The sequence below is a fragment of the Myripristis murdjan genome, chromosome 1 (assembly GCF_902150065.1).
Source record: "Myripristis murdjan chromosome 1, fMyrMur1.1, whole genome shotgun sequence".
Taxonomy (NCBI): Eukaryota; Metazoa; Chordata; class Actinopteri; order Holocentriformes; family Holocentridae; genus Myripristis; species Myripristis murdjan.
In genome coordinates, this window is record NC_043980.1 from 12,802,939 (window position 1) to 12,926,550 (window position 123,612).

At 40.1% G+C, this 123,612-nt stretch overlaps 2 protein-coding genes, 4 long non-coding RNA genes and 2 pseudogenes across 11 annotated transcripts; 4 read left to right on the plus strand and 4 right to left on the minus strand.

Annotated features, from left to right (window-relative positions):
* Positions 1–4,891: 4,891 nt before the first annotated feature.
* On the minus strand, positions 4,892–8,160 carry LOC115357593 (uncharacterized). Its single transcript, XR_003928120.1, has 3 exons — positions 6,081–8,160; positions 5,816–5,904; positions 4,892–5,294 (listed from the first exon to the last, which is right to left on the minus strand). It is a non-coding gene; the product is annotated as an uncharacterized LOC115357593 (long non-coding RNA).
* Positions 8,161–9,289: 1,129 nt separating this feature from the next.
* Positions 9,290–33,852, minus strand: LOC115357542 (uncharacterized). Its single transcript, XM_030049046.1, has 4 exons — positions 33,848–33,852; positions 23,427–23,432; positions 10,135–13,421; positions 9,290–9,640 (listed from the first exon to the last, which is right to left on the minus strand). Exon 3 carries the CDS (start codon positions 13,321–13,323, stop codon positions 12,061–12,063), a length of 1,263 nt encoding a protein of 420 aa, XP_029904906.1. The 5' UTR covers positions 13,324–13,421; positions 23,427–23,432; positions 33,848–33,852; the 3' UTR covers positions 9,290–9,640; positions 10,135–12,060.
* A 4,515-nt stretch (positions 33,853–38,367) lies between these two features.
* Positions 38,368–120,044, plus strand: LOC115357567 (CD209 antigen-like protein E). 6 transcript variants are annotated; one of them, XM_030049121.1, is made up of 7 exons: positions 38,368–38,431; positions 38,716–38,783; positions 38,916–38,984; positions 39,087–39,209; positions 39,352–39,503; positions 40,810–40,910; positions 41,401–41,551. In XM_030049121.1, the coding sequence occupies exons 2-7, from the start codon at positions 38,753–38,755 to the stop codon at positions 41,534–41,536; spliced, it is 612 nt and encodes a 203-aa protein (XP_029904981.1). In that variant the 5' UTR covers positions 38,368–38,431; positions 38,716–38,752; the 3' UTR covers positions 41,537–41,551. The 6 variants fall into 6 exon arrangements, with proteins under 6 accessions (XP_029904981.1, XP_029904973.1, XP_029904954.1 ...); XM_030049113.1 differs by lacking the exons at positions 38,716–38,783; positions 38,916–38,984; positions 39,087–39,209; ... (1 more) ...; positions 40,810–40,910; positions 41,401–41,551 and adding exons at positions 48,839–48,909; positions 49,042–49,110; positions 49,213–49,335; ... (1 more) ...; positions 118,911–119,011; positions 119,509–120,044 and having other exon boundaries at positions 38,370–38,431; XM_030049094.1 differs by lacking the exons at positions 38,716–38,783; positions 38,916–38,984; positions 39,087–39,209; ... (1 more) ...; positions 40,810–40,910; positions 41,401–41,551 and adding exons at positions 48,839–48,909; positions 49,042–49,110; positions 49,213–49,335; ... (1 more) ...; positions 50,930–51,030; positions 87,197–87,499 and having other exon boundaries at positions 38,370–38,431.
* LOC115354709 (putative nuclease HARBI1) lies at positions 44,973–46,398 on the minus strand (annotated as a pseudogene).
* Positions 84,803–85,191, plus strand: LOC115357614 (uncharacterized). Its single transcript, XR_003928125.1, has 3 exons — positions 84,803–84,828; positions 84,931–85,014; positions 85,117–85,191. It is a non-coding gene; the product is annotated as an uncharacterized LOC115357614 (long non-coding RNA).
* Positions 89,259–90,893, plus strand: LOC115357600 (uncharacterized). The gene is made up of 3 exons (XR_003928121.1): positions 89,259–89,404; positions 89,973–90,035; positions 90,462–90,893. It is a non-coding gene; the product is annotated as an uncharacterized LOC115357600 (long non-coding RNA).
* Positions 105,289–105,921, plus strand: LOC115357607 (uncharacterized). Its single transcript, XR_003928123.1, has 3 exons — positions 105,289–105,361; positions 105,645–105,712; positions 105,845–105,921. It is a non-coding gene; the product is annotated as an uncharacterized LOC115357607 (long non-coding RNA).
* On the minus strand, positions 112,124–113,362 carry LOC115354791 (putative nuclease HARBI1; annotated as a pseudogene).
* Positions 120,045–123,612: the final 3,568 nt, after the last annotated feature.

Consider the following 123,612-nt stretch of genomic DNA (forward strand, 5'->3'; position numbering starts at 1 on the left):
ATTCATGTATTTATTTATTTAACTACCGTAAATCAGTCACAGTCACACAAATAGGCTCCATATTTTTTCTTACCTTGATGCAGAATTAGTGTTGAAAGTTGAAAGTTCATAAGCAGCCAAATGTTGCCAAAAGCAGCCCAATTTTGAAGTAGACGGCCAACGTGATTGTTCCCTGCCCAACAGAATTAAAAATAGCCCAATCTGACAATCCTGGCAGGAGCAGAATTGAACTCCGCTCTCTGGCATGACAGGCAAAGAGGTTACCGCTGCGCTACTGGAGCTCATGGGGGCGGAGCCCGAAATTACTGTCTATGAAGCAGACAGGAGCAATGACACTGGTACTGGTGACAAGATCGCCGAAAACCACGGGTCAAACTACCGCATCTTTCTCCGCGATAGTAAGTCCGAGCAGGAAATGGATTGCACCACGAGAATCGTAAGGCTTTGAGCTTTTAAACCATGGTTTAATTATTTTCCAACTCCCGAAAATGCCCGATTTACGGCGATTAGAATACGTGTGTGTTTCTGCTTTCCTCCCGCGATTCTGCTTTGCCGATATAATGGGACTGAATGGGGGAGAGAGCTGGGACTCCCGCCTCGTTAAGAGTCGAAATGAAAAAAGTTGAAGCTACTTTGCTTTTGTCTTTACATTTTTCAAAGCACAACTATTTTTCCTACAATTTGATCCCAAATTTATGCATGTTGAGTGAAAATTGTGGCCAGTACAGCAAGTTTGAGACAAAATTTTCAGGCGATTTTTCAGGGCTGCTTCACTCTAAGTGTGACGTCACTCACTCTAGCTCTCTCCATTAGTGTGTATTGCGTCAACTTCGAACCGGAATTGCGTAAAAACGGAATGTCGGATCGGTTTGAAAATTCGCAGGTAGCTCCCTCTCCCAAAGACGCACATTTTTCTAATTTGGTGTGTGGACCTAGGTCCAAAGCTCTGCTCTGTGGAGCCTCGGGAAGTTTTGCCCATTCATTCGAATGGGCCAAATTTGCCACAAAAATGGGAATTTTGGGAATTCCAGATGTTGGATTCCTTATAAAAGTAATAGCACACTTCTCCCAATGGGGCCGCACATTTTCCCAATTCATTGTGTGGGCCTAAAATGAAAGCTGTAGGAGGAGTAGCGCGCCGAAGAAATTTGCAGAAAAATAAATATAATAATAATAATAAAAATAATAAAACACAACAATAAGATGTGTTGCCTTTCCAAGGCAAGCACATAATAAAAAGAACTAGAGGATAGAAAGTTTCTGAAGAAACTTTAATGTGCTTGCCTTGCGCATGTCGGGTTACACGCAACATCACCAGAGCCTGTCTACTGTATTAGAGTTTCTCTGATATCACGCGCCTCAGCTTCAAAACAAACTGCTGCGTGCTGCTCTCTCTCTCTCTCTCTCTCTCTCTCTCTCTCTCTCTCTCTGTCTCTCCTCGCCGCTCTACACACATCCGTGATACTCAAAGACACGCGGTGGTTATGTCATGCACAAGCACATGCACGGTCGGGCACGCGAACGTGGATACGACGTAAATCATGCAGTCCTCCTCCCTCCGCAAAATCGTTTAATGCGAACGGCGGCATTGCGCAATCAATAATCAACCGATAATAACAATCAACCAGATCTGACAGGTGCGCCGCGCACACAGACTGACATATAGTGTAGCACACTTGCAAAGGACGACGCTTACAAGGGCGTTGTGGTCGAGACGAGTTTACTCTCCATCTGTCAATCATACATAACAAGACACACACATTGCAGCCTGGTTCATAACCGCACGTGCAGCTCTTCTGATGATTACAGCCGAATGTAAAGAGCACGAACACAACAGGGGATCGACATAAAAACAAAGGCGACCGTCATGTGCACTGTGCTACGACATCAAGTAAAGGGGGCAGACTATATTAGTTACATTTTGCACTCCATAATAATAAACATCACCCACCGTCTGTTGACGTTAGCTCCGGGTCGCGGGAGCAAGCTAAGGGTAATTAGCGCGTAGCGAGCGAGCTAGCCATAACAGTTAGCTTACTCACGTCATCAAATAAATAATATATTTCCTTCGTGAGTCTCTTTGATATGTCTCGCTACCCCACTCACATACACTATTTCACACACACACATTTCCATTAAACTAAACAGTCTGCTTACCTGTCAATCATACATCACAGAAGACGCACACATTGCAGCCTGGTTCATATCGGACGCAGCTCTTCTGACGATTACAGCCGAATGTAGCCGAGCACGGCGTCTGGACGGACTGTAATTCTTGTCTTAGCGTGCCCTCTTGTGATAAGAAGTGGTATCACCACAATAGACAGTTCTCCCTTTCCCACAATGCACACTGAAGGTATGTCCCACAATAACAGGTATTTCTTATTATGAATCAAAAATAAAAATAAAAAATAAATGGGGGCTCCGGCTCCGGCTTTCTCGTGGTGTAATCCATCTCTTGGTTACCTTGTTAGGCTTCCTTATACATGAAAAGATTGGTTTTAATAGTTTTATAGTGCCCCTTTGTGGGCCTTTGTTTTGACACCATAACCCTTGCTTTCAATATTAAAAAATTCCCCAAAAAAATCCCAAGAGAATTATATAGATAAATAAAAGGTTGTTATGCTACCTGACTATTACTGAGGGATATTAGAACACATCTCAAAAATGTTCATAATTTTTTTATTATTATTTTAATATTATTAACTATAATAACATCTATTTTGTATATATTTACAGGGCTGCCAGTAGAGGGAGCTCACGCTCTTTGGATGTAAATGTAGATACAGTCACAAACAGAGTTAAGACTGGAGATCAGTAGAGTGGGTGAAGACTGGAGATAAGTATCACATTCCAGCAGATTTATTTATTTATTTATTTATTTAGTTATTTAACTACCGTAAATCAGTCACAGTCACACAAATAGGCTCCATATTTTTTCTTACCTTGATGCAGAATTAGTGTTGAAAGTTGAAAGTTCATAAGCAGCCAAATGTTGCCAAAAGCAGCCCAATTTTGAAGTAGACGCCCAACGTGATTGTTCCCTGCCCAACGGAATTAAAAATAGCCCAACTGCCAATCCTGGCAGGAGGAGAATTGAACTCCGTTCTCCAGCACGAGAGACAAAGAGGTTACCGCTGCGCTACCGGAGCTCATGGGGGCGGAGCCCGAAATTACATTGTATGAAGCAGACAGGAGCAATGACACTGGTGCTGGTGACAAGATCGCCGAAAACCACGGGTCAAACTACCGCATTTTTCTCCGCGATAGTAAGTCCGAGCAGAAAATGGATTGCACCACGAGAATCCTAAGGCTTTGAGCTTTTAAACTGTGGTGAAATTTTTTGCCAACTCCCGAAAATGCCCGATTTATGGCGAGTTGGAAACGTGTGTGTTTCTGCTTTCCTCCCGCGACTCTGCTTTGCCGATATAATGGGACTGAATGGGGGAGAGAGCTGGGACTCCCGCCTCGTTAAGAGTCGAAATGAAAAAAGTTGAAGCTATTTTGCTTTTGTCTTTACATTTTTCAAAGCACAACTATTTTTCCTACAATTTGATCCCAAATTTATGCATCTGCAGTGAAAATTGTGGCCAGCAGAGCAAGTTTAAGACAAAATTTTCAGGCGATTTTTCAGGGCTGCCTCCCTCTAACTCTCAGGAATTTCAGCTATGCCGCTCTAGCTCAGCCTACGTACCTCTCCCATTCGTTTCTATAGAGTCTTAAATTTCGACTTCAAACTGGAATTTAGGAAAAACGGAATGTCGGATCGGTTTGAAAATTCGCAAGCAGCTTCTTCTCCACTAGACGCAAATTTTTCTAATTTGGTGTGTGGACCTAGGTCCAAAGCTCTGGGCGCTGGAGCCTTCGGAAGTTTTTGCCCATTCATTCGAATGGGCCAAATTTGCCATAAAAATTGGAATTTTGGGAATTCCAGATGTTGGATTCCTTAGAAAAGTAATAGCACACTTCTCCCAATGGGGACACACATTTTCCCAATTCATTGTGTGGGCCTAAAATGCAAGCTGTAGGAGGAGAAGCGCGCCAAAAAATTTGCAGAATAATAATAATAACTAGAGGATAGAAAGTTTCTGAAGAAACTTTAATGTGCTTGCCTTGCGCATGTTGGCTTTCACGTGAAATCGCCTGGCCAATGCTGTTTGTGGTTTGTGTATTGCTCCTGCTCTGGCCCACGCCGGGAATCGAACCCCGTTCTCTCACATAAACGGCAGCCTCACCTACTGCTAGACTATGGAGGCTGCCGTGTGCCTCCATAATTTACTACAGATAGTAGTAAATTCACAAGTAAACCTATGTGAAATTAAAATACTAAGTCAAAGAGGTTTGTCTTCATTATAAACTATAAACAACTCATTGTCCTACCTGAAACAAAAATACAAACTGTGAAGGGGCTTGTCTTCATCATACACCAACTCATGGACTTACCTGTAGGAGACACCATGCGACATCACCATCTCTTCTTTGATGTATAGTATGCTGATAGTGCCATTTACAATTTTCATTGTCAAATGTTGTAACATTAATGGATTTAGTCATGTTTTTCTGCATTTTCAGATTCACAATACCCTTTTAATGTTGTGTTGTGTTACTAGGAGTGAGTGAGTGACATTGACTTTGAGCAGGGTGTGGGTCATTGTAGCTGCAGTGACATGGCAAGACTAAAAATGGTCAATGCATTTAAAGGGGAAATAAATGCTAAACTTGGTATCAGTACATGCATGCTATTAACTTAGTAGTAGTTTTGATGCTTAAATTATGATACAACACAAAATATGTTTTTAATGGATCTAACAGGATTAATACAATTTGACCAAAACTGTTTACCTCTACAAAAGGGAATCAGGAAAAAGTAAATATAGGAAATAATGACTGCTGAAACACCAAATGTTTTGTGAGGAACAACATTTATTTACAGTAGAAGAGCAACACACTGAAATCTAACTAAGCTCCTCCCTAGTCTTCAGGCGCTACTTGTGGCGGGTACTTATGCACTGTAGCCCGATAGCCTGGTAAAGCAACCATAAAATGGTGACCCACCTGTAGCTTCGGATGTGCTCCCGAGACAAATGCTCTAACCACGTTCATGCCACACTAACACCCCCCCCAAACGAGTTCCAAAGGGAACCCGCTCTTAAACCTAACTGGGGATGGAACAATGTCCACTCACTATGATTGTGCACAGGACCAATTGAAATCTGTGCCACAAAACTAACATGTCCTCAGTGGAGCTCTTGTTCCTTTCTTTGGTTGTTTTCTTCTTGAGTCTTCTGCGGTATCTACAGTTGGAAAGAGACAAGACAATGCAATACATGTTTTGTGTTTGTATAGTGGTTTTGACATTAGCTTTGGAAGCATACATAATGTATATAAACAAAACATAAGGTCATGAGACAGTATCTAGACACTGTAAAAGACAGGTCTTCAAAGTAGTGTATTAAATTCATGTTAAGGAATATCAACACAAAAATTTTTATGTTGAGATTTATGCATATTCTAATATTAGATTATGTGTAGTTGAATGCAAACCACTTTACATGCAGGTATTATTGTTTTTCTTTGTAACATGTTTTTGTCTCCTCACTGGAGCAAGGTCAGAATTTCTCTAGTACTTGGTCAGTTTTTCATGTGACAAAAAATGACAATAATTACTTGTTAGTTATGTGACCATACTCGTGCTATGTTGAGTACAATCCAATCAAAATAAACTCTGTATAAATAAGTGAAACTTTTCTGTTGCCCCTTATAGATATATCTATGTCTACATCTTTTTCAAATGTGTTATCGGTTCTCATTTTACCTGAACTTTTTCATTTGTTGCTGCTTTGTTTCCTCAGCAGGGGTGCCATTGATCTGCCTGGCCATCTTCAGTCTCCTCGGCTGCCGTGCCTTTAAAATGACACATGTAATATTAAGCCATTGTAACACTGGGCTATGGAATTAAGTACACAACTTTCATATGCAAAACCATCAGAGTTGCAATATTCTTTGGTTAACTGTAAATGAGACAAAACCAAAAATTAAGTAGATTGTGATGCAGGATAAATAGGATGGATTTTTTGTACCTGTGTCCTCATGTCCTATGCAAATGCTCAATGTTTTGGTGGCTGGGGTCGTCCTGACAGTTGCCCATTGGTCTTCTTGGTCTGGAGCGTGTCACGTCCTTCATTTTTGTGCCCACTGGAGAAGTTGCCATCCTTCCTCTGACCAACTGACTGGGGCTGTGAGGACTAGACTTAGCAGTGACATGTATACACAATAATTTGTACAACTTGACATTACATTTCAAACCTGCAAGGCGTCTTCGTACATGGACAAGCTGAGCTCTATGGATGAAGTGCGGGTGTGGCTGATCCAGGCTGTCACAGAGGGGCTTGGCAGACCTGCAATACAGTTAGAAAAAGACTGCTCTCTTCCAAAAAGAGGCTGGGAAAAGTTAGTTAAAGTGACAACCAAGCATTATGAGATTGCTTTTGTTTTGTATTAATAAAAGGACATTAGTGTGATTGCAGTGTTGGTATGATTTAACCTAGCGGCGGACTACTGGCTTGAAACAGCCAGCTGAGAAGGTCACACAGCGAATATTATCATATATATAGTTTTTTTTAACACTACGAGCAATGAGTGGTCTGTCTACAGTTTTTGTTTGGTTTTGTAGAGCAGAATACATGTCAATAGTCAATTTAGGTGTGATTCAAAGTAACAGGTGACTGATGTCTAGAAACATTGTAGTAGCAGTTTGGAGAGCATTTCACAATGGAGATAATACTCCTCATCCCAGAGGGTCTCCCGGTACTGGGCCACACACTCTGGGTCTGAGAAATATACCTTCATACACCAAGTGCACTGTAATGTCTTGCCCATAAAAACAGGTTAAACAGTGTAAAGAGAAACAGTTTTGCAGCTGGGGGTGCGAGAGGGGGATAATTGCAGAAATGGGAGGTAATTAATTCTCCTTATCCCTGGGGTGTTTCCCGGTACTGGGCTACACACCCTGGGCTTGAAGAAACCATACCTCCATAAAATTATTGTGCAGAAGTGTATTGTCCATATAGTTATTTGTACTATAAAAGTTATGGAGCCCATAGCGAAGTGATAAAAATGTTGTGTGATTTCAAGTAAGGGTTGACTGCTAAGTTGAAATAGCTTGCTTATTAGGTTGTGTGAAACCATGTGACCAAGTAGCAGAACCTGACTCCCGGTACTGGGCCTCAGGAACTGTCAGACTTGATTCAGGCTTATGGTATCTGTAAAAGTTACAGAGCCCATACTGAAGTGATCAAAATGTTGTTTGATTTTAAGTAACGGTTGAGTGCTAATTTGAAACAGCTTGCTTGGCAGGTCAGAAATTTTTTTAAAGTTTTTTTTAACACTTAGAGCAATGATTTATCTGCCTACATCTGCCTACAGTGGTTTGTTTTGATTTCCAGAGCAGCATACATATTGACAACTAATGTTGGTGTGTTTTAAAGTTATGACAGACTGCTGGTTTGAAACAGCTTGCTCAACAAGTTTGAAACTGAACACTAGAACTAAAGTACCAAAAAGCAATATAAACATTATAAACCAGGAATGTAGAAAAAATACTCTATGAACCATTTAAACAACAGAAGAATATAACCTAAAACCTGAGGGACAACACGCTCTGACGGAGGGTCAGGGTTAGCGTGAAACCATGAGACCAAGTAGCAGAACCTGACTCCCGGGACTGGGCCTCAGGAACTGTCAGTCTTGATCCAGGCGTATGGTATCTATAAAAGTTACAGAACTGAACACTAGAACTAAAGTACCAAAAAGCAATATAAAGATTATAAACAAGGAATGTCGAAAAATACTCTATAAACCATTTAAACAACAGAAGAAAATAACCTAAAACCTGAGGGACAACACGCTCTGACAGAGGGTCAGGGTTAGTGTGAAACCATGAGACCAAGTAGCAGAACCTGACTCCCGGGACTGGGCCTCAGGAACTGTCAGACTTGATCCAGGCGTATGGTATCTATAAAAGTTACAGAACTGACCACTAGAAGTAAAGTACCAAAAAGCAATATAAAGATTATAAACAAGGAATGTCGAAAAAATACTCTATGAACCATTTAAACAACAGAGGAAAATAACCTAAAACCTGAGGGACAACACGCTCTGACGGAGGGTCAGGGTTAGTGTGAAACCATGAGACCAAGTAGCAGAACCTGACTCCCGGGACTGGGCCTCAGGAACTGTCAGACTTGATCCAGGCGTATGGTATCTATAAAAGTTACAGAACTGAACACTAGAAGTAAAGTACCAAAAAGCAATATAAACATTATAAACAAGGAATGTAGAAAAAATACTCTATGAACCATTTACAAGAAGAAAATAAACTAAAACCTGAGGGACAACACGCTCTGATGGAGGATCAGCGGTAGTGTGAAACCATGAGACCAAGTAGCAGAACCTGACTCCCGGGACTGGGCCTCAGGAACTGTCAGACTTGATCCAGGCGTATGGTATCTATAAAAGTTACAGAACTGAACACTAGAAGTAAAGTACCAACAAGCAATATAAACATTATAAACAAGGAATGTAGAAAAAATACTCTATGAACCATTTACACAACAGAAGAAAATAACCTAAAACCTGAGGGACAACACGCTCTGATGGAGGGTCAGGGTTAGTGTGAAACCATGAGACCAAGTAGCAGAACCTGATTCCTGGTACTGGGCTTCAGGAACTGTCAGACTTGATTCAGGCTTATGGTATCTGTAAAAGTTACAGAGCCCATACTGAAGTGATCAAAATGTTGTTTGATTTTAAGTAACGGTTGAGTGCTAATTTGAAACAGCTTGCTTGGCAGGTCAGAAATTGAATATGAGTTAGTTTTTTTTAACACTTAGAGCAATGACTTATCTGCCTACATCTGCCTACAGTGGTTTGTTTTGATTTCCAGAGCAGCATACATATTGACAACTAATGTTGGTGTGTTTTAAAGTTATGACAGACTGCTGGTTTGAAACAGCTTGCTCAACAAGTTTGAAACTGAACACTAGAGCTTAAGTACCAAAAAGCAATATAAACATTGTAAACAAGGAATGTAGAAAAAACTACTCTATGAACAATTTAAACAACAGAAGAAAATAACCTAAAACCTGAGGGACAACACGCTCTGACGGAGGGTCAGGGTTAGCGTGAAACCATGAGACCAAGTAGCAGAACCTGATTCCCGGTACTGGGCCTCAGGAGCTGTCAGACTTGATCCAGGCGTATGGTATCTATAAAAGTTATAGAACTGAACACTAGAAGTAAAGTACCAAAAAGCAATATAAACATTATAAACAAGGAATGTAGAAAAAATACTCTATGAACCATTTACACAACAGAAGAAAATAAACTAAAACCTGAGGGACAACACGCTCTGATGGAGGATCAGCGGTAGTGTGAAACCATGAGACCAAGTAGCAGAACCTGACTCCCGGGACTGGGCCTCAGGAACTGTCAGACTTGATCCAGGCGTATGGTATCTATAAAAGTTACAGAACTGAACACTAGAACTAAAGTACCAAAAAGCAATATAAAGATTATAAACAAGGAATGTCGAAAAATACTCTATAAACCATTTAAACAACAGAAGAAAATAACCTAAAACCTGAGGGACAACATGCTCTGACAGAGGGTCAGGGTTAGTGTGAAACCATGAGACCAAGTAGCAGAACCTGACTCCCGGGACTGGGCCTCAGGAACTGTCAGACTTGATCCAGGCGTATGGTATCTATAAAAGTTACAGAACTGAACACTAGAAGTAAAGTACCAAAAAGCAATATAAAGATTATAAACAAGGAATGTCGAAAAAATACTCTATGAACCATTTAAACAACAGAGGAAAATAACCTAAAACCTGAGGGACAACACGCTCTGACGGAGGGTCAGGGTTAGTGTGAAACCATGAGACCAAGTAGCAGAACCTGACTCCCGGGACTGGGCCTCAGGAACTGTCAGACTTGATCCAGGCGTATGGTATCTATAAAAGTTACAGAACTGAACACTAGAAGTAAAGTACCAAAAAGCAATATAAACATTATAAACAAGGAATGTAGAAAAAATACTCTATGAACCATTTACAAGAAGAAAATAAACTAAAACCTGAGGGACAACACGCTCTGATGGAGGATCAGCGGTAGTGTGAAACCATGAGACCAAGTAGCAGAACCTGACTCCCGGGACTGGGCCTCAGGAACTGTCAGACTTGATCCAGGCGTATGGTATCTATAAAAGTTACAGAACTGAACACTAGAACTAAAGTACCAAAAAGCAATATAAACATTGTAAACAAGGAATGTAGAAAAAATACTTTATGAACAATTTAAACAACAGAAGAAAATAACCTAAAACCTGAGGGACGACACGCTCTGACAGAGGGTCAGGGTTAGTGTGAAACCATGAGACCAAGTAGCAGAACCTGACTCCCGGGACTGGGCCTCAGGAACTGTCAGACTTGATCCAGGTGTATGGTGTTTATAAAAGTTACAGAGTTGAACACTAGAACAAAAGTACCAAAAAGCAATATAAACATTATAAACAAGGAATGTAGAAAAAATACTCTATGAACCATTTAAACAACAGAAGAAAATAACCTAAAATCTGAGGGACAACATGTCTGAGGGAGTGTCAAGGTTAGTGTTAAACCATGAGACCAAGTAGCAGAACCTGATTCCCGGTACTGGGCCTCAGGAACTGTCAGACTTGATCCAGGTGTATGGTATCTATAAAAGTTACAGAACTGAGCACTAGAAGTAAAGTACCAAAAAGCAAAATAAACATTATAAACAAGGAATGTAGAAAAAATACTCTATGAACCATTTACACAACAGAAGAAAATAACCTAAAACCTGAGGGACAACACGCTCTGATGGAGGATCAGCGGTAGTGTGAAACCATGAGACCAAGTAGCAGAACCTGACTCCCGGGACTGGGCCTCAGGAACTGTCAGACTTGATCCAGGCGTATGGTATCTATAAAAGTTACAGAACTGAACACTAGAACTAAAGTACCAAAAAGCAATATAAAGATTATAAACAAGGAATGTCGAAAAATACTCTATAAACCATTTAAACAGAAGAAAATAACCTAAAACCTGAGGGACAACACGCTCTGACAGAGGGTCAGGGTTAGTGTGAAACCATGAGACCAAGTAGCAGAACCTGACTCCCGGTACTGGGCCTCAGGAACTGTTAGACTTGATCTTGCCTCATGGTATCACCTCTTCCCTCCAGTTTAACTATAATTCTATACACGTTACACTGTAATGTATTGTCCATACGAACAGGATAAATAGTGAAAATAAAACAATGTAGTGGCTGGGGGGTAGGGAAGGGGGATTATTACCCAAATAGGAAGTAATTAACTTTCCTCATCCCAGGGCTGTCTCCCGGTACTGGGCCACACTCCCTGGGCCTGATGAATCCAAACCTTGTTTTTTCAGCAAAAGAGCAACACAAAGATTTACAGACACAAATCACATTTGCATAGTTACAAAAACATGCTCAATAAGTCCAAATACACAGCCAAAATGTCATTGAAGTCCTGTCCCCCTAACTGCCTAACCAAAATCTAACTAAGCTCCTCCCTAGTCTTCAGGCGTTACTTGCGGCAGGTATTTATGCACTGTAGCCCGAGAGCTCGGTTAAGCAACCATAAACTGGCGACCCACCTGCAGCTCTGGATGTGCTCCTGAGACAACTGCTCTAACCACGTTCACGCCACACTAACATCCCCCCTAAACGAGTTCCAAAGGGAACGCGCTCTTACACCTAACTGGGGACTGAACAACGGTGACTCGCTATGACCATGCACAGGACCAACTGAACTCTGTGCCACACAATTAACAAGGCCTCAGTGGAGCTCCTGCTCCTTTGTTACGTTGTCCCAGGGGTGTCTCTTGGTACTGGGCCACACACCCTGGGTCTGAAGAAACCATACCTCCATAAAAATATTGCATAGAACAGCCCGCGCAGCAAGTCAGAAACTGAACATTAGGAGTTATCGCGCAAAGTGGAAATTGTAATGTGCCTAAACTATACAATACACAGGGTTATGGTAGCTATAATACGTTTGCAGTACACCTGATGTGAAGCAGACATTTGGCTGAGAAACATAAATGTGATCCAGAAGTGTATTTTTTTCTGTAGTGGCATCAGTGATAAGCTGTGTATAACCCCTTGACACAAACATCTCTAAAATAGGTTTATTTACATTATCTAATAAATTTTCGTTAAAGTCTCCACAAACAATGATTGGGTGTGGACAGTTAACCTGCAAATAATCTAGGAGGTTTTGCAGGTTTGGCATGAAATGTTTGAGACTATAATTTGGAGGTCTATATATAGCTGTTATCACTAAATTCACTGGTGCTTTAATTTTGATAGCTAAAAACTCAAGGTCGGTGACATGCGGTATATACTCATACACCTCTGCGCTAACATGGAATTTGCAATAAATTGCAACTCCCCCACCTTGTTTTCTAGCCAAGTCAGGAAAATGCATGTAACAGTGCTGTCTGTTGCATAAATACAGTCTGTATCCGTCTAACGCTAAACTGTCGAATGGAATTGAGTCTGACAGATGTGTTTCAGTTAGACATAAAACATCTGCAAGTCTCAATTCGTGATGCCGTTTGATGTCATTGATGTGACAGATTAAACCTTCTGTGTTGTGGTGCACTATTTTAAACATTTGTACAAGGTCTGCTTCACGTACATGTTTTAAAAGTGGCATAATACCTGTTAGGGATGTTGTTTTCATGGACTGCATTGCGACAGCAATGTCACCATCAGCATAAATTTTGCTTTCATCAAAATCTGTTATGTACAATCCATCTAGAGAGGTTGTCCTACTTAAAGAGACGTATGCCATCCCTGCTTCAAATACATGTTTAAGTGATACAACCGCAGATTGTACCGTCATGCCTTGTACTTTATGGCTTGTACATGCGAAAGCCAATTTAACAGGGAACTGATGGCGAACTACACCTTTTTTGCTCAAACTTTCCTGCAATCTGTCCATGTAAAACAAGCTATCTGGTGTACCCTGCAGGATCTGGCGCTGTTTCTGACCTGCCTTTGGATTATCCAGTCTAAGTCCTAGCTTTTGTACTCTGGTGTGCCCATCTTTGGTTTCAGTGACTATTTTTTCTATTTTTCCAAATGTGCCATTAACAATACCATCTTCTACATCAAGGTTTCTAGTAATCATGATGCGTGCTCCCTCAGCTGCTTCTAGAGTTGTAAGTAATTCTCCCTGTTTACTGTTGGTGGGAGCTGCGAGCCTTTTCATATGCCCTGTTCGTGCGTCTTTAAGATAGTCTTCCGCATCAATGGTTATAATCTCTTTATGAAGGGCACAAACTGTTTTGCTGTTGTGGCGGTCAACTTCTTTATTGGTTGGGAATATGTAAATAACATCAGCTGGGCAGGCTTCGGATGTGGTGATGGCGCGGGCAAGTAGAGTTTTGTCACTGTCACTAAAAGGTTCAGTTTTTTGCTTCACTCTAATCCTATTCAAAAGCTCTGCAAAGGCAAGATCCTCTTTTTGGCGCATGATTTCTGTCAATGTTATCATAGTAAAATTTTCCCTCCAAAAGTCTGGCTCAGTTTCCTCATACACGCAGAGCGGTTTGGCTTTGCCGACGGGACGCAACTGGTAGAAATCACCTACACTGAGGACTGATATCCCCCCAAAAGGTTTTTTATTTCCTTTGATTTGTTGAAATCTCCAGTTGACATATGCAAACAGAGGCTTTGAAACCATGGAAATTTCATCAATAATAAGTATTTCTACATTTGAGAGGGTTCCTCTCATTTCATCTAAATTGTTTCCAAGGCCTTGGTAAGGCGGTTTTAAACTACGTGGCAGTTTTAACAGAGAGTGTAAGGTCTGTCCTGAAATATTGAATGCTGCAGTACCAGTAAATGCAGTCAATAACACAGTTGGCATTGAAATGTCAGCTTCCTCGCGTAGATTAGGAAGCTGACGAAATAGTTTTGTTGCCTCTTCAAAAATGCATTTTATTACGTGTGATTTGCCACAGCCGGCACCACCAGAAACAAAGTAAAAGAATGGCTGCGGGTTCTGGCCCCAAACACGCTTAAGGCACCACTGACGCACAGTGTAGAATATCGACGCCTGAGTGGCATTTAGACTTTGATACAGCTGTATGACGTATTCACGGCTAACCTTTGGTGGTTGTATTGAGGGTACAACTCCAGTTTTCTGTTTAGGATCAAGTTGGTACTCTGGAACTTCATCCTGCTCATTTTCTGTGTTATTTAACTCTTGTTCAGCAATACACTCTAAGCGATCTGCCTCTGCTGCAGGTGCAATTGCTGCCCATGCATCCTCAAATGGATGGCTAAGAAGTTCTTCATAGGCTACATCTATTTCTTCACTGTGTTGTTCATAGTTCTTTTTGTTATTTGAGACTATCACGCATACTGCTAGGAGGCAATCAGTTCCAGGAAGTTTAACATAAGCACCTTTGTAGAACTGCTCATATGTTGGGTGCTGGGCTGTTTTTAGCTGGGTGTCAGAACGGTAGGGGAGATACAGTTTAAGCAATCTACTGTAATATTTTTCAGGATTTTTTTGTTCAGTGAAGCGAGCGTATCTGATTATGGCTGGCTTTCCTACTGTCCTTTCCTGAATGTGTCCCATGTTACGTAAAAGACTTTTCACCCTTTTCCCCTTTGTTTGTTCGCCATAAACTATCCTGTATTTTGAAGCAAATTCCGCGAGACACATGTTCTCAAATTCGGGCTCCAGAGGTCTAGCTTTGTATTTATCTGTAATTCCTTTCATCCAAATATCTTCACTGTTGTCCTGTTGCATTAGTAGTTTCTCAATAGGAATACTAATTTTCAACGCGTCGTCATCCGTTTGTATGAACACAATGCTGCGTGAGCACATTTTGAGTTTTAGGCTGCAAGTTCGCGCAACGGCCTCTTGTGCACTGACTTGTCTATGCCTAGAATAAGCTTGCATTACTTGTTTCATGTGATCCTGTTCATTTACATTAGTGTCACGCGCAGCCTGAAATACTGATTTCAGGTAGTCAGCCATCTCATGCTCTGGCTTGGACACATAAGATAGCATGTACATCAGACAGCTATAGTGGTCCAGAATGTATTGAATGTCCATATTTGCATTCCAAGCTCTTAGCAGGTTAGCATTGTATCCATTGACCCAACAGTCTTTTGGTCGACGCTTCATCAGAATTACATTGGAGCTGAACACTGCAGCAGCACACTTTTCATATTCATCTAAGGTTAGGTTACATTTTTCCAAGAGTTCTGACAAATTATCAACTGAGACTTTTGGGTCATTGAGCACATCCCATATGGGTTTAAGCTTCCTTTTAGCCTCTGCAGTTGCCTTGTTGTCCCCTTTGGTTCTGCGAGTTTTCTTGGTTTTTTTAAATGTGACATCATCATCATCATCATCATCAAGTGGTCTGGGACGGGTTATTAGAGTTGTCTCCATGGGCATTTTAGGAAAACCGAATCTACAGTGAACATTCCCCTTCTTACATGATTTGGAATGGTTTCTGCTGTGAATTTGAACCTCTGAGACAATTTTATAGAGTTCCGGGTCAGTTTTGGGGTCAGGCATCTGACATGTTATGTACCGGTCAATAAATTCATAAACTTTGTCGTCGGGGTCGCTCTCAAATTCAGGGGCGTCTTTGATCCAAGCAATTAAATGTATGTGTGGGGATCCTCTCATTTGATATTCCATGCGATAGAAGAAGTCCTCTACTTGACCAATGGGCTGAGCAGGTGACAAGAGAAGATCTTTCATTAATGCGTCAACACGCTTTTCAAACATGCGCATTACAGTGACAGGGTTACTACGCAGAATTTCACATTTTGTATTCCAGTCAAGTTGTGAAAAGTCTACTTGTTCACCTTGTTGACTCTTTATAACTGTTATCACTTCAGGCCATCTCATTTCAGCTGCACTGAATGTACAAAAGAATGTAGGTTTGCCTAGCTGTCTAATCATTGCAACCAAGTCTCTAAGAGTTTTTTGCCAATAAGCTGGTGTCCCTCTCAAAGGCTGCATAAAGCGGGTTGCATCCTGGTGTCGTAAAAGTCTTTCAAGTTCCTGTTTATCCTGAACCATTTTGTTGCTAATCCTACGGCCATCTCTCGTGATGGGCTTACTCTTTCGCAGTTGGATGGACATGCTGTTTCTAGCCATGTGTGTTTCAGTGACAAACTGGGCAAAGAATAAGTAACTTTGGTCTTGTGCAAAACGGGTATCGACCGAGAACAACCTTACATTAAAGTACATACTTGGCGATACACTGATTGTTCTTACTTCATCCAAAGTATTCTGTCCATCAGGGAATTGTACGGGAAACGCCATAGCCTCAAGTTTTGGAATCGCAAAGAAACCAACAGGCTTATTTCCTTGGGCAGGTGCAATGCTAAATATTCCCTCACCATATGCAAGGATTTCATGACCTATGTCAGGTGGTTGCATGCAGGAATCTAACATTAGGCCTGGCCTAAGTTCATCTTTCTCTTCATCGTTATTAAGTTTGTCATTTGTAGCTAGTTGCTGTGTATCACTTATTTGCACTTCCTGTGTATTGACAGCCTGATTTGCAGCATCCCTTAGTCCCTCAGAGCTATGGGGCTGCACATTGCAATTATCATTAACTGATTCCTCTGTGGCAACTTCAGGCTCATGTTCATCACACTCATCATCAAAATAATTTTCCAATATGGCTACTTCATTAATGGATATATCTTTGTACTCGGAATGCATTTCCTTTAGTACTGATAACGCTGCCAATACACGGCTCATATTGACAGTATGGAACAGCTGATGTCCTTTGTAATTAAGACGACGTTTTAACTTGACCTGCAAAATCTGAGATTCACTTCTGCATCTTGGGAGGCAGTTCACAGTTTCTTCCATCTCTGATGGAACACACACAACGGCTCCGTGAACTGCTCTTTGTTGACCTCTAGGCAAGCTAACAATTTTGGCAAACGGAATGATTTTGGCTATAAGCTGCCTTTCAAGTACATTCAAATCAAGCAACTCTGCAGGAATACATGCCAGCTCCAGTTTATTTTTTACAGCAATGGATGGCATGTTCCCTCGTTGTAAATGGTTATCGCATGTGTGGCAAATCCATTCCTTCTTTCTCTCTTGGGGAACTATACATTGCTTTGGATCTGAGCATTCATTGTCACAAGAGTGAACATATTTTCCTGTCAAGCAAGCGGTTACAATGTTAATGTTTTTTACATATTTTGTCCTATTACAGACCTTAACTTGATCAGGAAAAAGAGCTCTGTGGCACACTGTACACACATGAGTGGGGCCGTGTTGGATTCTTAAATGGAATGTAGATATTGCTGTTTGCATCAGGCTGTTCAGAACGGGCTCAGCTGGCTGCAATATTTGTTTGTAGAATCGATTATATTTAGCTTTTATTTTCAATGCACATTGCATTTTATGGTAAATATTAAATGTGTGATCTTTAGATCTGTTTTTTTGATATAATGCACAGCGTTGAATATGTTGCAGTCTAAACTTTGGATCATTTTTATATCTGCTTTGAACAGTCTGGGTTTTTTTGGATCTGTAATCTGGGTTACATGTGTATCTTGATGTCATGTACGCTTTCTTTTTATGCCTGAATTCAACATCACAGTTGTATTTTCTAGCCATGTACTGTTTTTTCTTGCTTTGAAAAACAAGGTCTGTTTTATATCTACTAACTATGTAATCTTTCTGTTTGCTCTGGAAATCAGGTTCTTTTGCATATCTTCTGACTATGTATGCTTTCTGTTTGCTCTGGAAATCAGGGTCTTTTGCATATCTTCTGACTATGTATGCTTTCTGTTTGCTCTGGAAATCAGGGTCTTTTGCATATCTTCTGACTATGTATGCTTTCTGTTTGCTCTGGAAATCAGGGTCTTTTGCATATCTTTTGACTATGTGTGCTTTCTGTTTGCTCCGAAAATCAGGGTCTTTTGCATATCTTCTGGCTATGTATGCTTTCTGTTTGCTCCGGAAATCAGGGTCTTTTGCATATCTTCGGATTATGTATGCTTTCTGTTTGCTTTTGAGCTCAGGGTCCTTTTCGTATCTTCTGATCATATATGATTTATGTTTACTTTGGAAATCTAAATCATTTTTATATTTTCTGAACATGTAAGTTTTTTGATTCCTTGTAAATTCAGTATCTGTGTGGTATTTGCTCACCACTGATGCTTTCTTTCTGTTTTGATAATCTAGATTCTGCATATACCGTGTTTTCTCATATTGCCTTTTTTTCTCAGCTCTCTCTTTGTGAGACATACACGCATGTGTTTGATTTTTAGTGCGAGTCATTTTTCTTTGGCGAAGTTTGTTTAGTTTGCTCACATTTGTTACTTCTTTTGCTGCCGGTGCAACATGTTTATTATATTTTATCACATTTTTATTTTGTTTTTCAGGAACAGTTATTTGTGGTTCATGGGTTACTACATATTTTTCTGTATTTTCAGAAAGTGTGATGAGTTCTTTTTGGGCTCCTGTACTCTTTTGCTCTTTTGGTATGGTGGAGGTATTCTCAACGGAAGGTCCAGTATGTTGATCATCAATATCAAAGCGTACTGGCATGAAATCATACTGGTCATTATCTCCCCAGCGTCTGTAAAGCATGTGCAGTCTGTCAATCATGTCATTTAGGTGAGTAAATGTAAGCATAACAGCTTTCCCATTACCTGTACGGTCAGGCAAACCTTCTGCTGTTCTGGAATGGGAATCAAAAAACCCATAACGTCCAGATCTGTCCCTAAACACTGCAATGCACAGTGGACTGATTATCAGCAAGGCATGGGTCACATCTGCTGAAAGACACTGAAGTCTTTCAGAAAGACTTAGCCACCCACCTGCAAAGTCACCCCCATCACTGGCTCTAAGGGATCCCATCTTCACATTAAACTTATGTACTTTGTATTGGTGTCTGTCTGTTGTGACATTTTGTGGCACTTCCTCCATGGTAAAGTGGTCATCGCAATACTTCCCCTTTTTTTTAAGTTCGTTTTTAGTGTTCATGTACAAGGTGTCGCCAACCTGTAGCACATTGTCGAGGTTGCTCTTACAGAATTGTGTTCCCTCACTGTGGTATGCCAGAAACGCAAGAGCATTACATGTGCACTGGTGATTGCGTGAGTCCGAATCATACCTGTTGTCCCCCTGATGATGGGATGCCTGGACAGATATTACCCTGGGTACATCAGCAGTGACTTGCGCATTTTCTCTGGCAGAATGTTCAGTTTCAGGTTTGGTCTTGCTAAACTCCTGATGTTCCATACCATGCACCTAATCAATGTGAAGAGAGAAAAAGTACAGAATTATTGACGCAAATGTGATAAAAGTGGGGAGGTTGGGTTCATGCGCAGAATCCTACATCCATGACAACAGTAATAGGGTGTTAAAACAATCTATGTTTACATCTGTGAGGGAGTATAGATTTTACATACGTAATTTTTTATTATTATTATGGGGTGGCTTATATGGGTGGGAGACAGGTCAGGCAATGTGATATTGATAACCTTAAAGCAATACAACTGTGTTTCAGGCAAAAGTCTTTTAACAACTTACCCATACAGAGACAAGATGGCTGGCTCCATCATAGCGAAAAATAAACGTTAAAGCAGGGGTGTCCAATCATGTGCCATGGAGGGCTGAGAGGCTGCAGGTTTTCGTTTTTATCAAGACCTTCACAAGGTGATTTCATGGATTAGCTCCTCCTTTCAGATACAAGGTGAGGGGATCAGTGAAGTCACCTGTTGGAGGTCTGAATGAAAACCTGCAGCCTTTGGGCCCTCCATGGCACATGATTGGACAAGTTGGCCTTAAAGCAACACCAAAACTGTGTTATTAGCAATATGTAGTATATGTATTTGAAATCTGTCTTAAAATTGAAGTAGGGGAGAAAAAAAACCTGTTGTTTTAGGAAAAGTAAGATAGTGATACACTGTTTAAAAACACACTTTCAGAAGTGCTGCAAGGTTTATTTTTGCACTTTGACAGAGCCAAGGGAATGACTTCAAGTCTTTATTCAAGGATTCTTTGTCATACCAACAACACATGCATGCACATGAGGAGGTACGAAATTCAGCAAGCTAACACAAAATTCAATGCATAGCAATTAAACCACTGGACTTGTTGGTGAAAATTGTAGGTTCTCACATCAGTATGAGTAAGCAAAAGAGTATTCTGCCCAAAACATAGAAATATTCCTTTAATCAATATAGACTGCATTAATAACTGTTCAACAAAAACAATTACTTAATATTTAATTAATAGTTAATATAAAATGTCCACACTGAGAAGCCTCTTTCTTATCACATTTTTAACTTTATACTTGACAAATAAACAATGCTTGATCATGTTTTGGTATTGTTCTCCTTTTTCAATTAATATACCTGTTGACTGGTCACAGGTTGGGTCATCTGAGGATTTGTCAGGTCCATTTTCTTCGACTGGTCTCTTGCAGCCTGGGATCAGATTAGCAAAACAACAACACATGTACACATGTTTTGTCAACCTTTATTTTGTAAACAAAGTTTGACTATGTTTACTGTTACAAGTTAAAGTAGGTGATCAATTTTGCTTGTGCAGTTGAGAGCCCAATTTTATGAGCCAAATTGTAGAAATACCAATTTAAGACATAAGGAGCCCAAGCAACCCTGTAACATGTTCAAAGGTCCTGTCAAATCTTATGCACAGCCTTTTATGTCTGTAAATTTTAGCAAGTGTCATCCTATAAGAAATGGCTACAGGTAATTTAGATAAAACAGGAGAGGAAATTTCGAAGTGTAATTTGTTTTATTATGTCATTAGAAAATATTAATTATGTGAATGCAGGAGAACTGCCCACACTTATTGTAACTCTACCTCTTCACTGGTCTGGGTGTCAGCAAGGTCCAACTTGGTCCAGCGGGCGCGTGCAGCCTGGGATCTCTTGCTTCTTCTTGGCATCTTGTTACTTCAAATGGTTCACTCACCTGAAAAACACTGGGGAAAACTGGAGACAGTAGTTAAACAAGACAACTTAACTGTGTAAGTATTTGAGACCGTAATATGTGTGGCACTTAAAAAGGTGGTTTACTCTAATCTAACGCTCTAGAAAGTGCCTTAATACAATGTAAATTAATACTAATATACACAAACTACTTTACTATACTATACTGCTCAAAATATTAATGTGTTGAAATGTGATGTAAAACAAATAACAGTAATTGGTCTCTTTTGTTGGTAAACACAGGAAACCTGCAAGACAGAAAGAAATTAAAAATGGCAATAATTAGTTTCCAAACTGCAGGACATACAGTGCTGTTAAATGCAACATTAAACACCGCATGTCAAAGCATCATTATTTGAAACTGGGATATTCTTACCAGGCTGTACTATGCAAAGATGTGTGGTCCTGAAAAGAAATAAAAAAGAAATGTGAAAAATTAACAAAACTATGATACAGTAAGCTTTCAAGAGAGATGCAGTCAGCCCCAAAATAAGTTCTCTCCTATTCCTATTTCCTAAAAAGATGCATTGCTCCATAGCTTTTGTAATAACACATTTTTAAAATTGATGGTGGCTTTACAGATAACATTAATCACTGCAATTTCAAGGCTGGATCTTTAATATGGTTGCTTTGGTGTGATGTGAGACCAAACCAAGCAAAACTGATAACATAACCTACCTGAAAAGGACCGTTGTGGTATAGGCTAGATGGAGCTGTAATATAACATAAAAGAGGGGAAAAAACAAGTCAAATAAGGATGTCTTTCTATTATCTGTCTTATAAATATAACATTAGTTAAGTCTTTTCATACTTAAGGAAATAAGGAGCTAAAGATGCTTCAACTCTTAAGATCACTACAAGTGAATGCGCAAACTTGTATTGATATTAGTGACAGGGAGGGCATTCTGCTTGTGCAGAGGCAATCTTGAATGAAAACTGAAAAATTGCATCATAGCCATATAAAACTGAAAGCCTACATTGCATAAATGCAATATTATATAAAAGCAATAATATGTACTTTAATATGTACTTTATGATGCAAAGAAAAGGAGTCATGACCTTACAGCAACAAGTTTAACATTCAATAGTGATACTGAGGTGTAAAAAGCTATTTTCAAGCATTGTAAGAGCAAATCTCTACATGTAGCTATGTGAGTATAAACTGTACATTTATAAAACGTACATAATGAAACCTAAAAAAAACTACTAAAACTGTAGCCCAATAAATCCATGGTGTAACATTAACCAAACACTTGTGATTCACTGCAATTTCTGCAATGTGATGCAAAGGTTGCAAGGTTAAATTGTAATTGATATTCAGCATTTCAGCTGCCTTACCTGAAAAGCACTGAAAGTGAGCAATGTAGCTGGAACACGTGTCTACAGCAGAGGAGAAACTACTTAACATACATGACCACAGCAACATTTACTACATTTCCTCAACTAAAAAGAAGTTAATTAATTTAAAAATAAACATAAGTGTACATCAACTATACTAGCCTGTACTGCTATATATACACACACAGTGTATTTTCTTTTTTTTTTTTTTTATTTAACACTACCAGTGCAAATGGAGGTGATACCTAAAACAATAGCAGTAACAATAACATGACGCAGACATTTGAAGGACACCTGACCCACCAGTGAGCTGTTGAGCAAAGGTTTGTCAATCTATGAATTAAAAAATATAATATATAATAATAATATATCTCTAATCCATCTCTGTTAAAATGGTCAACTTAGTCTGCCATAAAGGCAAATGGGTAAACAGCGCTTCATCTATTTAAAAATACTCAGAGCCATCATGCACAGACAATATATTAGAGCAGTGAAAGTTATTGCCTCTAGAATGAACCTATGGTGTGACAAGGCAAAGTAAAGACACATGTGAATTTGTGTCGGCGAATGCACCAGTCTCCCGAGTTGAGCCACAGCAGTAGTACTAACGGTCCCTTACGGCTTTGAATATAAAGCCACCATAACACTGTATGACTGCTGGGACGTTAACGTAAAGGCCGACCCGACGAAACGTCTACGTTTCGCCAGGGCTCGTCGAAAGTCGGCAAAAAGTGCAGACATACTGCCGCCGATTGTTATCTGTTAAGATGGGTATTTTAAATAGCTGACAACGTTAGCAAACAAGCACCGGCTATGTGTATATCAGTTAGAGGCGAGCGGCTAGCTTAACGTTAGCAAACAAGCACCGGCTATGTGTATATCAGTTAGAGGCGAGCGGCTAGCTTAACGTTAGCAAACAAGCGCCGGCTATGTGTATATCAGTTAGAGGCGACCGGCTAGCTTAACGTTAGCAAACAAGCACCGGCTATGTGTATCAGTTATAGACGATCGGCTAGCTTAACGTTAGCAAACAAGCGCCGGCTATGTGTATATCAGTTATAGGCGAGCGGCTAGCTTAACGTTAGCAAACAAGCGCCGGCTATGTGTATATCAGTTATAGGCGAGCGGCTAGCTTAACGTTAGCAAACAAGCGCCGGCCATGTGTATATCAGTTATAGGCGATTTTCTCTCAAGCAGCACTGTCACGCGTGGGGTCCGTTTCACAAAGCAGGGTTAGTGAAAACTCTGAGGGAGTCTGTTAACCCTGAAATGAGGGATTTCAGGGTTAACAGACTTACAGTTTTCACTAAGCCTGCTTTGTGAAACGGACCCATGCTATGTCCTTACCCAACTCACTGCGTTATGTGCTACACAACAAAGTTGAGTGATATGTCGGGGGTCGTTTATCGGAAACATGCGTCTAGAAAAGTAATCTTACTGTCTCATAGCATTTGTAAACCAAGAAAATTAATCGTAAATTAAAACCATTCTTACCTCTCAGCAGCAGCAGAGTCGAAGGGGGTCACGTTCGGAGTGCGGCGTGTTTTTGTAGTCCCCGGATGCGTCACTCAATACTGCAGCAGTGATTGGTCCATACTCCGCTAGCAAAAGCGCTACCCAATCACAGCTTTTGTAGAGGAACTTTCAAATAATGCAGCATCGTATTCCTTTTAAACCGGACGTGTCGTCACCGACATTACTGCGCATGTCATATTGTAAATACCGTAACTGGCTGAGCAATGAGAGACATGAGTTTTATAGTGAGCCACCTGCTGGGCGTTTGAGGGACACGTATGTGTCTAGTGCAGTACAGAAAAAGAAGTTGACCATTAATACTATACTATTACTACTAATACTATTACTACTACTAATAAAAATATATAACAAGAACAACAACAATAACTAGAAATGGTGTGTCTGTGCGTGTGAGCGTGTGTGTGTGTGTGTGTGTGTGTGTGTGTGTGTGTGTGTGACGTGCATACCGGGGGCAATCGCGCTGGAGCGCGTTTGGGCTTGATAATGTGAGTGCAGGCCAGCAGCCACGAAAATGTAGTTTTCAAATTGATTCGTAAATAACTTAAAATATACAATTAACCTTGCTCTTGTGTTGATTTCATGGTAACACCCCCGGTGTTAGGCTCAGTTTTGACCCATGTTTTAAATCAGCCATAAAATACCAACAAAAAACAATTATTTTTCATCCAATGTGTTTCTTATCTCTTGGTTACCTTGTTAGGCTTCCTTATCCATGAAAAGATTGGTTTTTAATATTTTTGTAGTGCCCCTTTGTGGGCCTTTGTTTTGACACCATACCTCTTGCTTTCAATATTAAAAAATTCCAAAAAAAAAATCCCAAGAGAATTATATAGATAAATAAAAGGTTGTTATGCTACCTGACAATTACTGAGGGATATTAGAACACATCTCAAAAATGTTCATACATTTTTTTATTATTATTTTAATATTATTAACTATAATAACATCTATTTTGTATATATTTACAGGGCTGCCAGCAGAGGGAGCTCACGCTCTTTGGATGTAAATGTAGATACAGTCACTGCCAACTCCACTTTTGGGTATTGATGGGGACAAACAGAGTTAAGAATGGAGATCAGTAGAGTGGGTGAAGACTGGAGATAAGAATCACATTCCAGCATATTTATTTATTTATTCATTTATTTATTTATTCATTTATTCATTCATTTAACTACCATAAATCAGTCACAGCCACACAAATAGGCTCCATATTATTTCTTACCTTGATGCAGAATTAGTGTTGAAAGTTGAAAGTTCATAAGCAGCCAAATGTTGCCAAAAGCAGCCCAATTTTGAAGTAGACGCCCAACGTGATTGTTCCCTGCCCAACGGAATTAAAAATATCCCAATCTGACAATCCTGGCAGGAGGAGAATTGAACTCCGTTCTCCAGCATAAGAGGCTGGAGAGGTTACCGCTGCGCTACTGGAGCTCAGGGGGGCGGGGCCCGAAATTAGTTTCTATGAGGCAGACAGCAGCAATGACACTGGAACTGGTGACAAGATCGCCGAAAACCACGGGTCAAACTACCGCATCTTTCTCCGCGATAGTAAGTCCGAGCAGAAAATGGATTGCACCACGAGAATCGTAAGGCTTTGAGCTTTTGAACCATGGTTTAATTATTTTCCAACTCCCGAAAATGCCCGAGAAACGGCGAGTAGAATACGTGTGTGCTTCTGCTTTTCTGCCGCGACTTTGCTTTGCCGATATAATGGGACTGAATGGGGGAGAGAGCTGGGACTCCCGCCTCGTTAAGAGTCGAAATGAAAAAAGTTGAAGCTATTTTGCTTTTGTCTTTACATTTTTCAAAGCACAACTATTTTTCCTACAATTTGATCCCAAATTTATGCATGTTGAGTGAAAATTGTGGCCAGGAGAGCAAGTTTAAGACAAAGGTTTCAGGCGATTTTTCAGGGCTGCCTCCCTCTAGGTCTCAGGAATTCCAGCTATGCCGCTCTAGCTCAGCCTACGTACCTCTCCCATTCGTTTGTATTGAGTCTGGAATTTCGACTTCAAACTGGAATTTAGGAAAAACGGAATGTCGGATCGGTTTGAAAATTCGCAAGCAGCTTCTTCTCCACTAGACACATATTTTTCTAATTTGGTGTGTGGACCTAGGTCCAAAGCTCTGGGCGCTAAAGCCTTCGAAAGTTTTTGCCCATTCATTCGAATGGGCCAAATTTGCCACAAAAATTGGAATTTTGGGAATTCCAGATGTTGGATTCCTTATAAAAGTAATAGCACACTTCTCCCAATGGGGCCGCACATTTTCCCAATTCATTGTGTGGGCCTAAAATGAAAGCTGTAGGAGGAGAAGCGCGCCAAAAAATTTGCAGAATAATAAAATATAATAATAATAATAATAAGAAGAAGAATAAATATGCACAACAATAAGATGTGTTGCCTCTCCAAGGCAAGCACATAATAATAAAAAGAACTAGAGGATAGAAAGTTTCTGAAGAAACTTTAATGTGCTTGCCTTGCGCATGTCGGGTTACGCAACATCACCAGAGCCTGTCTACTGTATTAGAGTTTCTCTGATATCACGTGCCTCAGCTTCAAAACCAAACTGCTGCGTGCTGCTCTCTCTCTCTCTCTCTCTCTCTGTCTCTCTCTCTCTCTCTCTCTCTCTCTCTGTCTCTCCTCGCCGCTCTACACACATCCGTGATACTCAAAGACACACGGTGGTTATGTCATGCACAAGCACATGCACGGTCGCGCACGCGAACGTGGATACGACGTAAATCATGCAGTCCTCCTCCCTCCGCAAAATCGTTTAATGCGAACGGCGGCATTGCGCAATCAATAATCAACCGATAATAACAATCAACCAGATCTGACAGGTGCGCCGCGCACACAGACTGACATATAGTGTAGCACACTTGCAAAGGACGACGCTTACAAGGGCGTTGTGGTCGAGACGAGTTTACTCTCCATCTGTCAATCATACATAACAAGACACACACATTGCAGCCTGGTTCATAACCGCACGTGCAGCTCTTCTGATGATTACAGCCGAATGTAAAGAGCACGAACACAACAGGGGATCAACATAAAAACAAAGGCGACCGTCATGTGCACTGTGCTACGACATCAAGTAAAGGGGGCAGACTATATTAGTTACATTTTGCACTCCATAATAATAAACATCACCCACCGTCTGTTGACGTTAGCTCCGGGTCGCGGGAGCAAGCTAAGGGTAATTAGCGCTTAGCGAGCGAGCTAGCCATAACAGTTAGCTTACTCACGTCATCAAATAAATAATATATTTCCTTCGTGAGTCTCTTTGCTATGTCTCGCTACCCCACTCACATACACTATTTCACACACACACATTTCCATTAAACTAAACAGTCTGCTTACCTGTCAATCATACATCACAGAAGACGCACACATTGCAGCCTGGTTCATATCGGACGCAGCTCTTCTGACGATTACAGCCGAATGTAGCCGAGCACGGCGTCTGGACGGACTGTATTTCTTGTCTTAGCGTGCCCTCTTGTGATAAGAACTGGTATCACCACAATAGACAGTTCTCCCTTTACCACAACTGAAGGTAAGTCCCACAATAACAGGTATTTCTTATTATGAATCAAAAATAAAAAAATAAATGGGGGCTCCGGCTGTCAGTTGGACACAGACGGAGGAAGTTACCTCTGAAACTGTCAAGGTAAATAAACACCCCTTAAATGAAACAAAACGTCTGTTAGTTAAAAGGAAGACATGATGAATGTATGTGTGTATTTCAATGTGACGTGCATAACGGGGGCAGTCGCGCTGGAGCGCGTTTGGGCTTGATAATGTGAGTGCAGGCCAGCAGGGGACTGGGGAGGGGGGAGAGAGGGCGGGACACAGCCACGAAAATGTAGTTTTCAAATTGATTCGTAAATAACTTCAAATATACAATTAACCTTGCTCTTGTGTTGATTTCATGGTAACACCCCCGGTGTTAGGCTCAGTTTTGACCCGTGTTTTAAATCAGCCATAAAATACCAACAAAAAACAATTATTTTTCATCCAATGTGTTTCTTATCTCTTGGTTACCTTGTTAGGCTTCCTTATCCATGAAAAGATTGGTTTTTAATATTTTTGTAGTGCCCCTTTGTGGGCCTTTGTTTTGACACCATACCTCTTGCTTTCAATATTAAAAAATTCCAAAAAAAAATCCCAAGAGAATTATATAGATAAATAAAAGGTTGTTATGCTACCTGACAATTACTGAGGGATATTAGAACACATCTCAAAAATGTTCATACATTTTTTTATTATTATTTTAATATTATTAACTATAATAACATCTATTTTGTATATATTTACAGGGCTGCCAGTAGAGGGAGCTCACGCTCTTTGGATGTAAATGTAAATACAGTCACTGCCAAATCCACTTTTGGGTATTGATGGGGGCAAACAGAGTTAAGACTGGAGATCAGTAGAGTGGGTGAAGACTGGAGATAAGTATCACATTCCAGCATATTTATTTATTTATTCATGTATTTATTTATTCATTTATTTATTCATTTAACTGCCGTAAATCAGTCACAGTCACACAAATAGGCTCCATATTTTTTCTTACCTTGATGCAGAATTAGTGTTGAAAGTTGAAAGTTCATAAGCAGCCAAATGTTGCCAAAAGCAGCCCAATTTTGAAGTAGACACCCAACGTGATTGTTCCCTGCCCAACGGAATTAAAAATAGCCCAATCTGACAATCCTGGCAGGAGGAGAATTGAACTCCGTTCTCCAGCACGAGAGACAAAGAGGTTACCGCTGCGCTACCGGAGCTCAGGGGGGCGGAGCCCGAAATTACATTGTATGAAGCAGACAGGAGCAATGACACTGGTGCTGGTGACAAGATCGCCGAAAACCACGGGTCGAACTACCGCATTTTTCTCCGCGATAGTAAGTCCGAGCAGAAAATGGATTGCACCACGAGAATCCTAAGGCTTTGAGCTTTTAAACCATGGTCAAATTATTTTCCAACTCCCGAAAATGCCCGATTTACGGCGATTTGGAAACGTGTGTGTTTCTGCTTTCCTCCCGCGACTCTGCTTTGCCGATATAATGGGACTGAATGGGGGAGAGAGCTGGGACTCCCGCCTCGTTAAGAGTCGAAATGAAAAAAGTTGAAACTACTTTGCTTTTGTCTTTACATTTTTCAAAGCACAACTATTTTTCCTACAATTTGATCCCAAATTTATGCATGTGGAGTGAAAATTGTGGCCAGTACAGCAAGTTTGAGACAAAATTTTCAGGCGATTTTTCAGGGCTGCCTCCCTCTAGCTCTCAGGAATGCATGGAATGACACTGTAGTGCAACTCCATTAGTGTGTATTGCGTGTGTAATTCCGACTTTAAACTGGAATTGCGGAAAAACGGAATGTGGGATCGGTCTGAAAATCGAAACTCTGCTTCTTCTCCACATGATGCACGTTTTTCTAATTTGGTGTGTGGACCTAGGTCCAAAGCTCTGGGCGCTGGAGCCTCCGAAAGTTTTTGCCCATTCATTCGAATGGGCCAAATTTGCCACAAAAATTGGAATTTTGGGAATTCCAGATGTTGGATTCCTTATAAAAGTAATAGCCCACTTCTCCCAACGGGGCCGCACATTTTCCCAATTCATTGTGTGGGCCTAAAATGAAAGCTGTAGGAGGAGTAGCGCGCCGAAGAAATTTGCAGAAAAATAAAATATAATAATAATAATAATAATAAAAATAATAAAACACAACAATAAGATGTGTTGCCTTTCCAAGGCAAGCACATAATAAATATGAGCAACAATAAGATGTGTTGCCTCTCCAAGGCAAGCACATAACTAGAAGATAGAAAGTTTCTGAAGAAACTTTAATGTGCTTGCCTTGCGCATGTTGGGTTACACGCAACATCACAGAGCCTGTCTACTGTATTAGTTTTTCTGATATCACGCGCCTCAGCTTCAAAACAAACTGCTGCGTGCTGCGCTCTCTCTCTCTCTCTCTCTCTCTCTCTCTCTCTCTCTCTCTCTCCTCGCCGCTCTACACACATCCGTGATACTCAAAGACACGCGGTGGTTATGTCATGCACAAGCACATGCACGGTCGGGCATGCGAACGTGGATACGACGTAAATCATGCAGTCCTCCTCCCTCCGCAAAATCGTTTAATGCGAACGGCGGCATTGCGCAATCAATAATCAACCGATAATAATAATCAACCAGATCTGACAGGTGCGCCGCGCACACAGACTGTCATATAGTGTAGCACACTTGCAAAGGACGACGCTTACAAGGGCGTTGTGGTCGAGACGAGTTTACTCTCCATCTGTCAATCATACATAACAAGACACACACATTGCAGCCTGGTTCATAACCGCACGTGCAGCTCTTCTGATGATTACAGCCGAATGTAAAGAGCACGAACACAACAGGGAATCAACATAAAAACAAAGGCGACCGTCATGTGCACTGTGCTACGACATCAAGTAAAGGGGGCAGACTATATTAGTTACATTTTGCACTCCATAATAATAAACATCACCCACCGTCCGTTGACGTTAGCTCCGGATCGCGGGAGCAAGCTAAGGGTAATTAGCGCTTAGCGAGCGAGCTAGCCATAACAGTTAGCTTACTCACGTCATCAAATAAATAATATATGTCCTTCGTGAGTCTCTTTGATATGTCTCGCTACCCCACTCACATACACTATTTCACACACGCACATTTCCATTAATCAAAACAGTCTGCTTTCCTGTCAATCATACATCACAGAAGACGCACACATTGCAGCCTGGTTCATATCGGCATGCTCACTCTTCTGACGATTACAGCCGAATGTAGCCGAGCACGGCGTCTGAACGGACTGTAATTCTTGTCTTAGCGTGCCCTCTTGTGATAAGAACTGGTATCACCACAATAGACAGTTCTCCCTTTACCACAACAGAAGGTAAGTCCCACAATAACAGCTATTTCTTATTATGAATCAAAAATAAAAATAAAAATAAAAAATAAATGGGGGCTCCGGCTGTCAGTTGGACACAGACGGAGGAAGTTACCTCTGAAACTGTCAAGGTAAATAAACACCCCTTAAATGAAACAAAACGTCTGTTAGTTAAAAGGAAGACATGATGAATGTATGTGTGTATTTCAATGTGACGTGCATACCGGGGGCAGTCGCGCTGGAGCGTGTTTGGGCTTGATAATGTGAGTGCAGGCCAGCAGGGGACTGGGAAGGGGGGAGAGAGGGCGGGACACAGCCACGAAAATGGAGTTTTCAAATTGATTCGTAAATAACTTCAAATATACAATTAACCTTGCTCTTGTGTTGATTTCATGGTAACACCCCCGGTGTTAGGCTCAGTTTTGACCCGTGTTTTAAATCAGCCATAAAATACCAACAAAAAACAATTATTTTTCATCCAATGTGTTTCTTATGTCTTGGTTACCTTGTTACTTCCAAAAAAAATCCCAAGAGAATTATATAGATAAATAAAAGGTTGTTATGCTACCTGACTATTACTGAGGGATATTAGAACACATCTAAAAAATGTTCATAATTTTTTTTTATTATTATTTTAATATCATTAACTATATCATCTATTTTGTATATATTTACAGGGCTGCCAGTAGAGGGAGCTCACGCTCTTTGGATGTAAATGTAGATACAGTCACAAACAGAGTTAAGACTGGAGATCAGTAGAGTGGGTGAAGACTGGAGATAAGTATCACATTCCAGCATATTTATTTATTTATTCATGTATTTATTTATTTAACTACCGTAAATCAGTCACAGTCACACAAATAGGCTCCATATTTTTTCTTACCTTGATGCAGAATTAGTGTTGAAAGTTGAAAGTTCATAAGCAGCCAAATGTTGCCAAAAGCAGCCCAATTTTGAAGTAGACGCCCAACGTGATTGTTCCCTGCCCAACAGAATTAAAAATAGCCCAATCTGACAATCCTGGCAGGAGGAGAATTGAACTCCGTTCTCCAGCATGAGAGGCTGGAGAGGTTACCGCTGCGCTACTGGAGCTCATGGGGGCGGAGCCCGAAATTACTGTCTATGAAGCAGACAGGAGCAATGACACTGGTACTGGTGACAAGATCGCCGAAAACCACGGGTCAAACTACCGCATCTTTCTCCGCGATAGTAAGTCCGAGCAGAAAATGGATTGCACCACGAGAATCCTAAGGCTTTGAGCTTTTAAACCATGGTTAAATTATTTTCCAACTCCCGAAAATGCCCGATTTATGGCGAGTTGGAAACGTGTGTGTCTCTGCTTTCCTCCCGCGACTTTGCTTTGCCGATATAATGGGACTGAATGGGGGAGAGAGCTGGGACTCCCGCCTCGTTAAGAGTCGAAATGAAAAAAGTTGAAGCTATTTTGCTTTTGTCTTTTCATTTTTCAAAGCACAACTATTTTTCCTACAATTTGATCCCAAATTTATGCATGTTGAGTGAAAATTGTGGCCAGCACAGCAAGTTTAAGACAAAGGTTTCAGGCGATTTTTCAGGGCTGCCTCGCTCTAGGTGCTCAGGCACGTCGCTCTACTTTCCTACGTACCACTTTGAGCCTCGGCCATTAGTTGTATTTCGTGAGCTGTTTTTCGTGAATTGCGAAAAAACGGAATGTCAGATTGGTTTGAAAATTCGCAAGCAGCTTCTTCTCCACATGATGCACATTTTTCTAATTTGGTGCGTGGACGTAGGTCAAAAGCTCTGCGCTCTGGAGCCTTTCAAAGATTTTGCCCATTCATTTGAATGGGCCAAAAATTTGCTACAAAAATCGTCATTTTGAGAAATCCATAAGTCGGATTCCTTATAAAAGCAATAGCACACTTCTCCCAATCGGGCCGCACATTTTCCCAATTCATTGTATGGGCCTAAAACCAAAGCTGTAGGAGGAGTAGCGCGCCAAAGTTTGTCCAGAATAAAAATAATAATAATAATAATAACTAGACTTTGTAAAGTTTCTGAAGAAACTTTGATGTGCTTGCCACCCTTGCGACCGCCTGGCCATGCGCTAAACCACCAGCCCTATGCTGTTTGAAGGTTGTTTGGTGTTTTTTGAGGGCTAGAAGGCAGCTACTGTGGTCCGGTTGTTGTCCAGGCAGTTGTGATCATCTTTTGAGTGATCACTAGCATGTCTCTGGGCAGCTACTATGGTATAGTGGGTGGCTGCTAAGGTGCTGATAGGTGGTTGCTATGGTGTTCCTGATGGCTGCTATGCTGTTGCTAGGCAGTTGCCATGGTGTTCTTGACGACTGCTAGGCGGTTGCTATGGTGTTCTTGATGGTTGCTAAGGCCTTGCTAGGCGGTTGCTATGGTGTTCCCGGTGGTTGCTAGGGCGTTGCTAGGTGGTTGCTATGGTATTCTGGCCGGTTGCTAGGGTGTTGCTAGGCAGTTGCTATGGTGTTCCTGATGGTTGCTAGGGTGTTGCTAACCCGTTGCTATGGTGTTCTGGGCGGTTGCTAGGGCGTTGCTAGGCGGTTGCTATGGTATTCTGGGTGGTTGCTAGGGTGTTTCTATGGTGTTCCTGATGGTTGCTAGGGTGTTGCTAGGCAGTTGCTATGGTGTTTGGGGTGGTTGCTAAGGCGTTGCTAGGTGGTTGCTATGGTAGTGAGGGTGGTTGCTATGGGGTTGCTAGGGTGTTTGGGGTCCTTGCTATTGACTTCCATTAGTGTTTGGGGTCAGTGCTGGGATGCATTGGCTGCAGTGCTAGTGGCCCTTGAGACAGAACAGGAGAGATACAAAGCCGCGTGTGTATCTCTGTGTCAGTGAGAGGGGACTTAATTTCTAGCTACCTCTCCGAAAGTTCCGCCATTAGTGTGTATTGCGTCCGAAATTTCGGCTTCAAACCGGAATTGCGGAAAAAACGGAAAGTCGGAGCGGCTTGAAAATCGACACACCCCTTCTTCTCCACAAGACACACGTTTTTCGTATTTGGTGCGTGGATGCAGGTCAAAAGCTCTGCGTGCTGGAGCATTCCGAAGTTTTTGCCCATTCATTCGGATGGGCCAAATTTTCCAGAAAAATCGGAATTTTGAGAATTCCGTAAGTCGGATTCCTTATAAAAGTAATAGCACACTATTCCCGATCGGGCCGCACATTTTGATATTTCATTGTGTGGGCCTAATACGAAAGCTGTAGGAGGAGTAGCGCGCCGAAAAACGTGCAGAATAATAAACTATAATAAAAATAATATATATGCAAGATAATAAGATGTGTTGCCTTTTCAAGGCAAGCACATAATAATAATAAGAATAAATATGCACAACAATAAGATGTGTTGCCTCTCCAAGGCAAGCACATAATAAATATGAGCAACAATAAGATGTGTTGCCTCTCCAAGGCAAGCACATAAATATGCACAACAATAAGATGTGTTGCCTCTCCAAGGCAAGCACATAACTAGAGGATAGAAAGTTTCTGAAGAAACTTTAATGTGCTTGCCTTGCGCATGTTGGGTTACACGCAACATCACCAGAGCCCGTCTACTGTATTAGAGTTTCTCTGATATCACGCGCCTCAGCTTCAAAACAAACTGCTGCGTGCTGCTCTCTCTCTCTCTCTCTCTCTCTCTCTCTCTGTCTCTCCTCGCCGCTCTACACACATCCGTGATACTCAAAGACATGCGGAGGTTATGTCATGCACAAGCACATGCACGGTCGGGCACGCAAACGTGGATACGACGTAAATCATGCAGTCCTCCTCCCTCCGCAAAATCGTTTAATGCAAACGGCGGCATTGCGCAATCAATAATCAACCGATAATAATAATCAACCAGATCCGGCAGACCTAACCAGGTGGCCACACACAGCGTGAGGTGCTGGCCACAGACTGTCATATAGTGTAGCACACTTGCAAAGGACGACGCTTACAAGGGCGTTGTGGTCGAGACGAGTTTACTCTCCATCTGTCAATCATACATAACAAGACACACACATTGCAGCCTGGTTCATAACGGCATGTACAGCTCTTCTGATGATTACAGCCGAATGTAAAGAGCACGAACACAACAGGGGATCAACATAAAAACAAAGGCGACCGTCATGTGCACTGTGCTACGACATCAAGTAAAGGGGGCAGACTATATTAGTTACATTTTGCACTCCATGATAATAAACATCACCCACCGTCTGTTGACGTTAGCTCCGGGTCGCAGAAGCAAGCTAAGGGTAATTAGCGCTTAGCGAGCGAGCTAGCCATAACAGTTAGCTTACTCACGTCATCAAATAAATAATATATTTCCTTTGTGAGTCCCTTTGATATGTCTCGCTACCCCACTCACATACACTATTTCACACACACACATTTCCATTAATCTAAACAGTCTGCTTACCTGTCAATCATACATCACAGAAGACGCACACATTTCAGCCTGGTTGATAACTGCATGCGGAACTCTTCTGACGATTACAGCCGAATGTAGCCGAGCACGGCGTCTGGACGGACTGTAATTCTTGTCTTAGCGTGCCCTCTTGTGATAAGAACTGGTATCACCACAACATACAGTTCTCCCTTTACCACAACTGAAGGTAAGTCCCACAATAACAGGTATTTCTTATTATGAATCAAAAATAAAAATAAAAAATAAATGGGGGCTCCGGCTGTCAGTTGGACACAGACGGAGGAAGTTACCTCTGAAACTGTCAAGGTAAATAAACACCCCTTAAATGAAACAAAACGTCTGTTAGTTAAAAGGAAGACATGATGAATGTATGTGTGTATTTCAATGTGACGTGCATACCGAGGGCAGTCGCGCTGGAGCGCGTTTGGGCTTGATAATGTGAGTGCAGGCCAGCAGCCACGAAAATGTAGTTTTCAAATTGATTCGTAAATAACTTCAAATATACAATTAACTTTGCTCTTGTGTTGATTTCATGGTAACACCCCCGGTGTTACGCTCAGTTTTGACCCGTGTTTTAAATCAGCCATAAAATACCAACAAAAAACAATTATTTTTCATCCAATGTGTTTCTTATCTCTTGGTTACCTTGTTAGGCTTCCTTATCCATGAAAAGATTGGTTTTTAATATTTTTGTAGTGCCCCTTTGTGGGCCTTTGTTTTGACACCATACCTCTTGCTTTCAATATTAAAAAATTCCAAAAAAAAATCCCAAGAGAATTATATAGATAAATAAAAGGTTGTTATGCTACCTGACAATTACTGAGGGATATTAGAACACATCTCAAAAATGTTCATACATTTTTTTATTATTATTTTAATATTATTAACTATAATAACATCTATTTTGTATATATTTACAGGGCTGCCAGTAGAGGGAGCTCACGCTCTTTGGATGTAAATGTAAATACAGTCACTGCCAAATCCACTTTTGGGTATTGATGGGGGCAAACAGAGTTAAGACTGGAGATCAGTAGAGTGGGTGAAGACTGGAGATAAGTATCACATTCCAGCATATTTATTTATTTATTCATGTATTTATTTATTCATTTATTTATTCATTTAACTACCGTAAATCAGTCACAGTCACACAAATAGGCTCCATATTTTTTCTTACCTTGATGCAGAATTAGTGTTGAAAGTTGAAAGTTCATAAGCAGCCAAATGTTGCCAAAAGCAGCCCAATTTTGAAGTAGACGCCCAACGTGATTGTTCCCTGCCCAACGGAATTAAAAATAGCCCAATCTGCCAATCCTGGCAGGAGGAGAATTGAACTCCGCTCTCCAGCACGAGAGGCTGGAGAGGTTACCGCTGCGCTACTGGAGCTCATGGGGGCGGAGCCCGAAATTACATTCTATGAAGCAGACAGGAGCAATGACACTGGTGCTGGTGACAAGATCGCCGAAAACCACGGGTCAAACTACCGCATTTTTCTCCGCGATAGTAAGTCCGAGCAGAAAATGGATTGCACCACGAGAATCGTACGGCTTTGAGCTTTTAAACCATGGTGAAATTATTTTCCAACTCCCGAAAATGCCCGATTTATGGCGAGTTGGAAACGTGTGTGTCTCTGCTTTCCTCCCGCGACTCTGCTTTGCCGATATAATGGGACTGAATGGGGGAGAGAGCTGGGACTCCCGCCTCGTTAAGAGTCGAAATGAAAAAAGTTGAAGGTACTTTGCTTTTGTCTTTACATTTTTCAAAGCACAACTATTTTTCCTACAATTTGATCCCAAATTTATGCATGTGGAGTTAAAATTATGGCCAGCACAGCAAGTTTAAGAAAAAAGTTTTAGGCGATTTTTCAGGGCTGCCTCCCTCTAACTCTCAGGAATTCGAGCTATGCCGCTCTAGCTCAGCCTACGTACCTCTCCCATTCATTTGTATAGAGTCTTAAATTTCGACTTCAAACTGGAATTTAGGAAAAACGGAATGTCGGATCGGTTTGAAAATTCGCAAGCAGCTTCTTCTCCACTAGACGCAAATTTTTCTAATTTGGTGTGTGGACCTAGGTCCAAAGCTCTGGGCGCTGGAGCCTTCGGAAGTTTTTGCCCATTCATTCGAATGGGCCAAATTTGCCATAAAAAATGGAATTTTGGGAATTCCAGATGTTGGATTCCTTAGAAAAGTAATAGCACACTTCTCCCAATGGGGCTGCACATTTTCCCAATTCATTGTGTGGGCCTAAAATGAAAGCTGTAGGAGGAGTTGCGCGCCGAAATTTGTCCAGAAAAATAATAATAATAAAAATAAAAAATATGCACAACAATAAGATGTGTTGCCTTTCCAAGGCAAGCACATAATAAAAATAATAAGTATGCAGGATTTTAAGATGTGTTGCCTTTTCAAGGCAAGCACATAATAAGAATAAATATGCACAATAATACGATGTGTTGCCTTTTCAAGGCAAGCACATAATAAACAGAAGTAAATATGCAAGATAATACGATGTGTTGCCTTTTCAAGGCAAGCACATAATAATAAGTATGCAGGATTTTAAGATGTGTTGCCTTTTCAAGGCAAGCACATAATGAGTGCAATTGAGAATAACTAGATAAAAACAGAATGTAAACAACGGACTGAGCAGCGTAAACAACTGAATGACCAGTGTAAATAATAATGAGTGCAATAAGAACAGAATGTAAACAACAGAAAAAAAACAACTGACTAAACAGTGTTAACAGTGGAAGATTGCACAGAAATGTGTTGTCCATACGTAGCTGCTGGGCGGGCGGGGGGGGGGGGGGGGTTATTGCACAAATAGGAGGTAATTAATTCTCCTCATCCCAGGGGTGTTTCCCGGACTGGGCTACACACCCTGGGCCTGAAGAAACCATACCTCCATAAAGATATATTGCACAGAAATGTATTGTCCATACGTAGCTGCTGGGCGGGCGGGGCGGGGGAGGGGGGACTGGGCTACACACCCTGGGCCTGAAGAAACCATACCTCCGTATATATAACCCAGTTGCGCAAGCCACAAAATTTATTATATAAATGAGAAAACACAGCTAAGAAATTACCATTTCTTCTGTACTTGGACGCCGTACTTCATCTGTGCCACATAAAAACAGAGCCAACAGAGCAGTGACCAACTAGGTGAGTTTCTGAATGGTTTATTTAATAAAAGCCTCACCTTGCTTTATGCCAGGTTATTATCTGAATAATTACACAGTACATACTGTAAAATGAAAAATAACAAATGAAATTCCTGCCTGATATGTAACTTTTTATTTTTTATTTATTCATTCATCCATTCATTTAGCTTAGCGGCTTCTTGGTTGCTTTTACAACAATTCAAATTCAATTGTTTTTCCTCAGGTTTTAATAAGCTTTTAATATGCAGGATTTTTTTTTTTTTTTTAACTTCTGTGATCCGACAGGCAAACGGGTGAGAAGCTGCATAATTGAGCAACAAAAATGGAGTTTAAAAGAAGAGAGCAGCATGCAGGTATTGATCCATGCATCAACACAAACACACACAAATGTACACACAAAGAATTTTCATGTAAGAGATTACACAACAATTTTCATGCAAGAGATTACACAACCAACTGCAAGGATACTTTGGTTTGTTTTCTAGCTGACCACAGACGTGCTGCTGCAGTGTGTCTGGGGCTGCTGTGTCTTCTCCTCCTGGTGACTCCTGGTGGTGAGCTGGACGTTTCTTGTTCAGTCAACTGTTGAACTAAGTTTGTGGTGCCATGATTACTAGCATTGATTTAAAATACACTACACCTTTGTTATTTTACAGACAACAAAGAGATTCAGACCGGGTCCAGCAACCCAACTGAAGAGGGGAACCCGTTACAGACCTGTCTCTACAACGTGACTCAGCTGCAAATGAAGATTGACAGGCTGGAAGAGGAGAAAAAAGGCATGATCAATAGAAAAAAGAAGTTAAAAAATGTTTTTCAAATTCTCTGCAATGCCCTGGGTCATATAAATTATTGATTTTAAGTGTATATTAAACCTCATGAGCATTTTATGAGCAAAAAAAAAATGTCTTTGTTCTCTAGATATGGCGTCACACATATGCCCAGACGGATGGACCTACTTCAGCAGCAGCTGTTACTTCATGTCTTCAGAAAGTAAAAGCTGGGATGAGAGCAGGAAGGACTGTCAGGGGAGAGGAGCTGACCTGGTGATCATCAACAGCAGAGAAGAAAACGTGAGGGGCTTGGAAAGTTTATATTTTATTTACACATTAATACCTAAGGCTAAATATGTTTCTGCAGCTAGGAAATGTCATTTCCTCAAAAAAACTCATCGTGCCCACAGAATCTCACAGAAATTTCATTTGACAGTCCAGAAAAAATATAGAAAATAAGCTGCAGTACAAATACGAGGAAAAAAGTGACGTTTGAGCTGCCTGATATCCTGTCATGATATATTAAATGTAATGTAAGGGTTTTACAAATAGGAACAAGAGTTCTTACTGATGGTATAAGCCTCTCTCCAGACTGCTCTACTGAATAATGTAGTATAAAACCACCCAAATTCAAGGTTGGCCAAAAGCAGGCAGTGGATAGTCCGCTAGACCATGACGGGCACTGGCCTGCCCCCCAGCTATAACACACACTGCCCTGCCTGACAGTATGAAGAAAGATTCAGCTCAGGACAAGTTACAGCAAGGCAGGAATTAAAAGAAGTCTTATTCTTTTTAGTAAAACCTTGGTTTTACTAAAGTACCAGTGAACAATCACCTACACAGCTCCAGGTTGTGTAGGTGATTGTGTGTATACAGCGGTGGTTGAATAAGGATGGAAAGAATGACATTGTCAGGCTGGATAACATTAGTCATTGGTGCTGTAATAGTTCCTAGACACTTAACAATGAGCCAGTGTAAATACTTTCTTAACCCAGAGCTAAGAGCTTTCCTTATCTAGACCACATGCCTGCCATCCAGCTACGTGTCAGAAAAATCTCTTGCCTTCATTGTTGCTGAATGAAGTTCCAACAGTGGATAATTCCTCCCTGAACATAGAAATACTTAGATAGAAAAGATGGAAAACAATAGCTAGCACTCCTGTAAGCTTTGTATCACCAAACCATCAAAAACTGAAAATCAAAACTGTCCCTGTGTTAGGAATCATAACCAACCTCCTGACTGAGGTAAAACCATGGCGCTGGATCTTTAATGGGCGGTTCACGCTAAAATCTTAACAACGTGGGAGACCACAGATGTAACAACAGATTTAACACATTTTTTACACTTGGTTTTGGAAGATAATCGGCTCAGTCCAGCCTCAAATCAGCAAATTATGTTCAGACCATTAGGTCTGTAAATGGCAGTACTTGTTTTTGGCAGAAATTGTTTTATTCATGACAAAGCTTGTACCTCCATGGCAGTGCATTGAAGCCTCATGTAAACAGTCCAACAGGAATAAGATGACGATTACTCCATGTAGGTAAACATAGTCATTGTCTGTGTTTGTTGCTTAAAATCTTTTCTCTCTATCATTTTTCAAACTCAGTCGTTTCTGATGAACTTTCGAGTCAGACTCTGGATTGGTCTGTCTGATCTGGAAACAGAACGGGAGTGGAAGTGGGTGGATGGATCAAGTCTGTGCTACTCGTAAGAAACTGACTTTTAATGTGACCATCTTTCTGTGACTCAAAATTACAGTAACTCAATACTTCTGAATGACATGCTGGCATCTCTGTTTTGCTGTGCTGGTGGAGCTAACTCATGTAAAAAGGACTAAGAAGTAAGACTATCTTTGCTTTAGACAAATTTTAAATATTTTCTGTATCATGAACCACACGCCAATTCCAGTAAACCTGCCCATTCAATGACATGCCCCCTAGGCCATTCACATACAAAATGTTTTGGTTGATTTTCTATTATTTATAATATATTTTATTTATAATATTTAACTCTGATGTTTCTAACTCTGTAAGAAATCATCCTGCTCCTTCCTCATGTTTTTAGCTCCTTCTGTTACTAAATGAAATGGAAAAAATGTTTTGTTTTTTCATTTTGTCAGCTAATTCGACATGCCATAATATACAATGAATACTAAATGCTATGAAGTTGTTTTGTCATATGATTTAATTATGAATAGGTACTGGGCAAAAGGTCAGCCTAATGATTATGGAGGAGGAGAAGACTGTGGAGAATTGAGACCAGCATATGATGGATGGAATGATGCGCCTTGTTCTGATGGTCGGCCTTGGATTTGTGAAAAGAAGACTGTTTAGGAGTTTGAGATATGAACCACATTTTTGCTTGTCCTCTTACATTAAAAAAGAAGAAAGCAAAGAACACATATTTTGCCTAATTCAAATGACATGAATGATTTTACTGTGACAGATTGTCTTGAGAAAATAAAATAGTCTGGCTTGGGTGGATATTTCTGTTTAGAATACATTGCTGTCTCTCTTAAGTAAATAAAGTTTATGAGATGTTTTTGTCAGGAGTATAACTGTGAAGACAATCAGCATTAATTTGTAAGAGCTTGAGATGGTAGAGGAAGCAGCCTGTTATATTTGCCTGTTTTCCTGTAAAATAAATAAATGCATCAATAAATAAACATTTTCAAAAAATAACCTCAGCTAGCAAGAGTTGTTGTACTGCTTGATTTTGTGAAAAGCTGATTCTTGACTGAATTATGTGAAGTTGTGAAGTTTAGGGTCCCTGGTTGTTCGTTGTCTTATGATGCACAGTGAAGAGTGTTTTACTGAGTCTGAGGCTGTCCCTGGTCCTGCTGACTAGGAGGATTTAACCACTGAAATCTTTTCTCTTAAACAGCTTCAAAGTTTGGAAAATAAAACATTTATTTTAACATTGTTCAGCAATGTTGCATACATATTCAGATTCAGGCTTAGTGTGTTACATATATCCTGATAAAAGTGCATACAACTGAATGAAATTACATTTCTCTCAGGATCAAGGTGCAAAACATTCATTAAAATCATATAACTACATTTAGAAAAAAAAGAACAAAACCTTTCAGTGTATGTGATGGTTGAACTGCTTCATCGAAGCTACGTCATGTTTTTACTGAGCAAACATCTGAGAATTGTCAGAGTCACAACACCTGAACAAGTTAGAAGAAACTGGTTGAAGTGTGATCCACTTATCAAATATAGAATATAAACTATAGAATGAGAGACTGAGGAAACAAGGCTGAGCATAATAAAATAAAATAGTTTAATGAAGGAATAAAAACAGAAAAAAACAGGAACTCAAGTCTTTTCACTGAAACATCCCCAGGTAACTTATTGTACCAGCAACCAGGGCCAGGTTACTGTGCATATTTAGAAAAATAGAAATGTGAGATGGCAGAGAATTTGGCTGCCAGGCTGGGGAACAACAATACAGGTGCATGTTTCATTTTGGAGTCCCGGGAGTGTCTGTCAGCTCTGATACTGCTGACACAACAGGCCTTTGAATGAGACCACCAAACAAAAGTGCTCTGTAATAAAGCTGGAACCATCTACAACAACAAATAAACTATTAACAAAATGTACACTATTTACACTATTTCCACATCCCCAGGCAGCCAGTACCGCCAGACGCAGAGGACTGCTGCCTCAAGCCAAGGCACCAGACACAACCAGGGCTTGCCGACCTCGCAAGACGCTAAGGAACGGAGGGATGGAGAGGACGGTCAGATCAGCCTGCCAGACGCAAGGCAGACTGCCAAGAAAAAAAGAAAGAAAGAAATCAATCAATCAATCAACCAACTAACAATAAATAAAGAAAGAAATCAATCAATTGCCAATAATTAAAGGAATCAATCAAGCAGGAGATCAAAAAAGAAAGAAAGAAAGAAAATCAACACGGTGTGCTGAGACGATATGGACTTAAGTCCTCTTGGGCCGGAACAGGCCGCAGAGCCAAGAGAAGAACTTCTTCTTTGAACTCTTCTGTGGTGACTATCAAAACAGAAAATTAGTCACCTGCAGCATGGGTTTTAGGGAGTTTTAACGTGTGTCTATTTCCAGTAATAAAAAGAAGGTTCAAACAAACTTGCCTTTGATCCGTTCCCTTTATTGAAGTGGTTGAATATTGTAGATGACAGATAACAGCTTGATCATATTGATGAGGATGAATTGTTGGTGGAATCAGTTACAAAATAAAGAGAAAAAACTCAAATTCTCCAAAATTACTATCACGGTAAAAAACTGTGTGCCTTTCACCCATGTGCTCCATTTTCCACTAATTCACCAACACCTGTGGCCCTTACTTGAACCCACCTCACCTGTGACCCACGGCCTCTCACTTCCTGTGCAGGCAAGAAAGCTGTTGCCATCAAGGGGCCAACACAATCAATAGAACCAAATAACATAAACAAACAAGACTTAATGGCTACAGCTAACACAAACCATGTGATCATGAACTGTAAATTATGAGCTTGAGAAAAAATCCTGCCTCAACCCAACTTCATGTAAATAAATACACAGACACATTTTGAAATATGTAGTTATACAGTTTCTGTGAGCAGCTCCATATCCTCTCAGTTTGCATGCTAATTTGCAGGGCAGCTCACCTCCTCAGCTGCATAGATAATAGAATAGCGCTGATGATTTTTTTTTTTTTTTTTTTTTTTTTAGTGCTCGTGCCGCCCCCCACGTGACATGAAAAAAATGCCCGCTTCGCCCATGTCAAAAACCGCTACTGCCTCACTGCTCAGCCAGAGAAAAAATAAGGTGCGCACATCCAAAAACCACTTTGGCCAGGTGCTGGAATCAACAAGATAAAGAAGAAGATAAAGATCCTGCACACTGTAGTTCCCATTCAGAAAAATTTATTAAGACAAGTGCAAAAACGTGACATTTCGAGCCAAAATGCTCTTCCTCAGACTCTAACTCTAATTTAGAGTCTGAGATTAGAGATTCTCTGGTTGCAGCTGCCAAACGCCGCAAGGCATGCTGGGAAAAAATCGCCGACTGTGTCAATGCATAAGTTAGTGCAATTATAATATTACTTCCCCACCATGACAGCACGAGTAGATCTGACTACAGAAGCATTTGTGTGTTCCATAAATGTATGTGTTTATGAAATTTTTCATTATGGCATTTGTAATGCCATTTGGCTCGTTTCCAAATGGCTGTACTCAGGTGGAGGCCATGGATGATGAGGAGACGCTGTCTGCAGGCTTGGAAAGACTACTACTCGTTGCTGGTACACTGTAGTCCATAATTAACAGTAATATGCCATTCACCCTGTTTTAACATAGATCCAGTGTGGACACTTGGCAGTTGCTGATGTATCTTTCATTTCTCACTAATGGTGGTGGTCTGCACATGGGACTAATGGGTGTCCTCAAGTGCTCGCTATCTTAAAATGAATTAGCTGCTATGTTTATTTCACAGGAAGAGGGAAATCCTCCAGACCCTGAGCCGGTGGTTTCCACCTCCAGACAGTCCACCAGGAGACAATCACAAATTGTAATTAACTTAAATTTAATGAGGATAGTGAGTGTGACATTGGCATTATTCTAAAGCCAGCCATGCAAAGGAGCACTGCTTATATGGTGAAGAAACTGCATTATGTATTCAATTTGTTTCAGGTCGGAGCAGACAGTGTGAGATCTCTGTACAAAAGGAAATTGGAAGTGTTGCAGCAAAGTCATTGGACATTGAATTAAAAAAACTGAAAATCAAAAAGCTCAGACTTGAGGTGGAAAAATTAGAACACAAGAAGAAGGTAATTCAGTGATTTATTTTCCTTCCTGATTGTGGCGATGTTGTGCAGAACCACACATGCAGAAATGATCCTGCATGCCCAGTCTGGGGCCACCCTCAGGCCATGGAGGCATGTAAACCGTGCCTTGATGACCCCAAAGGTCATCTCTATCCTGACCCTGGTTTTGGCATGGGCCACATTGAACCTCATTTGTGGATCAGGATAGGGGGTCATAAGATAAGGCAGGCATGCATAGCCCCTGTCTCCAAGGAGCACTCCACTGAACTGCCCTAAAGATAAAAAGAAAATGCTTTGATAAGTGTGGGAAAAAAAATGCTTAAGGACATAATCAAAATCTATAGCCAACAATGTACATTTTTCATACCCTGCACAGCAAAGACTCCCTGAATATGCGGGAGTCGTGGACAGACCCCGTCCACTTTGCCACCAAACTGGTGACCATCATTTCATGGTCGCATGTCATCTGCAGAAGCATTGGGCATAAACTGTAGTTAGTGATGCTGCAATGTGTATTTAAAAGGACTCAAACATAGCAAGCCTACTACTGAAAAAGGTATTGTGTGGGCGTGTTTATACATTTGGACAGTTTAATTTAAAATGACTGACATAAAATACTATTGTAAGATGAATTCTACCTGAATGTTGAGACTGTGAAAGGACTTCCTCTTCACAAAGTCGGCCTCATTCTCACCCAGATGGGCGGAGATGGGGATGGGGGTGCAGTCAATGGCACCCAGCACCCTGGGGAACCCTGTGAAAGGAATGTGCTGCATTTAATATACAACGGCAAACATCATAGGGCTTAGTCTACATTATGCAAATTACACATCAACCTAGCTTACCTGCGATGTCATAAAAGCCCTCTTTGATGCACTGCGTGGGCAGGTGGCCGGGAAACACCACGAATGCATCGACAAGCTCAGTCAGGGCCCCCGCGACTTTGTGAATAGCTCTACAGACAGTGTTTTTCCCGAGGTTTTCGGCATCGCCAACAGAATACATAAAAGTACCTATGAATGAATGAATGATTTAGTTCAACAAATAATAGATTAATGGCATTTTATCTGTGACTTGCTTGTGACCCATCCAATCAGGGATTTACAGACATCATACTCATTGCAAACATCAATAAGAAATAAATTACCTGTGGCAAAAACCTCAGTGCAATGCACACTGTCTGCGGGACTGTCAGCGCTCAGTTGCGGTGCGTTGCATTGCTAACGTACGGCTCCAGCAGCTGACAGATGTATCTTAGTCCCTCTCCCGAAAACCTGTACCTCTCGTACAAACACTGTTCAGGGAACTGGAAAGAATTACAACGACCCCGAAATATTTTCTCGCACCTGAGCGCTCTTCGCACGAGTTGTGCACCAAGATCCACCGGGTTCTCATCAAATGGACAGGCCATTTTCCAAGAGAATTGATTGGTCAGTAGGTGGGGCTTTTATACCTGCTGAGCTCTTATCCTGAACTTAACCTGCTCCGAAGCAGGTTAGGTGCTCAGCGTATGTTACCACGGCAACGTAGCCCAACAGGAAGTAATCCACCTTTATGGTACAGAAAAGTCAGGGTTAAGCCTGAAGTTAGCTCGCTAAGCCGAAATCCAGCTTTATGGTACAGGCCTCTGGTCGTTTTTTATTCTTACCCCTCGCTCCCCCCGAGAGCGAGACCCTCCCAGACGGTAATGGCTGCTACCGGCGCCTGGTATAATATAGAAATATTTTATGTAATATAAAAATACTTTTTATATGGACAAAATCTTGTTTGAATTAAAAAGCTGGCACCAGGTGGGCCGGCCGTGCCGCGGCACCAGTCAGGTCTGCCAGATCTGACAGGTGAGCGCACACACATACTGCCATGTATACCTTTCATTATAAATCAACTTTTGTTCATACGCGGCTGCAGCAGCACAACGGACAATGACACAGATAACATGGGTGATTATTGACTGCGCAATGCGCTCGTTTTTGCGGGCCGCCCCCCATGTGACATGAAAAAATGTCACCCCAAAAAACTAAACTGTACAAGTGTTTAGAGTGAGGGGATCCCAGTTAAAATATGATCATTTTGCAGTTCACAGCCTGAATTTTTTGGGAACCCCTGCTATACAGCCTGGATAAAATTACATTTTATTCAATAAAGCCATGCAGCTTTAACATATGAGAATATCAAGGTAGCTAAGGTTACAAGAAATAAATAAATGTCAAGTCATTGCATTGTTAAATTCTAATCTACTTAATCTTATTTCATTCTAGTCATGTGATGGTTGCACTATGGACACGTTTGTCTCAGAGACCCTGACTGCATGGCAACTGGAGAACTTGATCGAGACATTTAGAGGTAAATTATTATTGTTATCATTATTATTACTATTATTATGACAGGTTATATTGCAAGTAACTATTGTCTGATTTACAGGTGGGGACCAACATGGTGGAGTCCCTATGGCAGAGACTCAACCGTTCCCACACGTTTTGTGTCTTGGTGATGAAACGACAACGAGCCAGGCCTTCACCATTGTCTCACAGAGCGCCATTGAAGCGGACACTTTGCTGGGTGCAGCAGACCTTTGTTTTTAGGCTTTATTTGTTTTTTCTTTGTTTTTGAACAAAGAAATTGTTGACTGAATTACACAAAGCAGTGACATGTTTAAATAACTTCTTTTCATTGTGATCCAGTATGCTTGTTTTGTTTGTGTCATGCTCTGTTACGGTTTGTCTCCATCATGTTGGGATGGTGAAATAGAGGATATTTGGCAAGAAGCAATGACATGCCATGACATGGTTGATGTGTTAAAAAATAATTGCATGGTTGATGTGTTAAAAAAATTGCAATAAATGCATTATTTTGTAACTGTTAAAAATTTAGTAAATGCATTTTATATATACATTTATGGTGTGATCGATTGCATTATTATTATTATTATTTAAACCACCAATATAATTAATTTCAATTACTAGCTTGGGTCAAATGAATAACCCAGTGTATAGATTATATATAACCCAGTGATATAGTTCTTTTAATTCCTAGCTTGGGTCAAATGAACAACCTGGTGTAGGGTTTGTATTTAACCCAGTGATATAGTTAATTATAATCACTAGATTGGGTGAAATGAACAACCCCGCACATGGGTTAAAAGAACCCAACGTGTGTTCTGTCCTATAGTGGCTCAGGCGCTGGGTTATGGTTGGGTTATTTAATAACCCAGCACTCAAAGTTAATGATGTTTTCCTAAATAACCACCTGTAACAATCAAGCCTAATTCTTGTAAGTACTACATTTAATGTAAAAAGTAAAATCATAGGAAGTATTTCAAAATCACAATAGATAACTGAATTTCTTGTAAGACCAGCAAATTCCACAGAACTGCCTCTGTTTTTTTTTTTTTTTTTTTAATCAGCACTCCACCCAATTCAGTGGAAGCCATGCAGTTGCGCAAGCCACAAAATTTATTATATAAATGAGAAAACACAGCTAAGAAATTACCATTTCTTCTGCACTTGGACGCCGTACTTCATCTGTGCCGCATAAAAACAGACCCAACAGAGCAGTGACCAACTAGGTGAGTTTCTGAATGGTTTATTTAATAAAAGCCCCACCTTGCTTTATGCCAGGGTATTATCTGAATAATTACACAGTACATACTGTAAAATGAAAAATAACAGAAATAAAATTCCTGCCTGATATGTAACTTTTTATTTTTTATTTATTCATTCATTCATTCATTTAGCTTAGTGGCTTCTTGGTTGCTTTTACAACAATTCAAATTCAATTGTTTTTCCTCAGGTTTTAATAAGCTTTTAATATGCAGGATTTTTTTTTTTTTTTTAACTTCTGTGATCCGACAGGCAAACGGGTGAGAAGCTGCATAATTCAGCAACAACAAAAATGGAGTTTAAAAGAAGAGAGCAGCATGCAGGTATTGATCCATGCATCAACACAAACACACACAAATGTACACACAAAGAATTTTCATGCAAGAGATTACACAACAATTTTCATGCAAGAGATTACACAACCAACTGTAAGGATACTTTGGTTTGTTTTATAGGCGAACATGGACGAGCTGCTGCAGTGTGTCTGGGGCTGCTGTGTCTTCTCCTCCTGGTGACTCCTGGTGGTGAGCTGGACGTTTCTTGTTCAGTCAACTGTTGAACTAAGTTTGTGGTGCCATGATTACTAGCATTGTTTTAAAATACACTACACCTTTGTTATTTTACAGATAACACAGAGATTCAGACCGGGTCCAGCAACCCAACTGAAGAGGGGAACCCGTTACAGACCTGTCTCAACAACGTGACTCAGCTGCAAATGAAGATTGACAGGCTGGAAGAGGAGAAAAAAGGCATGATCAATAGAAAAAAGAAGTTAAAAAATGTTTTTTAAATTCTCTGCAATGCCCTGGGTCATATAAATTATTGATTTTAAGTGTATATTAAACCTCATGAGCATTTTATGAGCAAACAAAAAAATGTCTTTGTTCTCTAGAGATGGTGTCACACATATGCCCAGATGGATGGACCTACTTCAACAGCAGCTGTTACTTCAAGTCTTCAGAAAGTAAAAACTGGAATGAGAGCAGGCAGGACTGTCTGGGGAAAGGAGCTGACCTGGTGATCATCAACAGCAGAGAAGAAAACGTGAGGGGCTGGGAAAGTTTACATTTTATTTACACATTAATACCTAAGGCTAAATATGTTTCTGCAGCTAGGAAATGTCATTTCCTCAAAAAAACTCATCGTGCCCACAGAATCTCACAGAAATTTCATTTGACAGTCCAGAAAAAATAAAGAAAATAAGCTGCAGTACAAATACGAGGCAAAAATGTAGCACTTGAGCTGCCTGATATCCTGTCATGATATATTAAATGTAATGTAAGGGTTTTACAAATAAGAACAAGAGTTCTTACTGATGGTATAAGCCTCTCTCCAGACTGCTTTACTGAATAATGTAGTATAAAACCATCCAAATTCAAGGTTGGCCAAAAGCAGGCAGTGGATAGTCCGCTAGACCATGACGGGCACTGGCCTGCCCACCAGCTATAACACACACTGCCCTGCCTGACAGTATCAAGAAAGATTCAGCTCAGGACAAGTTACAGCAAAGCAGGAATTAAAAGAAGTCTTATTCTTTTTAGTAAAACCTTGGTTTTACTAAAGTACCAGTGAACAATCACCTACACAGCTCCAGGTTGTGTAGGTGATTGTGTGTATACAGCGGTGGTTGAATAAGGATGGAAAGAATGACATTGTCAGGCTGGATAACATTAGTCATTGGTGCTGTAATAGTTCCTAGACACTTAACAATGAGCCAGTGTAAATACTTTCTTAACCCAGAGCAAAGAGCTTTCCTTAACTAGACCACATGCCTGCCATCCAGCTACGTGTCAGAAAAATCTCTTGCCTTCATTGTTGCTGAATGAAGTTCCAACAGTGGATAATTCCTCCCTGAAGACAGAAATACTTAGATAGAAAAGATGGAAAACTATAGCTAGCACTCCTGTAAGCTTTGTATCACCAAACCATCAAAAACTGAAAATCAAAACTGTCCCTGTGTTAGGAATCATAACCAACCTCCTGACTGAGGTAAAACCATGGTGCTGGATCTTTAATGGGCAGTTCACACTAAAATCTTGACAACGTGGGAGACCACAGACGTAACAACAGACTTAACACATTTTTTACACTTGGTTTTGGAAGATAATCGGCTCAGACCAGCCTCAAATCAGCAAATTATGTTCAGACCATTTGGTCTATAAATGGCAGTACTTTTTAAATTGTTTTATTCATGACAAACCTTGTACCTCCATGGCAGTGCATTGAAGCCTCATGTAAACAGTCCAACAGGAATAAGATGACGATTACTCCATGTAGGTAAACATAGTCATTGTTTTTGTTTGTTGCTTAAAATCTTTTCTCTCTATCATTTTTCAAACTCAGTTGTTTCTGAAGAACTTTGGTCTCAGAGTCTGGATTGGTCTGTCTGATCTGAAAACAGAACGGGAGTGGAAGTGGGTGGATGGATCAAGTCTGTGCTACTCGTAAGAAACTGATTTTTAATGTGACCATCTTTCTGTGACTCAAAATTGCAGTAAATCAATACTTCTGAATGACATGCTGGCATCTCTGTTTTGCTGTGCTGGTGGAGCTAACTCATGTAAAAAGGACTAAGAAGTAAGACTATCTTTGCTTTAGACAAATTTTAAATATTTTCTGTATCATGAACCACACGCCAATTCCAGTAAACCTGCCCATTCAATGACATGCCCCCTAGGCCATTCACATACAAAATGTTTTGGTTGATTTTCTATTATTTATAATATATTTTATTTGTAATATTTAACTCTGATGTTTCTAACTCTGTAAGAAATCATCCTGCTCCCTCCTCATGTTTTTAGCTCCTTCTGTTACTAAATGAAATGGAAAAAATGTTTTGTTTTGTTTTTTCATTTTGTCAGCTAATTCGACATGCCATAATATACAATAAATACTAAATGCTATGATGTTGTTTTGTCATATGATTTAATTATGAATAGGTACTGGGCAAAAGGTGAGCCTAATGATCATGGTGGAAGAGAAGACTGTGGAGAATTGAGACCAGAAAAAGATGGATGGAATGATTTGCCTTGTTCTCTTGGTCGGCCTTGGATTTGTGAAAAGAAGACTCCAGTCCATCCAGTTGGGATATGAACAACATGTTTTCATGTCCTCTTACATTAAAAAAGAAGAAAGCAAAGAACATATATTATGCCTAAATCAAATGACATGAATGATTTTACTGTGACAGATTGTCTTGAGAAAACAAAATAGTCTGGCTTGGGTGGATATTTCTGTTTAGAATACATTGCTGTCTCTCTTAAGTAAATAAAGTTTAGGAAACGTTTTTGTCAGGTGTATAACTGTGAAGACAATCAGCATTAATTTGTAAGAGCTTGAGATGGTAGAGGAAGCAGCCTGTTATATTTGCCTGTATTCCTGTAAAATAAATGCATCAATAAATAAACATTTTCAAAAAATAACCTCAGCTAGCAAGAGTTGTTGTACTGCTTGATTTTGTGAAAAGCTGATTCTTGAATTATGTGAAGTTGTGAAGTTTCGGGTCCCTGGTTGTTCATTGTCTTATGATGCACAGTGAAGAGTGTTTTACTGAGTCTGAGGCTGTCCCTGGTCCTGCTGACTAGGAGGATTTAACCACTGAAATCTTTTCTCTTAAACAGCTTCAAAGTTCGGAAAATAAAACATTTATTTTAACATTGTGCGACAGTGTTGTGTACATCTTCAGATTCAGGTTTAGTGTGTTATTTCAACCATATATCCATTTAAAAATGCATTCAACTGAATGAAATTACATTTCTCTCAGGATCAAGGTGCAAAACATTCATTAAAATCATATAAATACATTTAGAAAAAAAAAGGACATAAAACCTTTCAGTGTATGTGCTGGTTGAACTGCTTCATCGAAGCTACGTCATGTTTTTACTGAGCAAAGATCTGAGAATTGTCAGAGTCACAACACCTGAACAAGTTAGAAGAAACTGGTTGAAGAGTGATCCACTTATCAAATATAGAATATAAACTATAGAAAGAGAGACTGAGGAAACAAGGCTGAGCATAATAAAATAAAATAGTTTAATGAAGGAATAAAAAACAGAAAAAAACAAGAACTCAAGTCTTTTCACTGAAACAACCCCAGGTAACTTATTGTACCAGCGACCAGGGCCAGGTTACTGTGCATATTTAGAAAAATAGAAATGTGAGATGGCAGAGAATTTGGCTGCCAGGCTGGGGAACAACAATACAGGTGCATGTTTCATTTTGGAGTCCAGGGAGTGTCTGTCAGCTCTGATACTGCTGACACAACAGGCCTTTGAATGAGACCACCAAACAAAAGTGCTCTGTGATAAAGCTGGTGCCCTCTCCAACAACAAATAAACTATTTACAAAATGTACACTATTTACACTATTTACACATCCCCAGGCAGCCAGTACCACCAGATGCAGAGGACTGCTGCCTCAAGCCAAGGCGCCAGACGCAACAAGGGCTTGCTGACCTTGCAAGACATTAAGGAACAGAGGGATGGAGAGGACGGTCAGATCAGCCCGCCAGACGCAAGGCTGACTGGCAAGAAAAAAAGAAATCAATCAATCAACTAACAATAACTAAAGAAAGACATCAATCAATAAATAAAAAAATAAATCAACTACCAATAAATAAAGAAATCAATCAAGCAAGAAATCAAGAAAGAAAGAAAGAAAGAAAATCAACACGGTGTGCTGAGACGATATGGACTTAAGTCCTCTTGGGCCGGAACAGGCCACAGAGCCAAGAGAAGAACTTCTTCTTTCTTTGAACTCTTCTTTCTTTGCTCTGTTCAAAAAAATAAAACAACAACAAAAAGTCAGATCCAATTTGAACCTGGACAGTGTCTCCTCTTGTCTTCTACTAATAAAATGATTTTTTTGATTTCTCATCACAACAATACATCTGCAGTGATTTTATGAATGGTTTGTGTTTTGTTAAAAATACAGTTTACACAGCACCACAGACGAGGAGTTTAGTTTTACACATGATGAAACATTAAAGGCTACAGCTAACACAAACCATGTGATCATGAACTGTAAATGATGAGCTTGAGAAAAAAATCCTGCCTCAACCCAACTTTATGTAAATAAATAGATAGACACATTTTGAAATATGTAGTTATACAGTTTCTGTGAGCAGCTCCATATCCTCTCAGTTTGAGTGTTAATTTGCAGGGCAGCTCGTCACCGCTGTTCGTGCCGTCTGCAAAGCTCACAGAGGGCTTGAGGTGGTTCATGACCTCTGTGGCGATGAGACTGCAGGCGAAGAGGGCGACCTGGGCGTCCTCCATCAGCCCCTCTCTGCTCAGCCAGACATGTGGCAGAGCCTCATTGAGCCTCATTTCCAGAGGCCAGCAGAGCTCCTGGCTCAGTTTGACCTGCAAGAGATTCACAAGCAGCGTGTGTGAGCCACTGTACAAAAACCTCTTTATTCTCTCATGCTGTTCCTGTGTTCATTTTAAGAGAATACACATTCTCATGTGAATTTTACATATATATTTAAACACAAATGAAACCAAAGCCTACCTCTTGCTCAGGGTCAGTGAGTTGCTGCAGCCTTTGGAGAAAGAATCTGTTCTTTTTGTATTTCCCCGCCTCCTTCTGCAGCACGTGGTGGATGTGGTGCACCAACTCACTTTCAAAGACCCTGTTTTTCAGGTGCTGCGGGCGGTACTGGGTCTCATCCCGGCCTTTAAACAGCTCCACCAGGATTGGTGCAGATGGTGGACTCGGCTGCAGGCTCGCCGGTGAGCAGCTGCAGAGGAGACTGGAGAGATGGGAGGAGAAGTCCAGAGTAGATGAGGCTCAGGTCTCCACTCAGTCCTGCAGCTCCCTGTTCATCCCTCAGAGGTGGATCTTCAGAACTGGCCTCATCGAAGAAAGGAGTGCTGGGGAACTGCTTTTTGAAGGCAGCCAGGCTGCAGTCAATGGAAAAAGGGTTTTGCAGCAGTACGTTGTCCTCAGCTGCTGTCTTAAATTCGTCGTCAGCTACGAAGAATCTCCCTTCCACCCAAACTACGTCCCTGTTTGAGAAACGGGGCTTGGTGACGCGGCGACGGTGCTCCACTACCTCCTGGGCAGATCCTGCCGAAAGAGCTTGGTCTGCTGGATCCAGGTCCCATAGCAGAGGAACATTTCTTCCCTGATGGATTCAGGGAGAGGCTGAGAGAACAGCCTGCTCTCCATCTCATCCATCTCCCTGGGGGCTAAAAGCAGAAAGGAAGAGTTGACTGAGGGGTAAAGGAGTACTTTAGTGCAGGGGCATTTCTAATATGGGCAAACCTGTGGGACCTGCAAGATCTTTTGCTCTGACTGATTAAAAAAAATCACGGTCAGAAGTTCTGTGCTGCTTTTCAGCTTCTTAAAGAGGAGCTCTACCCCAAAGTATCTGTGAAGCCTGACCTTGAATGGTGAATAGAAGGGCGATGTCACCAAACAGTGGAGACCCGCAGACCGCTGGGTTTGGGGTTTAGCTCCTCTTTAAATTAACAGCAGTGAAATAATAAATCAACTTCTAAATCAGCTGAAAACCAGATAATCATCTTAATGTGAAATTTATGCAATCTGATGACAAATTTAATGTCAGTGCTCTTTAACTTCAAAACATCCAAACATGAATCTGGATGGAATCCTGGGATTCATAGCAACAAATGACAGACAGCTTCTTCCTTTTGATTGCCTTGGCTGGGGCACTGAGGAGAGCGGGGTCCCTCTTGGCGACCAGCTTCCTCATCTGCAACAGAGGAGACGTTTGTGTCAGACACAGTGGAGGTCAGCTGGTCCAGCTGGACCAGAACAATAACAAGGACCACCAAGGAGGGATGATGTTTCCCTTCAGGCTCAGAGGAAAAAGGACAACAACTGCAAAATATGGTGTAAACAGGAATTTTACTGATGTTGCTCTGCAACTACAGAGAAGAAGCGCAAGATCCCGTTTCAGTCTAAACAACGGTCAGAAACGGTGGTGCTGCCACCTGCTGGCTAACATGCCCCACGACACTCTACACCACATTCACAGACAAACAGAGCTGCTAGACAGTAAACACATGAAAATAATAAACTGGAAATAAAAATACAATTATTACTGAACTTGAACTTAACTGAAATGCATAAAAATTAAACAGACCTCTGTTTATACATCCCACAATGACAGTTCCAGCTGTCAGCTCCCACTGAGAAAATGTTTCTGCTCACAGAAATGTGAGACCACAACGTCCAGATGTTGGCATGTGAGTGACTGGCACTGATGTTCAGACGTACCTGGATAGTCGATCCAAAAGTCTCCATGAGGCCGCTCTGGAGCAGCACAACGGCTCTCCTGATGTTACATGGAGGAGGAGGGAGGCTGGTATCCACGGCGATGCCAGGAACTCTCCTCAGGGTCTCCAGAGTGACAGCGCTCATCTGGAGGAGAAGAAGAGAGGACAGAGGAGAGAAGATCAAAATAAAGATGAGAGGAAGAGAGTGGACTGGAGCAGGGTGGAGGAAGAAACAAAAAACAGAAAAGAGTTTAATAAAAGAACAGAGAAAAAAATGTACAAGAGGAGAAGATAGGGAGAGGGATAAAGAAGATTCATTAAAATGCTGAAACAAAGTCAACCAGATGTGATAGTGCTACAGATGTTTGAAATTACAAAAATAAAAGATGATGCTGAGATGGATTTGATATTCTCATGACTGAATAAATTCACTAGTATTTGTGCCAATAGGAGGTGCAGTTGCAGTAGAAATAGCAGTAGGCTACAGTAGTAAACTCAGTAGTAGTGATAGTAGTCACACTGAAAGTTTTAGCAGTAGTATTAGAAGTAGTATCATCAGTAACAGCACTAGTAGTACTATCAGTAGTATGAGTAGTAGTAGTAGCATGAGAGGCAGCAACACTCACATGGAGGCACAGCCTCAGCAGCTGCTGGTCCAGCTGTGTGGAAGCAGATCCGTCCAGTGGGCGGAGCTTCAGCATCAGCAGGACCAGCAGATCCTCCACCAGCTCACTGCTGACAGAGACTGTCACAGCCAGAGGGGGGCGCTGTGCTCCACACACCTTCCACTGTTCAAACACAACCTGCTGAGTGGCTGCTTCCATTTTATCACCAACTCATGAAAAATATTTTCTGCCGTTTCATATTTTGGTTGAGTTACATGTTTATGATAAAAACAGTGCCAACATTACATTACTATTATTTTGAATGTGCTACAACTGAAAGTGTACTAAAAAAAAAAAAAAAAAAAAAAAAAGATGATAAACCTCTAAATTAATGCACGCTACGAGTCAACAGTTGAAAAAATTAAAGGAATTTCCCTTCATTCTTAAAGTAAAATGTAAAATGATTGTTCAGCACCTCAGCATTTTCTTAATCCAGTCAGATTTAATTCGTTTTGATTTGTTTCAGCATTCAGCTAAATACAGGGATCATGTTTCCAGGTGAACTTTGTGCACAGCGACCAATCCCAGCTTCTTATGGTGGCAGCAGCTGTGGTGAATGACAGACCTCACCTGGCTTTACTCGGCGCGTGTGGGACCAGAGCAGCACGAGGCCCTGTGCACAGCGCGCGCTCTGCGTTTTGGGAGGGGAAGCCCCACACATAAAACCACAGAGCAGTGACACAGGAGGTGAGTCTCTGAATGTCTTTATGTAGCTGTTTTCACTCTAAACTTCCTGAAAAATGTGATTCAAGTGATTTAAGTATGTTCTTATACTTTCGAAAATATATTTTATGGAACAAGGAAACAAGAAACTAGTTTGATAGGGTTCTGTTCGACCGGTCAGCTTCAAAGTAATTTAATATCAAACTACATTTCAGTTTAGATTTGTAGATTTGCTGTCCACTTCAATTTGTGTGTCAGGTTTGGAACATGACTTTTTCTGAAAAAAGCGTGTACACATTTATAAAATGGCCTGGAGATACTTAAAGTTTGGCTTGTAGTTGAGTCAGGATGAGAAATTAATTCAAGAATTTTGAAAACTGTGGTCATTCTGCGTCATCCAACTTCTCATGGCTCACTTCTCTGAATCCCTGGAGGGGTTAATCATTCTTGCAAATGTAAGTTACTTTTCCAGTATCTTTTCTATGATGTCATGATTATCCTGACAAGAAGAGCAGGCTTGCTGTTTCTTAACATAAAAAGGACAATACAGAAAATAATATTAATAATACAACAATACACAAAACCCTTTTGACATTTTTGTTAATGTTTATTTTGTCCTTTTCTTGTGGTAAAACCTCTTGTCAAACTACTAATCATGAAATTATTCACAATTTGAACTGTGTCCTAGGTATCCGCCACAGCAGCTGATGTAGAAAGGACACTCTCACTTCCTGCAGCTCCTCGACTGATACTCTTTGGTATGTGTATTTTTTTTTTTTTTTTTTTTTTATGATTTCTTCAACAGCCATGATGTTTTTGTACTTCTGTAAAAGCGTTTTTCTTACCATCATTTACCAACACAGGGGAAGGAAACTGACATTGTTAGATAGCCTATATGTAAAAAAAAAAAAAAAGTAATTTAACTTCAGTTGCTTCAACTGAAAATCATTTGTTACCATAGCAGTTATTATCATGCACAGAGCAGACATGATGTGGCTGTTCAACATGGTTTAACTCCACATTGCACCATCAGGTCAGGACTGAGGGGCACACCGTTTGTGAGGGCATCCGGCCAGCTTTACTGTCCGGGCTTGCTGCTGCCTTTTCTACTTACTACACCTTCAATCTCCAGTATAAAAATGATGCTGCATGCACACTGGAATTCATTCAAAGGTTAGATGATTACATCCTTCAGCTGGTACTGTGATCTCACAGCACCTTTGAGTATTTTGAGCACCATGTGGTTCTTGAGTTTCTGTTAGGGCTCAGTGTTTTCCTCCCTTGTTTTTTCCTGTTTTCCCTCTCCCTCATGTGGATGTGTTTGTCAACTGTCTGGTCTCCCCTGTTTATGTGTTTGTCTGGAGCTGGGCGGAGTCGGAGTTGGCTCTATCATCTATACCTGCAGCTCATCTTGCAATCAAGCCACATGCACTTCTACAGGATACAAGGACCGGCTCATTCCTCCACTCTCTGCCAGATCGTCCGTTACCCTGCTGTGGTACTCTATCAGGCTCTTTTGTTACTCTCTGTGTGTAGATCCTTCAAATCCTGTGACCATCCTACCTCTACCCTTACCTGTTTGCCCACACACACACACTTTGCCAGTCCACTTTCCCGGGTACTCAGTAAGTTAGTCACTCATTCACTGACTCACTCACTCACTCATTCATTAGTTTTACTTGCTCACTCATTTTCACCTTAAATCAGTCACTTTCAGTCATGCATGGAGTCACTGTGTTTGACAGACTGCAAGACTTCTTGTACTGTTTTATCTATAAGGATGAAATTTAAGTTTATTTGCCAAAACGAGCTTCAGACTGTTATTTTCAAAGTTTGTACGATCATTTAACAATTTCATTCACTTGGTCATTCATTCAGTCATTGTCTGTAGTTCATGTGGCCAGCCATTCATTGCCATTCACTCATACAATCTCACACAATACACACATGCAGCAGCTGGTGTTAGAGAACAACTTCATTTGAAAAGACACTTTTAAGCAGTTTTATTTGTCTTAAAATTTTAAGTTGCAATTTCAAATGCCATTTTATTCAATGTGTTAAGGCATCGTATTTTATAGCAAGACTGCAAAAAAAAAAGAAATTCCACTGTAGTCATTTTTGTTAGCAGTTCATGAATGTCCTATATGTATTACAGTTCACAGTAAAAATCCACAAATCTTGTGGAAAAAGTGTAAATAAACAGTAAGAAACAGTAAGAGAAGAAGTTAATCTTCTCACATTATTTTTCTGAAAAAATTACTTTTTTGCTGTATTTACAAAATCAGTAAATAATCAGTGAGAAACTGTTAGTTCTCTTACAGTATTTGGCTGTAAAAATGGAAAATAACAGATTTTTGGTGTATTTGCAAAACAGTAGCAAACTGTAAATTTCAGCAACAGCAAGATACCGTTAAGTTTACAGTAACTTGTTGGCAATGCTGCTGTCAGTCATTCACCGTTATTTTGCCAGGAAAATCATTCACAGTGAAAAAGAGATGAATGTAAGAGATGAGCTTGTATTGATCTATTGTAATTATTACAATTCACTCTTAAACTTAGAATTAATCACCATAAGAGTGATTATTAGTTCACCAAGGCAATTTTACTTAAGGATAGGCGAATAGCAGACAAACTATCGACAGGTAGATGAACAAGGTTATGCACAGATGGAATGAAATGGTAGAGAAATAAAACTGTGACAGGAACAAATACAAGGATGGAAAGACTAATGGCGCTTTTCCACTAGTACCTACTCAGCTCGACTCGGCTCAATTCGTCCATTTCCATTACGTGGTAGTACCCGCTACCAGGTCCCATTTTAGTACCTACTCGGCCGGAGTACCAAGCGAGCTGAGTCGAGCCGAAAATGTAACGTAAATGCCATGAAGGCCACTGATTGGACGGGGAGTGACGACACATGAGAGCGACTCCTGCACGAAAACCAAACCCAGTATTTAAAAAAAAAAAAAAAAAAAAAAAAAAACGGCAAAAGCGACCGTGCGCATTGATCATCACTGAAGTTGGCAAAGTCGGAAAATGGCAAGCAAACCGGTACCGTGGTCAAATGAAGAGGTGGAGACTTTTCTGTGCTTGGTGGCGGCCCAAAGAATCCAGAGGGAGCTGGACGGTGCACCGCCTTGCTATGACGACTTCACCCACGGTGAGGTGGTACTCAATTGTAATGGAAAACCACCTAAACTGTGTCGAGGCAAGTAGAGTTGAGCCGAGTAGGTACTAGTGGAAAAGCGCCATATGACCTGATACACTGAAGTTATACCATGGACTAATCAACCACCATGTACCTGAAAACTCAGCACCACGAAGTTCTGCACATTAATTTAGGTCGGTCTTGTAAGAACGTGAGACAATTCTAGACTAACACTACGAGTTAAATAGGGGAGACTGGGGCAAGATGAGCCATTTTTCATATTTAGGATCACTACATCAAGGCAATCATAGTTTTGTCGCTAACTAACATATCTGCATATATTTCAGGATGTTGTGCATCTCTTCAAACAAACAGAATGAGTGTAAACATAACTGTTTCCATAATATAGCATGTCCAAAAAAAGTGGTCTCATGGCACAACTTACCCCGTGTATGGGGTAAGTTGAGCATAGGAGCGGGGTAAGTTGAGCTGTATCCCTACTCCCCCCCACCCTCCTCCCCACCTCCATCCCACCCCTCCCTCACCTTCTCCCTCCCTAAACAACAGTCACTTCTTCACATTCATGTGTGTTTTTATGTATTAAACACAATTCAACAGGTACAATAAACAGCTGTTTTAATGTGCCTTAAAGTGCGCTTGGGAAGAGAACATTAACAGCTGAAGAAAACACTAGAGCACTAGTTTCTTGGTGTCTTTGCTGACAGTAAGGTCAGTTATGAACATATGAACGTAACACATTTGGTGGCCATGGCCACCACTGGCCGTGGCCCCATGCCCACCAGGGACATGGGGGCATAGGGGAGGGTTAATATTTATTTAATATTTTAGACATATAGGCTACAGCCAAAATACACTTACCCCATACACTTAATAAGTAATTAATATTTATTATTTTATTTATTATTTAATCTTTAAGACATAGGCTACAGCCAAAATACACTTATTAAGTGTATGGGGCTCCGGCTCAACTTACCCCTGGCCAAATGGCTCAACTTACCCCAGAGCTACCATTTTGACTTTTTTAGTCCCCACAGCTAAAATGGTGCACTTTTATGCAAGGTTTATGACCTCATGTTGTAGCTCATAGATACCACAATTGATGTATAAAACAAATTTAAAATGATCTGTTTTGGTCTTAACACAATTCTCAGGAAACTGATGATAGACTAAATTCACTTTTAAGAGTAAAAAATGTTTTTTTGGAAATAAATGTCTAACCACTTTACCCATGTGGTTCTTACCTTCACAGACTCCATGAAATGATGCCTTCCTCCTAAATATTTGGTCACATGATCAATATTTTTTATTGTTTCCTAGCAACAGGGGGTGGCTCAACTTACCCTTTGGCTCAACTTACCCCAGTCTCCCCTACCAGGAATCTAAGCAAAGTGTGCAGGAGAGATACTTATGCCTGGGAATAACCTCTTGCGGAGTTGCGGAGCAGTGGCGAAGGTTGTTTGGCAGGAGAAGGCCGGACTGTAGCAGCGAAGCCCTTGGGAGGAGACGAGGAGTGGAGTCTGGAGACAGAGTTCGGGTCGGCGTAGATCTCTCCTCCTCAGACGGATGCTGCTCAGATGGAGCGCAGCTTCAGATGGTCAGAGGGCTCTGGAGCGCAGGTTTGGATGTTAACGCTGCTCTGTTGTTCTGTACGCACTCGTGCGTACGCTTTCACGTGTGTTCACGTGTTACACGGGTTCTGTTACTCTCTGTGCTCTCTACACATGCTCTTCATTGATTCATTCATTCTTGAGTTGCTCACTGATTGTCAGGTGCATGGTGGTTTTAACCCGTTTTGGGGGACCCTCCCAGATGGGACTCTTTGGCCAATGAGATGTGTTTCCGTTATCTGCTAACTTGGGGGTCCATCCCCTAGGTGTCAAATTTTATGGCCAAAAGTACCACATGGGCGGTCTCCTCTTCCGGTAGAATGCAGCGTCTATCAAACATTGCCAAACCTAAATAATTGGAATTAAGTTGGTCCAGTGTTCAACAATACACTATATTCAATTTCTCCTCATCTTAAGGAATAGAAAGACATCTGGCATGACACATTAACCACTATCCTGAGTAAGACACATTTATTACCTATTTTAACAATCCCCCACAATGCCCCAGGTTAGATGGCTGCATGGCTGTCCTAACTATTACAACATCCACATAACCTTTGCTGGGCTGTAGACAGAGCATTTACACAAGGTTTGTTACATCTGATATGGAATAAGGTCCATTTGTAGTCAAAAGTCATTTTCTCCACTGAGTGTGTATGGGAACAAGGAGAGCACTGCCCAGTGGCTTCCTGTGACTGTGTGTGTGTGTTTATATGTGATTGTCTTACTTTGCAGGTTAGTCACGTACGTAATTTTTCAATAGCCAAAAATTACAAGGTTGTGAATTTGATGACACATAATGGCCTTGCCCGATGTGTGAACCCTCCTGCTGAGTTTTGGGAAGTCTTATCTATGACCATCTGGTTAGAAGGTCTTTGAACCCCGCGAGAAATCTTACTGAACCTCGACACTGATGGTTAACTGGAATCCAAAGTTGTGGAGAATGTTTACTCAAAAATGTCTCACAGGCCGTAACTGATGAATGCCAGTCCAGCTCTATGTGGAGAGTGACGATGTTGGAGACCTCTGGGCTCCAGAAAGGTGGTAAGGGCACCTGTTATTGGCCTCGGCTGCTAGGGAGGAATTGTTTTGATGGGGAAGGGTCTGTGTCAGCTTCCTTCCTACAATTGTTCCTAATTCAAACTTCCTGATTCTGGTCAGGATTCTACACAATAAAAAACAGTGATCATATGATGCTATTTTACTATTATGCTATATTACTCAATTGCTGTGATCCAACCTATCAAATGGAAACAAACACAAACACACAATGTTACAGTAACAGCATTTATTATGTTTTTGTCAGTGAATTAACATCACAGTTACTCATAGTTGCTGTGACTATAATATAATTTTTAAAACACAGTGCTCACCAGAGAAAACAATATGGGACAACAAAGAGAGCTGAGTCATTCACTCTATATGACATTTATATGTCAAAAGGCCTGGGATAATCTTGGTTGTCAACATGAAAGACAACAAAATCTTGCTTTGTCCTGGTCACTTCATATGCATGGAAATGTTCTTGAAAAGTTACTGTAAATAAAGGTGAAGTGAGCAGCAACAATTTCGCATGCATTATCACAACTGACTCAATCTGGTAAAAAAAAAAAAAAAGAGGCATTTCAGATTCAACTTTGCCACAAACAACCAGATGTGGGCAGTAAACAAAACCATTGTGTTTAGCCCAATTCACTTTCATAACTTGAACATTACTGGGCAGTTGCACTGACATGGCAATTCCAGAACCTCCTTTTACCATTTCTAAAGACACCGTTTTTCCTGGACCAATGTCTCCTGAAGTCGACCCCCACCTCCTTGGTCTTGGTGACATTCAGGTCCAAGTTGTTGTCCTTACACCAAGAAGACAGCAGCTCCACCTCCTCCAGATAGGCCGTCTCGTTGTTATTAGAGATCAGGCCTACCATCACTGTGTGATCCGCGAATTTCACAATGATATTGGATTGGTGTGTCACTGTGCAGTCATGAGTGTAAAGGGAGTATAGCAGAGGGCACAGTACGCAGCTTTGGGGGGTGCCAGTGTGGAGGGTTAGGGAGCTGGAGGTGTGGGCTCCTAACTTCACCACCTGTGGTCTGCCAGTCTGAAAGCTATGAACCCAGGAGCAGAGTGAGGAACTCAGCCCCAGGTCCCCGAGCTTGGTGACCAGTCTGTGGGGAACTACAGTGTTAAACGCTGTAGTTCCCCACAGTTGTAGTTCTGAATGCAGCGGGGATAGTGGATAAGAAAATAGAGCTTTGGTAAAAGTTTTTTCTGGGGATACAACATCTTGAACAGTTTGTGGTGTTCAACAATCAAATGTTTTAAATATGCACACAGACCTTGAGATAACATGGGAGAAAAAACAATGTTTATTATTTGTAGTAATAAAAGAAGTAGGCTCCAATGTTGGTGAGTAGAGGTTACCAAATCTCCAAAGATGAGCGGAACATTCCTCAATAAGCACCATGACTGAACTGCATTCAATCCCAGATCAATAGACTCTCCAGCTAAATTCACAGCCACTGGCCTATTATTTCTCTCCATGTTCTTTAAAATACAAAAACAACAGCTTCAATTCGTACTTGGCCACCCCTTCCAAAATGTCATGCATCACATCAACTGAGAAGTCAACTGAGAAGTTCTCAGCTGTGTGAAAATATGTCAGTGAATTCAACAATAGGAGCAAGAATTTCACTAAAACTGTACCGTTTAAGATCTTGTGCATGAAATAAGGCACACAGGTGTATGTTGGCCAAAAAAGAATTCCATTTCAGAGATAAGTTTCTTAAGTTAAAAATATTGCACCCAGTTTATGAAATACCTCGCTTGGAACCAAGAGGATTTGCAACCTCGAAGTCATCATAGCACATTTGGATCCGCACTGTGTGCTTTTCAGTTGAAAACAGAGGATGAGTCTTAAATAAAGACCCATCACAAATATCTCTGAGTCCTGAGTCGTTAGTGGCTGAGCTTTTCAACATTTCTGCAATATACTGACTTTTAAATACTGACTCCAATGTAGATAAAATTGGAACATACACGAATTTGTGTCCTAATGTATGAATTCAATGATGACACTCAATTAGACACAATTAAAAACAATCAAAAACTAACAGTGTTTCTTTATAGCCTACATGTACTGTATGATTCTTACCCATGTGTTTGTGTCATCTCAGCAGCAGGTATATTTATCATCTGTCTTCTGGTAGCATCTTTCAGAGATTTGGTTTTTGCATACTCTTGCATGATGTGTTCACCACCGGGCTTTGTTGTTAGGATATTTTCAATCAACTTAAATGGAAATAAAATATTCAGACAGAAATTTTTAAACCAAACACAAGACTGGAAAATAATTACATAAAAACACTTCCCATCAAATGCAACAACATCCAGATTAGACTTAAAAAAAAATATCCACTACCCACCGCTTTTGCCTCATAGTTTATGTGGCATGCCCTTTTAGGCTGACTTCGTTCAGCAGCGGCTGCTTCTTCCGGAGGGTCACACATGGTGAAGTTCAGAATGATAGTATCGTCAGATGCTGCTGAGCATGACGATGATGATGATGATGATGATGATGATGATGATAGAGAAGCATCTGTGCATTAAGGAATATGAACCAAACAAAAGCGTATTAAATAGAACTGCTAATCCTTCCATCCAAACCTTTAAGTTTAATATGAACACATTTGTGAATTGTCAGTGATTACCAAGTTCTTCATTGCTCAACATGACTCGGAAGGTTCCAGGTGACTCCTTCACTATTTCTTCAAAAACGTCTGCGTCAACCTCTGTGTGAGATTGGTCATACACCTTCATATCTAGCTGCTTGCCTTCTGGTATCTGAAATTTTAGGCACACTGAAGTAAAAGGAAAAGAAGCTATGACAGAAATTGTAACAAATTTGTAAAGACCATTTCCTTCTGATGAGAATCAAAGCACCAGAGTTGAAGCTCAAGTCAGGTTATTCCCATCCATTTTAAGGCACAGCAGAAACAAATATCAACTTAAGTAGTTCGGATGGATTGGTTTTATGATGAATTAGGTGTATTAACCAAGTAAAAAGTTGTGATATTGTTTTATCCTGATGTACTAACTAACCCTCTGTCTTGAAGGCATCAAATGTTAGGTCAGACAGCCTAACATACTTCTGCTCCCTGCCAAACAAAACACACAGCAGCATATTCTGTTAAAATAAACAAAAGGAAAAAATAACAACCAAGAAAAAAATAGTTAACTAGTTAGAGTTACCTTTAAATGTGCTTCAGAAGTTATGTTATTTTTTACTTCAAAGTGAATATTACTTTGCTGCTGCAGTATGAAGACAATACAGTAACAGGCTAGCTGCTAGTGCTAGCAAATTATTGTAGCAGCAGAATGAATGAATGAATGAATGAAGGCTTTATTTCGAACATCTGCAAGTAGTACAAAAAGAAAAAAAAACAGCAAAACAGCAAAAGAACAGTGTATCCTGTTTGTTTGTTTTTTGTTGTTTGTTTTATTTTTTGATCACATACTCACAATCACAAATAACTCAACATATTTAGCAGCAGAATAAGCAGCAGAATACATCTATGAAACTATAAAACCGTGTTTAACTGAAAAACAATTATTGAACGATGTTGCCAACATAGGAATGATAACGTTACTTACCTGACAGTAGGGATCAGTGTTGTGCATGAACGCGTTCAAAAGAACGCGTTCATTGAACACGTTCATTTTTTTAAGAACGTTGAACAGAACGCAATGTATTTGTAAATAAAGAACTTGAACATGAACTCGTTCAGATTATGTGAGAGTCAGCGCCAATGTTTAGGTCCAATTATTGCGGAATTTCCCTTCTCCTTTTTAACACGGAATATTGTGGAATTTGCATTCTGTTTTTTTGTGGAATATGAACGTATGTCTGGGGAAAATTACATGGACGGAAGCAAATCTGGGTGGCACAACCCCTCCAGTGGTTTCACCTGCACCTGCACCACCAAGAAAAAACATTACAACAACTGCACCGGCACCGTACGAGTCTAAAAGCAAAGAAACTTTCCAGCTACAGCGGCGCACTGACATAGCTTGTGTAACAACGCGAAGAGCGACCACTCTGCGCTATTTTCACTGGCTAACAGCAGCACACTGGCTTAGCTTGTCTATTCAGAGAAGAGGTATCACTTCAGCTTATTTTTCAATCTATGTTATCACATGCATACTACTGCTCATTCATTGGTAGCTGAATTGTTAGGTCTGTTTGATAAGTAATTTACATTTTTAAAACAAATAATTTAACATTGTTCAATTATTAATAACATATCATTTTCACCTTTTACTGCTATAACAATGTAATTGTTAAATAAATAAATAAATAAAGTGTTGTTTATTTGTTACCTCAATTAATTTAAGGTAATTTCTATTTCATTTGTGTGCATTTTAGTCATAAACATTAAAAACACTCTTTTTTGGTAGTAAAGTAAAATAAGAGTAAAGGGTAAAAAACAGAATTCCCAAAAATTAAAACGGAAAAAACGGAATTCGGGAAAAAATAAAACGGAATTTGGGGGGGGGGAACGGATTTTATAGGGCCCTACATTGATTCCGACAGCAAAAATCTAACCTTTCTGTGCAAATCATGTCCACCTGCGCTGAAAAACACTTTCAGCGCAGGTGGACATGTCAACTTCAAATTTGAAAAGGCATTTGGAGTTGAAGCATCCATCCAGTGTGAGAAAATATCTACAAGTCCTTGACAATCCCAAAAAGTCATCAGGAATGGGCAAGAACACACCCTGCCAGCCCCAAACGACCCAAGTCACACTGCCTGCAGCCTTCAGGGGTATTACTGGATTTCCCAGCAACAGGTAGACAAATTAATAATGGACTACATTGTTTGAGATTTACAGATTTCTACAATTCCACCAGGACAATATATAATTGTAAACAGCGAACAGTTTTAGGTGGTGATGGATGTCATAGTTTTCTTTGAAAAACAAGGTCAGTCTTTCATTCTCACTTTTCACCTGAAAAAACTGAAATGAACTGAACTTTGAACTAGTTCAAAATTGAAATGGTGAACTATGAACATGAACTATTCATTTTTATACTGTGTGAACTGAACTTTGAACTAGTTCATGAGAACTATGAACTTGCACAACACTGGTAGGGATGGGCGATACCACACCTTTAGGATTCGATATGATACAGATATTTTTTCTTGCATTTTCATCGATACCGATACCGATACTGAAATTTCTTATTGGAATTTTTTTTTTTTCATTCAAAATATTATTACATTTAAGACAAATCACATGACAAATACAGACCATTTATACCATATTTATTATGGTCAATACATAATAAAACTAAAATTAAAATAAATAACATAAATAGGAATGAAATAAATTAAATATGAACAAAAATTTGCACATTTTCACCAAAGCAAACCAAAGCATGTTTTAAGTAATCAACAATTGTACAATACTTAATATAATTATCCTCTTCACCTTAAGTGTCTGTTAAAATTAGATTGAGATTTCAATATTTATTGTCCTTATCACTACACTGGCAAAGGTAACTGTCTGTACCTGGATATACTTGGCCTTTTTGCAGACTCTCTTGTATGGTCTTTTGCCGGACAGCGGGTGGTGCCATAGGCTGGACGTTAACGGCAACCTGCCTTTTTTCAAGCTCACTGTAGCTCTCCGCATGTGTGCTCTTAAGATTACTTGTGTTGCTACTATGTGAAACTTTTTTATCACACACTTGGCACCTTGCTGTCACTTTGTTGAGTGGTGAAAAATAACACCACACCACGCTTCTTTTTCTGTCTGCCATTATTTTCTGTGTGTTCCTCCGGCTCCCGCATTTGAGCCACTCTTACTGGCTGTGCTGTCGGGCCCATAGACATAGAAAGAGGCTAGATTGGCCACTCCCCCTTTTTTCACAGCAGACTTGGCGGCCATCTTGAAGCGCTCGACCGCCCAAATACAGAGTGGGACTCGGTGACAATAATAAAGCATGTCAATGGAAAATGCCTCAACATTGTGCAGCCTACGATTGTAAAAACCGGCGTACTGCACAATCCAGATAACAGGGAATTATCTTTCACATGTAAGACACATGTTTAGTTTAATTTAGTCATTATAACATTATAACCTATTATTACTTACCAGGGACCACCTGAGCCCCCTAAAAAGCTAGGAAAAACTCTGTACTCAGTGTGCATTTTAAACAAATTCCCTCAAGCCATTCCCACAGCATAGACTATTTAATGTATTTTGGGTCTAATGTTAATGCTTGACTTTCTACTGAGCCATCATTTGAATACTAATATGTGTGTGATCCTTGGTGGTCTGGCAGAGTGTTCACAGGTACAATAACTGTACGAGAACCTCAGACGAAGAACCATATTTTTTCACATTTTAGATAATCATCAATATTATGTTTTATTGCTCTGTTTTAATTTGTTTGATTGTTTTTATTCTTTCTACTTTTCTTTCTGTTTTGCTGTTTTATTTTCATTTTTGTACAGCACTTTGTTTCAGCTGTGGTTGTTTTTAAAGTGCTATATAAATAAAGCTGAGTTGAGTTGAGTTGAATATTACACTACTTGGACTATCACATTAATGTGTATATATTTACCTTGAGAATTTGATTATATCAGAAAGAAAATGATCAAATGAGGCCCTCTGATAAAACCATATATGCATGTTTTCACATTTTAGATAATCATCAATATTTTCATATTTTAGATAATCATCAGCATTACACTATTTAGACTAATATGCCTATCACATTAATGTGCATATATTTACCTTGAAAATTGATAATGTGTCCTTATTCTACTGACAAAATATATTTCTTCCATAGGCCTAATCTTTTAATATATGGCCATGAGAAACCGAAATTGATAACAAATGGACTGACAGGCATCTTAAAATTCGCCATGTCTAATGATAAAGTATGCTTTCTGATGGGCATCTGAGGGGAAAAAACATGCTTCTAGCGAGAATTTAACCCGAGTCTATAAATAAGTCTTGTGTGATAACAACTATACCACTACAACTTCAAAATATTCAAGGGGAATAGATATTTATTTCCGAAAGCTTGTATTGGTTATACACAGTGAATCACGGGGTTGACCACGGCAAGATGGCCGCCGCCGTCAGACATCAGTCTACTGGGATTCCACTGTGAGGCGTCCAGTCCATAGATATCTATAATAAAGGCTAGATGTCTCGTCCGCACTGCCGGCCAATGGAGTCGCACGTCCGCACATGGCGGCCATCTTGCCACAGTCAGCTCTCTCACTTATAACATTGTGTGATAGTGGTGCATGTACTTTTTAACAACCATAACTTGCTCAATTTTCTACCGATTTTCAAATGTTGTGGTTTGTTATAAACGTCAGAGGTGTAGTTATAATACTGCACTTAATTAATAATTATGTTACACTTCCGGTCAAACATTCAGAATTGTAGCCACGTTAATAACGTTTGTAAGAAACCAAACCGTTTGTAAATCCGTCAAGATTTCAGCGAGATAAGAGTATTTACGTTTGTGCAGATCACTCACCTTCCCTCAGGTACCACAGATTCTGCCAGAGAGCTTGCCTGTTGTAAGATGGCCGACCAGTGATGACGTTACAGACTCCGCCGTAAGAAATCTAGCCTTTATTATAGATATCTGTGGTCCAGTCTACCTATATATGTCTGTGATCGGGCCGACACTGTCGGCTCAATCATGTCTCAGGTTTCCTGTCACGTGGCACGGGCCAGCTCAATAGAGTAGTGAAGTCCCGCCCCTTCCGGTGGGCCCCCATGGGACCTTTCGGAGCGAAAAAAATGAATGGTGTTCAATGGACAGAAAATAATTATTTTTTGATCCCCTTGTCGTTATGCCATGGATTACAGAAATGTTGTTTATAGGCTAAAATTAAAAATTTTCATGTCAAGAGTTTGACCGTTTATTACGCCATTGTTCAGTTAAATGCTGTTGAGAAAACACAAGAAAGACTACATGCTGTGTCGCGTATGTGATGTCACGTCATCGCCGTTTCCCTCCATCCAGATTCAAGTCAAGATGCCGGTGTGTTTTGTTCCCGATTGTCCGCGTCTCCGAGGGCCGACGGAGCGCCGGGCCGGGAGGGAGGGCGAGCGGACCCCGCCGCCGGGCGGAAAAACTCAGAACCTCAAAAACTCAGAACCTCAAAAACTCAGCGCGGAGCAGAGAAATGGCCATGTCTGTTGTAGGCTTCCAGTGCGGGTGGTGACGTATTTCATCCGCACCGAGAGCAGCGAAGAGTTGTAGTTCACAAAGCGGGCTCACACAAAACCTAGCATTATTAATATTCTTCGTGCTAAATTGTAGTCTTCTTTGCGTGAAAAATTATCTTTAAATATCACAAACAACATATGTGAAATCCATGGCACAATTCAAACGGGACCAGAAAATAATTTTTATCTACCCATTGGATCGCATTCATCATTTTTTGCTTTTGAGGACCCATGTACCGGAAGTGGGTGGGCGGGACTTCACCACTCTATACGCCGCCAGGCACAGGGGTGTCTCGGCACATAGTAAGTGAAGTAAGCTATCTAAAACAGCTGAAAGTTATGCATGCACCACCAATTCTTATTTGTTTTATCAATATTTGTTGCACTCTGTAGAGTTGAATTTTTCACTGCAGACACTGACTTTTAACTATACTCTTGGAGTTGGTTTACTCTCCATGTAGTGGTAAATACTCTATCTAGGTTAAAATAGGTTTACACTGGAATATTGACACCCTATTTTTTACTGTGTAGCAGCAGTGTTTTGAGCCAGCTAAAGAGTTTTTGTACTGGATGCAGGCAGGCCGGAGTGCAGAACTTTACAGTGACAGTGATGGAGGCAATATGGGACAAAGGCATGAGGGCTGCATCAGCCATACTTAGCATGGGCCTAAATTTAGCGATACTGCAAAGGTGATAAAAAGCAGTTTTAGGGATTTATTTATTTATTTATTTTTTATGAGTGACTAGTGAGATACTAGAGTCAGCAATCACACCACTGTAGAGTTTGTGACGAGCATTTCAGTCTTGGCTGAGTTAAGCATCACAAAATTAGAAGACATCCCACCTTTAATAGCACACAGACACGCCTCAAGGTTAGCCAATTCAGAGTGGTCATTGTGCTTGATAGGTATAAAGATTTGAGTATCATCAGCATTACAGTGGATTATGGAAAGTAATGTTATAGCTATGTATATCACCCAAAGTGAGAATGTAGAGAACAGGAGAGTGCCAAGGACCGATCCCTGAGGAACACCAGAGTTATGTTCTCAGTACTCAGAGGTCACACACTGGTTTCTCTCTGAGAAACAGGTTTTAAACTAATAGAATGCCAGACCACAGTAGTCAGGGGGCCATTTCAGAGTAGGGCTTCAGAAATGACTTTTGCTGACATGTCTGGGTAAAAGCTGACAACCTATTTTTTCTGTTAGAGGGGACCCATAGAAGACTTTTTAGGGTGGTTGTCATGTTGAATTTCTTTTCTTGTGACTTTTAGAGGCCCTTTAATCCTTATAGTCTGAGGGTATTTGACCGTTTGTGCATGCTTTTCGTTTTCTGTTTATAAAACCCATTCAAAATGTTTTATCATAGTAAAGTTTGGTATCCTTTTTTTCAGCATATTATCACCTATATGACCCAGCCATTATTTTTGTCATTTTGTCATACTGTATCAACATATTGGACCCAAAACACACAAAAAACTAAAAATCAGATTTGAAAATACAGGGTTTTTTTTACTGGTAAAAGGGAGAAAGTTGCTTACCAAATTATTTTGAAGGTTGGAAATATAAATATAGGTCGCCCATGTGAACACAGAATGGCCAAATTTAAATAACATCAATGATGCGTGTTTTAGGAAATATTTGAATGATCAATTCACGCCATCATATGCATGTGTTTAATATTTCAGTTTGTGAATATATATATATTCAGTGGTGGAAAAAAGTTTTCGGACACCCCATGCATTTGTGAAATATTGCATTAAGAATCACTCTTAGGTCTTCAAGTACAATTTCTTTTAGTACAGTCACAGCCAAAATACTAAACAAATCCTAAAAAAGCCATTAAAAACTTAAAATTGATTGGTTCCAAAAAAATATACATAAGAAATTTTGAGTATTGGGTCAATTTGGTACCAGTGATGAAGGTCGTTCTTTTTATTAAAAGACACAATTTTTGTTGCCAAGCTTCGTGTCTACAGTACAGGCCAAAAGTTTGGACACACCTTCTCATTCAATGCATTTTCTTTATTTTCTTGACTATTTACATTGTAGATTCTCACTGAAGGAATCAAAACTATGAATGAACACATGTGGAGTTATGTACTTAACAAAAAAAGGTGAAATAACTGAAAACATGTTTTATATTCTAGTTTCTTCAAAATAGCCACCCTTTGCTCTGATTACTGCTTTGCACACTCTTGGCATTCTCTCGATGAGCTTCAAGAGGTAGTCACCTGTAATGGTTTTCACTTCACAGGTGTGCCTTATCAGGGTTAATTAGTGGAATTTCTTGCTTTATCAATGGGGTTGGGACCATCAGTTGTGTTGTGCAGAAGTCAGGTTACTACACAGCCGACAGCCCTATTGGACAACTGTTAAAATTCATATTATGGCAAGAACCAATCGGCTAACTAAAGAAAAACAAGTGGCCATCATTACTTTAAGAAATGAAGGTCAGTCAGTCCGGAAAATTGCAAAAACTTTAAATGTGTCCCCAAGTGGAGTCGCAAAAACCATCAAGCGCTACAATGAAACTGGCACACATGACGACCGACCCAGGAAAGGAAGACCAAGAGTCACCTCTGCTTCTGAGGACAAGTTCATCCGAGTCACCAGCCTCAGAAATCGCAAGTTAACAGCAGCTCAGATCAGAGACCAGATAAATGCCACACAGAGTTCTAGCAGCAGACCCATCTCTAGAACAACTGTTAAGAGGAGACTGCGCCAATCAGGCCTTCATGGTCAAATAGCTGCTAGGAAACCACTGCTAAGGAGAGGCAACAAGCAGAAGAGATTTGTTTGGGCCAAGAAACACAAGGAATGGACATTAGACCAGTGGAAATCTGTGCTTTGGTCTGATGAGTCCAAATTTGAGATCTTTGGTTCCAACCGCCGTGTCTTTGTGAGACGCAGAAAAGGTGAACGGATGGATTCCACATGACTGGTTCCCACTGTGAAGCATGGAGGAGGAGGTGTGATGGTGTGGGGGTGTTTTGCTGGTGACACTGTTGGGGAAGGCACACTGAACCAGCATGGCTACCACAGCATCCTGCAGCGACATGCCATCCCATCCGGTTTGCGTTTAGTTGGACGATCATTTATTTTTCAACAGGACAATGACCCCAAACACACCTCCAGGGCTATTTGACCAAGAAGGAGAGTGATGGAGTGCTGCGGCAGATGACCTGGCCTCCACAGTCACCGGACCTGAACCCAATCCAGATGGTTTGGGGTGAGCTGGACCGCAGAGTGAAGGCAAAGGGGCCAACAAGTCCTAAACACCTCTGGGAACTCCTTCAAGACTGTTGGAAAACCATTTCAGGTGACCACCTCTTGAAGCTCATCGAGAGAATGCCAAGAGTGTGCAAAGCAGTAATCAGAGCAAAGGGTGGCTATTTTGAAGAAACTAGAATATAAAACATGTTTTCAGTTATTTCACCTTTTTTTGTTAAGTACATAACTCCACATGTGTTCATTCATAGTTTTGATTCCTTCAGTGAGAATCTACAATGTAAATAGTCATGAAAATAAAGAAAATGCATTGAATGAGAAGGTGTGTCCAAACTTTTGGCCTGTACTGTATATAAAGCCAGCACATTTGAAAGTTCTTCAGACACAAAAATGGCTAAAACAAGGAACCTAACGCAGGAAACACGCCTGAGGATAAAGATTCAACTGTCAAGAATTTAGTTTTGTTAGTTTTCCTTGTAAACAATAAACAAAAAAAATATAATTTGTATTTGTTTGTATCTGTCTAATGCAGCCACCCCTTTTGAAACACAAAAAAGATTTTTCCACAAATATTTCATGATAATATTTGAGATTGTGTCAAATTTTAAGGGTGTCCGAAAACTTTTTTCCAGCCATCCTCCATCCCAGACAAAGAAATTTTACTATTTTACAATTTTGCTACTTTTAAGTATACAGTCATAAAATGAACAAAAAAATTTTCTGAGATGACAACCAAGCTAGATCATATAAGGGGCTTCATATTACAGTTTTTCTCCATTGGTTTGGCTCATTTCTTGAAACAGAAATGACATTCTCAAAATAACGTGGACAAAACTCCAAACCTCTTGGCAATTGTTCACAACATACTGGAACTTCTCATTCATTTCATGAAATTGGAAATGACTTAGTACATCCCTTACGGAAAGAAAATATATTTACCAATATATGAAATGCAATGTATTGTAATGTATTAGAATATATTACATTTAATATGCGAACAACAATGTATAGAAATATATTATATATTTGAAAATGTCTCAGAAATAAATGGTGTAATATATAGGTGAATCATATATGTGGCATATATTTATAATTGCATCAATATATTGCAATATATGTTAATATATGGAAAAATACAGCAACAATTGCGCATTTCATATATTTGCCATATATTGCAATAAATATATAATATATGTGTTCATATATTGACTTTTATATGTATAAAAGTCCTCCATAATGTATTTACATTTATGTGATGAACACTGGGTTAATATATTTATAAATACATGATCTATGACATTCCAATTATATGGAAACATGTATTGGAAATATACGTAAAATTACAGCTGCTGAGCGGGGTCCAGGCATTTTTAGGAAGATGCTGCTCAGTGATCAGTCACACTCACACAGTTTCGAGCACATGATTAAGATGTTCACATTACAATGTGGATTCTGCACCAGGCGAGGTTTGAACCTGCAACCTCTGGAGCCAAAGACAGTCACTTACCTCTCTGAGCTAATTGGCAAGTAGCAGCTCAATAGCAGCTTGACAATTTGACTAAGCCAGTGGTTACATCGTGTTTTCCTGAAACTGAATAGATACCAAACATAGCAAAATAAAATTGCTCTGCTTGCTCAATCATGTTGTAACTAGAATATATGCTGGAAAAAAAAAAAAAAAAATTTCATGGACTGATAATTATACTTCTACCGACTTCTCAGTCATTTTTAACTGGCAGATGTTTCATTTCAGCTGGGGGTGTGTCATTCCAATTTAACATCAGCTCCGATTAATGTGGCTATGCAGCAAAAGTAAGCACAGTAAGCAGCCACATTAAGGCTGAACAGAGTTATAGAATCACCTTTTCAGGCTGTTATCAATTTACCTCTGAAATAAAGACAACAGTTTTCACAGATGTGTTGATTTATTAAAAGTTAATTTCAATGTACAGACGCAAACAAACTGACAAATTAATTAAATAAATGGCCCAGGAAACTCATAAAGACTAAACAAATGAATAACGATTAATAGGCTAATTAATAACTGATAATATATAGCCGCACATCTCCGTGGAAAATCTTACAGGTAGCCTACTGTCCGTGGTGCTGACTCCACTGAGGCACTATATTATAGAAATTAAAATTCACGGAGGATCTTGTTTAGCTCTTGTTTACTTAAGTTGAGAAATCAGCTGTTTGCCTGGTGTTTGTCAGGTAGTCTTGTAGACATTTGACAGATTGCTCGGTCGGATCTACATAACATAGTCTCGTGTTATAATTTTAAAAATCTCAAGTACCCCCTGGAGTTCCTCTAAGTAGCCTCCCCCAGGCGTACGTGTACCCCCATTTGAGAAACACTGATCTAGACAACAGGGAGATGATGTTAATTTGTTTTTAACAATGATTGATTGGCTCCATAAGTGAAAAATTGATGTTTAAAAATGCAATTTTTACATTGACTCCAATTGTTCACATGAGAGCAAAATTCAAAATGCTGTCAAAAATTCAGTTTTTGAGATACAATTCTGAAATTTGCCACACATCATCGACCATGACTCCAGAATTTTGTCATTTTTTTCATGAACATTGAAGATTTATTTAGCAAGACTTTGCAGGTATATGTTTACAGTAAAACATTTTGATGCACTGTAGGCTTAATTTTTGATAAATCAAAAATCTGTGAACATTGTTTGTGTAGAACAGTCTGAAGATGCTCTGTAGCAGGTTTGGTGACATTTGAGCAAAAATTGTGGGAGGAGATAGGTTTAAGAAGTTTTACAGTTTTTGAAAAAAAAAAAACAGAGTGATGGCTTCATAATTTTCAATAGGTTTAAATGTACAAAAGTTTCTTCTATATTGAGGCTACAGTTTGATGAAAGTTGTGAAGCTGTAGCACATATGGTTGATTTGTTATGAATTTTCAAAGTTTTGAACTTTAGAGGCTTGCTATAGCGCCACCATCAAGACTACTGGCTTGAGTTTGCAGCTGAGGTAATCTGCCATGGAACTGGACCTTTGTGCAAAGTTTGGTCAGTTTTCACCCATGGGAAGTATGATTTCCTTGGAAGAAAGAAGAAGAAAGAAAGAAAGAAAGAAGACCTGGAAATACAGTAGTGTCCGGTGTCCTAAGCTGCCCGGACCCTAAATATATGCCATGCGTGGTCCATGCATATGTTATGGTTGTTTATTGGAAAATATGCAATGTTAAGAAAAATCCCAATATATTCTTTTATATATTATGTTGCGATATATATACATATATGGTATATGCATATATTGCAGTATATTTGAACATATAAAGACAAACTATTGCATGTAAAAATATAGTGCCGTTTTTGGTCTTGATTGCAATATTTTTTTTATATGTATCAATATATAGACATGTATGGTCTATGCATATATTTCAATATATTGTAAAATATAAAGACTAGTTCCCATATATGGAAATGTATTATCTAATATATCACATGATATTTTCCAGTATACTGCAATATATTTTTGTTTCGTAAGGGATGTCTCAATGTCTCAGTACATCTTTGCAAATGATTAAGTACAGTTAGCCTACAGTTAGCACAATTTCCAAATGAATAGATCTTGTTGATCTAAACTGACTGTTGGGTTCTCAGTCTAATGGTTGTTCTCTCCAAAACATGTCAGCATCATTTCATTGTATAAGTCATCACATGCACAATAGTCTGTTCAATTGTCAAAATTAGTCAAGAACATAATAACACGAATAATACCATATATGAATCTCTTGGAACATTTGATAAATTGTTTACAGTTTTTTTTTTCAATCATATTTTTCAGTATAATGAAACTGGGATCCACTTTGTCGTCATCTTCACCTCCAAACCACAGCAGAAGATTTCTTTTGCAAATGTGTTCATACCTTTTCATTGGATTCATACATTTTTTCACCTTTCACATGTGTCATTTACATGGCCCTGACTCCATTGACGTCACTATGGTAGTCAGAAGCAAAACATCTGCTCACAGCTGATAGAAATGACCTGCATCACTGTGAAATCACTTGTGCACCTAGTTCTTCAATACATCTTCTGATGCTCCTGAACACATCTTCAGTGATGTTTCCTGGGGTCATAGGGTGTTTCGGGTCTTGCAACATCAGACACCCTCGCCCAGGCAACCCAGCCGCAGTTGATCAGACCGCGGCTTGTGTTCAGGCGGCATTCGCTTCTCCCCATGGTGCTCCTCTCCGGATCCAGAGCCATCTTGAAGCTTTCTCAGCTGCTTCAGTAGTGTTTCTGATGGCTCTGCTCCTAGCTGTTCCCGTGATGCCCAGGGCACTCAAGGCTTTGTGGAGTGAACGCCCCACAAATCCTCTGCAGCCAACCTCGATGGGCATACAACTTACCTTCCAGCCCTGAGCTCGACAGTCAATGACCAACTGTTCATACTTGGTCCTTTTCCTTTCATGGGCCTCCCCCAAGCGGTCCTCCCGTGGCACCGTCAGCTCCATGATTATGATGCTCCTGGTGCTCTCTGAGACCAGAAGGATATCTGGCCTCAGGCTGGTGCTGACAATGTGCTGGGGGAATCTCAGCTGCTTCTCCAGAGAGCTGCCAATCCTGGGCGGTTGCCAGGATCCCTGCTGGTGTCTTCTTGCGACCTGCCCTTGGCTTGTCACCTTAGATCACTACCCTTTCCACAAATCACCATTCACCAATCAATCAGGATGCACCTACAAAAAAGGGGCCTATAAATTGTATTCTGTATTTTTTTTCTGTGTAATACTGTATGTGAATTACAGTATTTCAATTTTTGCCATCAATACAGTAAAATTTCACTTCAAAGTTTTTCCGAGTTTGGATGCAGTTCTTTACAGTAAGTTGACATTTGAATGTGTAACACACAGGAGAACCTTGTTCAAACTGACAGCTGTATTTTATATTGTGTTGTCAGCTGTGTTACAGTACAGTAAAGCTGATTGAAGGAATCTACTCATTTGGGCAGAAGTTGAGTTGTTTGAGGGAAATATTGGCTTTTGCTACTTGCTTTACAATATGTAACTATATACAGTTTTTTTCAATTGCTTACACACATTTTCAAAGCTCTGTGTCTTTTTCTCAAAACTTTACACACAAATCCAACTACTGCTAACACAAAATGCAAAATGCGCCCTATCTACTGCAAAATGAAACACAGTATTCAAAATATTGTAAACACATCTCAAAAGCAAGCATTTGTCTCACATCACAAACACATCTCCCATTGTATCACATACTTGTGTATATCATTTACACACTGTTGCTCTAAATCTAAAGCTCTTTTGTTTCTATGGATTTTCTTGATATATTGCCATATAAGAGTGAAAATATAGTAGCATGCAAAAAGAAATCAACACAAGCAATAATGGAACCAAAAATATTTAATTTTCTGAATAAATCAGTTGCTGCATTGTACAGCATCAAAGCAAAGTACACCAACCATCACATATGGAGGAGAGTGTGAGTGCGTGTGTGTGTGTGTGTGTGTGTGTGTGTGTAACTGCCGGTTCGGGGTGAAGCGCTCAGCAGAGACAGACGGTACCCCACATCTTGACCAATCACGTGCGGTTTTGGCTCCTAGAAAAAAAAAAAAAAAAAAAAAAAAACACAGCTCCCAATCAGGAGCCGGTCCGTTCGCAAACGACCCATCACTATTCCAAAGCGTCCTCCACGAACCTAGACTCGTCGTCCTCTGCGTCTTCGTCTGACTCCCCTGGCTCTCTGCATTGTTATCCATTGTTCAAGACAGATAGTTTTATAGGCCTATGTCAAGAGTGATTGGTTGGTGTTCAGTAAAGCAATTATTGTTTACATGTTAGGACAGAGTCTGAGGCGCTGATGAATAAGTGTGGCATTTTGATTGGTTGTGTTTGAAATGGGAAATCAAGTTACTTCCTGATAGATTTTTGTGTGTTAGCTAGAGAATTGTGTGTATTGATTTGCAAAAAGTGAATAGCTAAATTGAAAACTGTGTCAAGGCTGAGAATTAGTTTATGGTTTTGCTGATTTGAGGTGAAGTTGTGAGGTTTGAGTGAAAGAGTTTAGAAATAGTGTGATATATAAAGGTTTTGTGTGTAAGCAATTGAAGAAAACTGTAAATTATCAAAAAAAATTATGACTGCAATACACACAGGAAAAAGTAAAGTGGGACCTGCTCAGACTGAAAAGGGTGTGCTGCATTTTGGTGTTGAGTATCAAGTGAGTGAGTGGTTGGATTTACTCACCTGACTGCGAGTTGTATTGGGTGGTGACAAAATGTGCTTTTGCTACATGTTTGAAATGTTTTGCCATGGTAAGAGCCTTTTGCAAACAAAATGTGTTGTTTTGGGAAGAGCGCCTCACATTGGGCCGATGGATTAACTGTTTTGATACCAAGGTTTCTGAGTTGACAGAGGGGGTAAAGCGATTGAAAAAAACTGTAATGGATACAATTTCCTTGGCAGTATGAGTGCAACGTGTGATGTCAATCCTTGGAGGTTACTCTTACCGTTAACTCTTTTTTTTTTTTTTCAGTTTTATACACAATTGTATTCTGTTTGCTAGACAAAAAAAAATAGTACAGTAACCACTGTCAGTGAAGGACTGGGCTAAGACTGAGAGGTGGACATGAGGGATATTTCAATGGTCCTCTGCCATAGTGACAAAACATCTAAACATTTTGACTTGCAGTGCTTACACAATACCAAAGGGACGATGCATTTTGGGGGCAATGACTACTGATATGAGAAAGAAACTTTATTTTGACACGAGTGAACTGTTTTGGGAGAGATATGAGCTTTTGCAGGTGACCCATGGTGTTATGCTGAACCATCCAGGTTATTTTGGCAAAAGTACCAAAAGTGTTGAGAACGTCCGGTCTGTTTCAGGAAATGAGCCAAAGCAATTGAGAAGGATCTTTCTCATTTTGGTGGCACTGACTATTTATATGGGAAAGGGATTTAGTTCTGAGGCATGAGTGAACAGTTTGGGGAGAGATAAATGATCTATGGTGTTGTGCTGAACTGAAAGACTGTTTTGCCAAATGATCTTGAAGTTTTGAGAATGTAATTTCTGTTTCAAGAAATGAGCCAAACCTATGGAGAAAAACTGTAATACTGGACAGGTGTGACTACACACAGGATAAATCAGCCATCTTAAATCCCAGACAAAGAAATATTCATCACCAGTATTGTGGAATAAAGTCCGATTTTACCACTTTTAAGTATACAGTGATAAAATGACACAAAAAATAACTTTCTGAGATGACAACCAGGCTAGAACACATGCAAAGGGGTTAAATATTAAGATTGGATAGGTTGTCAGCTTCTACCCAGAGATGTCAGCAAAGTTGTCAGTTACTGTTTTGGCCCCGTGACTACAAACAAAATTCAATATTCAAGGTGCTATAATAGTATGGTATGATAGAACCAGCATCCCATCCCATCATCCCCGGCTAGCATGAGATCATATGTCACCCTATAGTAAGCACAGTCTTAGTAGAATGAAAATACCTGAAGCCTGACTGAAACACTTTTTCGGTTGTCTTTTTAAATCTTGGAAAGATACAGGAGTTTACAGACGAGCCTGTAATTATTTAAGGCTTCAGGGTCAAGGGTTAGGTTTTTTAAGTAGAGGCCTGTTCAAGGCTATTTTAAAAGCGTAGGGTAAAGTACCAGATTTAAGATAAATTTAGTCGACTGAGCATTGTTGGGCCAAAAACTGAGAAAAGCTGTATATAAATTTTAGTCAGTAGGTGGGAAAAGTAGGCAAGAGGCTATTTTAGCAGAGTGCACCGATTTGAAAAGTGCATCCAAAGAGATATTATCACAATAAATTACAAGGTGAATAATGTCAGTAACAGAGGACATGTGGGAAATGGTGGAAATATTTTTTTTTATTGATTTATATAGTTATTCAGATAATACTCAATATGTATGTAATCATTTATTAAGTGTTATTATTTTTTAGTTAGGAGTGTCAATCATGCACATCATTATGTTATTCAGAGTTTACTGTGGGTCACACTTTGAATCAACAATAACTGCAGGAGGTTTTAACTGAATGAAAACATTGTATTCTTTGTTTCATAAAATAATGAGCTTGGCTAGTATTTTTCCACCTGCAAAGAAGCAAACTGAGAGGTGTCTGTGTGCACCAAGGCCACTGCACCCTGATATCTATGTCAGATGTTGTGTGAGGAGACAACGGACGATAGCCGATTCATTTCCCTCATGAATGAATCATAGAAAAAAATTAAGACAGGAAAGGTGTGATTCTGGTGCCACACCAAGCATTGAGGGAGAGAAATAAAAGGTGGTGTCATACAAGTTTGAATCAGTTGCTCCATGGACCAGCTCCATTTATTTTGTACTTGGATTGAGGTGATATGATAAACCTTTTTACTGCATCAGATTGTGAGCTTATTTTTGGGTTATTAGGGGCCAGGCAGCCTATGCTGCCAGGACCCTCTTGTATTCCTGCACAATTTTGCACAAAGGTCCAGTCCCATGCCAGATTTCCTCAGCTGCAAACACAAGCCAATAGTCCTGACGACTGATTTTTTTTTTTTTTTTTTTTTTTTTTTCCCAGTGGTTTGAAATCTGCCTTTCCATGCATATGCGGCTGCTACCATGCGACTGGCTAGGTCAATTTATGAAGCCTCACATGTATTGACACTTGCCAATAGCTCAGTGAGATAGAGCATTGTCCTTCATGCCAGAAATTGTGAGTTCAAACCTCAACTGATGCAGAATGCACATTAGAATGCCCCCTTCCAAGTAACCAAGTAAAATCATACAAGGTATTTCAAAATTACAATTCTGTGGAATTTCCTTGTCCTGTAAGACAAGGAAATTCCACAGAACTCCTGTTGTTTTTTTTGTTTTTTTATCAACACTCCCCACTGCAGCACTCCGCCTAGTTCAGTGCAAGCCAAAATTTATCACATAAATTAGAAAACACAACTAAGAAATTATCATTTCATCTGCACTTGGACTCCACTTCATCTGTGCTGCATAAAAACAGAGCCGACAGAACAGTGACCAAGTAGGTGAGTTTCAGAATGGTTTATGTTCATTGCTGCTTTCAACAAATAATCCATATTTTGCATATTTGCACTAGATATTTTTCCTTAATTTAAACATGTTTTGATTCATTTAAACATATTGTCATACTTTATTGAAATTTTTTATAAAGTATGACAGTAAACAGAAATAATAAAACAAGAAACAAATTTGGCAATTCTTTTATTTTAGGTTAAATTTGTAGCGTAGTAGTGTTAGCATGTAGTAATGTATGTGGCATGTATGTAGTAACATCAGTTAGAGGTCAGAAATACTTTTGTTTTTCTTCCTTGGAAAAAGCAAGTCATGTAGTAAATAGATTTACAGAGAAAAAACTCTATCTGGGGCGCATCAAGCCCCCAGACACCACACACATTTCAGATGGCAATGTTGTTATTGTGGTAGTATTATAGTGGTATTAGTGTAACCAGCATTTCACCACTAAGGGATGTAGAGTAGTGACTGTAAATAGGCCTAATGACAGGCTAAAGTAAAAGATGTGTTGAATAGATGAAACTAAACTGAGCAGAAATAGAGAGTTGTCCCACTGTTCTGTGAGTGAGTTCAGTGGCAAGCTGGTTAAAGTCTTTACTGAACAGGGACAATGCACATCAACAAACACTTCTGGAAATGTACCAAAATGAGCCAAAAACCTATTTTTTTCATCTGCAGTCTCTGGCCAGATGTTACAAAGAGTAGAGGTAGGTAGAGGAAAATAAATTCTTTCACTGCTGCAGTGTACAGGGTATACTTTGGTCTTATACCTAAAATATTAAATGATGATGTGTTTGCTATATCAGCATCCATTGGTGTCTCTTGAACTGCCATTTGTTGCATTCCCAGTTCACTTTACAGAACTTTCAACCGTTAAAATCAGAGTAATCAGAGGATAGATAGATAGATAGATAGATAGATAGATAGATAGATAGATAGATAGATAGATAGATAGATAGATAGATAGATAGATTCCTGCCTGATATGTATTTTTTTTTTATTCACAGAACAATTCAAATTCCTGTGCCATGCATCAACTACTAAAATACATACTTTGTACAATAAATGGACAGGATCAGTTTGTGGAGCCAGAAACACACAAATATAAAATGTACTGTACTGTACAATGTCAGCTGATCTTCTAAATTTTGGTAGGACACCCCTTCTTTGTTTTTTCCTCAGGTTTTCTGAGCTTTTAATTTGCAGCAGTTTTTTTGTTTTTGTTTTTTGTTTTTTTAACTTCTGTGATCCAACAGGCAGATGGGTGAGAGGCTGGACAATTCAGCAACAACAACCATGGAGTTTAAGGACAGTTCAAAAGAATACAGACCATCAAGAAGAGAGCAGCATGCAGGTATTGATCCATGCATCAACACAAACACAAATGTACACACAAAGAATTTTCATGCAAGAGATTACACAACCAACTGTAAGGATACTTTGGTTTGTTTTATAGGTGAAAAAAGACGAGCTGCTGCAGTGTGTCTGGGGCTGCTGTGTCTTCTCCTCCTGGCTACAGTCATCGGCCTGGTGGTACACTGTGAGCTGGACATTTCATGTTCGGTCAATTGTTGAACTAAGTTTGTGGTGCCATGATTACTAGCATCGATTTAAATTACATTATACCTTTGTTATTTTACAGATAACAAATCAGATTGCAACCTGTCCAGAGAGAGAGACGAGTTTCAGACCAGGTTCAACAACCTGACTGAAGAGAAACATCAGCTGCAAATGAAATTGAAAGGCTGAGACTGAAGATAACAGGCATGGCAAACTAAAGATTTTCACTGCATTGCCCTGGATCAGAAAATTTTTGATCCTGAATGTTTATTAAAGTTTATGAGCATTTTGTGTGGAAATGCCTTTGTTTTCTAGAGCGGACGTCACAAATATGCCCAGATGGATGGAGACATTTCAACAGCAGCTGTTACTTCATCTCTTCAGAAAGTAAAAACTGGAATGCGAGCAGGCAGGACTGTCTGAGGAGAGGAGCTGACCTGGCGATCATCAACAACGGAGAAGAAAACGTGAGGGGCTTGGAAAGTTTACATTTTATTTACACATTAATATCTTAGGCTAAATGTGTTTCTGCAGCTAGGACATGCAGTTGTTTCCCCCAAAAAAACTCATTGTGCCCACAGAAACTCACCAACATTTCACTTGACAGTCCAGAAAAAATATAGAAAATAAGCTGCAGTACAAATACGAGGCAAAAAAGTGGCACTTTAGCTGCCTGATATCCTGTCATGATATATTAATTAAATGTAATGTAAGGGTTTTACAAATAAGAACAAGAGTTCTTACTTATGGTATAAGCCTCTCTCTCAGACTGCTCCACTGAATAATGTAGTATAAAACCATCCAACTTCAAGGTTGGCCAAAAGCAGGCAGTGGATAGTCCGCTAGACCATGACGCGTACTGGCCTGCCCCCCAGCTATAACACACACTGCCCTGCCTGACAGTATCAAGAAAGATTCAGCTCAGGACAAGTTACAGCAAGGCAGGAATTAAAAGAAGTCTTATTCTTTTTAGTAAAACCTTAATTTTACTAAAGTAAAAAGTGAACAATCGCCTACACAGCTCCAGGTTGTGTAGGTGATTGTGTGTATACAGTGGTAGTTGAATAAGGATGGCAAGAATGACATTGTCAGGCTGGATAACATTAGTCATTGGTGCTGTAATAGTTCATAGACACTTAACAATGAGCCAGTGTAAATACTTGACTGAAAATCAAAACTGTCCCTGTGTTAGGAATCATAACCAACCTCCTGACTGAGGTAAAACCATGGTGCTGGATCTTTAATGGGCGGTTCACACTAAAATCTTAACAACATGAGAGACCACAGACGTAACAACAGATTTAACACTTTTTTTACACTTGGTTTTGGAAGATAATCGGCTCAGACCAGCCTCAAATCAGCAAATTATGTTCAGACCATTTGGTCTGTAAATGGCAGTACTTTTTAATTGTTTTATTCATGACAAACCTTGTACCTCCATGGCAGTGCATTGAAGCCTCATGTAAACAGTCCAACAGGAATAAGATGACGATTACTCCATGTAGGTAAACATAGTCATTGTTTTTTTTTTGTTGCTTAAAATATTTTCTCTGTATGATTTTTCAAATTCAGTCGTTTCTGAAGAAGTTTGGTCTCAGAGTCTGGATTGGTCTGTCTGATCAGGAAACAGAAGGGGAGTGGAAGTGGATGGATGGATCAAGTCTGAGCTACAGGTAAGAAACTGACTTTTAATGTGACCATCTTTCTGTGACTCAAAATTACAGTAAATCAACACTTCTGAACGACATGCTAGCATCTCTGTTTTGCTGTGCTGGTGGAGCTAACTCATGTAAGAAGGAGTAAGAAGTAAGACTATCTTTGCTTTAGACAAATTTTAAATATTTTCTGTATCATGAACCACATGCCAATTCCAGTAAACCTGCCCATTCAATGACATGCCCCCTAGGCCATTCACATACAAAATGTTTTTGGTTGGTTTTCTATTATTTATAATATAGTTTATTTATAATATTTAACTCTGATGTTTCTAACTCTGTAAGAACTCATCCTGCTCCCTCCTCATGTTTTTAGCTCCTTCTCTTACTAAATGAAATGGAAAAAAATGCTTTTTTTCATTTTGTCAGCTAATTCGACATGCCATAATATACAATCAATACCAAATGCTATGATGTTGTTTTGTCATATGATTTAATCATGAATAGGTCCTGGGCAAAAGGTCAGCCTGATGATGCTCCTGGAGGAGAAGACTGTGGAGAAGTGAGACCAGAACGAGATGGATGGAATGATCTGTTTTGTACTCACAGTCAGCAGTGGGTTTGTGAAAAGAAGACTCCAGTCCATCCAGTTGGGATATGAACAACATTTTTTCTTGTCCTCTTACATTAAAAAAGAAGAAAGCAAAGAACATGTATTATGCCTAATTCAAATGACATGAATGATTTTACTGTGACAGATTGTCTTGAGAAAATAAAATAGTCTAGCTTGGGTGGATATTTCTGTTTAGAATACATTGCTGTCTGTCTTAAGTAAATAAAGTTTATCAAATATTTTTGTCAGGTGTATACATGTGAAGACAATAAGCATTAATATGTAAGAGTTTGAGATGGTAGAGAAGGCAACCTACCTATATTTGACTGTTTTCCTGTAAAATAAAAAATGCATGAATAAATAAACATTTAAAAAATACTACTAATAATAATAATAACCTCAGCTAGCAAGAGTTGTTGTACTGCTTGATTATGTGAAAAGCTGATTCTTCACTGAATTATGTGAAGTTGTGAAGTTTAGGGTCCCTGGTTGTTGTTAGTTGTCTTATGATGCACAGTGAAGAGTGTTTTACTGAGTCTGAGGCTCTCCCTGGTCCTGCTCCCCCTGCTGGCCATGCTGACTCCTGCACCTTCCACAACCATTAGTTTTGCTGCAGAAATGCATTTATGCACTCGGTTCTCTGTCTTGGGGCCTATTCCATCAAGCTGGCTAACGGGATAGCCTGGCTTATTTCGAGAAGCCTCGCTAATTTAAGTGAGAGTTCCGTTCCATCAAAGTGGCTTGTATCATAGACATAATATACGTATATTATGTCTATGGCTTGTATGAGTTGCAGCTCAGTAACCATGGTAGCAGAACTAGCCTGCTCCGTGGCAGGCTTACGGTCAAGCTTAGCTCAGCTGCCTGTCAAAGAATGTCCGACGGACGGAAACAGACCCCCAAATGACGGTCCCGTCATGTATATTGTTGCCATGGCGTCACATATTCAATTCAATTCAATTCGAATTTAATTATGTAGCACCATGTCCGTGTTCACAAATATAAGTTCAGACTTATTTCCCATAATGTACGGAAGCCCTAAAGGGTCATACATACATATATTTTATTTCCTCCGTTTTCCCGTGATAACAAGATAAATGTCCTCCGTTTTCTCGTGATAACGAAATAATTTTCCTCCGTTTTGTCGTGATAACGAGATATTTTCCCTCCGTTTTGAATGAATGAATGAAACGTGATATGCCTGAGATTTCCATCATACGTGACATGTCATGCTGACTGACGTCTCCTTGGATACATAAAGCAGGGGTCACGGTCACCAATCATGTGCCATGGAGGGCTGAGAGGCTGCAGGTTTTCATTCCAACCAAGACCTCCACCAGGTGATTTCACTGATTAGCTCCTCCTTTCTGATACAAGGTGAGGTGATCAGTGAAATCACTGATCATCAAATTTCCAGATCAAAATTCCAGGTTCCTGGTGCAAGATTTGAACCCTCTGAGGGTGGCATTAGGTGTGTGAAGGTCGAAATTCCAGAAATGGCATAATTTCCTGTGTTCGAATGGAAACTACAATGTTTTTTAGCATACCAATAGAAAAAAAGTGGACCTAATACCCCAACAAAACATCTGAAATGTACGTTTCCTCAAAAAGTTAATATTTTGTATGACTTCTTCTAAGTATTTTGATATTTGTATACACTTTGGTACTTTTACCATAAAGCGTCAGGTCAACTGTTTGGTAGAGGTCTATATCTCAAAAACTGTGGGGTCTGTTTTTAAAAAAAATCATTGATTGTTGTTATTGTTGTCCAAATGCAATAAGAAATGCTTACAAAAAAAATTTCTATTGCTGTTTTCTTGGTGGGGCAGTTAAAGGGTTAAATAACTTATTGTAGCAGGATGGTCTCTTTCTCCTCCCCTTCCCTCTTTGCTTGTTCCACACAGGTGTGGGTCACCTCACTGCACTAATTGCGGGGTGGAGCCGCTAGCCTTTTAACTGCTCCGGTGTGTGTGTTTGTTCAGTGTGCTACCTTGTCTCCCTCGGGGCTGGCGTCCGTGTGTGTCGCGGCGTTCCGTGTGGTTTGAACCGTGTGGCGGTTGGCGTTGCCGATTTCGCCAGGTCTTCTCCATCTCTCCGAAATTGTAAGTCCTTTTCGCCTTGTGGTGTTTGGGTGTCTCTGCGGTCTCTGGGTGTTAGCTCCCGATTCTTTTGTTGAAAGCCCAAGAACAGACCGGAGTCAGTCTTCAATTTTCTGATGCAATATTTATTATGGTCACATATAAAGCAAGGCAGCGCTGGTCTCAGTGTGACAGAGCTCCTGCAGGATCTCAGTCAGAAAGAGCCCCGATATCAGGAAATGATACACATTTATGTTCTTGGGCTGGGCCTGCCCCGTACATAGGTGGACTTAAACGCAACCGAGAATAATTGGCCAGTTACCCGGACATGGACAGGCCAACCACTGTCCATGCCTTGTTTCTGGAATGTGCTGTGCTATGCTATGTGTGTGAATGTTGACTGGGCGTGTATCTAATGCAACAGACCTAAATAACAAGATAGAGAAAGTACATCTGGCTGCTGCTGTGTCTATCCTTTGCTTAGCAGCCAAGCTGCCCTGAACTATGTAATACATTGGATAATGCAAGAAACATTGAACTATACGGCCAATTGTAACATGGGCATTACACCTGCTTTATGTTGTGCTTGCAGTGAGGCTGTCGGCTGGCTGTGTGGGACCGGAGTTTTGTCTACGCTGTTGTTCACTCTCTCCAGGTATGTCTGCTCAGTTAATCCAACGGCAGCTGTAACTCAGCTCGCTAGTGGCTGCTATCTGGCTAGCCGCTAAACTTGGTCTCTTAGCAGCGCTTAACTGCGGCCTGTTGCTCTCCCTCTCCTCTCCGGCGGAGACGCTGTGCCTGTGTTCTGTGGTAGGTGGCCTGTAGCCGGGTTACGCCTGTTCATTCACATTGTAACCAACATAATTGTAAATGCTATTGTGTGCGCACTTCACATGCACGCTTTGGCCTGGCTGTGCGCTGCAGTGCTCCACTCTTGGCATTCAACGCTCCGGTGCACCGGGACTCTATTGCTGTCTTGTCTACTGTCTTGTATACTGCCATGTAGCTTCTGTTTTGTAGCTATTGTTTTGTGCTATATTGCCTTGCATTATACTGCTTTTTGTATTATATTGTCTTGTAGGCTACTGTTTTGCAGCTACTGTTTTGCACTGCACTGGTTTGAGGCATATTGTTTGCTCCTGTCGTGGCATCAACCATGCCACCGTTCCCTGTTTTATTCCCTTTGTTTACTGCCAGTGACCATTTCAAGTGATGCGCTAAATTTGCTGACCTCCCGCGTCACTGTGCGCTTGGACTAACTACAGTTGGCCCACCTTCGTTGTCAGTCATCAGTAAGCTCTGAGTCACTTTATTTTCTTTTTGTTGGCATGAATACTGTGTTCTTTTGAGTTTATTACTATTTGCTTGCTTTATCTTTTGTTTTTTTATTAACCTGTTTGTTTTTTTGTGTTTAATACTTTGTTTATTTCGAAGTTTAAGTGTGTTTAAATTATTGCTTCATTTTTTTTGGTTGTTTTGAGCCACTTTGAATTGTGTAATTGCCTTGTTTCCTTCTGTGTTTGTGTTTTTTTTTTTTTTTGAGCCTACTATTACTTGCTACCCCAAGTGGGGGAACTATTGTAGTTAGTGTTATAGCAGTTAAAAGAATGAAATGCCACTGGCTGTATTTAAATTGTTTTAAACATTGCTTGTTAATAAATCTAGTTTTTATATTGAACCTCACGTCTGTTGTCTAGGTGCATATGAACCTGTGTCCTTGTAAGTTAAGTTCCTGGGGGTGAAATTCCCCCAGGTGGCGTTGTCGAGCAACACTTAAAGTCTAACTTTCAATTAGTATATTCTTTCCACCACCCACTTGCCACATTATTTTCATTGTGATCCAGTATGCTTGTTTTGTTTGTGTCATGCTCTGTTACGGTTTGTCTCCATCATGTTGGGATGGTGAAATAGAGGATATTTGGCAAGAAGCAATGACATGCCATGACATGGTTGATGTGTTTAAAAAAATTGCAATAAATACATTATTTTATAACTGTTAAAAATATTAATAAATGCATTTTATGTATATATTTATGGTGTGATTCATTGCATTATTATTTAACCCACCTATAGGGGAGAGTGGGATAAGTAGTGCCAATTTTTACTTAAAGTGCCTTTAAAGCGAGGGGATTACAGTAATGCCTCCAACTAAAATATGCACATATAGTTTAGGATGTTGTGCATCCCTGGGAACAATCACTTTGGATCTTATATAAACTGTTTGAGAAATATAGCTTTCGAAAAAAAAGTGGTTTTGTGGCACAACTTGCCCCCAGTGCGGGGTAAATTGTGCCATTAGAGAGAATACACTGGGGTAAATTGTGCCATTGATAATTGAAGTAAAACAGATCATTTTAATCTCACAAATGATAATGCTATATAAAAGCAAAACAAATTCAACACAAAATTATTTATTTAACATTTATTTATTATTATAACAAGATCACAGGCCACTTTTCTATAACAAGGCCTAGTGCCACATGAACACATACCCAGAACAAAATAAAAATTTCAAAATGAGCACCTAAAAATCATCTTCATCTGAATCTGAATAGTTTTAGTGATCAAAGGTAAGAAAATAATGTACAATAACAATAAAATACAAGAAAGTAATATATAGTATATAATCACAAGTTGTGCCACTGGCACAACTTACCCCAAGGCCCTTTGGCACAAATTACCCCAAGCCCACCATTTTGAAAAAAATGCATCCCCCAGCTGTTTTGAGCTAACATCATGCTAACTGTATAGACTCATGGTGTAGCTTACTAAAGTACTAGAACCTGTGTGAACTGTTTTCAAAGTTTTCTATCATTGTTCAAACACAGCAATCAAAAAACCTCGATCATGGAAATTTTACTTTGGAGGGCAAAAAAATGTTTTTTGAACTTAAATGTGCTTACCTCTCAAGCCATGTGTCTCCCTTCTTTGCAGGGTGAGTGAAATGGATGCCTCTTCAAAAATATGTGGTCACATGACCAACTTCTTCTATGGTTTTCTAGATAACAGGGGTGGCACTACTTGCCCCTTGGCACAAATTACCCCACTCTCCCCTATAGTTAATTTCAATTACTAGCTTGGGTCGAATGAATAACCCAGTGTATAGATTATATATAACCCAGTGATATAGTTCTTTTAATTCCTAGCTTGGGTCAAATGAACAACCTAGTGTAGGGTTTGTATTTAACCCAGTGATATAGTTAATTCCAATCACTACATTGGGTGAAATGAACAACCCAGCACATGGATTAAAATAACCCAACGTGTGCTCTGTCCTATAGTGACTCAGGCGCTGGGTTATGGTTGGGTTATTTAATAACCCAGCACTTTTAAGAGTGCAGGGTTAGGGTTAGGGTACTCTGCTATATTTCTCTGATGGGGTTGTTTTCCCCAAAAGGACACCAGGGGCCTCATTTATCAACCTGTGCGTAGAAAAGGTTCTAAATTCTTTCGTAGGAATGAAACTTAGAATGTGTGTAAGTACAAAAAAATCCGTATTTATCAAATGTGCGGACACCGGTCGTACGCACACCAGTAAGCAATCTGTGATGATAAATCCCACCTGTGCTAAACTGCCATGCTCGTGCATGGTTAGGCTCATTTGCATTCAGAAACGCCTCCAATTGACCATATATGGTAGCAGCAATCCCTTTAAGAGCGCATGAATGGATTTTTTTCCTCGGCTTTTTAGCAGGCCTATCGCGCGCTGAATGATGGTTCTTGAACGAGCATGAGCCCGGTTGTAGCGCTGCTCCTGCGGGGTCCTCGGGTTGGCTCCGGGGGTCATTAACCACGGCTTCAGTGGTTATCCCCGATTACCCATAGAGCCGTTATAATAAACCATACGAAGCCCAGAAAATAATTTCAAAACGTTGTAACACTCACTAATAAGCCAGCCATCCTCAAGAGCTCCTGCTTAGAGGCGCACACCCACAGAGCTGTTCTGCAGAATGAATGAGTCGTGCGTTCCTCCAAGATACCGGGCAACAACGTTTAACAGAGACATATTTGCATCGCAGATTATTTGTGCATTGGTTGAATGAAATTGGATTGTGTGGTGGTGTTTTTATTGCGATGTGGGTGCAATCTATGGCTCCAATTATGTTTGGGAATCCGGCGACGGCGTGAAATCCTCGTTGAATTTCGGCTTGTTGGTGATGTCTGTATGAGAACTGAATATAAGTTGGGGCCAGAGAAATTATTGCATCCAACACTGCCGGCATGATTCTGTTTAGTGTCGGCTGCGAAATGCCGCATATGTCTCCAAACTCTAGCTGAAATGTTCCGGTGGCCAAGGAGCTGGATGCGCACTGGGATGGCTTTGGTGCGTTTTGTCTCTCACTTCAAAATTGGTTGTAAATCACGGCATAAATCCATCAGTATGTTTTTGGGGAAGCGGTACCTGCTGAGATGCCACTCTGTGCTCTCACTGTCAGCACGCTCTTTGAAAACGGTTCTCCAAATCCTCCAATAGTGCAAGATAAGCCACGGCACTTGCATTTCAAGTTTTCTTTTCAGGTTGTCCTGTCACAGCTGTCTTTTATAACTTGTTACATCAATTATTGAAATTGTCTGCTAAAATACTAAATTAGATTTTTTTTTATTAATTAGAGGAAACAGGGAACGTGTGAAGTTGCTGAACACTGTGACTCTCTTCGTGCGTTCTATTTGTGGTTTCACCGTTCTACCACTAGGTTTTGTGTGTACGCATGGTAAGAGTTGTACTTAAATTTACACATGTTCCTACGCAAAAGTACAAGTTGATAAATCCCATTCTTTGCGTGGGAATGTTCTTACGCACCCATTACGCACACATCTGTGCGTATGCACGGTTGATAAATGAGGCCCCAGGTGTCTTTAGGGGTGTTAATTAATGTCTTTAAATGAACGTTAGATTTCTTGGGCCAGCCACAGCATGCAAAACCTAGTGCTCAGAGGAAAATTGCCATTTGACAAACAAATACATGGCTCCTATACACCGTTTTTTTTTTTTTTTTTTACTGCTACAGAGCAACTCTCAAACAATATTTATACAAGGAGACAGAAAAAAGCCAACAAACAACGACCACCAAAACAATTCAACAGAAATCCATAGGAGTCTGATACATGGGTATGGTAATATATAAATCATTTAATGTGTATTAATCCTTAATCTATCATTAAGACATGACCTTAATACCAATTCTTAATTTGTGGGTTTCTGGCAAGCAGCAGCAGTGGCATAATTCACATAGTGAATTTATATGATAAATTTTGTGGCTTGCTCAACTGCATGGCTTCCACTGAATTGGGTGGATGCTGATTAAAACAAACAAACAAACAAACAAAAAAACAGAGGCAGTTCTGTGGAATTTCCTGGTCTTACAGGAAATTCAATAATCTATTGTGATTTTGAAATATTTCCTAGGATTTTACCTTTTACATTAAATGTAGTACTTACAAGAATTAGGCTCAATTGTTACAGGTGGTTATTTAGGAAAACATCCTTGTTAAAATTTAATTCAAATATCAGTAAAAAAGAACCTGACTTTTTTTTTAAGGTTATAATCTTGAAAGTGCTGGGTTATTTCTATAAACACTGTTATGGTCTGGATTTTGATGGTATGTTTTGGTTGTTTGGGGGATGTTTTGGTTTTTCTCTGTGTTTTGGTTTTTTTTTTTTTTTTTTTTTTTTTTTTTGCTTGCAGTGTTGGAGTGTGGCAGAGGCGGGGCTGAGCTGTTTTCTCTGGAGGTTCGGGGAGGCTCAAGGTTCAAAGCCATTTCCAAATTAGGTAATACAGACAAGTTAAAAGTTCAAGCACTTTTGGTGCAAAACTTCAGGATCCTTAAAAGCAAAGAGTTCAGCTAGGGTGTTACGCTTGCGAAAGTTTTAGTTCCTTAATATAGAGTTCAAAAGGTCTAACAAAGGTTCATCTGATAAGGAAGTGCAAGCACAACCGTATAAGTGTAGACATTAGACATAGAGAACAGGAACCTAAAGCAGGAACATAGACAGTGTTGTGCAAGTTCATAGTTCTCATGAACTAGTTCAAAGTTCAGTTCACACAGTATAAAAATGAATAGTTCACATTCATAGTTCACCATTTCAATTTTGAACTAGTTCAAAGTTCAGTTCATTTCAGTTTTTTTAGGTGAAAAGTGAGAATGAAAGACTGACCTTGTTTTTCAAAGAAAGCTATGACATCCATCACCACCTAAAACTGTTCGCTGTTTACAATTATATATTGTCCTAGTGGAATTGTAGAAATCTGTAAATCTCAAACAATTTAGTCCATTATTAATTTGTCGACCTGTTGCTGGGAAATCCAGTAATACCCCTGAAGGCTGCAGGCAGTGTGACTTGGGTCGTTTGGGGCTGGCAGGGTGTGTTCTTGCCCATTCCTGATGACTTTTTGGGATTGTCAAGGACTTGTAGATATTTTCTCACACTGGATGGATGCTTCAACTCCAAATGCCTTTTCAAATTTGAAGTTGACATGTCCACCTGCGCTGAAAGTGTTTTTCAGCGCAGGTGGACATGATTTGCACAGAAAGGTTAGATTTTTGCTGTCGGAATCAATGTAGGGCCCTATAAAATCCATTCCCCCCCCCCCAAATTCCGTTTTATTTTTTCCCAAATTCCGTTTTTTCCGTTTTAATTTTTGGGAATTCCGTTTTTTACCCTTTACTCTTATTTTACTTTACTACCAAAAAAGAGTGTTTCTAATGTTTATGACTAAAATGCACACAAATGAAATAGAAATTACCTTAAATTAATTGAGGTAACAAATAAACAACACTTTATTTATTTATTTAACAATTACATTGTTATAGCAGTAAAAGGTGAAAATGATATGTTAATAATTGAACAATGTTAAATTATTTGTTTTAAAAATGTAAATTACTTATCAAACAGACCTAACAATTCAGCTACCAATGAATGAGCAGTAGTATGCATGTGATAACATAGATTGAAAAATAAGCCGAAGTGATACCTCTTCTCTGAATAGACAAGCTAAGCCAGTGTGCCGCTGTTAGCCAGTGAAAATAGCGCAGAGTGGTCATTCTTCGCGTTGTTACACAAGCAATGTCAGTGCGCCGCTGTAGCTGGAAAGTTTCTTTGCTTTTGGACTCGTACGGTGCCGGTGCAGTTGTTGTAATGTTTTTCTTGGTGGTGCAGGTGCAGGTGAAACCACTGGAGGGGTTGTGCCACCCAGATTTGCTTCCGTCCATGTAATATTCCCCAGACATATGTTCATATTCCACACAAAAACAGCATTTCATTCAAATTATGTCAAATTCCGCAATATTCCGTGTTAAAAAGGAGAAGGGAAATTCTGCAATAATTGGACTTAAACATTGGCGCTGACTCTCACATAATCTGAACGAGTTCACGTTCAAGTTCTTTATTTACAAATACATTGCGTTCAGTTCAACGTTCTTAAAAAAATGAACGCGTTCATGCACAACACTGAACATAGACACTGTCTGAATGTAATCAAGGCAATCTTAAGGCATATTAACAAGTAAACATGAGCCATTGTATTTGTAGGCATGAGCAGTAAATTTCCATTACACCCCGTGGGGCAAATCGCTCTGCAGCCAGTAGTAACAAAACAATCAGCAACAAAGACAGAATAACAGCACATATAGCGCAGAAGACAACAATAATTAGAACAGACAATTATTAATCAATCATTTGTTAAGAAGACCTATGGCAGCAGGGACAAAAGAATATTTTAATCTATTCGTTCTGCATCTTGGCAGGATGTACCTGCGGCCTGATGGGAGCAGCACAAATTCACCAACCAAGGTATGGCTCTGGTCAGTGAGGAGCGAGCGGGCCTTACTTAGGGTTCTGAGCTTGTACACTTCAGAAAGAGCATTAAGATTAATCCCTGCAATTTTGCTGCACACTTTCACTATGCCCTGCAATCTGTTTTTGTTTTTGAGGGAAAGTAAGCTGTACCAGCAAACAAAAGAAAAGGTCAAAACAGATTCAATGAAGCAAGAATAAAACATCCTCATAAAAGTGCTGTCAACATTAAAATTGCGAAAAAAAACTTGGATGGAAACGCCAGAAATTCGAAAAACGGCCGAAAATTCGCAAAAAAGTTTTTACGCTTGGAGGGGGTGGATTTCTCAGCGTATCGATAAAAGAAAATGCGACTTTTTGCTGTGGAAACAGGTTTTGCGAATAAACGATGACTGGACCGGATACCACGTCACACTTCTACGCTACAGTCTTATTATTAGTTATTGTTACTATTATTATTATTAGTCTCTTATTCCTTATTTAGGATGGTTCGGTACGAAGTTAGCGCTGCCAAAATAGTAAGCAGACTTCTCCCAAGAGCCGACAAGTTCAGCAGGAATCTGTCCCTGATCAGCAGTTGAGTGTCAGCTGAGTGTTTGTTGTTGTTCAGTCGACACACAGACGCTATCTTATAGCGTCATCTCACGGCGCACTCTCCTCTCAATAATCGCAAAACAAAACTGATGGAAACAGGCATAAATCTGCATTTTCTTTTGCGCATTTTGACAAAATTCGCTAAAAAATTTCGATATATTTGGATGGAAACCCAGCTACTGTTACCGGGCGTGGCTTCATCTCCTCACTCTGGATAGCACACCTGATGGCAATCACCTTGTTACCTTCTCCACATAAGCCAGCTCAGACTTCACTCCAGTGCCAGATAATTCCGTCTTGTTCGGTAGAGCCAGTTCTCAAGCTTATTAGTGTTTTTGCTGTTTTCTCCTGCTTTGATAGTCATTCTCTGGCAACCATTTTGTCTTTTTCCAGCCCCGAGCCTCGCTGCCTCCAGCTCCTGCCTCCTGTGTTGTGTTCTACTCATTAATGATATTTTAGTATGCATATTGTCTATCATTAGCCTAAATGTTTGGATGAACTTAGTACAAAAGGACCCCAATGGAAACAAGCCATAGGCTTTCTCTTGGATAAATCCTTTTAGCAGACCTTGTATTTAGGGTCCGGGCAGCCGATGCTGCCAGGACACTGTTGTATTCCTACGTGTTCTTTCTTCTTCTTTCTTCTTCCGAGGAAATCATACTTTCCATGGGTGAAAAATCACCAAACTTTGCACAAAGGTCCAGTCCCATGCCAGATTATGCCTGCTGCAAACTCAAGCCAATAGTCCTGATGGTGGCGCTATAGCAAGCCTCTAAAGTTCAAAACTTTGAAAATTCATAACAAATCAACCATATGTGCTACAACTTCACAACTTTCATCAAACTGTAGCCCCAATACTGAAGAAACATTTGTGCACTCAAACCTATTGCAAATTATGAAGTCCATCACTCCGTTTTTTTCAAAAACTGTAAAACTTATTGAACCTAAGTCCTCCCACAATTTTTGCTCAATTGACACAAAAATTGATACAGAGCATCTTCAGACTGTCCTACACAAAGGTTGTTTCTCTGATTTTTGATTTATCAAAAATTGAGCCTACTAAGCATCAAAATGTTTGACTGTAAATGGTACTGTAAACATATACCTGCAAATTCTCAAATAAATCTTCAATGTTCATGAAAAAAATGGACAATATTTTGGAGTCATGGTAGATGATGTGTGGCAAATTTCAAATGTGTATCTCAAAAACTGAATTTTTGACAGCATTTTGAATTTTGCTCTCATGTGAACAATTGGAGTCAATGCAAAAATGGCATTTTTAAACATCAGTTTTTCACTTGTGGAGCAAATCAATCATTGTTAAAAACAAATGATCAACGTCTCCATGCTGTCTAGATGCAATATGTGTATTTTCAGATTTTTGTCTTAATAACTGAATTTTTGACAGCTGTTTAAAATCTGCCTTTCCATGCATGGCTGGCTGCTGTCCTGCAGGTCAGTGATTGGCTCAGTCGGTCTGTGAAGCTACATGTGAAGTTTTAGCTCAGTGAGATAGAGGCCAGGCCTCGGTGTCAAAGAATTTGAGTTCAAGCCTCAGCTTGTGCAACATTCCCACGTGCGAAAATTCACCAAACTTTGCACAAAGGTCCAGTCCCATGCCAGATCATCATTGTCAGATTTTTGTCTTGATGACTTATTTATTTATTTTACAGTGGTTTGAAATCTGCCTTTCTATGCATAGGCGGCTGCTGTCATGTGAGTGTCTTAGTCAATTTGTGAAGCCTCACATAAAGTGACACTTGCCAATTAGCTCAGTGAGATAGAGTGTTGTCCTTTATGCCAGAAACTGAGTTCAAGCCTCAGCTGATACAAAATGCACATAAGAATGCCACCTTTCTTTTCGTCTTCCTATTCTCTACTTGTTGCTCAGAATTGCCTAAACTCGCCTGGCTCCGACCATTGCTGCGCAGCAGCTATAATGTTTATTGTATTTTAGTCTCCTGTGTTCATTTTGTCCCTGTTGTTCCTCCATAGTCTTGTCAGCTTGTTTGTCATTACACCTGCCCTGCATTGTTTCATTAGCCCCGCCCCCATGTTGCATGTCTTTGTTGTGTCTTGGCCAATCATCTGTCCCCTCCAGGCCTTTGTCCTGCCTTTTTCTTACCAGGTGTGTCAATCAGTTCAGTTTAAGTTCATATTCTTCTGCTTGTTGCTTAGAATTGCTTAAAACTGCCCAGACCCGACCCATCGCTGCACAGCAGCTATAGTTTATTGTATTGTACTTTCCTGTGCTTGTCCATCCAAACTGTTAAAGTATTTAATCAATCAATCAATAACTATTTTAGTAGCTATAAAGTGGCCTGAACTATAGCTTTGGTTTCGTGTGCAAAACTATTACATCTTCAAACTTCACTTGAGTGTAGCTGTTGGCTTGGGATCTAATATAGAGCTATTGGCCCAGCATGCAGTTCGCACGTGCACACACTCACTGGCAGGAGGAAGTGCACAGTCTATGGTGCATACACAAAGCTCGGCACACCGAAGAGATTTATTCATTTATGAAAGGTAAGTTTTAGGTTTATTTATTTAATACATTAATCTTTAAACTTAACAACCGCGCATGTTTATTTTTAAGAGTGAGTGACCGAATTCACTGAACCACATAATGTCAACTTTCATTATTTAAGCCAGCCTAGATTTAAGTTATTTTAGTAAATCCCGCGTGAAATATACACTATTACCAAAAGTATTCGCTCACCCATTCAAATGATCAGAATCAGGTGTCCTAATCACTTGGCCTGGCCACAGGTGTATAAATTCAAGCACTCAGGCATGCAGACTGTGAACAAGACATTTGTGAAAGAATGGGCCGCTCTCAGGAGCTCAGTGAATTCCAGCGTGGAACTGTCATAGGATGCCACCTGTGCAACAAATCCAGTCGTGAAATTTCCTTGCTCCTAAATATTCCACAGTCAACTGTCAGCTCTATTATAACAAAATGGAAGCGTTTGGGAACAACAGCAACTCAGCCACGAAGTGGTAGGCCACGTAAAGTGACGGAGAGGGGTCAGCGGATGCTGAAGCGCATAGTGCAAAGAGGTCGCCGACTTTCTGCACAGTCAATTGCTACAGAGCTACAAACTTCATGTGACCTTCAGATTAGCCCAAGTACAGTACGCAGAGAGCTTCATGGAATGGGTTTCCATGGCCTAGCAGCTGCAGCCAAGCCACACATCACCAAGTGCAATGCAAAGCGTCGGATGCAATGGTGTAAAGCACGCCGCCACTGGCCTCTAGAGCAGTGGAGACGCGTTCTCTGGAGTGATGAATCACGCTTTTCCATCTGGCAATCTGATGGACGAGTCTGGGTTTGGAGGTTGCCAGGAGAACGGTACATTTCAGACTGCATTGTGCCGACTGAAATTTGGTGGAGGAGGAATTATGGTGTGGGGTTGTTTTTCAAGAGCTGGGCTTGGCCCCTTGGTTCCAGTGAAAGGAACTTTGAATGCTTCAGGATACCAAAACATTTTGGACAATTCCATGCTCCCAACCTTGTGGGAACAGTTTGGAGCGGGCCCCTTCCTCTTCCAACATGACTGTGCACCAGTGCACAAAGCAAGGTCCATAAAGACATGGATGACAGAGTCTGGTGTGGATGAACTTGACTGGCCTGCACAGAGTCCTGACCTGAACCCGATAGAACACCTTTGGGATGAATTAGAGCGGAGACTGAGAGCCAGGCCTTCTCGACCAACATCAGTGTGTGACCTCACCAATGCGCTTTTGGAAGAATGGTCAAAAATTCCTATAAACACTCTCCTCAACCTTGTGGACAGTCTTCCCAGAAGAGTTGAAGCTGTAATAGCTGCAAAAGGTGGACCGACATCATATTGAACTCTATGGGTTAGGAATGGGATGGCACTTCAGTTCATAGTATGAATAAAGGCAGGTAAGCGAATACTTTTGGTAATATAGTGTATGTCCATCTTGCAGCCTTCATCTGCATCACAAGTGAAGAAGGTTCGTCAGATTTGGGATGGCGGCAATCGTGAGTTTGCTTTTATTACCTTTATTACTGGTATTAAACTACTAAAGCTATACTAAACTAGACTAGCATTGTTGCATTGTAGCAGACCTGACAGGTGAGCGTGCACACATACTGCAACTAAATTGTACAAGTGTTTAGTGTGAGGGGATCCCAGTTAAAATATGATCATTTTGCGGGTCACAGCCTGAATTTTTTGGGAACCCCTGCTATACAGCCTGGATAAAAATACATTTTATTCAATAAAGCAAGTTATGCAGCTTTAACATATGAGAATATCAAGGTAGCTAAGGTTACAAGAAATAAATAAATGTCAAGTCAGTGCATTGTTAAATTCTAATCTACTTAATCTTATTTCATTCTAGTCATGTGATGGTTGCACTATGGACACGTTTGTCTCAGAGACCCTGACTGCATGGCAACTGGAGAACTTGATCGAGACATTTAGAGGTAAATTATTATTGTTATCATTATTATTACTATTATTATGACAGGTTATATTGCAAGTATCTATTGTCTGATTTACAGGTGGGGACCAACATGGTGGAGTCCCTACAAACGGCAGAGACTCAACCGTTCCCACGCGTTTTCTGTCTTGGTAATGAAACGACAACCAGCCAGGCCTTCACCATTGTCTCACAGAGCGCCATTGAAGCGGACACTTTGCTGGGTGCAGTAGACCTTTGTTTTTAGGCTTTCTTTGTTTTTTCTTTGTTTTTGTTTTCTCACCCTTGTTTTTCATTGTGATCCAGTATGCTTGTTTTGTTTGTGTCATGCTCTGTTACGGTTTGCCTCCATCACGTTGGGATGGTGAAATAGAGAATATTTGGCAAGAAACAATGACATGCCATGACATGGTCGATGTGTTAAAAAATAATTGCATGGTTGATGTGTTAAAAAATTGCAATAAATGCATTATTTTATCACTGTTAAAAATATTAATAAATACATTTTATATATACATTTGTGTGATCCATTGTGTAGCAATATGGAGTGCAAGAGGAAGTTGCCTGACAACACCACCTGGGGAATTGCACCCCAGGAAGTATAGGACACTCAACAAGACACTTATAACTTAAGGTCACATAGATTCGTCACACCAATTATATAGAGGATGGGAGACGGACTTCCAAAAGTATTAACAGAAGTTTATTAGTTAAAATTACTAGGTTAAAAGAACACAAAGAGGTCAAAACACGGCCTGAGTGCCAAATAGGCCACAAAATTGACTGCGGTAGAACATTAATACACACAAAAAAGGGTAGGAACGAGGATACTGGGTGCAGCGATCAGACTAAACAAAAACAGGAGTAACTCAAACCAAAGAAAATCACTACAAACCAAAACACCATGTGCCACGCCAAACTAAAGAAGTGCAGGGGAGAAGCCACCACCGGGGAAGTCTGTCACGCACTGCACCAGCTCCTGTCCTGAAAGAAAGAGGGAAAAGAAAATGAACACCGCTTGTGGCGAGACACTCAGGCAGATATGATACTGTTAAAATAAAGCAATTGAACCAGACAAAGACACACCCAAACACACAGCACTCACACCCACACACACCACATAGCATAAACCAAATTAATTGAATAATAATTAACCAAACTAACGTTACAAAAATTGATGAAAAACAACCAAAATAAACTCAGCACAACAAAACTCAGCTGTGGGCGGGACCAGGGATAATAAATTAATCACATTAACAGAAAAATCACCCAACCACTAAAAAATCAAAACCAACTAAACAAAAGAATAGTTAACAAATAACTTATACACAATTAAACCAAATAACCAAAGAGGAAATTAATTAACCCAAAAGAAAATAAGCGGTGGTGGGGCGGAAAGCCCAAAGTTATGGGCGCACAGGAGGTAACGGTGCGCTTGAACCAGTTCAAACGGGGAAAACCTGGCATGTGAGTAGCGGCAGGAGACGGAGCGGCCGCACCGCGTTGGAGGCTTTAGATAGCTGTCCTTAGGAGGCCCAGCTGGTAACCCACATCACCGGCGTGCAGTGCAGCCCCGCGCCGAGCGTAGGGGAAGAGAGGGAGCCACAACCTGTGGCTTCGACAGCTACCGCAGACAGAAAGCAAGGCGAATGTTAACATATGGCTAGAAGAGCAAATAGATGTCACAAAGCAAACAGCAGCTTACTGGAGCGAAGGGAACTTAACACACAGCCAACACAATCTTCGTCTTGCGATGAAGAGGCAGACACCGCGCTTCGTACAAGCCCTCCGAACCGCACGCCAGGTCGCCAACAACCAACCCTGCTGCACATCGAAACATCACGGCTGCGGTCACACCATGATACGCTGTCACCAGTATAAGCCCAATGATCCTATGCCTACCTTTCATATCCTGCCGATGGCACAACAAACCGGAGCACGCCACCGGAGCACGCCAACACAGCACTCGCCAGGTGAACGCCAAGAAACAATGAGCGCGCCAGTGAAGTCAAGACCTATAAGTCAAATTGGCACCGCCTCGCAATCAGGCCCGAACAGCTGAGAATAAAGAACAGCTGATGCCAATTAAAGTGGAGGCGCAACAGCGCTCAACCTGCCACAATTGCATTATTATTGTTATTATTATTTAACCCACCAATATAGTTCATTTCAATTACTAGCTTGGGTCAAATGAATAACCCAGTGTATAGATTATTAGACTTAGACTTAGACTTAGACCTCTTTTATTGTCATTGCACAAAAAAACACAGCAGTGAGATTTTGGCAACGAAATGTCATTGCTTGGCTTCCGGATTACAGCAGAGATGGAATTGTGGGACCTTTTAGGTATATATAAATATAAATATTATACATAAATATAGTCTATATAACTGGTATGATATGGTCTATATAACTAGTGCTAAAAAACAGGAGCTAAATAGTAATGAGTGCAATTTAGAATAGCTAGATAAAACAGAATGTACAACAACAGACTAAACAGTGTAAACAACTGAATAACCAGTATAAATAATAATGAGTGCAATTGAGAATAACTAGATAAAAACAGAATGAGAATAACTAGATAAAAACAGAATGTAAACAACGGACTGAGCAGCGTAAACAACTGAATGACCAGTGTAAATAATAATGAGTGCAATAAGAACAGAATGTAAACAACAGAAAAAAAACAACTGACTAAACAGTGTTAACAGTGGAAGATTGCACAGAAATGTGTTGTCCATACGTAGCTGCTGGGCGGGCGGGCGGAGGGGGGGGGGGGGGGTTATTGCACAAATAGGAGGTAATTAATTCTCCTCATCCCAGGGGTGTGTCCCGGACTGGGCTACACACCCTGGGCCTGAAGAAACCATACCTCCATAAAGATATATTGCACAGAAATGTATTGTCCATACGTAGCTGCTGGGCGGGCGGGGCGGCCGGGGAGGGGGGGGGGGACTGGGCTACACACCCTGGGCCTGAAGAAACCATACCTCCGTATATATAACCCAGTTGCGCAAGCCACAAAATTTATTATATAAATGAGAAAACACAGCTAAGAAATTACCATTTCTTCTGCACTTGGACGCCGTACTTCATCTGTGCCACATAAAAACAGAGCCAACAGAGCAGTGACCAACTAGGTGAGTTTCTGAATGGTTTATTTAATAAAAGCCTCACCTTGCTTTATGCCAGGTTATTATCTGAATAATTACACAGTACATACTGTAAAATGAAAAATAACAAATGAAATTCCTGCCTGATATGTAACTTTTTATTTTTTATTTATTCATTCATCCATTCATTTAGCTTAGCGGCTTCTTGGTTGCTTTTACAACAATTCAAATTCAATTGTTTATCCTCAGGTTTTAATAAGCTTTTAATATGCAGGATTTTTTTTTTTTTTTAACTTCTGTGATCCGACAGGCAAACGGGTGAGAAGCTGCATAATTGAGCAACAAAAATGGAGTTTAAAAGAAGAGAGCAGCATGCAGGTATTGATCCATGCATCAACACAAACACACACAAATGTACACACAAAGAATTTTCATGTAAGAGATTACACAACAATTTTCATGCAAGAGATTACACAACCAACTGCAAGGATACTTTGGTTTGTTTTATAGGTGACCACAGACGTGCTGCTGCAGTGTGTCTGGGGCTGCTGTTTCTTCTCCTCCTGGTGACTCCTGGTGGTGAGCTGGACGTTTCCTGTTCAGTCAACTGTTGAACTAAGTTTGTGGTGCCATGATTGCGAGCATTGTTTTAAAATACACTACACCTTTGTTATTTTACAGATAACACAGAGATTCAGACCGGGTCCAGCAACCCAACTGAAGAGGGGAACCCGTTACAGACCTGTCTCTACAACGTGACTCAGCTGAAAATGAAGATTGACAGGCTGGAAGAGGAGAAAAAAGGCATGATCAATAGAAAAAAGAAGTTAAAAAATGTTTTTTAAATTCTCTGCAATGCCCTGGGTCATATAAATTATTGATTTTAAGTGTATATTAAACCTCATGAGCATTTTATGAGCAAAAAAAAAAATGTCTTTGTTCTCTAGAGATGGCGTCACACATATGCCAAGACGGATGGACCTACTTCAGCGGCAGCTGTTACTTCATGTCTTCAGAAAGTAAAAGCTGGGATGAGAGCAGGAAGGACTGTCTGAGGAGAGGAGCTGACCTGGTGATCATCAACAGCAGAAAAGAAAACGTGAGCGGCTGGGAAAGTTTACATTTTATTTACACATTAATACCTAAGGCTAAATATGTTTCTGCAGCTAGGAAATGTCATTTCCTCAAAAAAAACTCATCGTGCCCACAGAATCTCACAGAAATTTCATTTGACAGTCCAGAAAAAATATAGAAAATAAGCTGGAGTACAAATACGAGGAAAAAAGTGACGCTTGAGCTGCCTGATATCCTGTCATGATATATTAAATGTAATGTAAGGGTTTTACAAATAAGAACAAGAGTTCTTACTGATGGTATAAGCCTCTCTCCAGACTGCTCTACTGAATAATGTAGTATAAAACCACCCAAATTCAAGGTTGGCCAAAAGCAGGCAGTGGACAGTCCGCTAGACCATGAGGCGTACTGGCCTGCCCCCCAGCTATAACACACACTGCCCTGCCTGACAGTATCAAGAAAGATTCAGCTCAGGACAAGTTACAGCAAGGCAGGAATTAAAAGAAGTCTTATTCTTTTTAGTAAAATCTTGGTTTTATTAAAGTACCAGTGAACAATCACCTACACAAGTCCAGGTTGTGTAGGTGATTGTGTGTATACAGCGGTGGTTGAATAAGGATGGAAAGAATGACATTGTCAGGCTGGATAACATTAGTCATTGGTGCTGTAATAGTTCCTAGACACTTAACAATGAGCCAGTGTAAATACTTTCTTAACCCAGAGCAAAGAGCTTTCCTTATCTAGACCACATGCCTGCCATCCAGCTACATGTCAGAAAAATCTCTTGCCTTCATTGTTGCTGAATGAAGTTTCAACAGTGGATAATTCCTCCCTGAACATAGAAATATTTAGATAGAAAAGATGGAAAACAATAGCTAGCACTCCTGTAAGCTTTGTATCACCAAACCATCAAAAACTGAAAATCAAAACTGTCCATGTGTCAGGAATCATAACCAACCTCCTGACTGAGGTAAAACCATGGTGCTGGACCTTTAATGGGCAGTTCACGCTAAAATCTTAACAACGTGGGAGACCACAGATGTAACAACAGATTTAACACATTTTTTACACTTGGTTTTGGAAGATAATCGGCTCAGACCAGCTTCAAATCAGCAAATTATGTTCAGACCATTAGGTCTGTAAATGGCAGTACTTTTTAAATTGTTTTATTCATGACAAACCTTGTACCTCCATGGCAGTGCATTGAAGCCTCATGTAAACAGTCCAACAGGAATAAGATGACGATTACTCCATGTCTTTGTTTGTTGCTTAAAATCTTTTCTCTCTATCATTTTTCAAACTCAGTCGTTTCTGATGAACTTTCGTGTCAGACTCTGGATTGGTCTGTCTGATCTGGAAACAGAACGGGAGTGGAAGTGGGTGGATGGATCAAGTCTGTGCTACTCGTAAGAAACTGACTTTTAATGTGACCATCTTTCTGTGACTCAAAATTACAGTAACTCAACACTTCTGAATGACATGCTGGCATCTCTGTTTTGCTGTGCTGGTGGAGCTAACTCATGTAAAAAGGAGTAAGAAGTAAGACTATCTTTGCTTTAGACAAATTTTAAATATTTTCTGTATCATGAACCACACGCCAATTCCAGTAAACCTGCCCATTCAATGACATGCCCCCTAGGCCATTCACATACAAAATGTTTTGGTTGATTTTCTATTATTTATATTTTATTTATAATATTTAACTCTGATGTTTCTAACTCTGTAAGAAATCATCCTGCTCCCTCCTCATGTTTTTAGCTCCTTCTGTTACTAAATGAAATGGAAAAAATGTTTTGTTTTGTTTTTTCATTTTGTCAGCTAATTCGACATGCCATAATATACAATGAATACTAAATGCTATGAAGTTGTTTTGTCATATGATTTAATTATGAATAGGTACTGGGCAAAAGGTCAGCCTAATGATTATGGTGGAGGAGAAGACTGTGGAGAATTGAGACCAGAAAAAGATGGATGGAATGATGCGCCTTGTTCTGATGGTCGGCCTTGGATTTGTGAAAAGAAGACTCCAGTCCATCCAGCTGGGATATAAACCACATTTTTTCTTGTCCTCTTACATTAAAAAAGAAGAAAGCAAAGAACACATATTTTGCCTAATTCAAATGACATGAATGATTTTACTGTGACAAATTGTCTTGAGAAAATAAAATAGTCTGGCTTGGGTGGATATTTCCGTTTAGAATATATTGCTGTCTCTCATAAGTAAATAAAGTTTATGAGATGTTTTTGTCAGGAGTATAACTGTGAAGACAATCAGCATTAATTTGTAAGAGCTTGAGATGGTAGAGGAAGCAGCCTGTTATATTTGCCTGTATTCCTGTAAAATAAATAAATGCATCAATAAATAAACATTTTCAAAAAATAACCTCAGCTAGCAAGAGTTGTTGTACTGCTTGATTTTGTGAAAAGCTGATTCTTGACTGAATTATGTGAAGTTGTGAAGTTTAGGGTCCCTGGTTGTTCGTTGTCTTATGATGCACAGTGAAGAGTGTTTTACTGAGTCTGAGGCTGTCCCTGGTCCTGCTGACTAGGAGGATTTAACCACTGAAATCTTTTCTCTTAAACAGCTTCAAAGTTCGGAAAATAAAACATTTATTTTAACATTGTTCAGCAATGTTGCATACATATTCAGATTCAGGCTTAGTGTGTTATTTCAACCATATATCCTGATAAAAGTGCATACAACTGAATGAAATTACATTTCTCTCAGGATCAAGGTGCAAAACGTTCCTTAAAATCATATAAATACATTTAGAAAAAAAAGAACATAAAACCTTTCAGTGGATGTGCTGGTTGAACTGCTTCATCGAAGCTACATCATGTTTTTACTGAGCAAAGATCTGAGAATTGTCAGAGTCACAACACCTGAACAAGTTAGAAGAAACTGGTTGAAGTGTGATCCACTTATCAAATATAGAATATAAACTATAGAATGAGAGACTGAGGAAACAAGGCTGAGCATAATAAAATAAAATAGTTTAATGAAGGAATAAAAACAGAAAAAAGGAACTCAAGTCTTTTCACTGAAACATCCCCAGGTAACTTATTGTACCAGCAACCAGGGCCAGGTTACTGTGCATATTTAGAAAAATAGAAATGTGAGATGGCAGAGAATTTGGCTGCCAGGCTGGGGAACAACAATACAGGTGCATGTTTCATTTTGGAGTCCAGGGAGTGTCTGTCAGCTCTGATACTGCTGACACAACAGGCCTTTGAATGAGACCACCAAACAAAAGTGCTCTGTGATAAAGCTGGTGCAATCGACACCAACAAATAAACTATTTACAAAATGTACACTATTTACACTATTTACACATCCCCAGGCAGCCAGTACCGCCAGACGCAGAGGACTGCTGCCTCAAGCCAAGGCGCCAGACACAACCAGGGCTTGCCGACCTCGCAAGACGCTAAGGAACGGAGGGATGGAGAGGACGGTCAGATCAGCCTGCCAGACGCAAGACTGACAGCCAAGAAAAAAAGAAAGAAAGAAAGAAAGAAAGAAAGAAATCAATCAACCAACTAACAATAAATAAAGAAAGAAATAAATCAATTGCCAATAATTAAAGGAATCAATCAAGCAGGAGATCAAAAAAGAAAGAAAGAAAGAAAATCAACACGGTGTGCTGAGACGATATGGACTTAAGTCCTCTTGGGCCGGAACAGGCCGCAGAGCCAAGAGAAGAACTTCTTCTTTGAACTCTTCTGTGGTGACTATCAAAACAGAAAATTAGTCACCTGCAGCATGGGTTTTAGGGAGTTTTAACGCGTATCTATTTCCAGTAATAAAAAGAAGGTTCAAACAAACTTGCCTTTGATCCGTTCCCTTTATTGAAGTGGTTGAATATTGTAGATGACAGATAACAGCTTGATCATATTGATGAGGATGAATTGTTGGTGGAATCAGTTACAAAATAAAGAGAAAAAACTCAAATTCTCCAAAATTGCTATCACGGTAAAAAACTGTGTGCCTTTCACCCATGTGCTCCATTTTCCACTAATTCACCAACACCTGTGGCCCTTACTTGAACCCACCTCACCTGTGACCCACGGCCTCTCACTTCCTGTGCAGGCAAGAAAGCTGTTGCCATCAAGGGGCCAACACAATCAATAGAACCAAATAACATAAACAAACAAGACTTAATGGCTCTAACACTTCTTTCTTTGCTCTGTTCCAGCAACCTGTCAAAAAAATAAAACAACAACAAAAGGTTAGATCTAATTTGTACCTGGACTGTGTCTCCTCTTGTCCTCTTCTACTAATAAACTGATGTTTTTGATTTCTCATCACAACAATACATCTGCAGTGATTAAAATTAGAGTTTACACAGCACCACAGACGAGGAGTTTAGTTTTACACATGATAAAACTTTAAAGGCTACAGCTAACACAAACCATGTGATCATGAACTGTAAATTATGAGCTTGAGAAAAAATCCTGCCTCAACCCAACTTCATGTAAATAAATACACAGACACATTTTGAAATATGTTGTTATACAGTTTCTGTGAGAAGCTCCATATCCTCTCAGTTTGCATGCTAATTTGCAGGGCAGCTCACCTCCTCAGCTGCATAGATAATAGAATAGCGCTGATGATTTTTTTTTTTTTTTTTTTTAATTCTCGTGCCACCCCCCACGTGACATGAAAAAAATGCCCGCTTCGCCCACGTCAAAAACCGCTACTGCCTCTCTGCTCAGCCAGAGAAAAAATAAGGTGCGCACATCCAAAAACCACTTTGGCCAGGTGCTGGAATCAACAAGATAAAGAAGAAGATAAAGATCCTGCACACTGTAGTTCCCATTCAGAAAAATTTATTAAGACAAGTGCAAAAACGTGACATTTCGAGCCAAAATGCTCTTCCTCAGACTCTAACTCTAATTTAGAGTCTGAGATTAGAGATTCTCTGGTTGCAGCTGCCAAACGCCGCAAGGCATGCTGGGAAAAAAATCGCCGACTGTGTCAATGCATAAGTTAGTGCAATTATAATATTACTTCCCCACCATGACGGCACGAGTAGATCTGACTACAGAAGCATTTGTATGTTCCATAAATGTATGTGTTTATGAAATTTTTCATTATGGCATTTGCAATGCCATTTGGCTCGTTTCCAAATGGCTCTACTCAGGTGGAGGCCATGGATGATGAGGAGACGCTGTCTGCAGGCTTGGAAAGACTACTACTCGTTGCTGGTACACTGTAGTCCATAATTAACAGTTATATGCCATTCACCCTGTTTTAACATAGATCCAGTGTGGACACTTGGCAGTTGCTGATGTATCTTTCATTTCTCACTAATGGTGGTGGTCTGCACATGGGACTAATGGGTGTCCTCAAGTGCTCGCTATCTTAAAATGAATTAGCTGCTATGATGTTTATTTCACAGGAAGAGGGAAATCCTCCAGACCCTGAGCCGGTGGCCTCCACCTCCAGACAGTCCACCAGGAAACAATCACAAATTGTAATTAACTTAAATTTAATGAGGATAGTGAGTGTGACATTGGCATTATTCTAAAGCCAGCCATGTAAAGGAGCAATGCTTATATGGTGAAGCAACTGCATTATGTATTCAATTTGTTTCAGGTTGGAGCAGACAGTGTGAGATCTCTGTACAAAAGGAAATTGGAAGTGTTGCAGCAAAGTCATTGGGCATTGAATTAAAAAAACTGAAAATCAAAAAGCTCAGACTTGAGGTGGAAAAATTAGAACACAAGAAGAAGGTAATTCAGTGATTTATTTTCCTTCCTGATTGTGGTGATGTTGTGCAGAACCACACATGCAGAAATGATCCTGCATGCCCAGTCTGGGGCCACCCTCAGGCCATGGAGGCATGTAAACCGTGCCTTGATGACCCCAAAGGTCATCTCTATCCTGACCCTGGTTTTGGCATGGGCCACATTGAACCTCATTTGTGGATCAGGATAGGGGGTCATAAGATAAGGCAGGCATGCATAGCCCCTGTCTCCAAGGAGCAAGCCTACTACTGAAAAAGGTATTGTGTGGGCGTGTTTATACATTTGGACAGTTTAATTTAAAATGACTGACATAAAATAATATTGTAAGATGAATTCTACCTGAATGTTGAGACTGTGAAAGGACTTCCTATTCACAAAGTCAGCCTCATTCTCACCCAGATGGGCGGAGATGGGGATGTGGGTGCAGTCAATGGCACCCAGCACCCTGGGGAACCCTGTGAAAGGAATGTGCTGCATTTAATATACAACGGCAAACATCATAGGGCTTAGTCTACATTATGCAAATTACACATCAACCTAGCTTACCTGCGATGTCATAAAAGCCCTCTTTGATGCACTGCGTGGGCAGGTGGCCAGGAAACACCACGAATGCATCGACAAGCTCAGTCAGGGCCCCCGCGACTTTGTGAATAGCTCTACAGACAGTGTTTTTCCCGAGGTTTTCGGCATCGCCAACAGAATACATAAAAGTACCTATGAATAAATGAATGAATGATTTAGTTCAACAAATAATGGATTAATGGCATTTTATCTGTGACTTGCTTGCGACCCATCCAATCAGGGATTTACAGACATCATACTCATTGCAAACATCAATAAGAAATAAATTACCTGTGGCAAAAACCTCAGTGCAATGCACACTGTCTGCGGGACTGTCAGCGCTCAGTTGCGGTGCGTTACATTACTAACGTACGGCTCCAGCAGCTGACAGATGTATCTTAGTCCCTCTCCCGAAAACCTGTACCTCTCGTACAAACACTGTTCAGGGAACTGGAAAGGATTACAACGACCCCGAAATATTTTCTCGCACCTGAGCGCTCTTCGCACGAGTTGTGCACCAAGATCCACCGGGTTCTCATCAAATGGACAGGCCATTTTCCAAGAGAATTGATTGGTCAGTAGGTGGGGCTTTTATACCTGCTGAGCTCTTATCCTGAACTTAACCTGCTCCGGAGCAGGTTAGGTGTTCAGCGTATGTTACCACGGCAACGTAGCCCAACAGGAAGTAATCCACCTTTATGGTACAGAAAAGCCAGGGTTAAGCCTGAAGTTAGCTCGCTAAGCCGAAATCCAGCTTTATGGTACAGGCCTCTGGTCGTTTTCTATTCTTACCCCTCCCTCCCCCCGAGAGCGAGACCCTCCCAGACGGTAACGGCTGCTACCGGCGCCCGGTATAATATAGAAATATTTTATGTAATATAAAAATACTTTTTATATGGACAAAATCTTGTTTGAATTAAAAAGCTGGCACCAGGTGGGCCGGCCGCGCCGCGGCACCAGTCAGGTCTGCCAGATCTGACAGGTGAGCGCGCACACATACTGCCATGTATACCTTTCATTATAAATCAACTTTTGTTTATACGCGGCTGCAGCAGCACAACGGACAATGACACAGATAACATGGCTGATTATTGACTGCGCAATGCGCTCGTTTTTGCGGTCGTGCCGCCCCCCATGTGACATGAAAAAATGTCACCCCAAAAAACTAAACTGTACATTCCAAGTGTTTAGTGTGAGGGGATCCCAGTTAAAATATGATCATTTTGCGGGTCACAGCCTGAATTTTTTGGGAACCCCTGCTATACAGCCTGGATAAAATTACATTTTATTCAATAAAGCAAGTTTTGCAGCTTTAACATATGAGAATATCAAGGTAGCTAAGGTTACAATAAACAAATAAATGTCAAGTCATTGCATTGTTAAATTCTAATCTACTTAATCTTATTTCATTCTAGTCATGTGATGGTTGCACTATGGACACGTTTGTCTCAGAGACCCTGACTGCATGGCAACTGGAGAACTTGATCGAGACATTTAGAGGTAAATTATTATTGTTATCATTATTATTACTATTATTATGACAGGTTATATTGCAAGTAACTATTGTCTGATTTACAGGTGGGGACCAACATGGTGGAGTCCCTACAAACGGCAGAGACTCAACCGTTCCCACACGTTTTGTGTCTTGGTGATGAAACGACGACGAGCCAGGCCTTCACCATTGTCTCACAGAGCGCCATTGAAGCGGACACTTTGCTGGGTGCAGTAGACCTTTGTTTTTAGGCTTTCTTTGTTTTTTCCTTGTTTTTGACCTGAATTACACAAAGCAGTGACATGTTTAAATAACTTATTTTCATTGTGATCCAGTATGCTTGTTTTGTTTGTGTCATGCTCTGTTACGGTTTGTCTCCATCACGTTGGAATGGTGAAATAGAGGATGTTTGGCAAGAAGCAATGACATGACATGACATGGCTGATGTGTTAAAAAATAATTGCATGGTTGATGTGTTAAAAAATAATTGCATGGTTGATGTGTTAAAAAAAAAAATAGCAATAAATGCATTATTTTAGAACTGTTAATAATAATAAATGCATTTTATATATACATTTATGGGGTGATTCATTGCGTCATTATTATTATTATTATTATCATTATTATTATTGTTATTATCATTGTATAACCCACCAATATAGTTAATTTCAGTTACTAGCTTGGGTCAAATGAATAACCCAGTGCATAGATTATATATAACCCAGTGATGTAGTTATTTTAATTCCTAGCTTGGGTCAAATGAACAACCTGGTGTAGGGTTTGTATTTAACCCAGTGATATAGTTAATTATAATCACTACATTGGGTGAAATGAACAACCCAGCACATGGGTTAAAAGAACCCAACGTGTGTTCTGTCGTATAGTGACTCAGGCGCTGGGTTATGGTTGGGTTATTTAATAACCCAGCACTTAAAGTTAATGATGTTTTCCTAAATAACCACCTGTAACAATCGAGCCTAATTCTTGTAAGTACTACATTTAATGTAAAAAGTAAAAATATAGGAAGTATTTCAAAATCACAATAGATAACTGAATTTCCTGTAAGACCAAGAAATCCCACAGAACTGCCTGTTTTTTTTGTTTGTTTGTTTTTTTTTAATCAGCACTCCACCCAATTCAGTGGAAGCTATGAAGTTGCGCAAGCCACAAAATTTATTATATAAATGAGAAAACACAGCTAAGAAATTACCATTTCTTCTGCACTTGGACGCCGTACTTCATCTGTGCCGCATAAAAACAGAGCCAACAGAGCAGTGACCAAAGGTGAGTTTCTGAATGGTTTATTTAATAAAAGCCTCACCTTGCTTTATGCCAGGTTATTATCTGAATAATTACACAGTACATACTGTAAAATGAAAAATAACAGAAATAAAATTCCTGCCTGATATGTAACTTTTTATTTTTTATTCATTCATTCATTCATTTAGCTTAGCGGCTTCTTGGTTGCTTTAACAACAATTCAAATTCAATTGTTTTTCCTCAGGTTTTAATAAGCTTTTAAAATGCAGGATTTTTTTTTTTTTTTTTAACTTCTGTGATCCAACAGGCAAACGGGTGAGAAGCTGCATAATTCAGCAACAACAAAAATGGAGTTTAAAAGAAGAGAGCAGCATGCAGGTATTGATCCATGCATCAACACAAACACACACAAATGTACACACAAAGAATTTTCATGTAAGAGATTACACAACAATTTTCATGCAAGAGATTACACAACCAACTGCAAGGATACTTTGGTTTGTTTTCTAGGTGACCACAGACGTGCTGCTGCAGTGTGTCTGGGGCTGCTGTTTCTTCTCCTCCTGGTGACTCTTGGTGGTGAGCTGGACGTTTCTTGTTCAGTCAACTGTTGAACTAAGTTTGTGGTGCCATGATTACTAGCATTGATTTAAAGCAGTGTTTCCCAACCTTTTTTGTCTTGTGTACCTGTCTGTCTGGCTAGCTGTCTGGCACGATTGTACATCTCTCTCTGAACTCTTATGCTCCTTTGAAATTTGCCATTAAGTGCTGAGCCCTCAGCATGTTCATAGGTTTTAAATAATGCTATTAAAAGCAATAATCCTAATTTCTTTACTCACTGTTCTATTTCCACTACAGTCCATCAAAGTAGCTTTACAAGAACTAGAAACTCAAAATAAGCTCTAAAACTACAGGAAATACCTTGAATAATCCAACTACATTAAACTATTCTTCAAAAAAATTTATTGTAGTGTCAACAAAAACAAAGCAAGATATGGCATCAAATAGTGACATACTATATATGTTTGAGCTGTACACTGTCCCTTTTAGAGCAAATAAGAAAATGAAAGGAAACTATGCCACAAAATAATGCAGTTTAAAATGCAAAAAATAGATATCTATCTAGAGACAAACTCAAAATATCAGTAAAATATGAACTATTTCTGACATTAATATCCTGACAGACTGTTTGAAGGAATAAAAAGCTCAGTATCTGCTCCTCCTGTGGTCTGTCCTCTCTCTCCCTCACTGCCCTGCACTCGCTTCAGCTTGTAAACAATCATTAGCTATTAGCTTAAACAGTGAGCTGAAAGAGGCAGGTTTTGGACCAAGCAGGGGAAAATATCGCTTTTCATATTACAGCCTTGTGCTTGGTGAACAAGCGGTGTGATAAATGACTCACTGGCTTTCACTTGAGGAGGTTTTCTTGATAGTTATCACTAGGCTGCTGCCTCTCAGGCTGACGGACTGAAAGTTACCGAGCTGCCGCTCTGCTGGCAGCAGGATGCGGACCAAACCACTGTGAGGCATGGGGGGGTCATAACTTTTAAACACTTAAAACCCCACTATGCATTGCACTTTCATTGAATACTACTATATTATTCAAAATTTATGGATGGAGGGGTCTTGTCCCCCCCGACACCCCCGGGATTTCCGCCTATGTTTTCACGTACCCCCTGCAATGTGCTCGCGTACCCCTAGGGGTACGCGTACCCCCGGTTGGGGAAAACTGATTTAAAGTACACTACACCTTTGTTATTTTACAAATAACAGAGAGATTCAGGCCGGGTCCAACAACCCGACTGAAAACAAACATCAGCTGCAAATGAAGATTGACAGGCAGGAAGAGGAGAAAAAAGGCATGATCAATAGAATAAAGAAGATAAAGAATGTTTTTTAAATTCTCTGCAATGCCCTGGGTCATATAAATTATTGATTTTAAGTGTATATTAAACCTCATGAGCATTTTATGAGCAAAAAAAAATGTCTTTTTTCTCTAGAGATGATGTCACACATATGCCCAGATGGATGGACCTACTTCAGCGGCAGCTGTTACTTCATGTCTTCAGAACGTAAAAACTGGTTTGAGAGCAGGCAGGACTGTCTGAGGAGAGGAGCTGACCTGGTGATCATCAACAGCAGAGAAGAAAACGTGAGGGGCTTGGAAAGTTTACATTTTATTTACACATTAATATCTAAGGCTAAATATGTTTCTGCAGCTAGGAAATGCGTCCGTTTCCTCAAAAAAACTCATCGTTCCCACAGAATCTCACAGAAATTTCATTTGACAGTCCAGAAAAAATAAATAGAATAAGCTGCAGTACAAATACAAGGCAAAAAAGTGACGCTTGAGCTGCCTGATATCCTGTCATGATATATTAAATGTAATGTAAGGGTTTTACAAATAGGAACAAGAGTTCTTACTTATGGTATAAGCCTCTCTCCAGACTGCTCCACTGAATAATGTAGTATAAAACCATCCAAATTCAAGGTTGGCCAAAAGCAGGCAGTGGATCGTCTGCTAGACCATGAGGTGTACTGGCCTGCCCCCCAGCTATAACACACACTGCCCTGCCTGACAGTATCAAAAAAGATTCAGCTCAGGACAAGTTACAGCAAGGCAGGAATTAAAAGTCTTATTCTTTTTAGTAAAATCTTGCTTTTATTAAAGTACCAGTGAACAATCACCTACACAGCTCCAGGTTGTGTAGGTGATTGTGTGTATACAGCGGTGGTTGAATAAGGATGGCATTGTCAGGCTGGATGACATTAGTCATTGGTGCTGTAATAGTTCCTAGACACTTAACAATGAGCCAGTGTAAATACTTTCTTAACCCAGAGCTAAGAGCTTTCCTTATCTAGACCACATGCCTGCCATCCAGCTACGTGCCAGAAAAATCTCTTGCCTTCATTGTTGCTGAATGAAGTTCCAACAGTGGATAATTCCTCCCTGAAGATAGAAATACTTAGGTACAAAAGATGGAAAACTATAGCTAGCACTCCTGTAAGCTTTGTATCACCAAACCATCAAAAACTGAAAATCAAAACTGTCCCTGTGTCAGGAATCATAACCAACCTCCTGACTGAGGTAAAACCATGGTGCTGGACCTTTAATGGGCGGTTCACACTAAAATCTTAACAACGTGGGAGACCACAGACATAACAACAGATTTAACACATTTTTTACACTTGGTTTTGGAAGATAATCGGCTCAGTCCAGCCTCAAATCAGCAAATTATGTTCAGACCATTTGTTCTGTAAATGGCAGTACTTTTTAATTGTTGTATTCATGACAAAGCTTGTACCTCCATGGCAGTGCATTGAAGCCTCATGTAAACAGTCCAACAGGAATAAGATGACGATTACTCCATGTAGGGAAAAAAAGTCATTGTTTTTGTTTGTTGCTTAAAATCTTTTCTCTGTATGATTTTTCAAACCCAGTCGTTTCTGAAGAACTCTGGTCTCACAGCCTGGGTTGGTCTGTCTGATCTGGAAACAGAAGGGGAGTGGAAGTGGGTGGATGGATCAAGTCTGAGCTACAAGTAAGAAACTGACTTTTAATGTGACCATCTTTCTGTGACCCAAAATTACAGTAAATCAACACTTTTGAATGACATGCTGGCATCTCTGTTTTGCTGTGCTGGTGGAGCTAACTCATGTAAAAAGGACTAAGAAGTAAGACTATCTTTGCTTTAGACAAATTTTAAATATTTTCTGTATCATGAACCACACGCCAATTCCAGTAAACCTGCCCATTCAATGACATGCCCCCTAGGCCATTCACATACAAAATGTTTTTGGTTGATTTTCTATTATTTATAATGTATTTTATTTATAATATTTAACTCTGATGTTTCTAACTCTGTAAGAATTCATCCTGTTTTTAGCTCTTTCTGTTACTAAATGAAATGGAAAAAATGTTTTTTGTTGTTTTTTTTTTTTTGTTTTTTTTGTCAGCTAATTCGACATGCCATAATATACAACTACTTAACACTAAATGCTATGAAGTTGTTTTGTCATATGATTTAATCATGAATAGGTACTGGGCAAAAGGTCAGCCTGATGATTATGGTGGAGAAGACTGTGGAGAAGTGAGACCAACACGAGATGGATGGAATGATCTTCCTTGTTCTGAGAGGCTGCAGTGGATTTGTGAAAAGAGGATTCCAGTCCATCCACCTTGGATATGAACAACATTTTTTCTTGTCCTCTTACATTAAAAAAGAAGGAAGCAAAGAACACATATTTTGCCTAAATCAAACGACATGAATGATTTTACTGCGACAGATTGTCTTGAGAAAATAAAATAGTCTGGCTTGGGTGGATATTTCTGTTTAGAATACATTGCTGTCTCTCTTAAGTAAATAAAGTTTAGGAAAGGTTTTTGTCAGGAGTATAACTGTGACGACAATCAGCATTAATTTGTAAGAGTTTGAGATGGTAGAGAAAGCAGCCTGTTATATTTGCCTGTTTTCCTATAAAATAAATAAATGCATCAATAAATTAACATTTTCAAAAAATAGCCTCAGCTAGCAAGAGTTGTTGTACTGCTTGATTTTGTGAAAAGCTTATTCTTGACTGAATTATGTGAAGTTGTGAAGTTTAGGGTCCCTGGTTGTTGTTAGTTGTCTTATGATGCACAGTGAAGAGTGTTTTACTGAGTCTGAGGCTGTCCCTGGTCCTGCTCCCCCTGCTGGCCATGCTGACTCCTGCACCTTCCACAACCATTAGTTTTGCTGCAGAAATGCATTCATGCACTTGGTTCTCTGTCTTAGTCCCACTAATGTTCTCCCACTCCCTCCCCCATTTTCTGTGTGTGTGTGTCACATTTCTATATGCATGCCCTGTGTTACCCCTTAGCCTGTATTAATCTACAGGCTAAGCTTGAAAATTTATATCTAAAAAAAAAAGCACAAGGTGCATATGTTAGATCATGTGCAAAGTGGATAGAAGAAGGGGAAAGCTTATGTCTTGTACCAATTTGCTTTCATATTCTCTTTGTTGTTTGCATTTAAATTTGCTAAAATTTATTGAGAATTCCCTTACTTTAAATTTCAAGAATTCCCATTTACTACTGTAATTAATTATACTCCTATCTCTTTTGATTTTTTGTACTAAGTTTTTAATTGATTTAACATATACATTACTCACAAAAAGTTAGGGATATTCGGCTTTCGGGTGAAATTTCAGGATGAACCTAAAATGCATTATAACCTTTACAGGTGAACTTAATGTGACCTTCTGTAAACTTTTGAAAGCACATGTCCAACTGTTCAATGTTTCAGTACTTTTTGCACAAGTTGCTGTTCTCTAACAAGGAGTTTAACGGCAAAATTCACAACAGGTGTTTGATGCTCCAGCTCATCGAGGTCATATCATTAGGGAACGGCTGCTGGAGACTGGGGTACCTCAAATGGAGTGGCCTGCATTTTCTCAGACCTGAATCCCATAGAAAACCTATGGGATCAGCTGAGTCGCCGTGTAGAGGCTCGGAGCTCTGTACCCCAGAACCTCAATGTCCTGAGGGCCGCCCTTCAAGAAGAGTGGGATGCCATGCCTCAGCAGACAATATGTCGACTTGTGAACAGCATGAGACGTCGTTGTCAAGCTGTAATTGATGCTCAAGGGCACATGACAAGTTATTGACACTGACATTTTTTGTTGTGGTATATCCACCACTGTTGTTGGCTTTTGTTTCAAGAAATTGTTTGAGATGAGGAAATCAACAGTGCATGCTTCTACTTAAATGCCCTACTTTCATGATATAATATCACTGTAGCGTGAACATTTTACATTTTCCATAAATTTCACCCGAAAGCCAAATATCCCTAACTTTTTGTGAGTAGTGTATTTCATCTCTTAGAAGGTCAGCATTAAATTTCCAATAATCTTTTTTTATACCTAGTTCTACTTTCTGGATTCAAAGTAAGAGAAATTAAACAATGATCAGTTAAGGGAGCACTGGAAATTGAGACATCTGACACATATTTTACAAATTCAAGTGTTGCTAACCATAAGTCTATTCTAGATTTACTACTGCTATTTGGTTTCACCCGCGAAAATTGACCAACATTTGGATTTCTGTCTCTCCAAACATCTATTAGAGCAATGGCATTAATAAAATCAAATAAGGTGGTGTTATACTGGACAGAATTGTATCTGGAAGGGCATCTGTCCTGCCATTCATCAGGTGTTAAGTTTAAGTCCCCACCAATCAAAATCAGTTCAGTATGATAGATTTCCTTGTATTCAGAGATAACATCTGTCACTTTCAACAATAATAATTTGTTCTGATTATTGTTGTTATATCCGTACACATTTATCAAAATAACAACAGTGCCTTCAACATTTAACACAACTGCAAGCCAATGACCATCTTCATCATTTTTGAAAGTGGTTACCTTCCCTGGGCATCTGTTGAAACATATGGCTACACCACCAGATCGATTAGAGCCATGGCTGAAAAGGATTTTCTTTCCCCACTGGTTTGACCAGACGGTGGCATCAGCGTCACATGAATGAGTTTCTTGTAATAAAGTGCAATGGGTTTTCTGCCCTTTACAAAATAGAAAAATAGCCTTCCTCTTCACATTGTCTCTGAGACATCTTGCGTTTAATGAAACAAAAGACAACTTTGAGTTTAACATCAATAAAATAAAATAAAAAAAAGCTGCTAAGGAACACAGCAATAACAACTTTACTTGAAAGAGAAAAGTGAACGTTCCTCCTATGTCAGCTAGAAAAAACTAAAGGACCAAACCCCCACTTTTAATCTTGAGTTTTCTGTTGTCCTTCCATGTCTCTAGATATTTACCTTTATGGCTCACTTTTTAGCATAGATGCGCCGTCCATTGATGAATCCAAACGATCTGCGGAAATACGCCTTGTCACCAGCCTTCCTTGCTTGTTCGATCTGCGGCCAAAGTCTCTCTCTCTCCATCTTGTCATCCTTGGTCAAATCCTCGGAGAAACGGATCCCTGCGTCCGCGCACACCTGCGACTTTTTGGTCAGCTTCCAGATGCCATCTCTGTGTTGCCTTTTGACGAACTGTACAATCACCTGGCGGGTCCTGTTTGCCTCTTTCTTCCCCAGCCGATGCACAGTGTCCACTTATTCATCCATTTTCTGGGACCATTCAGGGGCGATTTCTCCAAGTAATCGAATCACATCTTGCCTGATATTTTCTTCCATCTTCTCCTTCATTCCTTTAATTCTCAGATTCCACCGTCGTTTGTAGCAGTCCTGCTCTTTGGACCTCTCTTTGAGCTCGTCGACTTCTTTCCGTAGGGTGGACACTCGAGTTTCCAAAACATTGATCTGCTCCTTGCATTCCTTCACCCCCGCCGCGTTGTATTTGATAGCCTTTGTCAGATTAGCAATCATCACAGTGTTTTGTGTCAACTTCGTGTCAATCTCCTCCATCTTTTTCTATTGTTGTCAAATCTGGTGTGAAGTGCTTGAATAGCCGCTAACAGCTCAGCAGAAGATGGAAGTTGCCGGGCTATTTTTCGAACAGGACCTTTGTTCGGAGTAACTGGCGGGGAATCACTTAAGTCGTCGAAGCCTCTTTTCTCACCGCCAGCAGCAGACTCAACCGCCATCATGTAATCGTGGTCGGACAGAGACGAGTCTCCACAGCTCTCCCCGGAGTCCTCCGGTGCTTTTAGTTCAGTCTCTTGCTTTTTTTTTTTTTTTTGTTCCTCAGACATGGTCAGACTGTCACGTTTAACTTTCAAGTGGGGGTAAAGTAGACCAAAAACTTACTTTTTGGAACTTTAGACGCTACTCTGACAGTATGCGACCGCTCAGTCGGCTATCTTCTCCCATTTTTTTTCGGACCCAAGGTAGTCTGTATTCCATTCATGTTAGTAGCAATAGTCTGGTTTCTCCGACCCAGCATCCACAATGCTAACTAGCCAACATGCTAGCGATTTACTACAGCATTCATAAACAGTCATAAACACTTTACAACTCTGATCAAACTGTCTCTACACACTCTTAACTCACTTAGTGACCAGATTAGATCGTATTAACTAAAGTAGCTCACCTGCAAAAGATGGTGTAAACAGGAATTTTACTGACGTTGCTCTGCAACTACAGAGAAGAAGCGCAAGATCCCGTTTCAGTCTAAACAACGGTCAG

Bases quoted from the DNA above. Each gene is read 5' to 3' on its own strand.
- LOC115357542 (XM_030049046.1), bottom strand. From the start codon at position 13,323: ATGAAAAGGCTCGCAGCTCCCACCAACAGTAAACAGGGAGAATTACTT.
- LOC115357567 (XM_030049094.1), top strand. From the start codon at position 48,879: ATGGAGTTTAAAAGAAGAGAGCAGCATGCAG. The intron at 48,910-49,041 runs GTATTGATCCAT...TTTGTTTTATAG, and splicing joins AAGAAGAGAGCAGCATGCAG to GCGAACATGGACGAGCTGCT. The intron at 51,031-87,196 runs GTAAGAAACTGA...AATCATGAATAG, and splicing joins GGATCAAGTCTGTGCTACTC to GTCCTGGGCAAAAGGTCAGC.